General features: G+C 44.4%; 7 protein-coding genes and 1 long non-coding RNA gene across 20 annotated transcripts in view; 5 read left to right on the forward strand and 3 right to left on the reverse strand.

Annotated features, from left to right (window-relative positions):
- Positions 1-4770: 4770 nt before the first annotated feature.
- ecm1b (extracellular matrix protein 1b) lies at positions 4771-17736 on the forward strand. The gene is made up of 10 exons (XM_021621383.2): positions 4771-5157; positions 5867-5923; positions 6071-6139; positions 6377-6454; positions 6570-6922; positions 7404-7609; positions 14773-15058; positions 15241-15458; positions 16760-16847; positions 17054-17736. Exons 1-10 carry the CDS (start codon positions 5079-5081, stop codon positions 17234-17236), a joined length of 1617 nt encoding a protein of 538 aa, XP_021477058.2. The 5' UTR covers positions 4771-5078; the 3' UTR covers positions 17237-17736.
- A 4653-nt stretch (positions 17737-22389) lies between these two features.
- Positions 22390-45442, forward strand: LOC110535970 (phosphatidylinositol 4-phosphate 5-kinase type-1 alpha). Of its 6 annotated transcripts, none has more exons than XM_036939192.1 (18): positions 22455-22515; positions 26287-26325; positions 34096-34130; positions 34582-34665; positions 34896-35026; positions 35395-35512; positions 35646-35798; positions 37764-38063; positions 38154-38389; positions 38502-38585; positions 39039-39087; positions 39207-39291; positions 39383-39553; positions 40802-40934; positions 41041-41106; positions 41197-41234; positions 41396-41447; positions 44828-45442. In XM_036939192.1, the coding sequence occupies exons 1-18, from the start codon at positions 22470-22472 to the stop codon at positions 44961-44963; spliced, it is 1956 nt and encodes a 651-aa protein (XP_036795087.1). In that variant the 5' UTR covers positions 22455-22469; the 3' UTR covers positions 44964-45442. The 6 variants fall into 6 exon arrangements, with proteins under 6 accessions (XP_036795095.1, XP_036795087.1, XP_036795123.1 ...); XM_036939228.1 differs by having other exon boundaries at positions 41197-41290; positions 44828-44917; XM_036939200.1 differs by lacking the exon at positions 26287-26325 and having other exon boundaries at positions 22390-22515.
- A 607-nt stretch (positions 45443-46049) lies between these two features.
- Positions 46050-49860, forward strand: LOC110535991 (26S proteasome non-ATPase regulatory subunit 4). Of its 2 annotated transcripts, none has more exons than XM_021621430.2 (10): positions 46050-46166; positions 47490-47630; positions 47792-47906; positions 47984-48070; positions 48151-48219; positions 48311-48526; positions 48687-48795; positions 48994-49125; positions 49202-49266; positions 49387-49860. In XM_021621430.2, the coding sequence occupies exons 1-10, from the start codon at positions 46141-46143 to the stop codon at positions 49561-49563; spliced, it is 1137 nt and encodes a 378-aa protein (XP_021477105.1). In that variant the 5' UTR covers positions 46050-46140; the 3' UTR covers positions 49564-49860. The 2 variants fall into 2 exon arrangements, with proteins under 2 accessions (XP_021477105.1, XP_021477113.1); XM_021621438.2 differs by having other exon boundaries at positions 46051-46166; positions 49205-49266; positions 49387-49850.
- Positions 49861-50233: 373 nt separating this feature from the next.
- znf687a (zinc finger protein 687a) lies at positions 50234-64212 on the forward strand. Of its 3 annotated transcripts, none has more exons than XR_002475349.2 (11): positions 50234-50374; positions 51177-53310; positions 53860-54115; positions 55634-55875; positions 56019-56203; positions 58958-59134; positions 60253-60415; positions 60560-60805; positions 60955-61432; positions 61523-61635; positions 61806-61824. XR_002475349.2 is itself a non-coding variant. In XM_021621452.2 (11 exons), exons 2-11 carry the CDS (start codon positions 51193-51195, stop codon positions 62673-62675), a joined length of 4263 nt encoding a protein of 1420 aa, XP_021477127.2. In that variant the 5' UTR covers positions 50234-50374; positions 51177-51192; the 3' UTR covers positions 62676-64212. The 3 variants fall into 3 exon arrangements, 2 of the variants coding, with proteins under 2 accessions (XP_021477127.2, XP_036795067.1); XM_021621452.2 differs by lacking the exon at positions 60955-61432 and adding an exon at positions 62007-64212 and having other exon boundaries at positions 61806-61899; XM_036939172.1 differs by lacking the exons at positions 50234-50374; positions 60955-61432 and adding exons at positions 50444-50966; positions 62007-64212 and having other exon boundaries at positions 61806-61899.
- A 365-nt stretch (positions 64213-64577) lies between these two features.
- On the reverse strand, positions 64578-81044 carry otoa (otoancorin). The gene is made up of 29 exons (XM_036939180.1): positions 80955-81044; positions 79790-79867; positions 79495-79607; positions 78589-78610; positions 78344-78386; positions 78059-78239; positions 77737-77805; positions 76785-76978; positions 76224-76564; positions 73935-74053; positions 73646-73788; positions 73030-73138; positions 72512-72736; positions 71941-72102; positions 71468-71608; positions 71329-71384; positions 71068-71188; positions 69431-69549; positions 68787-68922; positions 68101-68294; positions 67910-68000; positions 67577-67748; positions 67253-67443; positions 66911-67063; positions 66660-66802; positions 66452-66588; positions 66211-66308; positions 65075-65267; positions 64578-64808 (listed from the first exon to the last, which is right to left on the reverse strand). Exons 2-29 carry the CDS (start codon positions 79845-79847, stop codon positions 64729-64731), a joined length of 3804 nt encoding a protein of 1267 aa, XP_036795075.1. The 5' UTR covers positions 79848-79867; positions 80955-81044; the 3' UTR covers positions 64578-64728.
- A 2239-nt stretch (positions 81045-83283) lies between these two features.
- Positions 83284-88971, forward strand: LOC118937786. Its single transcript, XR_005035208.1, has 7 exons — positions 83284-83434; positions 84299-84329; positions 84625-84891; positions 85122-85160; positions 85513-85554; positions 85801-85924; positions 87643-88971. It is a non-coding gene; the product is annotated as an uncharacterized LOC118937786 (long non-coding RNA).
- Positions 88972-102695: 13724 nt separating this feature from the next.
- On the reverse strand, positions 102696-120205 carry LOC110536013. 3 transcript variants are annotated; one of them, XM_021621488.2, is made up of 8 exons: positions 120053-120155; positions 118366-118405; positions 116165-116304; positions 115720-115845; positions 115499-115517; positions 113520-113582; positions 103053-103131; positions 102696-102903 (listed from the first exon to the last, which is right to left on the reverse strand). In XM_021621488.2, exons 1-8 carry the CDS (start codon positions 120107-120109, stop codon positions 102822-102824), a joined length of 606 nt encoding a protein of 201 aa, XP_021477163.1. In that variant the 5' UTR covers positions 120110-120155; the 3' UTR covers positions 102696-102821. The 3 variants fall into 3 exon arrangements, with proteins under 3 accessions (XP_021477163.1, XP_021477172.1, XP_021477182.1); XM_021621497.2 differs by lacking the exon at positions 118366-118405 and having other exon boundaries at positions 120053-120205; XM_021621507.2 differs by lacking the exon at positions 118366-118405 and having other exon boundaries at positions 120021-120164.
- A 22102-nt stretch (positions 120206-142307) lies between these two features.
- LOC118936246 overlaps positions 142308-143059 on the reverse strand; it is a 15913-nt gene continuing 15161 nt past the window's right edge. For all 3 annotated transcript variants that reach the window (XM_036939320.1, XM_036939312.1, XM_036939305.1), the window contains one exon: positions 142308-142820. In XM_036939320.1, the coding sequence (XP_036795215.1) occupies positions 142565-142820 (256 nt within the window). In that variant the 3' untranslated portion in view covers positions 142308-142564. The remainder of the gene's footprint in view (positions 142821-143059) is intronic.

Raw genomic sequence — 143059 nt, forward strand, 5'->3', positions numbered from 1 at the left:
GCCGCTTGGTCCTTGGTTGGTGGGTGGTTCTGTAACGGCTTTCTTCTGTGGACGAAGGAGAGGACCAAAGCGCAGTGTGGTTAGTGTGCATCATGTCTAATAAAGACGATGTGAAAACAACAAACGTGACAAAACCAAAACAGTTCTGTCTGGTGCAGACACACGACGACAGAAGACAACCACCCACAAAACCCAACACAAAACAGGCTACCTAAATATGGTTCCCAATCAGAGACAATAACTAACACCTGCCTCTGATTGAGAACCATATCAGGTCAAACATAGAAACGGGAAAACTAGACACACAACATAGAATGCCCACTCAGCTCACGTCCTGACCAACACTAAAACAAAGAAAACACAAAAGAACTATGGTCAGAATGTGACATACGTAAAAAGGGAACAAAAGGTCCTTGTTCTAATTCTGACTAAAACTACACACATCATCTGATTATAGATTTATGATTCTAATACATTTCATACAATTATATGGTTTCAGAGTTGAATTATTTAATGTAACGGCTTTCATATAGTGAAGGAGAGTCGGACCAAACTGCAGCATGTCGATTGCGATCCATGTTTATTTAAACAAACGTAAACACGACTAAACACAAACACTACAAAACAATAAACGAAACGAACACCGAAAACAGCCTATACTTGTGTCAAATAACATCAAACAAGGACATCAAGACACTCAGGACAATCACCCACGACACACTCAAAGAATATGGCTGCCTAAATATGGTTCCCAATCAGAGACAACGATAAACACCTGCCTCTGATTAGGAACCACTCCAGACAGCCATAGACTTTGCTAGATAACCCCACTAGCTACAATCCCAATACATACACACCAGAACCCCAGGACAAAACACACCACAATACAAAAAACCTGATGCCACACCCTGGCCTGACCCAATACATGAAGAAAAACACAAAATACTTAGACCAGGGCGTGACATTTAATCATTTTCTTTAAACATATAAATGATTTTATCACCAACAGAAACAAACTTTCCAACAGAGATCACGACGACACACTGAGCGTAAATACACTGCTCAAAAGAATTAAGGGAACACTAAAATAACACATCCTAGATCTGAATGAATTAAATATTTATTTAGTTCTTTACATAGTTGAATGTGCTGACAACAAAATCACGCAACAATTATCAATGGAAATCAAATGTATCAACCCATGGAGGTCTGGATTTGGAGTCACACTCAAAATTAAAGTGGAAAACCACAATACAGGCTGATCCAACTTTGATGTAATGTCCTTAAAACAAGTCAAAATGAGGCTCAGTAGTGTGTGTGGCCTCCACGTGCCTGTATGACCTCCCTACAACGCCTGGGCATGCTCATGATGAGGTGGCAGATGGCCTCCTGAGGGATCTCCTCCCAGATCTGGACTAAAGCATCCGCCAACTCCTGGACAGTCTGTGGTGCAACGTGGCATTGGTGGATGGAGCGAGACATGATGTCCCAGATGTGCTCAATTGGATTCAGGTCTGGGGAACGGGCGGGCCAGTCCATAGCATCAATGCCTTCCTCTTGCAGGAACTGCTGACACACTCCAGCCACATGAGGTCTAGCATTATTTTGCATTAGGTCGAACCCAGGGCCAACCGCACCAGCATATGGTCTCACAAGGGGTCTGAGGATCTCATCTCGGTACCTAATGGCAGTCAGGCTACCTCTGGCGAGCACATGGAGGGCTGTGCAGCCCCCCAAAGAAATGCCACCCCACACCATGACTGACCCACCGCCAAACCGGTCATGCTGGAGGATGTTGCAGGCAACAGAACGTTCTCCACGGCTGTCAGACTGTCATGTCTGTCACATGTGCTCAGTGTGAACCTGCTTTTATCTGTGAAGAGCACAAGGCGCCAGTGGCGAATTTGCCAATCTTGGTGTTCTCTGGCAAATGCCAAACGTCCTGCACGGTGTTGGGCTGTAAGCACAACCCCCACCTGTGGATGTCGGGCCCTCATACCACCTTCATGGAGTCTGTTTCTGACCTTTTGAGCAGACACATGCACATTTGTGGCCTGCTGGAGGTCATTTTGCAGGGCTCTGGCAGTGCTCCTCCTGCTCCTCCTTGCACAAAGGCAGAGGTAGCGGTCCTGCTGCTGGGTTGTTGCCCTTCTACGGCCTCCTCCACGTCTCCTGATGTACTGGCCTGTCTCCTGGTAGCGCCTCCATGCTCTGGACACTACGCTGACAGACACAGCAAACCTTCTTGCCACAGCTCGCATTGATGTGCAATCCTGGATGAGCTGCACTACCTGAGCCACTTGTGTGGGTTGTAGACTCCGTCTCATGCTACCACTAGAGTGAAAGCACTGCCAGCTTTCCAAAGTGACCAAAACATCAGCCAGGAAGCATAGGAACTGAGAAGTGGTCTGTGGTCACCACCTGCAGAACCACTCCTTTATTGGGTGTGTCTTGCTAATTGCCTATAATTTCCACCTGTTGTCTATTCCATTTGCACAGCAGCATGTGAAATTTATTGTCAATCAGTGTTGCTTCCTAAGTGGACAGTTTGATTTCACAGAAGTGTGATTGACTTGGAGTTACATTGTGTTGTTTAAGTGTTCCCTTTATTTTTTTGAGCAGTGTATATATATTGATTGCAATTATTCCCGAATGAGTGAGCGTTCATGTGCAAAGGATTAGCATTTCAATTGTTATAATTATCAACTTTGTAGTGTCTTTTATCTTTCGCGCCCTTCTCAGTCCCTTTGTCTAACAAGCCGCTATCCTGGTTTAGCCCACTAGGGCACATTCCCCTATCATTTCCTTGTAATCATATCTACTTGTTTGTTTGTGTGTGCATTTCCGTGATTATTTAGTTAGTTAAGAAATAAATGATTGAGACAATTGATGTATGGATGACTCATAGGGAAGACTGGGTTCGTGCAGATAACCAACCATTTACGACGTTTGGAATGAGACTGACGTGAGAATATTCTATTCTGACGTACAGAATAATTCATTAATTAGAAGAATAATTGATCAGATATTAAAATATCTGAAAGTTATATTAGGAAAATTATAACTTTGTAATCTGAATATTTTCTGTAATTCTAAATTATTAATTGGGTTTTAATTATGATTTGGAAACTGAAATATTGTTTTTGTAAACTGACTGATTGATTTGAATAAGTTTTTAGTAAATAAATAACTATATGAGTGGAGCAATTAATGTATTATGGATTGATTGTTGTTATGCTGATTGTGACTGCCCAACAGCTTTAGTAGAAGTTGTGTATAAAGATGTTAACACTGTTGTCACCATGCCCCTGCTGAATGGAGAGTGAATCTGGTCCTAATCTATTTGACCTATATCCCATTGCCAAATTACAATTTGATGATAATGATAATACTCAGGAACTATAGCAGGTTTGTGCTAATGGCACATAGAGCCCATAGGCATTGCCCTTTTAAATCGGGGGATCATGATGCTTGTCCTGGGTCATGTTCATTAGGCACCAAACGGAAGAAATGTTACTTAACCCGGGAGTCACTACCTGGATTTGCCCAACAAGATCATTTTAGTTTCTGCAGATGGTGTTATAGGAATGGAAATAGTTATTTCATGCTGACCAATTTGAGTATGCTCAGTGTCAACATGATAATTGTGTTTAGTACTGATGAAAAATGTACTCCGATTTAGATTGCTGAGAATTTCTTAACGATATTTTAATGTTTATATCATTCCGAATGAAGAATATTTTATGTTAAGGTTAAAAACATATTATTTTCAGGCTACTAAGCAACTATTGATTTATAACCACAGAGAGTTACTCAAGTCGCAAAGAAAACAGTAGCTGCCTCCTCTATTCCAGCACCATTTCAACTTCATAATGTCAACATCATCAAATCATGCTTAGTCTAATATAGTGACAACTAAAAGATACCAAAAATAATTTTGTCCAATCGACATAAGCTAAATATGATGTGGCTGTCCATGGTTCTGATTTGTGAGTGTGTGTGAGTGCCTGTGTGCATGCACGCACATGTTGACTCACCCTACTTGTAGAGAAATGCCAATGCCATCCTCCTCTCTTTCATGTTGATGAAATGGTCTATGACTCTGTCATACAGTACACGCCTTTATTTTTTGTTGTCCTAGGCTACCTGGCTAAAATGCTTGTTCCCTAGCCTGACTTGTTTTCATGGGAAACGATGAGCCAGCTAGTTAACATTAGCCTTCTACATCTAGCTACATATTGAACTTCCATCCTCTCGGGCCAGGGGCACAATGTATGACTTTATGGTTGGATCAGAATCGCTGTTATAATCATTTGCCAGTATGGAGAATTAAGTCAAACCACACGTCCAAATCCTTATCTTCATCCATGGCTAATTTAGGAAAGGGACAATCTTAGCTAGCTAGTCACTGGAGGATAACAACACAACAAGATTCAAATTGTTTCTGTCAATGATATTTGGCTCTGGATGTGACATGATGTGATTGGAGTGCAGCCAAGTCCAAACTGGCTTCCTTGACACATTTTTGGGTGTGCCAGGACCATTCACAGTTGTGCTCACTCAGATTAGCTCAACACCGATTGGCTATGACTTTATACTTGTTTTATCAAGTGAGGGCAAATGCTTGCTGGCTTCCCTTGCATTCGACGCTACACATACAGGGAGGCGCTGTTTCGCTCGTTTCGATGCTTTCTCCAGTGTGATAAATTCCACCTCTTGCGAAATGAAGGACAATTATTTATTTATTTTATTTGCCCATTTTTGGGAGAAGCCTGGCTTCCTTCCATGAAAACACGCCACTGCTGACTCATGGTGGAAAATATCCCTCCTTCTTTTCCCTCCAATCACAAAACAAATATACATGTATTTATGCCCTCTCACAACTCTCATTCTCTATTTCATACCGCTCCAAAAAGACTTAACGGTTTGAAAAGGAAGGACCTTGATTTGACGCTCAAGTGTCGTTTCCTGAACTTGACGTGGCTTTGGAACGACTTTGCGAAACACAGGGAGAGTGGGGTGGTGAAAAGGGGCGAAACAGAGAGAGTGGAAACAGTCCTGTGAAAGAGGACAAGGATATGTCAGTACTCGAAATGGGTTGGTCTTGGGCTCTAGCTTGCTGGTGTGCATTAGTGCTGGTGTCCGCGGCATCTGAAGGTTTGTAGCATACGAGTTTTTTTTGTGCATGTTTTATGTACTGGTTTGTTTATGGCTCACCTCCTGTTTGTGCATGGTCTGTTAGAAGTGCACAGAAGAGGCCATTTTTATGCCCTATCGAGATCATGAAGAAAAACATTATTTGTTGGACGTGATACATTCCATTCCACCAGTTTAGTGTGGAACAACTTTGTCCAAGTCTACTAACAGTCAAACTATTATTTTAGGTATAACAAACATCTAGACTAAATAATTCACACCATGTTAATTAAAGGTGCAATATGCTGAATTGGCCCCGCAATTTCCTAGTTGCTAAAATTCTAATAGTTAGCCTAATTTCAGTTTGTGACAAAACAAGCAATGTGTAGTGTAGAGAATCATTGTACCATCTAAACCGCTATGAAATTCCTTTTCAATAACCAAAATATTTGTATTTTAAGCTGTTTGAAGCTGGTATACAAAACCAGAAGCAAAAATGTAACTTAATAAATTGGAATGATAGAAATAGCGCACATAGAACAGATCTTCTGCTTCTTAGACTTGCTTTCAATGAGAATAACATAAGTCATATTTCTATGTGAAATCTAGGTGGTGGACAACAGTACTGACATTACATGGTCAGAGTGTGATGCTTATGTAACCAGTGGGCGTGTGTGCTGGTCTCTTGTGTTTTTATGTCTGTGTTTACATTCTCTCATCCCTTCCATAGATAGGCCTGGCATGTTACAGCGAGAGGCCTCCTTTGACCTAGAGGAGCTCCTGCAAGGTTAGTGTGTGTGTGTGTGTGTGTGTGTGTGTGTGTGTGTGTGTGTGTGTGTGTGTGTGTGTGTGTGTGTGTGTGTGTGTGTGTGTGTGTGTGTGTGTGTGTGTGTGTTTCAATGCCTTCACAGTGCTGTGTGTATATGTCTTCCAGGGGCGAGTCAGCTAGAGCCTGATATAACCCAGAGGGAGGTGGACTTTGGGGGACTCTGGGAACCCATAGGTGAGTGTGTTCTAACTGTAACCCATAGGAGAGGTGGGTTTGTTCTATCCAGCCTATTCACAGATCTGTCAGTGTTAATGAAAGAAAGGAGACGAGAGAAGGAAAGTATTCCAAAGTATTTGGGACACATCCTCTCCTATGCCCATGCCATTCTGCCATGTAATTAATACAGTGTAGGCACATGACATGTTATTAGTGTATGGCTGTCAGTATTAACTCCTGTCTGTCACTGTGTAGAGTTTCCTGTCATGGAGCAGAGAGAGGTCACCCATGAACATATGAAGCCTTACCTGCTCAAAGTCCTCAAGGAGAGAGGTGGGTGGCGATGCCTTCCCTGATGGTATACTTCATATCACACAGCCAATGGAGTATGACGTGTGTGTTGTATCCTGTGTGAGGGAGGTACAGTAACAGAAGTGTGTGTTCTCAGCGGGCTCCAGGGCAGCTGACGTAGACATCACCCAGAGGGAGATCACCCTGCACCTGGACACAGACTTTACACCTGGAGGTCGGCCGATGGCTGGGCCTCGCTCGTTTGGGGATTCCCACCCCAGTGTCCTCTTCCCCCCCGGTCAGCCATCCCCTGACAACCTCCAGGCCATCTGTCTCCATAGCAGCCGTCGTCCCCGGTACCCTGCCTACTCCTTACCCCAGACAGGCTTTGGCTACCTTCATCGTCAAGGTGACGCCGTCAACCGGATAGAGTCCTGGTACAGCGCATGTTGCCATAGGAACGGGACACAGCAGGTCCAGGAAGTGACGCTGTGCTGCGTTACACAGGCGGTGAGTGTTTCTGTGGCAACATTTGATTCTGTCCTGTTCCATTCTGTCCTGTCGTGTTCAGTTCTGGTCCGTTCACTCCTATTGTACCAACAGAACCGCCTTCTATGTGCACAGATGTAGTATCGATGAGGACAGACGATGTCTAGGGGAGATGAGACGGTAGTAGTGATGAGGATGTCTAGGGAAAATAAGGAAAAGGGGGATACCTATACATTCAACTGAAATGTGTCTTCTGCATTTAACCCAACCCGAGACAGTAGTAGTGAAGACAGAGGATGCATAGGGAAGATGAGACTCAGCAGAAGGAAAGCCCATACAGACACAACAGATAAGCCTTGGCGTTTATCTGTATAGCTGTGTAGAGGGGAAGGTGTTCATGAGTCAGGCCCTTGAGGGCTTAAAGCTTTACCTTCACCATTTTAGGACTTGTTTTATATCTATTTTTCATGTGTGAATTGATGTTTGTATATGTCACTTACAGTGGGAACAGACCCTGTCCACATTCTGTAGTGACGAGTTCTCCGTGAAGACTCGCCACCACCACTGCTGCAAGAAGGAGGGCGGGGACAGACTGAGCTGTTTCCATAGGGAAAGCCCAAACCCCACCTACCTGCCGACCACCCAGGGGGAAGGCTCCTCCCCCATACCTGAACCTGGCTTCACCTTTAACCCCAACACTTGTCACAAGTAAGGAGAGAGAGAGACCGGTTTACTTTAGGTTTAGGGTAGGGCTGTTTTGGTGACGGTATTACGTGACTGTTTAGTCACAATAACTAGGCTTCTCCAAAACTGCGCTCTGATGGTGCTGATGATCATTTGTAGAGTACCAAACTTGCTAACAGTCAGTTGCTAATGTGCTGGTACTCAGCACCTTACTGTCTCTCTGATCACTCTGACATCAATAGAAATGTAATTGAAAATCTAATCAAACACTTCATGTTGCGCAACATTTCTATAGGCTATGCAATCGACAAAACAATTTTTATGGCCTCTTTTAAAAAGAGGATCCCATTAGCTTTCTATTGACTAGGCCTACTATATTTATTTCTCAACTTTCCAAATATTAAGCACATTGCTTTGATTTACAACAGGAGTATAGCCTACCTGGCTGGGATGAAAATTAACTATGGGAAAGCTCCCCTATTCCAATAGGTGCATGATAATGGTCCATTCTAAATCATAACACATTTCACACCCATTATTTAGTATGTGTAAAGACCAGATTAAAATAGTCTGATTAGTGACAATATTATCGCTTGTGAATGATCTATTATCACTTAATGGCAAGAAACGGCACGTGCCTTTTTTAGTCCTACTTTTTCAAATCGCATGTCATGTAGCCTAGCCCATAGGCCTATAACCCCTGGGACACGGTAAGAGAGCACATAGCCCATAGGCCTATAACCCCTGGGACACGGTAAGAGAGCACATAGCCCATAGGCCTATAACCCCTGGGACACGGTAAGAGAGCACATAGCCCATAGGCCTATAATCCCTGGGACACGGTAAGAGAGCACATAGCCCATAGGCCTATAACCCATGGGACACGGTAAGAGAGCACATAGCCCATAGGCCTATAACCCCTGGGACACGGTAAGAGAGCACATAGCCCATAGGCCTATAACCCATGGGACACGGTAAGAGAGCACATAGCCCATAGGCCTACAACCCCTGGGACACGGTAAGAGAGCACATAGCCCATAGGCCTATAACCCCTGGGACACGGTAAGAGAGCACATAGCCCATAGGCCTATAACCCCTGGGACACGGTAAGAGAGCACATAGCCCATAGGCCTATAACCCCTGGGACACGGTAAGAGAGCACATAGCCCATAGGCCTATAACCCCTGGGACACGGTAAGAGAGCACATAGCCCATAGGCCTATAACCCCTGGGACACGGTAAGAGAGCACATAGCCCATAGGACTATAACCCCTGGAACACGGTAAGAGAGCACATAGCCCATAGGCCTATAACCCCTGGGACACGGTAAGAGAGCACATAGCCCATAGGCCTATAACCCCTGGGACATGGTAAGAGAGCACATAGCCCATAGGCCTATATGTTTTGATAAGGGTTGTATCATAACTAACGTGGCCAAATAACTCCAAACACAGCCTGCAGACCTAGAACCCCTGGGACACGGTAAGAGAGCACATAGCCTACAGACCTAGAACCCCTGGGACACGGTAAGAGAGCACATAGCCTACAGACCTAGAACCCCTGGGACACGGTAAGAGAGCACATAGCCTACAGACCTAGAACCCCTGGGACACGGTAAGAGAGCACATAGCCTACAGACCTAGAACCCCTGGGACACGGTAAGAGAGCACATAGCCTACAGACCTAGAATCTCTGGGACATGGTAAGAGAGCACATAGCCTACAGGCCTAGAACCCCTGGGACACGGTAAGAGAGCACATAGCCTACAGGCCTAGAACCCCTGGGACACGGTAAGAGAGCACATAGCCTACAGACCTAGAACCTCTGGGACACGGTAAGAGAGCGCATAGCCTACAGACCTAGAACCCCTGGGACACGGTAAGAGAGCACATAACCTACAGAGCCTAATGAAACATGTGTTCTTATAAACTCAGTCAGTGCGCAGTTGCGTGTGAAAACAGAGTTTTGACTGGCCATTATATAAAAGAGGATCCCAGCTTTCTTGTGCTGATATATTTGTCGGTGTAGCCTAACTGGCATACATAGGCAGTGTGTGAGTTTCATATTTGGGGAAGATATGTTTCACAGTAAAAATGCACCTTTTATAATAAAGCATAATGCTGTTTCTTATGTAAAATAGCCTACTATTGGAAATGTGAGTAGATTGGATGGTCATAATTTAGGCTAATAATAGAACTCAATCATTGTTCGCAAAAAAAATACCATTCAATGCATGGCTGAGCGTGTATAGCATAGACTAGAGTATGGCTAGGCTGTATCAGATAGGCCTACGTTTATTCTTTGAACGGGAAAAATGTCGTTTTATGAACACATTTCATGCATTTCTACTACACTATATATGACTGGAGACATTAGCAGAATATGTTTTTTAATAGGACAAGTTAAAGGGTAGCCTACTCTGTTGACAGTGGCAACAATTTCAATAAAAAAACGACACTGTCTATATAATAGGCCTACGAGAAGGGCACAAATAGAATATGACGTCCATCTAAACTGGAAGAGGTGGGCCATTCTAATCAAAAGTAATTCCACACATATTAGTAGGCTATATGTAAAGATCAGATTCAATTAAGAAGAGTCTGATGGGTGAGAATATTATCAAGTGCTTGTCAAATTGTGAATGATGAAGTGTGTGCAGCCTGCGCGAGAAACGGAGCAGAGCACATGCCTTTCCTGCTTTTTTCTAAAGCATCATCAGTCGCATCATGCAGCCTTAGAACCTATTTAATATCAGAACCTTTAGCAGAACATTTGCATGACGGGTATGACGCTACAAGCTTGGCACACTTGTATTTGGGGAGTTTCTCCCATTCTTCTCTGCAGATCCTCTCAAGCTCTGTCAGGTTGAATGGGGAGTGTTGACCGCACAGCTATTTTCAGGTCTCAACAGAGATGTTCGATCGGCCACCACCATGCCACCACCATGCTTCACCATAGGGATGGTGCCAGGTTTCTTCCAGACGTGACACTTTGGTTTCATCAGACCAGAGAATCTTGTTTCTCATGATCTGAGATTCCTTTAGGTGCCTTTTGGCAAACTCCAAGCGGAATGTCATGTGCCTTTTACTGAGGAGTAACTTCTGTCTGGCCTCTCCTCCGTAAAGGCCTGTTTGGTGGAGTACTGCAGAGACGGGAGAACCTTCCAGAAGGACAACCATCCCCACAGAGGAACTCTGGAGTTCTGTCAGAGTAACCATCGGGTTCTTGGGCACTTCCCTGACCAAGGCCGTTCTCCCCTGATTGCTTAGTTTGCCCGGATGGCCAGCTCTAGGAGTCTTGGTGGTTCCAAACTTCTTCCATTTAAGAATGATGGAGCCCACTGTGTTCTTGGGGACCTTCAATGCTGCAGAAATGTTTTGGTACCCTTCCCCAGATCTGTCCCTCGACACAACCCTGTCTCAGAGCTCTATGGACAATACCTTCGACCCTTCGACCCTTCAATACCTTCGGTTTTTGCTCTGACGTGCACTGCCAACTGTGGGACCTTATATAAACAGGTGTGTGCCTTTCCAAATCATATCCAATCAAATTAATTTACCATAGGTGGGATTCCAAGTTGTAGAAACATCTCAAGGATGATCAATGGAAACAGGAAGCACCAGAGCTCAATTTACAAAAAAAAAAATTAGCTTTCTGAATATGGGGTATTGTTTGTAGATTGAGAATTTGTTTTCTTTAATCCATTTTAGAATAAGGCTGTAACGTAACAAAATGTGGAAAAAGTCACCTGTGCTGAATACTTTCCGAATTCACTGTAGGAGGACCTGCTTCTTTGTTAATGAAAAAACAGCTGCATGTGTGCACTTTCTTGGAAATCCTTCAGAGAAAATATCCTTTCTATTTTATTTCAGCTATGTTCATTGTGTTCTTTATACTATAAAATAATGCCACGATATTCTAAGACAATCTTGCCTGCTAAATGTACTAGTGTAAGCACACAGCCATATGGCATAGTCTGATCAGTGACTGACATAAGGACAACTGAGTTCATCTACGCTACTCTGTTCATCTTAGACTACATTTTCTTCATATCATGTTTCTTTAGACCTGTCTAAAATAATGGGATTTATTGTGACGGTGTAGGCCAGGTATTCCCAAACTGGGGTACGCATTGCCGTCGTGAGTACGCCAAATAAGTGTGATTCACATTTTTTACATTTGTTTTATAATACTTTTTTTTCTCTTCACGTTTTCAAACAGTCCAACTATATTTTTCTTGCTTTAGTAGCCTCGTTTCACTGCCAAAAATAAAATTAAACCAACTAGTGTTCAGCGAAATAACAACACAATGTCAAATACAGGTAGCCTAGTCAAATATTTAACATCCAATCACGTTAACCGTTACTCTCTCATGGGAATTCCACTAACGGTCCATATGTAGCCAAACGTAGCTGCTGCTTATTCCTTTTGCTCGAAAATTGATTAAAAAAAGAAATAATTAAAGGGACACATACCAGCTCTACTGGTAGTACTGCTACTACCAGCAGTACTACACCTGCACCTGTTGACAACACAAGTTGTTCTGCTTCCATAGAGACACATACCAGCTCTACTGGTAGTACTGCTACTACCAGCAGTACTACACCTGCACCTGTTGACAACACAAGTTGTTCTGCTTCCATAGAGACACATACCAGCTCTACTGGTAGTACTGCTACTGCCAGCAGTACTACACCTGCACCTGTTGACAACACAAGTTGTTCTGTGTCCATAGAGACACATACCAGCTCTACTGGTAGTACTGCTACTGCCAGCAGTACTACACCTGCACCTGTTGACAACACAAGTTGTTCTGCTTCCATAGAGACACATACCAGCTCTACTGGTAGTACTGCTACTACCAGCAGTACTACACCTGCACCTGTTGACAACACAAGTTGTTCTGCGTCCATAGAGACACATACCAGCTCTACTGGTAGTACTGCTACTACCAGCAGTACTACACCTGCACCTGTTGACAACACAAGTTGTTCTGCTTCCATAGAGACACATACCAGCTCTACTGGTAGTACTGCTACTACCAGCAGTACTACACCTGCACCTGTTGACAACACAAGTTGTTCTGCTTCCATAGAGACACATACCAGCTCTACTGGTAGTACTGCTACTACCAGCAGTACTACACCTGCACCTGTTGACAACACAAGTTGTTCTGCTTCCATAGAGACACATACCAGCTCTACTGGTAGTACTGCTACTACCAGCAGTACTACACCTGCACCTGTTGACAACACAAGTTGTTCTGCTTCCATAGAGACACATACCAGCTCTACTGGTAGTACTGCTACTACCAGCAGTACTACACCTGCACCTGTTGACAACACAAGTTGTTCTGCTTCCATAGAGACACATACCAGCTCTACTGGTAGTACTGCTACTACCAGCAGTACTACACCTGCACCTGTTGACAACACAAGTTGTTCTGCGTCCATAGAGACACATACCAGCTCTACTGGTAGTACTGCTACTACCAGCAGTACTACACCTGCACCTGTTGACAACACAAGTTGTTCTGCTTCCATAGAGACACATACCAGCTCTACTGGTAGTACTGCTACTACCAGCAGTACTACACCTGCACCTGTTGACAACACAAGTTGTTCTGCTTCCACGAACACATCTAATGCTAGCATCAGTAATTCTACATTTGTTGTTAGCCCACCTATCATGGACACTGACAGCTGTGAATTTGATGCAGCCGAAGAGCTACTGCCCCCTTACTCGGGAAAGCACCGAACAACAGACAGGGACGTTGGACCATCGAAGAGGAGCAAATATGATGAGAACTACATTGATTTGAGGTTCACTTATATTGGGAGTAGTGCCTTTCCTCAGCCACAGTGTGTTATATCTGCAAAAGTACTATCTCACAACTCAATGAAACTTTACCTCTTGCACAGACATTTAGAAACAAAATAAGAGAATTAAGATGACTTTCGAGTAGTAAGACATGTATAAAAGCAACAGATGGCATTAATAAGAAGGAGCTAGAAGCGTCTTATATGGTGAGCTACCGAGTGGCTAGGACAGGCAAGCCCCATACTATTGTGGAGGACTTAATTCTGCTGCCGCGGATATGGCTGGGACAATGCTGGGGGAAAAGGCCAAAATTATACAGACAATGCCTTCATCAAACACTGTTTCACGATGCATCAGTGACATGGCAGGGGATGTTTTGAAATGACTGCTTCACATACAAGCCAGTGAATTCTATGCGTTACAGCTGGATGAGTCAACAGACATGATGGGCCTGGCACAGCTCCTGGTATATGTCCATTACGTTTATGGGGCGTCAATTAAGGAAGACATCCTCTTCTGCAAACCACTGGAAATCAGGACAACAGGAGAGGATATTTTTTAAGTACTGGACAGCTTTGTGACATAAAATGGACTTTGGTGGTCAAGATGTGTTGGTATCTGTTCTGATGGCGCAAAAGCCATGACAGGGAGACATAGTGGAGTGGTAACGCGCGTGCAAGCAGTTGCTCCTGACGCCACTTGGGTACACTGCAGCATCCACCAAGAGGCTCTTGCTGCCAAGGGAATGCCTGACAGCTTGAAAGATGTTTTGGACACCACAGTGAAAATTGTTAACTTTGTTAAAGAAAGGCCCTTGAATTCTTGTGTATTTTCTGCACTGTGCAATGAAATGGGCAGCGACCATGTAACACTTTTACAAAATACAGAAGTGCGCTGGTTATCAAGAGGCAAAGTATTGTCACGTTTTTTAAACGTGTGTGTGTGTGTGAATGTCTGAAGGGGTACGGGACTATAAAAAGTTTGGGAACCGCCGGTGTAGGCTATATTAAATGGATTTATTATATTTTCAAATGTAGATGTCCTAAGGTCTGCATCAGTGGCTTTTAGACTATGCGTGGAAGTCAGGAGATGCTCGACGTGTTTATGTAGGCCTAATTAACTGTCAATTACTGTGAGACTGACCGTGGCATCAGTGGCTTGTAGGCTATGTGTGGAAGTCAGGAGATGCTAAATGTGTTCATGTAGGCCTAATCAACTTTCAATTACTGTCAAGTTATTTGCATGACAATCACCGGCAGACAACATTTCATGACCTCCACAGCCCTCGTTTAGGGGTAACTGTAAAGTTCAAATTGTCCTTTTTTATGGCAACTAATGACTACATGTATTGTGTCCTTTCCTCCCAGGTCCCAGCCCGGTCCGCGTACTATCAGAGGGGAGAAGCACAAGAAGAGCCCCCAAGCTACTCCCAGAGTCTCTGACATCAGCTTCCCCCCTGGACGCCCCACTTTCGACAACATCAAATTGGTCTGCCGTCTACGCAAGCACCGCCCTCTCTACACCCCCAAGTGCCTGCCACGTACAGGCTTTGGCTGGCTGGCCCGCCAATCAAAGGCCGTGAACCGCCTGGAGAGAGGGTTCAAACACTGCTGTAAGGGACAGGAGGACGTGCTACCCTGTGCTGAGGGAAAGGTAAGGAGCAGTGTGTGTGTGTGGGCTATGTGCTATGGCCTGCCTACCTGCACTTGTCAACATGGGAAAAGTAAGGATACAATTCATACCTATGCTGAAGAAGGCTACTAAACTGAAACATCTGTATAAATGATCCTCTATACAGTGAAAAATAAAAGTTTTTTTCATCTCTCTCCTCTCAGTGGCGTGAGGTGCTTGACAGGTTCTGTGAGGAAGAGCAGAAGGGGAGACCTCACAACTCCTCCTGTTGTGATGTGGGAGAAGGTGAGGACAGGTATACCTGTTTCTCCTCCCGCGCCCCTCATCCAGACTATGACCAAAAGCTTGACTCTGCCTCTGCCGCACCACAGACCCACACCCTCGGACACATCTGTGAAACATACAAGATCATCAAGAAGAAGTAAGTGTGTGTGTGTGTGTGTGTGTGTGTGTGTGTTTTTAATTTGACCTTTTTCCTCCTCAGTCACATTTTTATGCTGCCCAGCCTGATTGTTTATCTTTCTGGGTGACAGAACCAGAGCTTTCAGAAAGGGTACATTTCACTGTAGTAGATGGTGACTGTAGCTATGTTTCCATCCAGTTGGTGACAGAACCAGAACTTTCAGAAAGGGTACATTTCACTGTAGTAGATGGTGACTGTAGCTATGTTTCCATCCAGTTGGTGACAGAACCAGACCTTTCAGAAAGGGTACATTTCACTGTAGTAGATGGTAACAGTAGCTATGTTTCCATCCAGTTGGTGACAGATTTTAAATATTGCCATTTTTCCACAAGTGGTGTGTTTCCACCAAACTGACTTGTTGCTGATTTTTGTAGTGCACACAATTTTTTTTTCTTCTCCATTTTCCTGAATAAAAATCTAAAGTTCAGTGTGTTTCCATCATATTTCCAACTCTACTGATAGATTTGTCACAAACGGTTGTTATAAATAGTAAATGTGCCAACTCTGGTCTTGGCACATTCGCTCGAGCCAACAACTAGCAGATACAGTGTGAGTAAGCTAGTCTACATGATGAGATTTATTATGGATAACAGCCACCAATATTTACATTTTTGTCAAATGGCAGTCAAGCATCAATCATCATGTCACCAGAAAAAAACCCTTAATATTTATTGGAAAGGAACATCAAGCTCATCACTGTGCACTTTCACTACCCTGTGAAGTTGATCATTTATTTAATCTGTAGCCTAATAAACTGTATAGTTTCCTGAGTCGTAGTGGAAGGACCACACCACTACAAGATTACTTTGCTATGATGGTTATTATATCAATATTTGCACATAAAGCTGTTTCCACCGCCATTTCTCACATAATACATTTTACGGACACAAAACGATCCCACCATGTCAAACGAACAGTTATCTGTTGGCATTTATAACATTTCACTGAAACCTCCTGTTTCCATTCCAGTTGTTGTGGTTTTGTTTTATACGGTATGACCTTACTCGCAGTAAAACTGTGGATGGAAACGTGGTTAATGACATTATAATTCCAGATTTGCATTGTATCAAAGACCTTTACCAAAAGTTAAAAAACAATAGTATACAATAACTTTCACAAGTATCTTATTACAGCAGCTAGTTTAATCCAGGAGCATTTGTACATATCTGTCTAACAAAGCCCTTTGACTGATTTGGTTTGATTATCGAGTAAAACAAAGATGTAGTTTACTGAGATGATCTTGCAATCTGCTCTCTCAGCTTCCCTGTAGCTCTCCCTGTCCAGAACTTAGTGGGCCAATGCTGCCCCCTGCCAGCAGACCAGAGAACTGCATGTGTTCAGATACAGGTGAGTTCGACACTTAATAATACAGGTTCACACAGACAACCCCATATCTCATATTAACCAGGTTGTCCCAATGGGATAAAATGAACATGATTGGCCATCAAGTGTCTACAGGATCTAAGATTGAAAGTTATATTGTAGGTCTAAGGATATAGCAGGCTTTTTGATATTGTTGTTTTCATAATTTCTCTCTTTGACTGTGAACCCAGCTAGTGACGCTGGCAGAGAGCCGCTGTTCTGCAGAGAAGCCCTCCTCCCCTGCTGTCTTCCAGAAATGCTGCCCTCCCTCCTCTCAGGACGCCCCTAAGTGCCTCTCCGGCCTGCTCATGAATGCCATCACCAAGGCAACCAAGTCCCCACGCCTTAGAAAGAGGAAATGCCCCCTCGCCTGATTTTTGTTTATGTTGATAACTTTTCACGTTTCACTCTGATGGCAGTGGGCCAATCTGAATTGGCAGTCAGGGGATTTGTGCAGTAGTCACTACATGACCATGATAGAATTGGCTAATACAGAAGAACTGTTGAGCAATTGCATGATTTAGTCAAACAGGAGTTAGGGTGTGGGTAAGAGTAAGCAGAATTTATAGTTAGAAAGTTACATTTATTCCATATTTTCTAGCATGGCCAGATGACAACTAATTAATGTATGGTATCCGAGTGCACATAATATTTCAGTATTACTGTCAGTGTCTGTCATTAAGAGGGTGTTATAATGATAGAACACCTGGAGAGCTGATATATCTGCTTTACGAATGAAATCACCATTTGTATGACCACTTATTTTTATACTCATGTTTCAGATTTGTTAGTTGTATTTTCTTATAGCTAGTGAACTGCTAGTCCAGTTCTCCTGTTCTAGCATTTGAAATAAATCTGTATATTTTCAAAATGTTTCCTGTGCCATGTCGTAATCATTTTGGAGTGAAGCACTGCCAGTTATTGTAATTTGACATTATCTGACACATGAACAACATTGAAATGATTATTTGAACAAACTGAAATGTTGATGGAAGTGGACTTTATGTTATAGTGACTGTGTGACTTATCCACTAAGTTAGTGTAGTAGAACTTGCATTAATAGAGACAGACAGGGTCCTCACTAGCTGTCACAGCCACAGAGTTTAGCCCAAAGCCTGGCAGATGGCGATATTGAGTGGTTTCATCTCACCGTCCAAAGGCATTGTATGAAGCCGGTTATATACACTTGTATCCCCGGTGGACCGGTTCTTACATGAAACATTCTCCATTCAGGCTGCAAAGGCATCGATTTCCTCAATTTGATTTAGTGGCGAGAAGGCAGAAAAATATGGGGAAACTATGTGCTTTCTTTATGAAACACTATTTTCCACCACCATGCTAGAGTGGCTAAGAATGTTAGTCCCAGATGTTGCATATTGCGTTCAGCCAGTCAGGTTGCAGAAGTCTGTACACCCCACCCATAGCAGTGTTGGAGGATGTTTCTGGTTTTCTGGTACACAGTATTTTTTAAACTAACTTCTGTTTCCCCTGAAAAACATAAGTGGGGACTCCGCTCTGGCCTCTTTCTATGCCTGCTATGTTAGTTTACCCCTGGCTGAACTGGGAGGGCAACGTCAGGGAAGAGCGCGCTTGTTTGAAATGGAAAAGCGTTGCAGTAGCTTTTGATAAAGAACATCAACACGAAGATTGTGGAGATTGTGACAGCCGGCTAAATGGCATCCCTTGAATGCAAGAACAAGATGTATGTCAGGACAAGTGCAGTATTATCATAAGGAGATGTATATTTGGAATACGGAGGAGGAATGGAGGGAAAAGAGAGGCAGAGGAGGTCTAAGAGAGAGGAAGGAAGAGGCTGAGCTTGAGTTGGTTACAAATGGTGGAAAAAAGGGAGATTTGTTAGTATAGAGACAAAGTAGAATCTCAATTCAACAGCTCAGACACAAGAGGTATGTGGCAGGGTCTACAGTCAATCACGGATTACAAAAAGAAAACCAGCCCCGTCACGGACCAGGATGTCTTGCTCCCAGGCAGACTAAATAACTTTTTTGCCCGCTTTGAGGACAATACAGTGCCACTGACACGGCCCGCAACTAAAACATGCGGACTCTCCTTCACTGCAGCCGACGTGAGGAAAACATTTAAACGTGTCAACCCTCGCAAGGCTGCAGGCCCAGACGGCATCCCCAGCCGCGCCCTCAGAGCATGCGCAGACCAGCTGAAGAAAAGCAGGCCCAAACCATGATGCTGCCACCACCATGTTTGACAGTGGGTATGGTGTGTTCAGGGTGATGAGCTGTGTTGCTTTTATGCCAAACATAACGTTTTGCATTGTTGCCAAAAAGTTCAATTTTGGTTTCATCTGACCAGAGCACCTTCTTCCACATGTTTGGTGTGTCTCCCAGGTGGCTTGTGGCAAACTTTAAACGACACTTTTTATGGATATCTTTAAGAATTGGCTTTCTTCTTGCCACTCTTCCATAAAGGCCAGATTTGTGCAATATACGACTGATTGTTGTCCTATGGACAGAGTCTCCCACCTCAGCTGTAGATCTCTGCAGTTCATCCAGAGTGATCATGGGCCTCCTGGCTGCATCTCTGATCAGTCTTCTCCTTGTATGAGCTGAAAGTTTAGAGGGACGGCCAGGTCTTGGTAGATTTGCAGTGGTCTGATACTCCTTCCATTTCAATATTATCGCTTGCACAGTGCTCCTTGGGATGTTTAAAGCTTGGGAAATCTTTTTGTATCCAAATCCGGCTTTAAACTTCTTCACAACAGTATCTCGGACCTGCCTGGTGTGTTCCTTGTTCTTCATGATGCTCTCTGTGCTTATAACGGACCTCTGAGACTATCACAGTGCAGGTGCATTTATACGGAGACTTGATTACACACAGGTGGATTGTATTTATCATCATTAGTCATTTAGGTCAACATTGGATCATTCAGAGATCCTCACTGAACTTCTGGAGAGAGTTTGCTGCACTGAAAGTAAAGGGGCTGAATAATTTTGCATGCCCAATTTTTCAGTTTTTGATTTGTTAAAAAAGTTTGAAATATCCAATAAATGTCGTTCCACTTCATGATTGTGTCCCACTTGTTGTTGATTCTTCACAAAAAAATACAGTTTTATATCTTTATGTTTGAAGCCTGAAATGTGGCAAAAGGTCGCAAAGTTCAAGGGGGCCGAATACTTTCGCAAGGCACTGCACAACGCATCACCGGGGGCAAACTACCTGCCCTCCAGGACACCTACACCACCCGATGTCACAGGAAGGCCATAAAGATCATCAAGGACAACAACCACCCGAGCCACTGCCTGTTCACCCCGCTATCATCCAGAAGGCGAGATCAGTACAGGTGCATCAAAGCTGGGACCGAGAGACTGAAAAACAGCTTCTATCTCAAGGCCATCAGACTGTTAAACAGCCACCACTAACATTGAGTGGCTGCTGCCAACACACTGACTCAACTCCAGCCACTTTAATAATGGGAATTGATGGGAAATGATGTAAAATATATCACCAGCCACTTTAAACAATGCTACCTAATATAATGTTTACATACCCTACATTATTCATCTCATATGTATATGTATACACTGTACTCTATATCATCTACTGCATCTTTATGTAATACATGTATCACTAGCCACTTTAACTATGCCACTTTGTTTACATACTCATCTCATATGTATATACTGCACTCAATACCATCTACTGTATCTTGCCCATGCCGCTCTGTACCATCACTCATTCATATATCTTTATGTACATATTCTTTATCCCCTTACACTTGTGTCTATAAGGTAGTAATTGGAATTGGAGTTGTTAGCTAGATTACTTGTTGGTTATTACTGCATTGTCGGAACAAGAAGCACAAGCATTTCGTTACACTCGCATTAACATCTGCTAACCATGTGTATGTGACAAATAAAATTTGATTTGATTTGATTTAAAGAAGAATTGTAGAAAGTGTAAGCAGATTGCGCTAAAGACAGGAGGAGAAATGGAAATGAATGAGGTTGAAGTATCGGAGGTGGTAGGTGTGGTGAAGTTCTCGGAGCCCGAGGGTCAGGATAAAGAGGAGTGTGACAGTAGGAGTGACGTTTTGGGAAAAACTGGACCCCTGCCTTTTGGCTGATCCATTTGTGATTTCAGGCTGGGATAAAATAGAGATGGGTGCTGTGGAATCGGTGAGGGTAACCAGAAGTGGTCTTGTGATAATTGTTTGTGTTTCTGCTGGTCAGAGGGAGAAGGCACACCACATTAAACGAATGGGGGCAAGAAATGTGAATTGTTTTGCTCTCAAGAAAATGCCACCATTGAAAGAATTGATTACTGGGTTAACAGTAAATGTAAAAGTTGACCAACTGAAGGGGAAGATTCCCGGTGTTTGTGATGCTTGTCATTTGGTGCGACACAGACAACATGGCAAGTGGTGAAACAGAAGAGTCATTGTCTGTTCTTTTGAGTTTTGATGTTAAGTCTTTGCCCAACAATGTGATGTGAGGATATTTAAGTTATCCTGTATGAGATTTTGTGCCAAATACATTACGTTGTTACAGGTGTCAAGCTTTTGGGCATGTGGCAGCAGTGTGTTGGAGGGAAGTTCCTAGTTGTGAGAAGTGTGCAGAAGGGCATGAGACAAAGGAATGTGTAGAATTGGGGAAGGTAGTGGTATGTGTTAGTTGTAGGGATGCCTATGGGGCTGAGGATAAAAAATGTCCAGTGCAAGAGAGGAAGGTTGAGGTTTCCAGGGTTAGAGTAGTGCAGGAGTTGCCATATGCTGAGGCAGTGAAGAAAGTATAGTAAGATGAGTCAAGAGGAGGGATCATGAGAGGGGTGGTGTGAGTTGTAGATCTGTACCAGTACAGAGGGATATGCCAACAAGTGATATACATTTCAGGAAGATTGGATTTTGGGCATTTATAGCAATGGTTATCAACTGTACTGCAGGGATGGAACCTAAGTCGTAAAAAAATGAGGTTGTGGTGGCAACTGCAGAGAGGTATTTGGGTGTGCGGGCTTGACATCGGAAGAATTACTGGATGTGTTAAGGTTGTTGGCCTGAGGTAGGACTAAATAGATTTAAATAGTGGAGTAGGGTGGTGTTAATTTTATTCAATTTTTTGTAGTGTTAGATGGTAGGATATTTGTTTATTTATTTTTTCAAGGAAAGTCTGGTAGGTGGCGGTAATGCAAGTTTATTGGATGCCAACCGCCGTTAAAAGTAATCGAAGAAGAGCGCAAATTGCATTAGCAACTCTATTATGATGGTGGAAAATGGTGTTTCATAAAGAAAGTATGCATATTATCTCTGTTCCCCCCTGCCTCCTCGCCATTAAATCGATGCCTTTTCTGCCTGAATTAGTATGTTTTATGTACGAACCGGTCTAAGGGAAATACACAAAGTCATAAACCAGCCTATTTCTATTTATCTTCTTACATTTTTATTTTAAATCTAACCAGAACCACACTGCTAACCGTATGTCTAACCATAACCCCAAATTAATACCAAATAGCACATTTTGGTTTTCATATATTTTTACGATAATAGCCCATTTTGACTTTGCCGCTGGCCATCTACTAGCTAGGTGGATGCCCATGCCAAAGATTTGTTCTATCTGTTCCGATACCGGCCAATCCAAAATGGCGACCGCCGTTCCAGTTGATTCGGGATTGACTGCTCCGACAGGTATCTATAATAACTAATTTAGGTCTCCGTGAAGTAGTTTGCACGAAAATGCAATCGAATTAACGTAGCTACAGATTCAGCACAGCCTGTAGCTGAATATGGTCATTTTGTCTCAATTCAACTGACTTAATTTCTCCTGTCTGAGCTAGCTAACGTTATCACCGTTGCTGTTAGCCAGTTTGCTAACGTCAACAATCGGATCGGATGGATTGCGTTATAGCTAGCTAGGCATCTAACGTTACACGCTTGAAATTGGGTCATGTACTTTATGGTGTTTATAGTTAGGGCTTGGGATGGGATAGTCGCACCCGAAAATGTGGTTATTTTCAATAATATGCAGCTAGTTAATGTTAGGTCACCCTGAATGGGGCAAATTCTCAAACTCCAGCAGTGTTAACTAACTACAGTAGTTGGCTAATTTACTGCCTCTAACTATTTTCCATGCTCGAAACCAGTGGGCCTTTGTTGATCTTTTGTCATATTTGCCGCATCTCGTAGTAGGACAAAACACCTGTTAATTGCTGTTAGCTGGCTAACTAGCCAATCCAACAAACTGAGGCCAGCCAGCAATGTTGGCTAGCTAACAGGTGTGTGTTGAATATTTACTTGTAATGCCAGCACAATTGTTTTCGTGAATAGAATGTGGTGGCCATGTCTGTTGTTGACACATTAATGTTGGTCTTCAGCTTTTGGACTCACGAAAAAAAACAGGTTAAGTAACGTTAGTTTAGGGTGGAATGGATACAGATTTCGCTTCCACGGGAGATATTTTTTTAATTTAACTAGGCAAGTCAAGGGGAACAGTGGGTTAACTGTCTTGTCCAGAAGAATTACGACAGAGTTTTACCTTAGTTACTGGCCCAACGCTCTAACCTACCTGCCACACCGGCTACCTGATAATAAGCAGTAGTCTGAGTAATGTAGGCCTATGTGGTTGAAGTAGAGCCCACTGCTCTGTCACCATTCCAGCACAGTTACAGAGAACTTCACTGGAAGTCACAGAGAGGAAGAGGAATTCACGGGGAGCCCTGACTAGAGCTGGGATCGGTACATACATCCATATCGCGTTAAATTGCCTGAATTAATGCGAGAACGATACGTTTATAACATTAATTTATTTAACCTTTTATTTAACTTTATTTAATAACAAATTCTTATTTTCAATGACGGCCTAGGAACAGTGGGTTAACTGCCTGTTCAGGGGCAGAACGACAGATTTGTACCTTGTCAGCTCGGGGATTTGAACTTGCAACCTTCCGGTTACTAGCCCAACGCAACTAGGCTACCCTGCCGCCCCATTGTCGCCACAATTTTTTTAACAGCATCCTTTATACTACTACAAGGTTTGATGGTTGTAGTTATCAATTGTCCCATTAACAATTGCCCAAATTAGCCAACTTATTTCATTTCAAACTTCACAATTTTCTAGTATAGGCTATGGATCGAAATGAACGACATCAGCAAAATGCCTGCGATAAGTGATCAGTGTTGATCATTTTTGGTTTATTTCCCCAGGTCTAGTCCTGACTGATTTGGTTTTTGGTTGTGGTCACATTATTCACTTGTTCAGAATCAGTTGATATCAGAGGTTATGATGTGAACAGTGACGCTGGGTCAGGACAGAAGAGTGTTCTCCACTTTTCTAAGCCTGTTATCGTAGAGGCTCTTATCAGCTTGACTACGGTGTTTGTTACACTTGATCTTCCCTTGGTACTGTAGGAGCTAGTCAGTTTGAGTCAGGTCATGAGAATAGACAGGTCTGTTTTGGTCCCGCAATAACAAGCCTGATTGCTTTATGGGGATCTAAGTCTGACTACAGGACTGCGAACTAGGTCAGTGAACACACACACATACAAATGATACAGGGTGTTCTCACTATATACAGCACCAGTCAAAAGTTTGGACACATATTCATTGCATGGTTTTTCTTTATTTTTACATTGTAGAATAATAGTGAAGACATCAAAACTATGAAATAACACATATGGAATCATGTAGTAACCAAAAAAGTGTTCAACAAATAAAAATATATTTGAGATTCTTCAAAGTAGCCACCCTTTGCCTTGATGGCAGCTTTGCACACTCTTGGCATCCTCTCAACCAGCTTCATGAGGAATGTTTTTTGAAGGAGTTCCCACATATGCTGAGCACTTGTTGGCTGCTTTTTCTTCACTCTATGGTCCAACTCATCCCAAACCATCTCAATTGGGTTGAGGTCGGCTGATGCAGCACTCATCACTCTCCTCGGTCAAATATCCCTTACACAGCCTGGAGGTGTGTTTTGGGTCATTGTTCTGTTGATAAACAAATGATAGCCCCACTAAGCCAAACCAGATGTGATGGCGTATTGCTGCAGAATGCTGTGGTAGCCATTCTGGTTAGGTGTGCCTTGTATTCTAAATAAATCACTGACAATGTCACCAGCAAAGCACCATCACATCTCTCCCATGCTTCGTGGTGGGAACCACATATGCAGAGATCATCCATTCACCTGCTCTGCGTCTCACAAAGACATGCCGGTTGGAACCAAACATTTCACATTTGGACTCATCAGACCAAAGGACATATTTCTACCGGTCTAATGTCCACTGTTTGTTTTTCTTGGCTCAAACAAGTCTCTTCTTCTTATTGGTGTCCTTTTTAGTAGTGATTTGTTTGCAGCAATTCGACCATGAAGGCCTGATTCACTCTGAATTCTCCGCTGAACAGTTGATGTTGAGATGTCTGTTGCTTGAACTCTGTGAAGCATTTATTTGGGCTGCAATTTCTGAGGCTGGTAATTCTGAGGCGGCAGGTAGCTTAGTGGTTAGAGCGCTGGGCCAGTAACTGGAAGGTTGCTAGTTCGAATCCCCAAGCTGACAAGGTAAAAATCTGTCATCCTGCCCCTGAACCCACTGTTCTTAGGCCGTCATTGTAAATAAGAATTTGTTCTTAACGTCTGCAGCAGAGGTAACTAACTCTGGGTCTTCCTTTCCTGTGGTGGTCCTCATGAGAGGCAGTTTCATCATAGTGCTTGATGGTTTTTGTGACTGCACTTGAAGAAACTGATTTGGCTCAAGCACATTAAGAAGGAAAGAAATTCCACAAATGAACTTTTAACAAGGCACACCTGCTGATTAAATTGCATTCCAGGTGACTACCTCATGAAGCTGGTTGAAAGAATGCCGATAGGTGGCTACTTTGAAGAATCTCAAATATATGAAATATTTTGATTTGTTTAGCTTTTTTGGTTACTACATGATTCCATATGTGTTATTTCATAGTTTTGATGTCTTCACTATTATTCTACAATGTCGAAAAAAGTAAAAATAAAAACCCTGGAATGAGTAGGTGTCCATACTTTTGACTGGTACTGTATAAGTTCATAAATTAGGCCAATAACCAGCACATTTACTCTACTCTGTCAGACAAAAATAGGGGAGTGTCCCATATTATTGCTCTACATGCAGGCTACAGTACAGGCTGCTAGCAGGCAAACAGCCAATATGTGTTTTGAACTGAACTGTGCTGGCACTGGGAGATATGTTTAGTGTGCACGCACCCTCATTGTAACTGTGGAAATGTTTGGACACAATGTCGAACTAGGATGTTATTTAAATCCTATTGTAAAAACAAGCTTTTCTTAAATGGAGCGCTGCTTGTTTCTAGATCTCTGTAGCATGTGGTCCATATAGGCTAATTTAGAGGCGAGCAATGTGATTGAAGCCTAATTCGGTTGCATGCCCTGTTCATGTGTAACTGGTTGTGGTTGTTCTGTATCTTCTTCCATAGACATTAGGACTCAGTTCTGGAGGAGAGCCTTGCAGAGAGGTACCTGCATGGTGTTGCAGTGTGTGTTTGTGTGTGAGGGAGCGGTTGAGCGTGTGCTTTGTTCCTGTGAGTGCCTCTTACAGGCATTACAGGGCTTTGTGACATTTGAGCAAGCTGAGAGCAAGCAAAGGACGAGTGGACCAAATACAGGCTGTTAACGGTTGTTTTCTATTGTTCGTGTTTGCTTTCTATTGTGTGTGCAATGCATTTTGCAGTGAAATGGCTACAACATGGTTTAGCAAGACACAGTGCCTCTCCACTCCCTGAAAGAACTAATCCTTGTGGTGTTTGCTCAAGTAATGTGGATTGGTTTAATTGATTGATTTCATCCATCTCACAGTTTGAATAGGCCTAGCCTAATATCACAGACAAATAGCCTAAAGGCTGTTTCCTGTTTCGCTATCAGTACCCCACCTTTCCATGATATATTTTCAGTAGATCTGCCTCCTCTTGCCTCTCACTGTCCTCAACATAACTCTGACCTGCCCACACTATTACAATAACAGCAGACACGTTTTTTTGACAACTGGTTGTAATATCACTATGTTGAAACTCAGAAATAGCCGTTGCTATTGGTTACAGGCCTGAAGTTCTCATGGAGTGGGTGAGAAGGCGAATCTCACACACGCACACAATTTTAAATGGCGAATCCTTTTGTGAGGAGCACATATTTCAAGCATTGTCATGACGATGTGAAAATATTGAGAAAATACCAGACATATTTTGCTTCTAGATTTTTCACACACGTGTTTGCTGTGTTTCTCTATGTTGGCATGTTTGTCGCACAAATTGGCAATGTTTTATAATAGGCTATTGGATGTTATCTCTTGGGCTGGATAAAGTTGGGGCTGGTCTGCAGGGTTGAATTTATTCTTAGAGAGGATTGGTAATGAGCACATCCCTACCAAAAAGGAAGATGGCAACTCGGTGAGTCACAGGGAAAGTCCCAAGCTTAGTTTGGGTTATGGAAAAAGTTTAGTCATTGCCTGTTGTAGAGGACCCAGTGGTCTAGACACAGTATCAGACTGGGGTTATGTCTGCCAGAGACCTGTGATAGAGGACCCAGTGGTCTAGACACAGTATCAGACTGGGGTTATGTCTGCCAGAGACCTGTGATAGAGGACCCAGTGGTCTAGACACAGTATCAGACTAGGGTTATGTCTGCCAGAGACCTGTGGCAGAGGACCCAGTGGTCTAGACACAGTATCAGACTGGGGTTATGTCTGCCAGAGACCTGTGATAGAGGACCCAGTGGTCTAGACACAGTATCAGACTAGGGTTATGTCTGCCAGAGACCTGTGGCAGAGGACCCAGTGGTCTAGACACAGTATCAGACTGGGGTTATGTCTGCCAGAGACCTGTGATAGAGGACCCAGTGGTCTAGACACAGTATCAGACTGAGGTTATGTCTGCCAGAGACCTGTGGTAGAGGACCCAGTGGTCTAGACACAGTATCAGACTGGGGTTATGTCTGCCAGAGACCTGTGGTAGAGGACCCAGTGGTCTAGACACAGTATCAGACTGGGGTTATGTTTTGCGGAGACTGGCGTATGTCCCTGAGTCGATGCCAAGAGTTCTCATAATTTCCTCCCACCATCCTGATTAGAGGTCGACCGTTTATTTTTAAAATACCAGACATATTTTGCTTCTAGATTTTTCACACACGTGTTTGCTGTGTTTCTCTATGTTGGCATGTTTGTCGCACAAATTGGCAATGTTTTATAATAGGCTATTGGATGTTATCTCTTGGGCTGGATAAAGTTGGGGCTGGGCCTGGGGTCTGCAGGGTTGAATTTATTCTTAGAGAGGATTGGTAATGAGCACATCCCTACCAAAAAGGAAGATGGCAACTCGGTGAGTCACAGGGAAAGTCCCAAGCTTAGTTTGGGTTATGTCTGCCAGAGACCTGTGATAGAGGATCCAGTGGTCTAGACACAGTATCAGACTGGGGTTATGTCTGCCAGAGACCTGTGATAGAGGACCCAGTGGTCTAGACACAGTATCAGACTGGGGTTATGTCTGCCAGAGACCTGTGATAGAGGACCCAGTGGTCTAGACACAGTATCAGACTAGGGTTATGTCTGCCAGAGACCTGTGGCAGAGGACCCAGTGGTCTAGACACAGTATCAGACTGGGGTTATGTTTTGCAGAGACTGGCGTATGTCCCAGTGTCGATGCCAAGAGTTCTCGTAATTTCCTCCCACCATCCTGATTAGAGGTCGACCGTTTATGATTTTTCAACGCCGATACTGATTATTGACAGACCAAAAAAGCAGATACCGATTTAATCGGCTGATTTAAAAAATAAATACAATTTTTATTTATTTGTAATAATGACAATTACAACAATACTGAATGAACACTTATTTTAACTTAATATAATACATCAATAAAAATCAATTTAGCTTCAAATAAATAATGAAACATGTTCAATTTGGTTTAAATAATGCAAAAACAAAGTGTTGGAGAAGTAAAAGTGCAATATGTGCAATGTAAAGCTAACGTTTGAGTTCCTTGCTCAGAACATGAGAATATATGAAAGTTGGTGGTTCCTTTTAACATGAGACTTCAATATTCCAAGGTAAGAGGTTTTAGGTTGTAGTTAATATAGTATTTATAGGACTATTTCTCTCTCTACCATTTGTATTTCATATACCTTTGACTATTGGATGTTCTTATAGGCACTATAGTATTGCCATTGTAACAGTACAGCTTCCGTCCCTCTCCTCGCCCCTATCTGGGCTCGAACCAGGAACACATCGACAACAGCCACACTCGAAGCAGCGTTACCCATCGCTCCACAAAGGCCGAGCAAGGAGAATAACTACTCCAAGTCTCAGAGCGAGTGACGTTTGACACACTATTAGCGCACACCCAGCTAACTAGCTAGCCATTTCAGATCGGTTACACCAGCCATTAGGCTGACAGGCTTGAAGTCATAAACAGAGCTGTGCTTACGAAGAGTTGCTGGCAAAACGCACGAAAGTGCTGTTTGAATGAATGCTTAAGAGCCTGCTGATGCCTACCATCGCTCAGTCAGACTGCTCAATCAAATCATATACTTAATTATAACATAATAACACACAGAAATACGAGCCTTTGGTCATTAATATGGTCGAATCCGGAAACTATCATTTCGAAAACAAAACATTTATTTTTTCAGTGAAATACGGAACCGTTTGGTATTTTATCTAACGGGTGGCATCCATAAGTCTAAATATTCTTGTTACATTGCACAACCTTCAATGTTATGTCATAATTACGTAAAATTCTGGCAAATTAGTTTGCAATGAGCCAGGCTGCCCAAACTGCATATACCCTGACTGCGTGCAGTGAACGCAAGAGAAATGACACAATTTCACCTGGTTAATATTAACCTGGATTTCTTTTAGCTAAATATGCAGGTTTAAACATTTATACTTCTGTGTATTGATTTTAAGAAAGGCATTTGTGTTTATGGTTAGGTACAGTTGTCCAACGATTGTGCTTTTTTCGCAAATGCGCTTTTGTTAAATCATCCCCCAGAGTTGCATCGATTATATGCAACGCAGGACACGCTAGATAAACGAATAATATCATCAACCATGTGTAGGTATAACTAATGATTATGATTGATTGTTTTTTATAAGATAAGTTTAATGCTAGCTAGCAACTTACCTTGGCTTCTACTGCATTCGCATAACAGGCAGGCTCCTCGTGGAGTGCAATGAGAGGCAGGTGGTTAGTGTTGGACTAGTTAACTGTAAAGTTGCAAGATTAGATTTCCCGAAGCTGACAAGGTGAAAATCTGTCATTCTGCCCCTGAACAAGGTAGTTAAACCCACCGATTCTAGGCTGTCATTGAAAATAAGAATGTGTTCTTAACTGACTTGCCTAGTTAAATAAAGGTATTAAAAAAATGAAAAATGAAAAACAAATTTTAAAAAATCGGCAAAATCGGAGCCCAAAAATACATATTTCCGATTGTTATGAAAACTTGAAATCGGCCATTCCGATTAATCGGCCGACCTCTAATCCTGATCTTTGTCTGTTTCCGGTGTTCCCCAATAAACCTTATACCAGGCTATGTCCACTCATCGCTCTGTATTTCTGTGTGTGTGTGGTGTGTTATGCAGCGAGTGGACAGTTAACTTGTGGCCCTTCCGCTGCTCTATGCTCTCACAGTATCTGCTCTGTGGTAGACTGTCTGAGAGGGGATGTCTGCTGTAATACTATACTGTCTGGAGATGGAGAGGCACTAAGTAACAGATAGGCAGTCAGTAAGGGTAGTAACTACAACCTACAAGATTTGGTGTTTTAGAATTTAGTGAAAAACGTCATACAAATGCAATGCATCCTGAGCAGTGACTGAAGTACAAGGGTTCCTGGATTGTTTTAGGCTTGAGGCAAAGGCCCAACCACAACAGCATCCAGGGCAGGCTGACATGGAAGCAACATTAGAGGGAATAGTGGTGTAAATCTAGAGCACAATAATGAATGGGAGCAGCAGTTAGCCTATCCATTCCTGTGGCTGTGTAGGTCAAACCATGGCTCGGCATCTGTGGAAAATTACACATTTGATGGCTGTTTTTGTAATTAACTAGAGTGGTTGTCAAGCATTTACTGTGACAAATTTCTTCTCAAGTCAAAATTACGCTGAAGTTTATTAGGTTTTGTGCATGGAGTGGAAAGACTGCAATGAAGCAATTCGGACACTAGGGTTGGGCGATTGTACGATCGCGTCATTGATGATGACATCTCGATGTCAAACGATAGTTTAACATACAGTGGGGCAAAAAAGTATTTAGTCAGCCACCAATTGTGCAAGTTCTCCCACTTAAAAAGATGAGGCCTGTAATTTTCATCATAGGTACACTTCAACTATGACAGACTAAATTAGATTTTTTTTCTCCAGAAAATCACATTGTAGGATTTTTAATGAATTTATTTGCAAATTATGGTGGAAAATAAGTATTTGGTCAATAACAAAAGTTTATCTCAATACTGTTATATACCCTTTGTTGGCAATGACAGAGGTCAAACGTTTTATGTAAGTCTTCACAATACACAGTTGCTGGTATTTTGGCCCATTCCTCCATGCAGATCTCCTCTAGAGCAGTGATGTTTTGGTGCTGTTGCTGGGCAACACGGACTTTCAACTCCCTCCAAAGATTTTCTATGTGGTTGAGATCTGGAGACTGGCTAGGCCACTCCAGGACCTTGAAATGCTTCTTACGAAGCCACTCCTTCGTTGCCCGGGCGGTGGGTTTGGGATCATTGTCATGCTGAAAGACCCAGCCACGTTTCATCTTCAATGCCCTTGCTGATGGAAGGAGGTTTTCACTCAAAATCTCACGATACATGGCCCCATTCATTCTTTCCTTTACACGGATCAGTCGTCCTGGTCCCTTTGCAGAAAAACAGCCCCAAAGCATGATGTTTCCACCCCCATGCTTCACAGTAGGTATGGTGTTCTTTGGATGCAACTCAGCATTCTTTGTCCTCCAAACACGACGAGTTGAGATTTTACCAAAAAGTTATATTTTGGTTTCATCTGACCATATGACATTCTCCCAATCTTCTTCTGGATCATCCAAATTCTCTCTAGCAAACTTCAGACGGGCCTGGACATGTACTGGCTTAAGCAGGGGGACACGTCTGGCACTGCAGGATTTGAGTCCCTGGCGGCGTAGTGTGTTACTGATGGTAGGCTTTGTTACTTTGGTCCCAGCTCTCTGCAGGTCATTCACTAGGTCCCCCCGTGTGGTTCTGGGATTTTTGCTCACCGTTATTGTGATCGTTTTGACCCCAAGGGGTGAGATCTTGCATGGAGCCCCAGATCGAGGGAGATTATCAGTGGTCTTGTATGTCTTCCATTGAGGTTGTATGTCCATTGTATGTCTTCCATTGAGGTTGTGGACAGGTGTCTTTTATACTGATAACGACTTCAAAAAGGTGCCATTAATACAGGTAACGAGTGGAGGACAGAGGAGCCTCTTAAAGAAGTTACAGGTCTGTGAGAGCCAGAAATCTTGCTTGTTTGTAGGTGACCAAATACTTATTTTCCACCATAATTTGCCAATAAATTAATAAAAAAATCCTACAATGTGAATTTCTGGATTTTTTTTCTTCTCATTTTGTCTGTCATAGTTGAAGTGCACCTATGATGAAAATTACAGGCCTCATCTTTTTAAGTGGGAGAACTTGCACAATTGGTGGCTGACTAAATACTTTTTTGCCCCACTGTATTTGAATTTGACTACACCAGGGCGGCATGCCAAATGGCCTACACTCTAATTGTCGTAGCCTACATTTTCAAAACATGTGGTAGTTAGAGTATTAACATAATGCAAGAGAACAATGTAGAAAGAGCGGAGAGCACCAAAGTAGAGCAAAATGTCAGACCGGGCCTAACGTGTTTTTTATTTTATATCCCCTCTCCAATGTAGGATGAAAAATAAATGGTGCCTTTTTAAATCCCTCTTTGCAAACCAAACAGTCAATAATATAGGCCTACACATAGGCTACTGTCAATAAATTGCAGTAAACGTTGCTTTGACAAGTTAAACTAATATTGTCGAAGTGTTTATTAATGTCCTTGAATTGTGCAACGGACAATCAGCTCCTGCAGCAGCACTTTCAATAAGCGGGAACAAAAAATAAATGAATGATGAGTCTGTCGGAGTTGTCTCGCAAACAACTTTCTTTTGAATAGCTTACAAATTGTGCATTTATATAATAGTCAACATCAATCAGATTACATAAATTATTATTTAGCCTTTAACTTTCTTTATAACACTTGAATGAACATTGGTTTAGGCTTAAAACAAATAGGCCTATTATCCTTAGGCTAAATCCTAAATATACAATCCGATAAAACAAATGATTATTTATACCAAGGAACACCAGCATGTTCACCCCCAGAGTATCGAACTCAGCAGGATGACTGCAAGTGTCTTGGGTAAGGTCTGCTGGCTCACCTTTATCATATGGCCTGAAATTGAGCGAAAAACTGCCAGACCGGCAAAGAAGTGCTTTTCCCTCCACTAAAAGTCAGCCATAGTTATTTTTCTGATTTTGCATTGGCAGGCTACACTATAGTTACTAAGTGAAATCCACTTCTTGAAACTGACTGAAAGTAGCCTAATGGAAGAAAGAATGTCACATGTGCTTTTCCAGATGATCAAGATGAAATAACAATACACTGGATACGGCCTTAATATTTGTTTTAAAAGGTCTACTAATATAACTGATATCTGAGTATTTTTATGGACAAGAGAATAATACACCTTCCAGTTTGAAAATCCTTCTGTAGCCAAGAACAAGGTAGAAATAATAAGTCTTGTTTTGAACAATGATTTAATGAACTTGTTTGTGGCTTTTGTAACAATTTGAATAAGAACAATGACGACATGCCCCAAATCACAGTTCTGGTATAACCAATGTGTCTTTTTATATTGCGTTCTTCCCGCCAATTGACCCCTCCGTGCGCAATGTATATCAACGACGTTTGGATGGGACGATGTGTCATTCCAGACATCACACAACCCGATCAGACGCTTTAATGCAGGTTCCTTCCTCCATAAACTACTATACTATATGACAAGTTCATCACTACAGCTGTCTAGCATGACTCTAGCTCTGTGATTATTAGCTAGGTTCTGTCGGTAACTATTCGATTCTAAGAGGACTGAGTTGCGCATGGAACATGGAGGAGCCTAACAAAAATAGGCCCATCACTATACTCTCTAATATGTTTTCCTTTTTTCTCTCGCCTCTCTCTCTCTCAAGGGTCCAGTGCGTCTCGGAAAGTGGCATCCCCCGAGGTAAGACGGACACCATCCCTGACTCACACAACCACTAATTACAGCACTCTGCTGATGATGCTGGAGCACTGTTGATGAAACTGTGTTTTCCACTACCTTTAGGTTTAGGGAACAGTGTGTGTATTTACGCAACATTTATAGACCCTGGTGAAGATGTGTTGTATATCACCTCTCTGTCTAGGGAGAGGACACAGGATATGTGGAAAGGGAGGGGGAACTGGTTTTGATGGTTTCTGTGTGTCAATGGCTGATGTTTATCTTTAAGCCTTGTGTCATAAAACCAAACAATGGAGAGAACAGGGTGACGCTGAAACTTGTTTTAATGGAGTCAAACACACAACTCTACAGTGCATTTCTTTAGTTTCTTAATACCTTTTATTTCTTCCCATCCTCTCTTCCATCTTTCTCTCCTCTCTCTCTCTTTCATCCTGTCTCTCTCTCTCTGTCTCAGATTCCTGGATCCAGTCAGAGTATGAAGAAGACCATTGGACACAGAGGAGTTGAGACGAACACTGGAGAGACCACCTATAAGAAGGTCAGCATGGGGTCAACACACACACACACACCACATGTGTGCTAAAATTACCCGTAGCCTGAAACCCTTCCTCGTCCACAGCCAATGATGACTCGCAGAATGTAATGTACACAAGCATTTGAGAGTCATAGATTAATTATAACATGTGAATTCCTCGGAAACAATGAATTTATCAATTTCTCTTGACAAGCCTCCATTTCTCCATTTCTCTCTTCCACTTCCCCCTCCAGACCACGTCGTCAGCCCTGAAAGGAGCAATTCAGCTGGGCATCACTCACACTGTGGGCAGCCTGAGTCAGAAGGCTGAGAGGGATGTTCTCATGCAGGACTTTGTGGTGGTCGAGAGCATCTTCTTCCCCAGGTTAGACGTGTGTGTCACTGTGTGTGTGTTAGACGTGTGTGTGTCACATGTAGCACACTACCCCGGAGCACCTGCATGAGGTATGGGGGCCCCCCGACTCCCCCAAAAATATAAGTTAGGCCCCCCAGATACTATATGAACATGTCATAAACTATGAAGGAAATGTTTATAATTACAGGAAATTGGCTTTAAAACTGAAACACGTTCTCTCAGCCTCATGGCAAAATGTGTAAAATAGTATGAGATTAGCTAGGAAACAAATTTTTCCTGAACTGTGCTACACCACTGGTCTGTGCCCATCTTGCATTTATGCTTGAGAGAAGTCTTCCTGTATTCAGCACTCATTAACACCCTTCTCTCTGTCTCAGTGAGGGCAGTAACCTGACCCCTGCCCACCACTACAGTGATTTCAGGTTTAAGACCTACGCCCCCATCGCCTTCCGCTACTTCAGAGAACTATTTGGCATCCGGCCAGACGACTACCTGGTCAGTAGACTACAAAAATTCACTTAATTTAATCTGGTTGATTGGCTGTTTCTGGTTATAGTTCTCTATGGTTGATTGGTTGTGTCTGGTTGTAGTTCTGTGGTCAGGATGCTACCTAACTCCTCTCCTACAGTACTCTCTGTGTAACGATGGCCTGATAGAGCTGTCTAACTCCGGCGCCAGTGGCTCTCTCTTCTACGTGTCCAGTGATGATGAGTTCATTATCAAGACGGTGCAGCACAAAGAGGCTGAGTTTCTCCAGAAGCTACTGCCAGGATACTTCATGGTGAGATATTGAAGGGAGGGTACTTCATGGAGAGATACAGTTGAAGTCGTAAGTTTACATACACCTCAGCCAAAAACAACTAAACTTAGTTTTTCACAATTTCTGACATTTAATCCTAGTAAAAAATTCCCTGTTTAAGGTCAGTTAGGATCACCACTTTTATTTTAAGAATGTGAAATGCCAGAATAATAGTAGAGAATAATAGTAGAATAATAGTTGAGAGAATTATTTCAGCTTTTATTTCTTTCATCACATTCCCAGTGGGTCAGAAGTTTACATACACTCAATTAGTATTTGGTAGCATTGCCTTTATATTGTTTAATTGGGTCAAACGTTTCGGGTAGCCTTCCACAAGCTTCCCACAATAAGTTGGGTGAATTTTGGCCCATTCCTCCTGACAGAGCTGGTGTAACTGAGTCAGGTTTGTAGGCCTCCTTGCTCGCACATGCTTTTTCAGTTCTGCCCACAAATGTTCTATAGGATTGAGGTTAGGGCTTTGTGATTGCCACTCCAATACCTTGACTTTGTTGTCCTTAAGCCATTTTGTCACAACTTTGGAAGTATGCTTGGGGTCAATGTCCATTTGGAAGACCCATTTGTGACCAAGCTTTAACTTCCTGACTGATGTCTTGAGATGTTGCTTCAATATATCCACGTAATTTTACTTCCTCATAATGCCATCTATTTTGTGAAGTGCACCAGTCCCTCCTGCAGCAAAGCACCCCCACAACATGATGCTGCCACCCCTGTGCTTCACGGTTGGGATGGTGTTCTTCGGTTTGCAAGCCTCCCCCTTTTTCCTCCAAACATGACGATGGTCATTACAGCCAAACAGTTTTATTTTTGTTTCATCAGACCAGAGAATCATAAAACACGGGACGAGATGTTAAAAACTGTCCATTGTGCCAATAGATGGAATGCACTCACATGAGATTTGCTGTGATGTTGACAGAGTGGCGTGGGAGGTTTATTTCTCAATTTTTCCAAAAAGTACGATCTTTGTCCCCATGTGCTGTTGCAAACCGTAGTCTGGCTTTTTTATGGCGGTTTTGGAGCAGTGGCTTCTTTCTTGCTGAGCGGCCTTTCAGGTTATGTCGATATAGGACTCGTTTTACTGTGGATATAGATACTTTTGTACCTGTTTCCTCCAGTATCTTCACAAGGTCTTTTGCTGTTGTTCTGGGATTGATTTTCACTTTTTGCACCAAAGTACATTCATCTCTAGGAGACAGAACACGTCTCCTTCCTGAGCGGTGTGATGGCTGCATGGTCCCATGGTGTTTATACTTGCATACTATTGTTTGTACAGATGAACGTGGTACCTTCAGGTGTTTGGAAATTGCCCCCAAGGATGAACCAGACTTGTGGAGGTCTACAATATTTTTCTGAGGTCTTGGCCGATTTCTTTTGATTTTCCCATGATGTCAAGCAAAGAGGCACTGAGTTGGAAGGTGAGCTCCTTCATGGTGAGATGTTGGAAGGTGAGATCCTTCATGGTGAGATGTTGGAGGAGGAGATCCTTCATGGTGAGATGTTGGAGGAGGAGATCCTTCATGGTGAGATGTTGGAGGAGGAGATCCTTCATGGTGAGATGTTGGAGGAGGAGATCCTTCATGGTGAGATGTTGGAGGAGGAGATCCTTCATGGTGAGATGTTGGAGGAGGAGATCCTTCATGGTGAGATGTTGAAGGAGGTACTTAATGGTGAGATGTTGAAGGAAGAGATCCTTCATGGTGAGATGTTGAAGGAGGAGGAGGGAGGGGGGGGGGATTTCATAGCGAGATATTGAAGGAGGTGGTGGGGGGAGATTCTTCGGTGGCCTGTGTGTTTTAGTGTTTATATAATACCAAGCTGTCTGTGGTGGCCTGTGTGTTTTAGTGTTTATATAATACCTAGCTGTCTGTGGTGGCCTCGTCTTTTTCACTCTCCTCCTCTCCTTTCTACCCGTCCCTTCCCTCTCTATAGAACCTGAATCAGAACAAACGGACCCTGCTCCCTAAGTTCTACGGTCTGTACTGCATCCAGGCGGGAGGGAAGAACATCCGCCTGGTGGTGATGAACAACCTGCTGCCCCGCGTGGTCCACATGCACCATAAGTACGACATGAAGGGTTCCACCTATAAGAGACGGGCCTCAGCCAAGGAGAGGGACAAGACTTTTCCCACCTTTAAAGACCTGGACTTCATCCAGGACCTGCCTGATGGACTACTGCTGGAGACGGACAACTACAACGCCCTTAGCAAGACCATCCAGAGAGACTGCCTGGTGAGGGAGGGAGGGTGTGTGTGTTCTGTGTGTGCTGTTTAGGTCTACTGTATAGTAACTCTTATGTCTGTGTTTGTGTGTGTGCTCCAGCTCCTGCAGAGTTTTAAAATCATGGACTACAGTCTACTGGTGGGGATCCATAACCTGGAGCAGGCTAGTAGAGAGAGGGAGCGAGGTGGGGGGCAGATGGGGGACAGTGGGGGGTCAGAGGGGGCAGTAACCCCAGACCAGCGCCGACCCCAGGCCCAGAAAAGTCTGTACTGCACAGCCATGGAGTCTATACAGGGAGAGGCCCGTGGGAAGGGAGCCCTGGAGTCTGAGGACCAGTGAGTCAATCAATACATCACACAATATTACCTTGGGAAAATATGCAAACTGTCACGTAAATCAGGATTTGTTGATGGTGATTGGTTGGTGTGGCATGTGATGTCATTTCAGTATGGGCGGGATCCCAGCCAGGAACTCTAAAGGAGAGAGGTTGCTGGTCTTTATCGGCATCATCGACATTCTGCAGTCCTACAGGTAGGTGCTTGTGTTTCTTTGTGTGTGTGCGTTCTTGTGTACAGACTTCATACAATTTCACATGGTAATATAATGACACAGTACTCAAAGTATTGGGAAAGTGACACATTTTTTTGTTTTACCCCAGCATTTTGGATTTGAAATGATACACTGACCTGGTATGGATGAAAATACACTCAAATCAAAACTTGACAGTCTGCACTTTAACCTCATAGTCATTGTATCATTTTAAATCCAAAAAGTGCTGGGGTACAGAGCCAAAACAACAACAAATGTGTCACTGTCCCAATACTTTTGGAGCTCACTGTATATACCATTTAGCAGATGCTTTTATCCAAAGCGACTTAGTCATGCGTGCTTATATTTTACGTATGGATGGTCCCGGGAGTCGAACCCACTATCCTGGCGCCATGCTTTACCAACTGAGCTACGTTCACGAAGACTGTTTTTCAGGTTCATCAAGAAGTTGGAACACTCGTGGAAGGCCCTCGTCCATGATGGGGTAAGATCCTACACACACACACATTACCTGTAGTACATTATGAAAGATGTGTCAGATCTGCCACTGCTTATGTCAGGCCTATATCAGGTTGTAACTGGTTTATTCCTTTTCCTCTGTAGGATACAGTGTCGGTGCACAGACCAGGCTTCTACGCTGAGCGCTTCCAACAATTCATGTGTAACACAGTGTTCAAGAAGATCCCATGTAAGACTGCTGGGTGTGTGTATCTTCTGTTTCAATATTTACCTTTTATGATATAACGTGCTGTCGTTATTTTGTTTTCCCCACCCCTCAGTGAAGCTCTCCCCATCCAAGAAGTCTCGTGGTGGGGGTCCGGGGGGTCTGAGGAGAGCTCCTACCCTGGGAGGCCCCACCCCCCTCTCCCACGCTGCTGGACAGTCTGTGGTGGACTCCCGACTCGTCTACCAATCACACTTCAACAAGGCTGATGCAGAGGGAGACAGTGGTGAGTGAACAGTTAACACAAACGTTGATTGTATGTTTGATCAGAGGTCAAGGTGGACCAGAGCTTTATTTTTTATTTCATCTTTATTTAACCAGGTAGGCTAGTTGAGAACAAGTTCTCATTTGCAACTGCGACCTGGCCAAGATGAAGCATAGCAGTGTGAACAGACAACACAGTGTTACACATGGAGTAAACAATAAACAAATCAATAACATAGTAGAAAAAAAAGAGAGTCTATATACATTGTGTGCAAAAGGCATGAGGAGGTAGGCGGATAATTAAAATGTTGCAGATTAACACTGGAGTGATAAATGATCAGATGGTCATGTACAGGTAGAGATATTGGTGTGCAAAAGAGCAGAAAAGTAAATAAATATAAACAGTATAGGGATGAGGTAGGTCAAATTGGCTGGGCTATTTACCGATAAACTATGTACAGCTGCAGCGATCGGTTAGCTGCTCAGATAGCAGATGTTTGAAGTTGGTGAGGGAGATAAAAGTCTCCAACTTCAGCGATTTTTGCAATTCGTTCCAGTCACAGGCAGCAGAGAACTGGAACGAAAGGCGGCCAAATGAGGTGTTGGCTTTAGGGATGATCAGTGAGATACACCTGCTGGAGCGCGTGCTACGGGTGGGTGTTGCCATCGTGACCAGTGAACTGAGATAAGGCGGAGCTTTACCTAGCATGGACTTGTAGATGACCTGGAGCCAGTGGGTCTGGCGACGAATATGTAGCGAGGGCCAGCCGACTAGAGCATACAGGTCGCAGTGGTGGGTGGTATAAGGTGCTTTAGTAACAAAACGGATGGCACTGTGATAAACTGCATCCAGTTTACTGAGTAGAGTGTTGGAAGCTATTTTGTAGATGACATCGCCGAAGTCGAGGATCGGTAGGATAGTCAGTTTTACTAGGGTAAGTTTGGCGGCGTGAGTGAAGGAGGCTTTTTTGCGGAATAGAAAGCAGACTCTAGATTTGATTTTAGATTGGAGATGTTTGATATGAGTCTGGAAGGAGAGTTTACAGTCTAACCAGACACCTAGGTACTTATAGATGTCCACATATTCTAGGTCGGAGCCATCCAGGGTGGTGATGCTAGTCGGGCGTGCGGGTGCTGGCAGCGAACGGTTGAAAAGCATGCATTTGCAAGCATGTAGCTTGCATGCTACATGAAGTGCTTATGGACAAGGGATTAGGGGTCGACTTGGAATTGTGCCATTAGTTCCCCTCTACTCCCTCTTTCTGTTCAGGCATGCAGTCGGGCAGGCCAGACCTGGTGCCAAGGACCCCTCCCCTTGCGGGAGGGTCAGGGGATGCGGAGGCCAACTTTTCCACATCCTCATTAGGAAGCACAGGACTCACCTCCTCCTCTCCTCCGCTACAGTAACACATCCCTCCATCCCCTCTCCTCCACAAAATCAGTCCTCCTCTTCAAGTCATCCAGTTCTCATGTGTTTCTCTCTCTCTCTCTCGCTCGCTCTCTCTCTAGGTCAGTAGGGGTTGAGGTACATAGAGCAGTAACAAGCACAGAACAAGACCACGGTGTCTCCCACAGGTACACAAATTAATTACACCACTGATTCATGTATTCCCACTTACGTGAACACACACACACCCTTATCAGTCTTCTCTCTCTGTCTCTCAGTATGGGTGCGGAAGTGGAAGCGTCAGGTGATCAGTCAGGTAATGAAGATGCCATCTCACTATCAGACATCATCCCAGAGACTAACATCTGCTTTGTAAGTCTGGCCCAATCCTTTTCCTCCTCCTCCTCCTCTTCTTAAGATCTTCACTATGGTGTTTCCCATGGCTCACTGGCCTCCCTCCCTGTGTGTCCCCCACAGTAACAACTGATCTGGAGTCATCTGAGGAAAAGGTGATTCTGGAACCAAGGAGGTGGGTGGAAGAGTGAGAGGGGGAGAGTAGTCTTGCATCCTCCATTCTCACTCTGTCGATCCATCCCTCCTTTTCTGCGGGGGAGGTTTGGAACATACTTCAGGCTGACTGAACGGGATGGGGGGGTGGTTAAGTGAGGGCGAGTGTGACTGGGTGCCAGAGAGAGGAACAAAGAGGGAGAGTGGTGTATATATGTGTGGGGAGGTGGTGGCTGTCTGAAGGCTTGGTCAGCCAGACAGACGCACGGGTATGCTGCTAGAAACCTTTCTCCAACTAAGTTACAGGAAGTCTCTGTGTCACGAAACCCACATACACTGTCCCACCTATCACAAAGCCTGAAGGGGAGAGGGATGTGGGCTTAGACACCCCTGCATCAACAGTGTGGAGGTGGAACCCCATGCTCTATATCACTCTCTGTTCTGTTACTTTGTGCATTCCTTCTTGTGGACAGTATTTGGGTTCTGTTTTCAGTGACTCCAATCATAATATCTCATATGTTATCATTCTACATCTGTCCACACCTTCCTCCCTCCACACAGCCAGGAGATGGGACGGACAGGAGAATCATCTCTATATGTAGTGTTTTTTTTTATAATGACCACACTTTTACTGCTGTGGACAGAACATATGACTTCATCACACAGACCTTCTATTCTTTTAGATTATGGATGTATACAGTAGCTGACTGACTGGAGTTGGGGGCAGGAATGTACAGGCCAGAGCTATTCTGCCCTACCAAGCAAAAAGGCAGTAACTGCTCATAGTGTGGAACTGAGAAAAATGACTTTTATTTACCTTAGTTTCACAGTTACCTAGTGGAGTTACTGCTAATATCACCCCCATTTTCTCAAACACAATACGAGGCCCACATGATTAAGTCATTTTTGCTACATTAAATACATGCTAACTCATTTTTGACCAAATGAGCAGTTACTGCCTTTTTTCTTGGTAGGGCAGTATGGGTAGGCTATACACCACAGGAGGTTGGTGGCACCTTAATTGGGGAGGACGGGCTCGTGGTCATGTCTTGAGTGGAATGGTATAAAATACATCAAACACATGGATTAATGTCATTCCATTTGCACTGTTCCAGTCATTATTATGAGCCGTCCTCCCCTCAACAGCCTCCACTGCTATACACAGTGTTACCGGCTGATGGGAAGGCTCTGTCTGTCACTGTTTCCATGGTTATCCTGGAATCTTCCTCTCTGATGAGACCACATGTGCTATATTGATCTAGGAGTGAGAGACCAGAGCAAGAACATAGTAATGGCTGCCACCTCCATACCCTTAGAATAGAGCGGGGTTCCCCAACTGGAGACCTGCGGATGCAATTTATTTTACTGGTGGACAAAAAAGGTAAACACCAGCAAATCCACTCTAAATGATTTAAATTTAAGAAATCTGTTCTAAAGTATTCCTATGCAAAATAGAGATCAGGTTTGAAATTGTTTGTCAAATATGATCTGTTTGGGCTTTCTTGCGGTCAAATTGCAGTCTACAAATGATTTGTAATTATGTTCCGGCCCCCTGACCATCCGCTCAAGAAAAAAAATCACCCCACGACTGAATCTAGTTGATGATCCTTCGAATGGACGTTCACCACACCAGAGAAGAGACAAAGAGGAGCAGTAACAGAAGGACAGGACAGTGACCTGACCACACTAACGCTAGCTTCCTGTCACTTACGGTCTTCCTTTTTATATCTGTGCCTTTGTGTCTGTCTGGTGCTAGTCTTGCTGAGCTGTCTCTCTCTCATATTTTTGTTTCTTTAATGTCCCGTTACACATACATTCAAACTCTTGTTTGTCTGTTGTTTTTAAATTCTCACTACCAATCAAAAGTATCTTTGAAAGAAAATTGACCAATCAACCGGCAGGGTTGAAAGGAATGAGCCAATCAAAATTCAGAGCAAGCGTTTAACGCACACTCTACACATGCCTTTTTCGGTCTTCGTATGGCAGTTCGGTTTCATCACATTCATTCACACCCAGCCATTTAGACTGTTTTGTGCACAAAGATTATAAGTGTTCTTCAAGCAATGGTAATTCTACCACCGTCATTCAAGCACTTTGATACTTTTAACTGACCTGACTTTCATTAATAAGCAACAAGGGATTTCTGCTGGCTACAGAAATGGCTGCTTCACCCCACTGAGTTTGAGACTCACCACATTGTGTGAATGACTTTGTTTGCATCTCTGTAGTACACCTCTTGTACATTAACGTTTATATAAACATGGGTTTGTTATTTTTTTCCCATTTGCTCAGTCATTGTGTAGAATACTAACACAAGCGCTGGGTGGTAGCTCATACTATTTATCCTGTAGTAGGATATTTCAGACACAGGGATACATATCACTACCTACTGGTTATGCTAGATCTTGTATTTCACACCAACACAGTGTGATTTTAAAGGGCCACAATGGCCTGATTGTGAGGACACATTTCTAAGTAGATGGGAGTGCACATGTGGTTCAAAGCAGAGAGGGAGAGATGGACAGACTGACAAACTGGGGGATATCAGCCTTTGGTGGAAATGATTAATGTTCATTGATGCACCGTGAGACAATAGGGAATGTTTAAAGGGAATGGGGGAGTACAAGAACACAGCCATGCCCTGAAGAAACTAGAGGCTGGAAGTGGAGCTCTTTCTGATCAACTGTCATGACAAATTGGAAAAGCAATCAAAATGTTATGGACTTGAACATGGATGAACTCACTGCATATGGAAACTACATGGAAACCTATGATTATGAACTTGATGTTTTCCTAACAGATCTGAGTTTAATGAGCCTTTAAACCGTTTCAGCGCTCACCATTTGAGAGGAGCTGTCCTGCATGATAACTATACGTATTTTAAAGCACACAGGACGGAAGGGCACAAGAGAGGGTGGTATTGGTTCCAAATGAGTTATTTACACAAATAACTTACTACATGGTTTGATTCATTTCAAGTTCTTGCGTCTACTTTTCCTGGCGAACCCACCCTCTTTGTAAAAAGCTCATATGGTATTCCTGGTTAAATCATTTCCAAACATGGCCCTCAATTAAAAGTTGTGCTCTTTTGAATGTTTTGACCTTTGACCCTGATAACCCTGCTCAGCTTCCCCATCATTTCAAAGAGCTCAGTTCAGTCTTGTGCTTTTTGTTTGAGAAGAGTTGTCCACCAAAGAACTCTCCAAGCCCCATGTTCCCAAGTTTTGAATCACATTTTCAATAGATGGTATTGTGTCTTATAACAAGGGCCTTAGTGTGACAACAGGGTCTGGATTTGACTCCATGAACACTGATCATTACTTTTAGCGTATGCTTAACTTTACAAACTAACATCTGACAGTCAGAACAATGTTGTTTTAAAGCCTGTGTGCTTCTGTGTAGATGCTGGATTAAACCCGTTGCAGTGTCTGGTGACTTGACTGGACCACAGCACAACAGACACCTCACCCTTTGGTGCTCAAAGGGCGGTACACTTGCAACACAGACACTACAGAACATATTAACTAATGCAATATGAACAAGTCTGCCATCTTAAAGTTTCAAGAATCGTATTTATTGTATTTGTATTATGACCTTGTAGCCTGAAATGATTCATAAGTTGTACATGTAGATGATTGTACATATAATAATGTATTCTTCTGACAGGAAATGTCAGCGACTTAAGTAGTGTATTGCATATGGGAGGGGATTGTTTGACAATTTCACTTTTTATATTTCATGTTTGATTTTGATAGTGATATATTCTCCATTGTTCTGGGGCAAGGATGTCCCATGCTTTTCTACGTTGAATGTTTCACACAGCCTCCGAGCCAATGTTGCTGGTTACCGTCTATGCTTCAATTACTCTATTTTTACTCTGCCTGTATAAAATGTGTATATGTATATAGTAGTCACGGAAATGCCTTCTCATGCTGCCTGTTCCTTCTACCATCTTTCAGTGATGTAATGTTTTTCATATTGGCTCTGATTTTAGAATAAACTTATTTTCTAAATGTTGGTTCTTGTCCTTATTCCTGAACATGATACAACTGTTTAGGGAATGGAAGGGTAGGTCTACACTACAGTAGATCCACAAACTCACATCACTTTATTTGTGAGCGGGGGAGTCTGTCCTTGACATGGTATTTTACAGTATATTGACTTAGGTTTTTGTTTGCAGGAGAGGCAAAGAAGGCCTTAAGCAGGGCCCAAAAAATGTAATATTAGGTGTTCTTGCGTTCACTACTTTTCCTCCCTAACCCACCCTCTTTGTAAAAAGCTCAATGTATTTCTTGTTAATGCTATTTCCAACCATGGCCCTCAAAAGTTGTGCTCTTTTGAATGTTTTGACCCTGATAACCCTGCTCAGCTTCTCTGCTCAGTAAACCAAACCAAAATGTGGATTACAGTCTCTCTTGGTCCATAATGTATGGAGGCTGCTCATAATGGCTGGGAAGGAAGGGCACAGAGGGTGGTATTGGTTCCACAATGAGTTATTTACACTAATTACTGAATTACTACATGGTTTGATGTATTTGATACCATTTCACTAATTATGCTCCAGCCATTCCCATCAGCTCGTCCTCCCCAAGTAAGGTGCCGCCAACCTCCTGTGGTGTAAGTCATTGTCAACAAATATATACGCAGGTATTTTTGGGCCGAGCTGCATTTCCCATCGACCATCAGTTCTGGTGACGTAGCAACAAGATTCCAAGATGGGGCTCGAAAGTACTATGGTCTGGTAAGGGAAAGAAAAAAATAATTGTCATATGTTTTATTCTTTAAATTAAGAGGAAGAGTTTGTTTAGTTTAATGTGAACGTGGGTCTTTTATCATGAAATTGCCGTTAACATGAGTTATGTAAACACGTCAGGCCAGCAATCCTGGCCATTTTCCTGAGTCATTTTTGGCTTGCTAATGCTAGCTTCGCTATGACATGCAAACGGTTATGATTGCAATAAAATAATTGAGAATTTAGAGCAGCTTAGTTCGCAAGATGTACTCCGAGAAGTTGTTTCAAGTAAGGTCGTGATGGATTTTGCCAATGTAGCAAGCATTACATCCTGAAATGTATCGTTAGCTAGCTAGTATTCTTTGTTATTTGGTGAACAAGGCAGTAGTTTAAACATAAGGTTCGGTAAACGATTACCCCAGTCTTTGTTTCTGCCTACTGTAAGCTGTTCTGGATAAAAGCTTCCCATGACAACATTCGCTAGCTGGGCACTTGAATATGTCCCCTACCATCAGTTTGTCTAGGGATTAACAGTAGTATGGGAGAAGGGGGTAAAATGGAGAGTCCTGGTTGGGGAAAACGGTTGGCAGAATGTTACTGTCGCCATTTCCAGGTTGCTAAAATTCTAATGGTTATAATTTGTTTGTGACAAAAGTATAGTGTAGAGCATCACTGTACCATCTAAACCACTGCGGAATATATTTTCCATAACCACATATTGTATTTTCAGCTGTTTTGAAGCTGGTGTACAAAACCAAACGTAAAATACTTGCTTTCAATGAGAATTACATATAACTCACATTTCTGAATTTGGTCGGTGAGCCCAAAAACGTACAAATGGCAGCATTAACTAACTTATGCAACCCTGTTCTAAATATAGATATAATACCAGCCACCTTGTCACTGTGCTCTAATACAGGGTTTCCCAAACTCAGCACTGGTGCACGTTTTGTTTTTTGTCCTAGCACTACACAGCTGATTCAAATGAACTCATCAAGCTTTGGTGGTTTGAATCAGCTGTGTAGTGTTAGTGCAAAAAACTAAATGTGCACCCAAGGAGGGGCCCCAGGACCAAGTTTGGGAAACCCTGCTCTAGTGGGCCTTTATCGGGGATGGGCAAGTCCAGTCCTCGGGAGCCTAGTTGGTGTCACACTTTTGCTCCAGCTAACATGTCTGACTCCAATAATCAACTAACCATGATCTCTAAATCAGCTGTAGGGATGGGGGGAAAGGTGTGACAACTCTGGCCCCTGAGGACTAGAGTTGCCCCTCCCTGGCCTACATGCTACACTGTGTAACGTATGTATGTACTGTGTTGTCTGTGTGCCTCAGTGTGGACAACAGTGAGTATATGAGGAATGGAGACTTCCTCCCCACCAGACTTCAGGCCCAGCAAGATGCAGTCAACATTGTGTGCCACTCCAAGACGCGCAGCAACCCTGAGAACAATGTGGGCCTCATCACCATGGCCAAGTAAGGAGCTGTGTGTGTGAGATGTGTCTTTGTGCTTGTCCTATGGTCGCAACAAACATTTTAAACATTCATCATTTAAATATTACAGGATGCCTGGATACTTGTGATTATTTTTTAGTGATCGAGTGTAAAATGTTTAGTAACTATTGTTCTCTGCGCAGTAACTGTGAGGTGCTGACCACTTTGACTGCAGACGCGGGGAGGATACTGTCTAAACTGCATGCTGTCCAGCCCCGTGGAAACATCAGCTTCTGCACAGGCATCAGAGTGGCACATGTATGTATACTACACAACAATACACTTCAGCTTATTGTACGTCATGACACTGAACCCTGTGTCCTCTCCTCTCCCAGTTGGCTCTGAAGCACAGACAGGGGAAGAACCACAAGATGCGTATAATTGCCTTTGTGGGTAGCCCAGTGGAGGACAACGAGAAGGATGTGAGTGTTCTATCAATGCAGTGTGTTGATAACTGCATGCATGTCCCCTCTGACATCATTTCCTGTCACATCCTCTCTAGCTGGTGAAAATGGCAAAGCGTCTAAAGAAAGAGAAAGTCAGTGTGGACATCATTAACTTTGGAGAGGAGGTACCAAATATCTTACCTAATATTTATCTGGTCTCATTATTTCTTTATAGCCATCACTGTCTCCCTTATATAAACTCCTTTTGGTCTCCAGGAGGTGAACACAGAAAAGCTGACGGCCTTCATCAACACTCTGAATGGGAAGGAAGGAGCAGGGTCCCACCTTGTGACAGTGCCTCCAGGCCCCAGTCTGGCTGATGCCCTGCTGTCCTCTCCTATCCTTGCTGGGGAGGGAGGAGCCATGCTGGGCCTGGGGTCCAGTGACTTTGAGTTTGGAGTGGACCCCAGTGCAGACCCAGAGCTGGCACTGGTGAGAGGGGGATGACTAGATGGGTTGATCATCCTCTCTCACTCTTGTTTTTACACTTTCTAGTTCTCTCTCGCTCTCATTGCCTCTTTTTTGGATGGTTATTATCGTATGCTACAATCTTCCTCCTTTGAATTTTTTCTTCACTCTGTGCTTTCTCCAGGCTCTGAGGGTGTCGATGGAGGAGCAGAGACAGAGGCAGGAGGATGAGACTCGCAGGGCAGCAGTGGTGTCTGCTACTGAGGCCGGGGTTCCCTCGCCTACCGCTGACGGTGAGACAAATACACAACTCTCCATCTACACCCTGTACACAACTATAAACCTCTAGCTACAAACTAATCACTCATCTATAACTGGCAACCAACCAATGCCCATACACCATTATCTCTCTCCCCACTCTGTACTTGGATCTTCCCTGAAGGGAGGCACTGCATATGGGGGACTAAACTGTTAACCACCTCCTGTTCTAGAGTCAGACGAAGCTCTGCTGAAGATGTCAGTCCCCCAGGCTGACACGGCCACGCCCGCTATGCCCGACTTCAGCCGCATGACGGAGGACGAGCAGATTGCCTACGCCCTACAGATGTCCATGCAGGGTGGAGGTCAGTGACATACACCTGTTATAACCAGTTATAACATGGCACAGTCAGTCTGTAACATCTGTCCTATCCTACCCAGCAGAGTTTGGTGCAGAGTCAATGGACATGGACACAGGAGCCCCTGTAGACTCAGAGGGTGCTAAGGTACGGCCAACTCTCTCACACCACTGAGATGAAAGTGTACATGTGTAGCGGACATATCCCGCTTGTTACACATGCTCAAATGCTCTTGTTTTTCTAGCGAATGTTAATCTCTCTCTGCAGGATGAGGAGGACTATGATGTGATGCAGGACCCAGAGTTCCTCCAAAGCGTCCTGGAGAACCTACCGGGTGTCGACCCCAACAACGAGGCCATCCGGAATGCCATGGGCTCGCTGGCCTCACAGACAGGATCCAAACCTGACAGCAAGAAAGACAAAGACGATGAGAAGAAGAAATGAACATTTACACAGTAAACATAATAGATACCCTGGCATTGACCTGTTGATAATGGCTCCTTTAATATAATAGTTGTGCAAACTGTAACCTCAGATGACCTCTAGTTTTTTTTTGTATTGCCATACTCAAACAGTTGAATAGGGCTTTCTTTATCTTTGTGTCAAGGTTAATGATGCATGTTTAAAAAATAAAAGTTTGTACTAAAGTGGGACCTTATATCAACCCAAGCACATTCATTAAGTGTACATTTATGTGCTGATAATAATAAATACATTTACATAATTCAAGAGAACACCTCAGCTGGTTGTTGTGGAGTTTTGTGCCAATGTTGACATGCTGCACACATACTCCTTCCAAAGAGGGGATTGATGACTACACAACAGATGTGGTGGAATATGGACTTGACTGTTAGTATAAAATGTCAGATAAACATTGATTTTATTGCAAATTATCCCTGTGTAACTAGGTCTTTCTGAAAAGCCATGCTTTATGAAACACAAGATACATTGTCTAAATTTTGTCCCTGCAACAAAAGCATGCCCTTGGCTTTGGAGGACATTGTGCCATAAAGGTTATTTGATTATACCACTGCCATTTTCAAGAAATGATAGCCAACACTCGCCAGAGCAAGAACAATGCATTACAAAACAATGCATTACAATATAACACGTATGTACGTCAGGAGTGTGGCAAATTGCATACACAGCTTCCAAAGTTGACACGTTATGAACCTGGCAGGACCTATCTCCCCCGTCGTTTCTGGTGACGAACAACTCATGCGTCAAAAAGGAAAGTCGGGAACCGAAGAGCCAGGTAAACAAACCATTTCCTTCACATTTAAAACTATACATTTCTGCTTGTCACATATACCCGTATAAACCACTTATTCAAATGAATGTTCTTAAATAATTTCCAATTGTAAGGTTTAAATACCTGAAAAGCAGGCGTTAAAAGGCTTCATTGCTTTGACGACGACGTAGAAAATTCTAGCTAGCTAAGTAATGTTAGCTACGCTAGCTGGTCAGAGGAATGCTAGAAGGGAACGTAACTAGTTAGTGTATGTGTGCCGAGGTGGTTGACAGCTCAGTGTGGTAGCTAGCTACATAGCTAAATACACATTCTGTGGATAAAATATCCACATTTTGTGTTCTCGCAAACTCAGCGAGAATAGCTAGCTAGTACAGCTGCACTGCATGAAACATGTGCAACAAGGGGAAAAAACGCTGTCTGAAAATTAGCCTAGCTATCGGTCTTTCTTGCTGCCTTTGCTGTACTAACTTGCTAACATTAGCGCAGTAGCCAGTTCACACGAGGGCAGTAGGGGAACTTGAACTTTCAAATAAGTTTCTGACTTCCAAATAAAGTGGTTGCTTCTAACTGCTAACTCATTCAACAAGTTTGCCAGGTTTGAGGTTTATTGGGTTCTAGTAATTTACTTACATAGCTACTTGAAATATAGGCTATTCAACATTATGATGATGCACGTTCAAAACAGGAAGTCACGTCTACGTTTATCATGAATTATCAAGAATCATAGTATTCGGTCCTGCCTCAGGCTTTGGTTGGGTTGGGGACAACAGTGTTTATTTCTCACTCCTGTGTGTCCGTTCTGCAGGTTTTGTAATCCGGGAATGGGGGACATGAAAACCCCAGATTTCGACGACTTGTTGGCAGCCTTCGACATTCCAGACATCGATGCCAAAGAGGCCATCCAGTCTGCGCCAGAAGAGGGTGGGGAGGGGTCAGGGAAGGTCGGGAGCAGCGTGTCGGGGGCCGGGGGTCCCTCGCCAAGACCTTCCAGCCCCACTGACTCCCCTCCCAACTCCCAAAGTGAGCCTCCAGTGGTCAGTGTGATTGTTAAGAACAGGGTGAGGCCTGACTCCTATGAAGAGACTGAGGGGTCAGATGAAGATAATGGGGACAGCCCTGGGGGGAGTGGGACAGAACCTGAGGTGGAGACTGGGATGGGAGTCAAGGGGGGCCTGCTGAATTCACAACTGGCTCCTAGGATGCCTGGCCTGGTCTCCTCAGAACCTCTCCTCCAGAATGGGTTTGAGGGGTCCACAGTCACGCTGGAGCCCAGTGTGAGAGGCCAGGGGCTGGGCCAGGCATTGGGTCAGGCCAACGGGGAGCTCTGGTCAACCTGCTCCCCTCCCACTGCGAGTGAAGGAGGGGGCAGCATTGGAGGCGTAGGGGGGTCGGCCTGCACAACCAAACATACAGTTAATATTCTCAACAGACGGAAACCTCTCTCCTCTCATACCTCTGCTGGTCCTATAACCTCCACATCCTCCTCATCATCATTGTCGTCCTCACTCTCTGTCAACCCACACCTCTCTCCTCCCTCCATCCTGAGTGAGGACACTCTGTGCCCTCCCGGGCCTCTTTCCTCCCCCCCTCCCTCCAACGGAAGCCTGAGAGTGGGGGTGAGGCGCATCATGGACTCGGATGAGGACGACTCTGAACCGGATTTGGGAAGCCCGCTAGTGATCCAAGAGAGCCCAGATTCTCCCATGTGCTCCCCTCCCAAATTTCCACGCAGACACCGCCAAGTGTCCTCTTCAGAGCTGTTCAGCTCCCCAACTCCCTCCTCCCCTCCTCTCCTCTCTTGCCCTCCTCCTCTCTCCTCCAAACCCCCTCCCTCCATCTCTCAGACATCTTCCAGCTCTAAACCGCCCCCTCCAGATGAAGTACCCTCCACCCCCAGGTCTCCCTCCCCTCCTCCTGCCCAGCCCCAGGCCCGTCAGTCCTGGCTGGCTGCCGCCCTCAGTAACCCCAGACCCATCTCTAGCCCTGTGATGGAGGAAAGAAACCCGGAACATGTGATCGAGGAGAGGGACTCACCAGAGAGCCCCCCGCCTGACCAGACAGGTTCTGCTATGTCCACTGTGTCCAAGAGGAGCTCCAGCCCTGCACCAACCTCAGCATCAACTCCACATGGGGCTAGAGAGGGAGAGGAGCCCATAGAGAGTGAGCCTAGCCTGGGGTGCAGGTCAGACAACAGTGAGAAGATGGAGGTTGTGGATGGAAGACAAACAGGAGACACGGAGACGGCTCCGGCCAATTCTACGACAACACCAACAGCCCCCGTTCGCCCACTCAAAGTCCGAATCAAAACAGTCAAGACCCCTACAGGCAGCATCACCAGGACAGTGACACGAGTAGCATCCAAAGGAGCAGGGGGGACCCCCTCAAAAGGCGCAGATGGTTCCAAACCCTCCCCTGGGGGTCGTAAGGTCCTCAGCCGGCCCAAGAGGGTGGCATCTCAGCAGCCTCCGCAGCAGAAGTCAAAGGGTGGCAGCCTCCTGCCTGTGTCTACACTCCAGGATGCAAGTACTGCCATGTTGATGGCCGCCAGCAAGGCCCAAAACAAGATGGCCGCCGACAGCAACAAGCCCAAAGTGTCGGCTACGGCTGTCAGCATCACCAAGTCAGCAGCCCTCCCCTCTGTCTCTTCCGCCTCTTCCTCCTCCCCCAGATTCAGTCCAGGGGGGGCCGGCGTGCGCAGCCTAGGTCAGAAGACCCTGAATGGGGGTGTGTCTGTGTCCCCCTCCCCCCTCCTCACCCCTCAGGGGGGAAGTAGACCAGCCTCCATAGTGAACAGTACAGGAGCCATTATCTCCAGGAGCCAGTCCAGTCTGGTGGAGGCCTTCAACAAGATCCTCAACAGCAAGAACCTGCTGCCCAGCTACAGACCAGACCTCTGTACACCACTACCACCGGAGTGGGACCTGCCTCTGCCTGCACAGGTAACAGACCCAGGTCTATATTAGGGGTATTCTTACACCATGAGGTCCGGAGCCTGCTGCTTTTCTGTTCTACCTGATAATGAATTGCACCCACCTGGTGTCCCAGGTCTAAATCGGTCCCTGATTAGATGGAAACAATGAAAAAACACAGTGGAACTGGCTTTGAGGTCCAGAGTTAAGGTTAATGGGTCTATATCAGCATGGATTCAATATTGCACTAGTAGTGGTTGGGATAAAAGCGCATGTCCAATTTCTGTTAGACCTTGTGTTCTGTAGATCAATAAATCGCTCTTGTTTATGTGTTTTTTTTATGGTCACACACCAGATAGGTGCAGTGAAATGTGTTGTTTTACACGGTCAGCCATAGTACTACAGCACCCCTGGAGCAAATTAGGGTTAAGTGCCCCGCTCAAGGGCACATATTAATCCCCAAAGGGGAAATTTGATTGCGCCAGCCAATACATACAAGACCAATGAATATGCATTGTATCTAGAGACATGTCATCGACATAGGTATTGTATTCATGTTGTTCTTCCTTTGCGTCGCAGGGCTACCGCTGTCTGGAGTGTGGCGATGCGTTTGCCCTGGAGCGCAGCCTGGCCCGCCACTACGACCGGCGGTCCCTGAGGATCGAGGTGACCTGTAACCACTGTGCCAAGCGGCTGGCATTCTTCAACAAGTGCAGCCTGCTGCTCCACGCCAGGGAACACAAGGAGAGGGGACTGGTCATGCAGTGTTCCCACCTGGTCATGAGACCTGTCAGTGTAGAGCAGATGATAGGCCAACAGGACACCACTCCCATCGGTGAGAGAGACTGTGTGCTATTACCTTCATTTCTCACCTAGGACTGTATGCATACAGTGCATTCGGAAAGTATTCAGACCCCTCAACTTTTTTCACATTTTTTTGTTTTGTTTACAGCCTTATTCTAAAATGGATTAAGTTGTTTTTCCCCCTGAATCTACACACAATACCCCATAATGACAAAGTGAAAACAGATTTTTAGTAATGTTTGCAAATGTCTAAAAAAATCAAATTTACATTAGTTTTCAGACCCTTTACTTTGCCGAAGCACCTTTGGCAGCGATTACAGCCTTGAGTCTTGGGTATGACACTTGGCACACCTGTATTTGTGGAGTTTCTCCCATTCTTCTCTGCAGATCCTCTTGCTCTGTCAGGTTGCGAGGCTGCCACCACCGTGCTTCACCATAGGGATGGTGCCAGGTTTCCGTCAGACGTGGCGCTTGGCATTCATGGTCTGAAAGTCCTTTAGGTGCCTTTTGGCAAACTCCAAGTTGGCTGTCATGTGCCTTTTACTGAGGAGAGGCTTCTGTCTGGCCACTCTACAATAAAGGCCTGATTGGTGGATTGCTGCAGAGATTGTTGTCCTTCTGGAAGGTTCTCCCATCTCCACATAGGAACTCTAGAGCTCTGTCAGAGTGAACATCTGGTTCTCCATCACTTCCCTAACCAAGACCCTTCTCCCCCGATTGCTCAGTTTGGCCGGGCGGCCAGCTCTAGGAAGAGTCTTGGTGGTTCCAAACTTCTTCCATTTAAGAATGATGGAGGCCACTGTTCATTTTTTGGTACCCTTCCCCAGGTCTATGCCTCGACACAATCCTCTCTCTGAGCTTTACGGACAATTCCTTCTATCTCATGTCTTGGTTTTTGCTCTGACATGCACTGTCAACTGTGGGACCTTATATAGACAGGTGTGTGCCTTTCCAAATCATGTTCAATCAATTGAATATACCACAGGTGGACTCCAATCAAGTTGTAGAAACATCTCAAGGATGATCATTGGAAACTGGATGCACCTGAGCTCAATTTGGAGTCTCATAGCAAAGGGTCTGAATACTTATGTAAATAAGGTATTTCTGTTTTACATTTTTTATAAATGTGCAATTATTTCTAAAAACCTTTTTACACCTCATCATTATGGGGTATTGTGTGTAGATTGATGAGGGGAAAAAATAATGTAATACATTTTAGAATAAGGCTGTTACGTAACAGAATGTGGAAAAAGTCAAGGGTCTGGATACTTTCCAAATGCACTGTAAAGCATCTCTGAGTAGCAGTGCTGATCTAGGATCAGATTTGACTTTGAGATCATAATGAATATTATATAAACGGGGGGACCTGATCGTAGATCAGTACTCCTACTCTGAGACACTTTATGAATACTAGTGCAGCGCTGTTTATCAGTACCTATCTACCCCACCTCTCTCTTTACCTCTCACTCTTTTTTTCCTCTTTACCTTTCACTCCCCTTCCCCTATATTCCCCTATCTATCTCCCCGTCTCTCTCTATGCCTCCTTCAGGCATGCTCTCTCCCTCCCTCTCCACCTCCTCTGTCCCAGCGTCCTCTGCTCCGGCTGTGACTTCAGCAGTGACCCCGGCAACCCTGAGCCCCGCCCCGCAACTGCAGCAGCCAATCATCAGTAAGAAGGCGACAGAGCCGTTGCTGTACACCAATAACAAGTGTCCTGAGTGTAAGGTGCAGTTCTGCAGCAAGGCTGAGGTGGCTGCCCACTTCCAAGAGGTCAAACCAGCCCTTAACACTGTGAGTAGAGCAGTGTGTGTGTTCAAAAATACACAGAACTTTTTCAGTCTAGACACTGTATGTAATAGCTTGTTTCATGGCTTTAGGAGTACCTGCCTTACTGACCTGTGCGCCCTCCTTTCCCCATCTGTCTCTTCCTCCAGTCCTGTACGGAGTGTTCTCCTCCCATGCTCCTTCCTAACGGCTGCAGTGCCTCTGCTCACGCTCGCATCCACAACCCCCGCCCCCCCTACGTCTGCCCAGAGTGTGGGGGTGTGGCCAAGCAGCCAGTCTTTCAATCCCATTTGGAGGAGGCCTGTCTCCATTTCACACGACGCATCGGATACCGGTGACCTTTCACCCCTCACTCCCTCTGTGGTTGAAGCAAACCTAGTTACTCCCGTAGACACTAATCTAGGATCAGATTACTTTACCACCAAATAGGGCTGTAGCGGTCATGAAATTTTGCAGAAGTCTGCCGGTCTCAAGGAATTTAACCGTTAATTAACGTAAACATGTGCACCTTTGGAACGTCAATATATAATAAGTCTATGTAATGTACACCATCACAATAAATTGATTATTTTAGTCAGGTCTAAAACATTTTGATTTGAAGAAAATGTATTTCAGAAGAATATAATTTGAGTTGGGCTACTGTAGGCCTATGTTATCTGGCTATGCTCCATGCCATAGGCTGTAGGCTTGTTAATTTAGCTTTTAGCTGACAATATATGCCTTATTTTATATGATTTGATAGTAAGAACAGTATAATTGAATTTAGCTGGGGGGAAAAAATCCCATTACAGAGTGTGTTCACGTATGAAGTAGCTATGTTGAGCATAAAAGTGATCATTTGAAACGGGTCCTATATTCTAGATTTTGAGTTATTTGAGAATTTTAAAATCATAATCGGTCGACCTCTAATCTGTATGCACTCCAATAGTGAATGGAGGCTGCATGCTTTCCCGCAGGTCTGTTTTGAAGACTACTTGGGTTTTATAGCAGAGCATGTGCTTAATATGAGCAGCTGAGAAATAAATATAAGAACACTTATTTCACTCCACACATCAAACATTGTTTGAGGAGCATGTTCCGGCTGCCCTACAGGCATGCTCCGGCTGCCCTACAGGCATGCTCCGGCTGCCCTACAGGCATGCTCCGCGCTCCTGCTGCCCTACAGGCAGGCTCCGGCTGCCCTACAGGCATGCTCCGGCTGCCCTACAGGCATGCTCCTGCTGCCCTACAGGCATGCTCCGGCTGCCCTACAGGCATGCTCCTGCTGCCCTACAGGCATGCTCCTGCTGCCCTACAGGCATGCTCCTGCTGCCCTACAGGCATGCTCCTGGTGCCCTACAGGCATGCTCCTGCTGCCCTACAGGCATGCTCCTGCTGCCCTACAGGCATGCTCCGGCTGCCCTACAGGCAGGCTCCGGCTGCCCTACAGGCATGCTCCTGCTGCCCTACAGGCATGCTCCGGCTGCCCTACAGGCATGCTCCTGCTGCCCTACAGGCAGGCTCCGGCTGCCCTACAGGCAGGCTCCGGCTGCCCTACAGGCATGCTCCGGCTGCCCTACAGGCATGCTCCGGCTGCCCTACAGGCATGCTCCTGCTGCCCTACAGGCATGCTCCTGCTGCCCTACAGGCATGCTCCGGCTGCCCTACAGGCATGCTCCGGCTGCCCTACAGGTCCTACAGGCATGCTCCGGCTGCCCTACAGGTCCTACAGGCATGCTCCGGCTGCCCTACAGGCATGCTCCGGCTGCCCTACAGGCATGTTCCGGCTGCCCTACAGGTCCTACAGGCATGCTCTGGCTGCCCTACAGGCATTCTCTGGCTGCCCTACAGGTCCTACAGGCATGCTCTGGCTGCCCTACAGGTCCTACAGGCATGCTCTGGCTGCCCTACAGGTGCTATTCCTCCCAAACTCTGTATGCCATGGGTTGTCCAGCCCTGTTCCTGTAGCTACCCAGTGCTCCATTTGAGAAACCAAGTGAAATCTGTTTGAGAACATCGGTAGTGACATATTTTCGCAACGAAACATATTTCACTAAACTGTTGACAGCCCATCTGCGCGCTGGAGATAGGGGAGGAGATGGAAACGCTAAAGGTAGTGTGTCACCCAATTAATTATGAAAATATAAAAAATGCACTGTTACTAGGCTATTCAAAATCAAATTCACTATCATTGTAGGCTAACTGTAAGCTGCCCTGCCCGATAAATGAAGCAGCAACATGGCCTAGGCCTATACGTTCTCTTCCAGACTCATGGATAGAAATGTTGGAGTGTAGCATAAGGTAACCAGTCCATCCAGTATGCATAATAATACAGCCCACACTGAAAGGCCATTACTAGAATTAGTTTAATTTTGTAGTATAGGCTAGACCAATTATGTACCAAAGACCTCTTAAATCAGTTTTGTTTTATGTTTTTCTACCGTGCATAATATACTGTATGCTATGTATTGTATAACAGGCTTGGGCTCATAATAGAAGCCTATGCATAAGCTCTAATGTGTGTTTGGAATCATCACCTTAGAAAGCGCTGTCCATTTCGTTGTGTTAGGCTTTGAAACAACATCCACAACGACCATATTTTGCACTGGTCCAACCTGCTGTTGAACTTCTTTCTTCAAATTAATTATCACAGTGAGTTTTAAAAGTACGATAGTCCTACTGTTTTGATGATTAGTGTTTGATTATATTTTCCATTGATGTCAGAGTGGTTAGAGGACGATAGAGCCCTGAGTACCAGGCCATTAGGACCTGATGGAGGGACAGTAGAGCCCGGAGTACCAGGCCATTACGACCTGATGGAGGGACAGTAGAGCCCGGAGTACCAGGCCATTAGGACCTGATGGTAGTTAGCGTCTTGAGTACTATTAACACATGTCCAGAGTGCATAAGAGGAGATTACCATGACTCAACAATTACGTGGAATTTTACTGTGGTCATGACTCGTGACTGCCAGTGTGTCGGTAATATAGTCACCGCAACAGCCACCAACCCATGCTTTAACCATTAGGAGGATGAAGAAATATCTGACACTGAATCAGTGTTTAGGGACAACATCTACAACGATGATTCTCTCTCTGTCTGTCTGCAGGTGTTCTAGTTGTCAGGTGGTGTTCGGAGGGTTAAACTCGGTCAAGTCCCATATCCAGACGGCCCACTGTGAGGTGTTCCATAAGTGTCCCAGCTGCCCGATGGCCTTCAAGTCCTCCCCCAGCGCCCAGAGCCACATCAACACCCAGCACCCCACACTCACTGGAGGACAGGCCAAGTATGTACACACACACACACTGGTTGTGTTCTCAGATTTTTTAAATTTACATTTTTAAATTTCACCTTTATTTAACCAGGAAGGCCAGTTGAAAACAAGTTCTCATTTACAACTGCGACCTGGCCAAGATAAAGCAAAGCAGTGCGACACAAACAACAACACAGAGTTACACATGGAATAAACAAACATACAGTCAATAACACAAATCTAAAAAATAAAAAAAAATCTATATACAGTGTGTGCAAATGGAGTAAGGAGGTAAGGCAATAAATAGGCCATAGTAGTGAAGTAATTACAATTTAGCAAATGAACACTGGAGTGATAGATGTGCAGATGATGATGTGCAAGTAGAGATACTGGTGTGCAAAAAAAGTAAATAAAATATGGGGATGAGGTAGGTAGATTGGATGGGCTATTTACAGATGGGCTGTGTACAGCTGCAGCGATCGGTATGCTGCTCAGATAGCTGATGCTTAAATTTAGTGAGGGAGATATAAGTCTCCAACTTCAGCAATTTGTTCCAGTCATTGGCAGCAGAGAACTGGAAGGAAAGGCAGCCAACAGAGGTGTTTGCTTTGGGGGTGACCAGTGAGATATACCTGCTGGAGCGCGTGCTACGGGTGGGTGTTATGGTGATCAGTGAGCTGAGATAAGGCGGAGCTTTACCTAGCAAAGACGACCTGGAGCCAGTGGGTCTGGCGACTAATATGTAGCGAGGGCCAGCCGACGAGAGCATACAGGTCGCAGTGGTGGGTAGTATATCGGGCTTTGGTGACAAAATGGATGGCACTGTGATAGACTGCATCCAGTTTGCTGAGTAGAGTGTTGGAGGATATTTTGTAAATGACATCGTCGAGGATCGGTAGGATAGTCAGTTTTACAAGGGTATGTTTGGGAAGGAGAGTTGACAGTCTAACCAGACACCTAGGTATTTGTAGTTGTTCACATATTCTAAGTCAGAACCGTCCAGAGTAGTGATGCTAGTCGGGCGGGCGGGTGCGGGCAGCGATCGGTTGAAGAGCATGCGTTTAGTTTTACTAGCGTTTAAGAGCAGTTGAAGCCCACGGACGGAGTGTTGTGTGGCATTGAAGCTTATACCCTTCACTCCTTCCTTACAGGATGATCTACAAGTGTGTGATGTGTGACACAGTATTTACCCAGAAGCCACTGCTGTACGTCCACTTTGACACCCACCTAGTCAAGCAGAAGGTGCATGTGTTCAAGTGTCCTGAGTGCCCCAAGCTCTACGCGCAGAGAAGTTCCATGCTGGAGCACATCAAGGTACATCTATGGGTTCCCCTCTCACACAGTCCTTCTCCAGACTGGGTTTGGGTCAGTCAGTTCTGTTGATATAAAATGTAGCTTAACTTTCCTCCATCTCCCTATCTGCTGTGTTCCTTTCTCTATTCTCCTTCCCTCGCTCAGACTACTCACAGAGGCCCTGCGGTCAAACAGGAAGTTCCCGTTGCCATGGCGCCCTCCCCCGCCCCTCCCCCCCGGGTGCGTAGCTTGGTGAAGACAGAGAGCTCTGACGGAGAGGAGTGGGGAAGGGAGGAAGAGGAGGAGGAAGAGAGCAGTAAGACAAGCCCAGGGTGGAGCTGTGCTCCCTGCCACGCCCGCTACGCTGACAGAGAGGACTACATTACCCATATGGCCGAGCAGCATGGCAAGGTCAGGAACACAGACTGCACATAGACTACACATAAAGACAGTTAAATGTTTCATGCAGTAGTGATATACTGTTTGATGTGCAGTACAGTAGATTGATTCTGAATCGGTTCTAACTGATCAGTGATCCATTGTATCTTCTGACCCTCTAGGTCAGGCCTACTCTACTGCCGGCCCACGGGCCCAGTCCTGCCCAAAATTAACCCCTAACTGGCCCTTAAATGAATCACCTAATCACCCCAGGCCCAGTCCTGCCCAAAATGAACCCCTAACTGGCCCTTAAATGAATCACCCAATCACCCCAGGCCCAGTCCTGCCCGAAATGAACCCCTAACTGGCCCTTAAATGAATCACCTAATCACCACAGGCCCAATCCTCACTTGAGAAAAGTTATGCTTAATACGTCACTTACGTTCTTCCATCAAAATTCGATCAGTTTATTTATGCTCAACTTTGAGCTCCCCAGGTGTTTCTCAAGTTGGGATTGGTCCTGATCATATAGGTTATAAAGTCATATCATGTATATCTAAAGTTCTGGAGCACAGTCACCTCTCACATGAAGTGGAGGGATCCAGGAAAGTTTGCCCTCTTTTTTTTCTTTGAAGAACAGATTTTCAGCCGTTTTTCTCAGTAAGCATCATTGTCTTTAGTAGCCTTTCTGTTTTTAAACTAGGGGAGCTGAGGGGACTGTTCACTGTAAGGTGCCTGTGTTTTGTGTAGATCCTGAAGAAGTTCCCGTGTAGTCTGTGTGAGAACTCCTTCTCCTCCACGTCCAGCCTCAGACGCCACATCAGAGTCAAACACAAGGGCATCAAACGAGCCTTCCACTGCCGGTGAGTATGCACACTACACCCTAACCCCTACATACCCTACCCCCACGTCAGAGTCTAAATGAGTCACCCACTAAGTATGCACACTACACGCTAACCCCTATACTACCCTACAACAGCTGTATCTCACCTTAACCCCTACACTAAACCCTAACGTGTGTTTGTGTGTGTAGGTTGTGTGGTGAGGGTAAGAGGACGTTCAGCAGTAGACTGGTGTTGGAGAGACATGTCCAGCTGAGACACGGCATGTCAGCTCTGGACACAAAGGTACAGTTCCACTTTCTCTCACAACTACCGACTGCAGCCTTTATGTAGGAAGACCGGTTATTAATGCTAAATGTCATTAACTCTAATTCTCTCTGTCTGTCTGTCAGCGAGGGAGGGGTGCAGAAGGGGCCGACAGTTCCTCGGAGCAGGACGGAGGCTCCAACCCTCCGTTCACTGTTTCAGCTGAGGAAGACGGAGGAGGAGGGTTGAAGACTGAGGAGGAAGAGGACGATGTGACCGAGGGCATCATCCCTGCTAAGAGATCTCGCGTCACCTCCTCGGCCCCCCCTCCCCAGCCAGAGTCTGGGTTCCACTGTACTCCGTGTGGCTTCACCACCGAGGACCACGCCGTCTTCCTGGACCACATCCCCCAGCACCGCTCCGAGGCCCTGGGGGGAGGAGTCAGCCTGCAGTGTCTACAGTGTGGAGCCTGCTTTGCCTCCGCCCCCTCCCTCTCCCGCCACCGCTTCATCAGCCACAGGGTTCGAGACACGCCCCCTGACAACCACAGCCGTCACAGCCATAACGACTGCTCCCTGACACCTTCGCCCGGCAACGGCGGTAACCATGGTGACGGGAGTCCCAGAGGAGGTTCCCTGCCGGGGTCTCCCTCTTCCTCGTCTCACCCCCCCACACCGCTGGGGGAGGACGGGGAGGGCAGGGTGGGGTGTAAGGTGTGTGGGAAACGCTTTGAGAAGGTTTCGGATCTGAACACACACTTCAGGACTCACGGCATGGCCTTCATCACTGCACGCAAGACAGACAAACCTGTCTAAGAGAGAGGGAGGGGAAGGTAGAGAAGGAGGAGGAGAGAGACAGAGAGAGGAGATAATATTTTGGAGGGGAGGAGGGTGAGAGAGTACTATAAACTGCAGATATTTTAGTAAGAGAGAGGCGGTATGGGAAGGAAAGCTCTTCACTGTAAGCTGTTCTTCAGCAGTGTGTTCCTGTCATCACTTATCCAACACACAAGCACATTGTGATAACAGTTGTTGTTTTCATTCAATTCTTTCTTATTTAATTTTCTGTCACATTTGTTATATGGCAGCCATAACCTGTGTGTGTTTGTCTGACTGATTCTGGACGCAGTACCTCAGGTGCTATACCTGTCTAAACTGAGGTAGTATTAATATCTTCTCACTGAGTTGTAAACAGTGGAGGCTGTTGAGAGGAGGACGGCTCATAATAATGGCTGGAACGGAACACATGGTTTCCATGTGTTTGATGTATTTGATACCATTCCACTGATTCCACTCCAATCATTACCACGAGCCCATCCTCCCCAATTAAGGTGCCACCAACCTCCTTTGGTTGTAAATGACTTATGAAACGCATTATTACAGGTTATATTACCAAATAACACTTCCATTCAGAAGTGTACTTTTTAAAATGGAGACAGTTAACCACCAGTCAGTCTACAGCTGAGTTCTATTAGGTTTCTGTTGTCTGTCATCAACAGGGAATGTGACTGGTGTTGGAAGAGACTAGTCAACATGGGGGTGTGATTTGCTTATTGATTTGAATGTTTGTTTTCTATGGTTCATCCAAGCACAGAATCTCACAGTGGATTGGTGACAGCCACCACTGGTCTTTCTCTGTGTAGAGCCCGTCCCAGTTCTCATTCTCACTATTGCATTGATTTTCTTATAGTTTTGTTCATAGGCTTTGATTTAAGGGTTTGTGTATGTGCAGGTATTTGTTTTGTCTGTTGAATGTTCTCCATTCTCATCCCCGTCCGTCTAGCCATATAGTATGATCAGGGATGAGATTGGCTCCACAGAGACGTCAGGCAGAGTATTCCTGTTGATCCGGCCTCGTAACATCAGGAAACATCCCATCTCAAGATGACCCTCTATAACCTGGAGGGGTTGGGTTGGACCCTTCCATTACTAAAGTGTGGTTGTACTTGACCACAACTGAACCATAACCATGTAAATATGAGTACTAGACATCTATCCTCTTTCTCTCTCTGAGAGGGAGGGAGATATGGATGGAGTGATAGTGAAACTCCTGGTGTAGGAGTGGAGGTGTGAAGGGTTGAGGACAGTGATTGTATGCTAAAGAAAAGCATGTAAGGCGTGTTGAACTACAGTAAAACATTAAATAAAAAGATACTTTTTTAACTTAAAGATTAGTCACCAATCAGCGGTGTTAACTGTTATCTCTTCTACTCTTTTGATAAAGCTAGAGCTAGAGTTTCTTCAGTCTTCAGAGATTACAATGTTAACACACAGCCCTCTTTCCCCTTGTAACCCAATTCTATGTTTTCTTTCTTGCGTAGAGCATTTCTAATAAAATACCCAGAGAAAGTGATTATTATATTCTGAGTCTCATTTGAGCTTCTGTCAGTCGTAACAATCCATAGAGTAAGTGATAGGTTCATAATCTTTATTATTAACTTAGTCTTCCACTTCCAATTTTATCAGCACTGGATTAGCACCCATAATCCTTGTTTTATGATCCCAACTCTCAGAAAACAACCAACACCGACTCACACATCATTACATGTTCCAGCATTGTCCTACTAGAAGAAACCACTGGTCTTTCTCTTGCAACAAAGATATAGAAAGATACATATTTCTTTAACAAATAGAATAAGAAATATGTAAGTGCTTTTACATTGTCACAGGTATCTGCTTTGATGTGCTCAAGGCCTGCTCTGGCTTAATCTAGAATAGTTTTTTTTTTTTAAAGAAGCAGGATATAAAGTTATATTTGTTACTGTTAAATGTGTTAAAATATGCCATATTATCAACAATCTCTCTTCTTGTTCAACACATGCATGAGTAGTTCCATATGTCATGCGTGTCTATTGGATGTGTAGTTTCACTACAGGACAAACCCCAGCAGTAGGAACAAGAAGGGCTGCATAAAGACTCCAACTCCCAGAGTTCCCAGCATAGATGCTCCTGGTGGAGAAAAAATAATACATTATACCACTTGACCTCTCTCGCTCTCTCCTGCCTATTCATCTTCATTTCAGTTTCTTCCTCATAGTCTAATCAACTCTTTCTCTTACCTGACCTCAGGAGCATTCCTTTATATCTTAGCCAATCGGCATTCTCAACTAGTTCAAAGCACTAAAACGCTTTACAAGTAGTATTTTCTGAGTTTCCCACTTGTTATGAACGCAGCATTCATCTCTTCCCCTCCCAGTCCCCTCTCTCCTACTCACCTGAGAGTTGGGGCAGGTTTCTGGGTGGGTTTGTAGTCGGTTCTGCGCGGTCATAGGCCACTCGGTCGTAGGCCACACCCAGAGCATTGCCAAGAGCAGCCCGTTGTGCCTCCCCCAGCACTGCCCACTGTGCACTGGTTACCATGGCAGCATTGTCAGGACCCAGGGCCTTCAGCTGGCTGGTTGAGAGTGCCTGATCAGAAGTCAGAAGAGTATGGAGTGCTGGGTTCAAAAGTCACCTATTTTCTTCGTAAACCTAGTAATTAGAAAACCTCAGTGGAACACAGCGGAGATAGAGAAGAGCCCCCTAAGCAAACTGCTTCTGGGGGTCTGTTCACAAACAAACCCCACAGAGCCCCAGGACAGCAACACAATTTGACTCAACCAAATCATGAGAAAACAAAAAGATAATTCCATTGGAAAGAATTGACAAAAAAACAGAGCACCCTAGAATGCTATTTGGCCCTAAACAGAGAGTACACAGTGATGGAATACCTGACCACCGTGACTTACCCAAAATTAAGGACATCTTTGACTATGTACAGGTACAGACTAGGTGAGCATAGCCTTGCTATTGAGAAAGGCTGCCGTAGGCAGACCTGGCTCTCAAGAGAAGACAGGCTATGTGCACACTGCCCACAAAATGAGGTGGAAACTGAGTTGTACTTCCTAACCAGCCAAATGTATGACCATACTAGAGACACACATTTCCCACAGATCCACAAAGAATTTGAAAACAAACCCAATTTTGATAAACTCCCATAACTACTGGGTGAAATACCACAGTGTGCCATCACAGCAGCAAGATTTGTGACCTGTTGCTACAAGAAAAGTGCAACCAGTGAAGAACAAACACCATTGTCAATACAACCCATATTTGTTTATTTATTTGACCTTTTGTACTATTGGCATATCATTACAACACTGTACGTAGACATATGACATTTGAAATGTCTTTATCCTTTTGGAATTTTTGTAAGTGTAATGTTCACTGTTCCTTTTTTATTGTTTATTTCACAATTGTTTATATATTTTACTTGCTTTGGCAATGTAAACATGTTTCCCATGCCAATAAAACCCTTAATTTGAAATTGAAATTGAATTGATAGAGGGAGGCAGGGAGTGAGTGTACTCACAGCGAGGCGGTCTGGGGGGATGAGGGGAACGCTGGTCGGACTGAGGAATGAGAAGGCAGAGGTTCTGAGAGAAAGAAACTCTGACAAACTCAAACCAGCTGGAGAAAAGTGAGACAAAGCAGAGAGAGAAAGAGAGAGGAGGGAGGAGAAATGGCTTACATTTTAAAATGTATTTCACAAAATAAGTGAGAGCAATAGTGTGTGAGAGAGAGAAAGAGGGAAACAGAGGAGTGTATCTGACCCATGATGTTGCCCAGAGAGTTGACCCGAGCCTCGGTCCATCCCTGTGTTTCTCCAAACACAGCCACGGCACGCTGCTTCAGAAGCTCTGTTACTGCCAGGGGGCACTGCACCTCGCCCACCGACTGTACTGCCTCCCTATAGAGATATATAACACATTTAAAAACAAGCTCACGCGAACACACACACACACACTGTCCATGTCTGACCTGAAGGCATCAGTGTTGAGTTGACCAGTCTCCTCAGTGTTCAGACCACAGATGAACTGGTTCAGTCCCACCAACTCCACAGCTCCCAGTTCTCCCACTGTCTCATTAATACGCTCCACAAAACCCCTCCACACAGCCTCCCTCTGCCAGGGACCAGACATGATCACCATTAGAGTCTAGTATTTAGTTAGTGTGTGTGTGTGTGTGTGTGTGTGGCTGTGTGTGTGTGTGAAGGTTCATATATACAGTACCTGTGGTTGTGTCCAGGAGCAGCGGGAAAGTGTCTCCAGAGTGTCCAGGGAGGAGAAGGGGAGGCTGGCCAGCTCAGTGAGGTTGAACCCCTGAGAGACACAGCCCAGCTGGAGCACCTGGCTCTCATTCAAACCTGACACTGGACCCCAGGCCTGTAGTACAATATAGTAAAGCACAGCTCACTCAACAGCAGAACATAAAAAGATTCTCACCCCTGCACTTGAGATTCTTCTAACTTCTGTGAAATGGCCCCAAGATTTAGACACTGATCTAAAGTATGTTTCGGAACCCCCAAGACTTGAAGAGGGTAAACTGATCTGTGCCTGAGCCTGGCAATCTACCTGGATGGCCTTCTCTCTGAGCACCACTAGTTGCTCGGCGCTGTAATCAAGGACCTCCCCCAGCGTTTCCACGGCAGCGGTGATTGTGCCGGCGTCCATCTTGGAGAGCTGGGCTGGGCTCCAGTAGACATTGGCTCCGCCCAGTTCCTCCAACAGAGACACAGTAAGGCCCGCCTCCCCCTGAGGGAGAACTAGAGAGAGAGAGGGTCCAGGGAGGTTGTGGTAAATGTATTGTAATGTGCGTCTTTATTATGTTCATATTCAAAATAATCCCACACACATTCTTATCTGCACCTTAGGTGTGTGTGTTTCTCCCTCTCTCACCTGCTCTCCTCCTGCGCATGGGCATTACTTCAGATGTGGACGTGGAGAGAGAGAAGAGTTTCCATCGCAGGGCTGAGAGGTCCGGACCCCTACTAAACTCCTGAGGAGGGTTAGGGATCGGAGGGCTGGGTAGGCTGTCCATCAGGTCAGACAGAGTCTCTTTCAGCCACGACTAGAGGGGAGAGAAGCCAGGGTAGAAAGTAAAAGAGCAGAGGTTATCTTCATTTTTTGAAATTCACAGAAGCACAAGCGTAGACAACATCAGGAAGAGACTAATTAGGGGCCTTTCATATGTGGTTGTCAGGGAGATCATGGTGATAGAGAGCCACTGACCTTAAAGCGCAGTGAGCGGACAGCAGAATCATCCAACAGGAGGAGAGGACCCAGGGATTTGATGGTGTCAGCTGTCCAATCAGACGGGTCACTTTCAAAGGAGAGAAACAATAATAATTGTATATTTGTCAAATTTTATTTTGACAGTAGCAGTTCTATCTAGAAAGGTTAGAGGATGTGCTTGTTCGTACCCATATGTATCATTGAGCAGCTGGAAGAGCGCCCTCCAGTGGCGTGGAGGAATCTGTTTGCAGGAGGCCAGGGCCTGCACGCTGGAGTTGAGGACCTCAGGGGCCAGGAGGGACATCTGAGAGGGGGCCAGCTCACACAGCAGCGACCCCAGACTCAACACCTCCTCACTGGACAACTTTGACACGTTCCTCCCCTGGGGACACAGGGGTGCACCGGGCTCTGTCACTCATTGCAGTATGTGTGTGTGTGTTTGTGATTTACACTAAAGATTAGGGTTAGGGTTGGGGTTGAGGCTAGGGTTAAGGTTGAACTAGGTTGTGGACATGAAGCTAGGGTTAGGATTAGGGTTAGGATTGAACTGGGATGTAGACATGAACCGAGAGTTAGGATTAGGGTTGAACTGGGATATAGACATGAACCGAGGGTTAGGATTAGGGTTGAACTGGGATGTAGACCTGAACCGAGGGTTAGGATTAGGGTTGAACTGGGATGTAGACATGAACCGAGGGTTAGGATTAGGGTTGAACTGGGATGTAGACATGAACCGAGGTTTAGGATTAGGGTTGAACTGGGATGTAGACATGAACCGAGGGTTAGGATTAGGATTGAACTGGGATGTAGACATGAACCGAGGGTTAGGATTAGGGTTGAACTGGGATGTAGGGATGTAGGGTTGTGTGTTTACCAGGCAGTTCAGAGCTCTGCTGGTCAGTGTGGGGCGAGAGCGAGAGGTGAGAGGCAAAGAACTCAGGTTGGCCTCTTTCATCTTCTTCATGAACACAGCACATACAGAGGCAGGTAGACTGGCTATCTTCTCAGCCCTGAGAGAGAGAGAGGGAGGGAGGGAGGGAGGGAGGGAGGGAGGGAGGGAGGGAGGGAGGGAGGGAGGGAGAGAGAGAGAGAGAGAGAGGGAGGGATGGAGGGAGAGAGAGAGAGAGAGAGGGAGAGAGAGAGAGAGAGAGAGGGAGGGAGGGAGAGAGAGAGAGAGAGCGAGAGAGAGAGAGAGAGAGAGAGAGAGAGAGAGAGAAATAGTATATGTGTGTGTAAGTGTGTGTCAGTGTGTTGGGGCCCCCCACCCCCAAAATAGCCATTTTCCCACAGACATTACCTGCTGATTGATTCTTAATGTATTATCCCACAATTGAAAATATTTATTTCATGTATGTTTTTAATATCAGGAAATTCTGAAATTTATAGGGGATACACTTAAAAAAATACATTTGCATATAAACAATAGGTCAGTGTGGCCCCCTGGACAGCTGGGGATAATTTTAATTGAAACCCCTGGAACACAGCAACATCTGCCAGTGTGTGTGTGTGTGTAATCACGGCAGGTGAAGCAGCAGCAGGGTGGGGATCTCCTCCAGCTCTGTGTCTGTGATGTTGTTGAAGTAGCCTGCTCTCTTTTTCTCCAAACCTGCAAACAGACTCTGTGCAGTACAGCACACCTGACAGACAAAGTGAGAGGGCGGGAGATAAACGTGTGTCTCAAAATCAATGGCCCCTAAGCATGTAATAACCAGCCTGACCTCAGAGCTATATGAAACAAACTTGCATGTATTTCTGAGCATTTCGAAGACGTATGATATCTACTAATGGCCTAGTTACTTTAGACAGAAATTAATTTAGGGAGGTTGGTCGGAGAGGATGAGTGGATGTAATCTAACAATCCAAAGGTTGCGTGTTTGAGTCGTGTCGAGGGCAATTGTAGCTTTTTATACAACGGGTGAGTCTAATCCTGAATGCTGATTGGTTAAAATCACATTCCAGACGGTGTCTATTCCATAAATTACCACTGGCTAAATCTGTGACGTTAAAATGCCTATTTACTCTATTCCATCTGACTGCACAATCCACTGTCTCATCAGCCCAGCCAAGCAATTTATAAACGTGATCTCCACTATAAGAAGCATCTAGACATTATCTCACATTTCTTTTAGACAGTGTTTAGTTTTCAACAGCGGAGATTTGTATAAACCTTGCCATCTGTCTCTCCGACATTTGCAACATTGTTTCAATATTCAAATTTGACTCCAGCTGTCCCATGGTAATGAACGTGTCGGGACGAGACAGACAGGCAGGCAGCGTTTCTCATCCAGTCGAAATCATGAATCAGCTGGCATCATTTTCATGGATATATACAAAGAAAGAAATGTAAATTGAAAAAATGTCAAACGAAATGAAGTGCAGCTAGTTTGCAGCCTTTCCAGCTTCAGTTTCGTGATCGTGTTAGCTGTGTTGTTGGCTAGCTCCTCTGAGTCCTGACCAGTAAGCATTTTTTCTATGCTAGTCGAAATCGCGCACCATTTGCTCATTGTCATGGATGTATCCAAATAAATGTCACTAGAAAACAGCTTAAACAAATGCAAATGCAGCTACTGTTGTTGTTCTGGCTGCAACCACAGATTTGTGGAAGGATGAAATAGTATGAATAAATTAATCAAAATAACGTTAATGAAAACATGTCAATCATTATTTGAATATGTTGGTAACTCGTTGTATAAAAGTGATAATGCCAGAGAAGGTGTTGTTTTGAGGATATATTGGCACAGTTTGCTGCCCGAGACAAACAACACCCGTGCCAATATATCCTCCAAACACCGTTTTATCAGGCATTATCACTTAATTAGCTAACCCTTCCCTAACCCTTATTCTAAACTTGACCCAATTCACCTAACCTTTGTTGTTAGTTCACCTAACCACGAACGTAATTCTCCTTTGCTGTTACGACGCAACAAGCAACCTGGTCTCAGAGAAATACATATAAGTCCTCCAAGATGTATAATAACTTACATCATCCAATTCGTATGCTATTGTACGACCAGGTAAGATGTATGATACTATACATCCTCTAATTCATATGATATTCTATGACTGCTACTCCATTCATAATGTAACCTATCAGTTGTCACAGATTTACATACAGAACAGTAGGAGTTGCAGTCATCACTTGTGTGTGTGTGTACCTGTGTCTTAGAGAGCCAGCGTGGAGTCTCTGTCACAGCTTGGGCCATCTCCATGACGCCACTTTCAGCCACCGTTTCAATCATCTCACAGGCCACGCCCTGCATTGCCGAGCCCAGCTTCCTGTCATCATCATAATTTACATTGTAGTCATTAGGCAGATGCTCTTATCCAGAGAGACTTACAGGAGCAACTACCTTGCTTATCATCATCATCCTCATCATCAGTACCATCAAAAACTGTATGTGTGTGTGTGTTCTCACCGCATGTCTGTAAGTGTCATCTTCTTGCCTAGGATATTTCTGACCAGAAAGGCCGACTGCAAGACAGAGAACAGTGTGTAATGTCACACCAGTGGCCGTAGTCCCCAGAGTTGCGTTCAGAAGACACACACACACACACCTGTGCACGTGTCCACTGCTTGCCCTCCAGTTGGTCGAGGGAGGTCAGGTTAGCCTTGTCCAGGGTGGTCAGGGATAGGCTGGACAGCAGAGAGGCAGGGACTTTCTGGATCAGCTCTGAGGCATTCACATCCCCAAGCAGCTACACACACACGCACACACACACACACACACACACACACACACACACACACACACACACACACACACACACACACACACACACACACACACACACACACACACACACACACACACACACACAACTTTAGGATCAACCTGAACCATCTTTGCTGCACATCTTATTTTCTGCTATAAGACATAACATACAGACAGAGCAACATTGGACAAGCAAGACGTAGCATACAGGCAGAGCAGCATAGAACAAAAAGCAGCAAGACAAAATTCATAAAAGCAACAAACTGTTTCCACACCTCACAAGCTACAGACAACACCCCTCCCTTCCCCTCTCACCCCCTCCAACAATGCTTTTCTCTGTAGACTGGTCATCTTTTGACTCATCATGTCCAGACCCTCATTACCCAGAAGCCCCTGGGATTTGACCTTCCTGAGGACAGAGGAGGCCACGCCCGTCACAGCTGAACCCAGAGACATTAACTCCTTACCAGACACCTCCTGAGAGAGAGAGAGAGAGAGAGAGAGAGAGAGAGAGAGAGAGAGAGAGAGAGAGAGAGAGAGAGAGAGAGGGGGGGGGGGGGGGGGGAGGGAGGGAGGAAGAAAGGAAGGAAGAAAGGAAGGAAGGAAGGAAGGAAGGAAGGAAGGAAGGAAGGAAGGAAGGAAGGAAGGAAGGAAGGAAGGAAGGAAGGAAGGAAGGAAGGAAGGAAGGAAGGAAGGAAAAGGAAAGAAGGAAGAGAAGAGAAGAGATACAGAAATTAGAGTTTTTAGAGCTGCTCTCTATTTCACCATTAGTTCCTGCCTCGGCCCCTCATACAATAGAAGAGTATCACCTAAACATTCCAGTTGAGAAGCCTGTTAATAGTAGACTGAGACAAAGGCATATTTATAAGAGTAACACCTCTCTCACCTGCTTCCCCTGCAGTAGTTTATTGGCCAGTGTTTTGGCCTGGGTCAGACCCCACTTCACCTCTGACCCCAATGACATCAGGGTGTCCTTGAGGGCGTCGGGGGAGAACTGGGAGAGATGGAAAGGGGAAAGCAGCGTAACACCGGGACCCAGCGCACGCAGCAGCTCAGGACTGGAATCATCCACAGATGATGACATCACAGTGTTGACGAGCTTCTTCTTTAGCTGGAAGGAGGAGGAGGGGAGAGGAAGAGGAGGGTTATAAATAAACACCACAGATTATTCCCATAATTGTTCTCTGTAAAATCCCAATTTTAGTGATTCCTGAGTTATAAACAATAAACTACAACAACTTTGGAAAGAGTGAGAGAGACAAAGAGAGAGAGAGAGAGAGAGAGAGAGAGAGAGAGAGAGAGAGACAGAGAGAGAGAGAGAGAGAGAGAGAGAGAGAGAGAGCGAGAGAGAGAGAAAGAGAGAGAGAGAGAGAGAGAGAGAGAGAGAGAGAGACTGGGGGATACCTTGTTGACTCCAGAGTTGCTACAGTCATCAAGTTGAGAGAGGAGGAGCCGGCTCATGGAGGAGTTTAGGGTTGGGGCGTCATCATAGAAACATGCCAGCGAGCCCAGTCTGGATAGGAAAGGGTCAGAGGTCATAGGTCAGTAGGTCAGAGTTAAGTAAAATACCCTACTGGCTATTCAGTACCGTGTTTAGTAAGTCATCCAACATCTGTTCTGAACTCTCCTCCCTTGTTTGTTTGTCATATTTCTGTGACTAAGCACTCGCTCATGCTCAAGGTTGTATGTAGATCTGGAAATTATAATCTAACCGTCAATACCTATTTTGTTTAGTGAAGTAATTCTGAAACTACAGGATGGTCTGAACAATTAGCAAAATTAATGGTAATTTGCATATCCAGCACAGGAGGTTGGTGGCACCTTGACTGGGGAGGATGGGCTCAGAGTAATGGCTGGAACGGAATGAATGGAATGGAATTGAACTCATTAAACACATGGTATCTATGTGTTGATACCTTTCACTCCATTCTAGCTATTATTATCAGCCATCCTCCCCTCAGCAGCCTCCTGTGATGTCCAGGTGATGCAACTCCAGTCCTTCTCTTAGGCACGTACAAACCTGTCCAGGTTCTGGACCAAGTCCCCTCTCTTCTGGGAACACTCTCTGATCTTCTGGAGTATCTTTCTGCCCTGAAGAGGAGGGAGCCCCCCCACCCCTCTGAAGGAGGAAGGGAACTGGGGCGAATGGAAGAATGGACACAGCTAGGGAAAGAGAGAGATAGTGGGGAAGACGGATAGATTAAATAGCATTTGTAAAATAGGGGACTGTGATCTGTTTTGAGGGTCTCAGTGAGTTTTGATGAGATCCATTAAAAAGCAGAGTGGGGAGAACTACAACAAACAAAGACCTGGTCGTTGGGGATGGTTTGGATGTCGTCCATGGGCAGCCCGGAAAGGAAGGGCCCCATCATCTTCATCACATCCATCTTCAGCCACAGCAGCCTGGGAGGACAGGGGCTGGGCATTACTGGAGAGAGAGGAGGGTGGCAAACACACACACACAGTTGGCACACACACATACAGGGCAGAGTAGTACTTGAACACAAACATGATGTCACAACAGTGGTTGTAGTCACCAGAGTTGTTTTCAGTAGACACACGCACATGCGCGCAAACACACACACACACACACACACACACACACACACACACACACACCCACACACAGGCAGGGCCCAGTATTACTTGAAAACACACATGCAGATGTAATAAACACATAAACACACTGCAGAGTGAAGATCTGTGTGACACACACGCAAATCAGGTGTTGTGTCTCGAATAAACACACACCTCTCCGCTGTCCTTTGGACATAACTCACTCTCCCTTTTCATAGCCGCGCAGGAAGTAGTTTTGGGGTGATTTTTCAGGGGGTGCTGCAACACTCTCAGCATCCCTACTTCCCACATCTATGTCCCTTTTCATGCCTCTCCTCCTCTTCCTCCTCTTCCTCCCTCCTTTCTTTACTCTGCTTCGGTCTTCTCCTTTCCAGCTTGTATCTTTCTCTCCTTCCTCCCTTCTCTTCTCCTCTCCTTTCCAGCTTGTATACTTCTCTCCTTCCTCCCTTCTCTTCTTCTCTCCTTTCCAGCTTGTATCATTCTCTCCTTCCTCCCTTCTCTTCTCCTCTCCTTTCCAGCTTGTATCCTTCTCTCCTTCCTCCCTTCTCTTCTCCTCTCCTTTCCAGCTTGTATCCTTCTCTCCTTCCTCCCTGCATCTCTCCTTTCCAGCTTGTATCATTCTCTCCTTCTCTCCTTCCTCCCTTCTCTTCTCCTCTCCTTTCCAGCTTGTATCTTTCTCTCCTTCCTCCCTTCTCTTCTCCTCTCCTTTCCAGCTTGTATCTTTCTCTCCTTCCTCCCTTCTCTTCTTCTCTCCTTTCCAGCTTGTATCTTTCTCTCCTTCCTCCCTTCTCTTCTCCTCTCCTTTCCAGCTTGTATCCTTCTCTCCTTCCTCCCTTCTCTTCTCCTCTCCTTTCCAGCTTGTATCCTTCTCTCCTTCCTCCCTTCTCTTCTCCTCTCCTTTCCAGCTTGTATCCTTCTTTCCTTCCTCCCTGCATCTCTCCTTTCCAGCTTGTATCCTTCTCTCCTTCTCTCCTTCCTTCTCTTCTCCTCTCCTTTCCAGCTTGTATCTTTCTCTCCTTCCTCCCTGCTTCTCTCCTTTCCAGCTTGTATCTTTCTCTCCTTCCTCCCTTCTCTTCTCCTCTCCTTTCCAGCTTGTATCCTTCTCTCCTTCCTCCCTTCTCTTCTTCTCTCCTTTCCAGCTTGTATCCTTCTCTCCTTCCTCCCTTCTCTTCTCCTCTCCTTTCCAGCTTGTATCCTTCTCTCCTTCCTCCCTTCTCTTCTCCTCTCCTTTCCAGCTTGTATCCTTCTCTCCTTCCTCCCTGCATCTCTCCTTTCCAGCTTGTATCCTTCTCTCCTTCTCTCCTTCCTTCTCTTCTCCTCTCCTTTCCAGCTTGTATCTTTCTCTCCTTCCTCCCTGCTTCTCTCCTTTCCAGCTTGTATCCTTCTCTCCTTCCTCCCTTCTCTTCTCCTCTCCTTTCCAGCTTGTATCTTTCTCTCCTTCCTCCCTGCTTCTCTCCTTTCCAGCTTGTATCTTTCTCTCCTTCCTCCCTTCTCTTCTCTCCAGCTTGTATCCTTCTCTCCTTCCTCCCTTCTCTTCTCCTCTCCTTTCCAGCTTGTATCCTTCTCTCCTTCCTCCCTTCTCTTCTCCTCTCCTTCCAAGCTTGTTTCCTGTATTTCTCATAATTTCTTTCCATTTGGTTTTCCTTTAGGTTTCCCACCTTTCAATGGTTTCTTCTCGTTCTCATTCTACTCCTCTTTCCTTTCCTCTCTCCCCCTCTTGATTTGGGTCCTCTCATCCTATTTCTCTTTCTCTTTCTCCGGTTTGACTTGAAGAGATTGATCATTAGTATTTGGGTCATAAGGTACAAAACAAGAGCTTGATCAATCAAAGATACAAAACAAGACTGTTTCTAAGAGCTTGATAAATCAAAGATACAAAACAAGACTGTTTCTAAGAGCTTGAAAAACCAAAGGTTGCTGTAACATCTAAAATCTCAACTAAACATATTTATATCAGTATTTAGATGAATTATAATAATGAATAATGTAACATATTCTATCTCTGCAGAGGTGGTTCTCACCTGTCATATCAGGCTGTGGTGGTCTAGCAGGCCAGTTCGGTCCTACTTCTGGTCTGAGTGTCTGTCTTGGCTCCTGTTCTGGTCTGTGTGTCTGTCCTGGTTTCTGTTCTGGTCTGTGTGTCTGTCCTGGTTCCTGTTCTGGTCTGTGCGTCTGTCCTGGTTCCTGTTCTGGTCTGTGTGTCTGTCCTGGTTTCTGTTCTGGTATGGGTCTGGGGCGCCAGGCTGCAGCAGTGTGGCTACAGTTGTAGTTGTTCTGGGCCACCCGTTCCTTGGCCCACTCTCTGATCTGAACACGCTGCTCCTCAGAGAGAGACCCAAACACCTCTCCCAGCATCTTCATCCTGGAACCAGACCATACTGTTACCGCACACACACACACACACACACACACAGAGACACACACACACACACACACACACACACACACACACAGACACAGACACACACACACACACACACACACACACACACACACACACACACACACACACACACACACACACACACACATAGAGACACACACACATAGAGACACACACACACACACACACACACACACACATCTCTTCCAGGTGGGGGTTCTGTATCCAGGGAGGCAGGGTCATCTGTGGTGGGGGCATGTTCTGTAGGAGGGGTTTAGCGGCCCACACCAGCCTCCCATAATCTTCTGGTTCCATGTCGTCTCCACCCTTCATCATCAGGGCAACCCAAGAGAGGGGGGCGATGAACGCTCTCAGGAAACACTGGGGACCAGCCTGAGAGAGAGAAAGAAAGATGTTGCGTTTGGGAAGTAAAACAGGAGCATTGTTGAAGCCAGGTTATAATCTCATGCTAGGGCTAAACCTGTCACGCCCAACGCAGGAGACGAGAAGCAGGTACAGGAAGTGAACCATTTAATATAGACGGACACACAGTGGAACAAGAACAGCGTCTGGACATAGATATGACACGACAAACAATGCTACTACAGGGAACAACACGGAGCAGACATATATGCAGGGACAATCAACACAGTGAGGGAGTCCAGTGAGCACAGCTGCATGTAATGATGGTAACAGCTGCGTATAATAACGGGTAGCCTGACGCCCTCGAGCACCAGGGAGGGGGAGCGGGAGCAGGAACCACGACTAGTGGGAGGGCTGAAGATGCAGTATTAATGATGGTAACAGAGCGCCAGGGAGGGGGAGCGGGAGCAGGAACCACGACTAGTGGGAGGGCTGAAGATGCAGTATTAATGATGGTAACAGAGCGCCAGGGAGGGGGAGCGGGAGCAGGAACCACGACTAGTGGGAGGGCTGAAGATGCAGTATTAATGATGGTAACAGAGCGCCAGGGAGGGGGAGCGGGAGCAGGAACCACGACTAGTGGGAGGGCTGAAGATGCAGTATTAATGATGGTAACAGAGCGCCAGGGAGGGGGAGCGGGAGCAGGAACAACGACTAGTGGGAGGGCTGAAGATGCAGTATTGTTGAAAAACAGCTTGTAATTGGCTGAGGGCTTGAGTGACACTGACCGAAGAGTTCCTCATGTGCTCAATGAAGCTTGGTAGACTGGAACAGTTCCACAACCTCTCTGTCACGTTCTAGAAAGAGAGAGATAGAGGAACATCTTTTAAAAATGTCATTATCTTATGCCTTGTAGTTTAATAAACAGGTTATAAAAACCACTGTAAAACTTTACATAAAACAAGACCAAATATGGCCTTTGTGTCTAAAATGGATACAATCCCCATTATGTAAATAATTGTTTGCAACACTCCTGGTGTATAACTAGAGTACTGTCTTGCATATTTTGAATATATCTAGCTATGTAAATAAAGATGAATGTTGAGGTACCCATTCACGGTCAGCGTCAGGGTATTTCATGGTGCTATTGGGCTGGAAATAGAAGCGGGAAGCAGAGTCCATGTCTGTGTCTGAGTAGGTATCTGTTTCCTCAGCAGAGAGGGAGGTGAGGAGAGAGTGGAAGTGGGAGAGAGGGTTGGGACGAGACATGCTGTCTTCCATTTGCACCCCACTGATAGAGAGAGAAAGAGAAAGAGCGTGAGAGAGAGCGAGAGGGGGGGCTAACTTGTAGATCCATTAATTTGCACACACACACACACACATGGGTCACCTTACCTGTTATTAAAGGGGTTGTCCATTGTCATGGGTAACAGGTGTCCTGTAGCATAGCAACCATGCATTAAGAAACACACAGGAAAAAACAAGATGATGTAATACGCATTATCAAACTGTTTTAATGTATGCAACAACAATGTGGTGCTGTTTCTAGCATGTTGTTCATAAGCAATATTATTACAACAATACATTAGTGACACCCTCTGTGTTTACTAGGTTAGAGGAGGTATGTGCTGTGTCCTCACCCATTTGCAGGCATCTCATCATCTGTGGGGACAGAGGGACACCAGAATGAACTACGGAACTGTTACTTTTACTGATGTCTTTCTACCTGTGGTGTCTTCGTTGACTATCTACACGTAACCTACAGTACAAACTGAGGTATAATGTCATACCCCTTTACAGTGAGGTGTGAGACAGCCTCGCCAGTCAGCCAACGAGGGAGTCACAATACACATAGCAGGTGAAGGAGTCTGTGTAGGGCTTAAACTACAACTGGGGATGGTGTAACTGTAACATCAACATAGGCCAACTGTGATCAGTACTGTGGAAACATCACCCAGAGGTGTGTGTTTGATCAGTACTGTAGTAACATCGCCCAGAGGTGTGTGTACTGATCAGTACTGTAGTAACATCACCCAGAGGTGTGTGTTTGATCAGTACTGTAGTAACATCACCCAGAGGTGTGTGTTTGATCAGTACTGTAGTAACATCACCCAGAGGTGTGTGTTTGATCAGTACTGTAGTAACATCACCCAGAGGTGTGTGTTTGATCAGTACTGTAGTAACATCACCCAGAGGTGTGTGTTTGATCAGTACTGTTGTAACATCACCCAGAGGTGTGTGTACTGATCAGTACTGTTGTAACATCACCCAGAGGTGTGTGTACTGATCAGTACTGTAGTAACATCACCCAGAGGTGTGTGTACTGATCAGTACTATAGTAACATCACCCAGAGGTGTGTGTACTAATCAGTACTGTTGTAACATCACCCAGAGGTGTGTGTACTGATCAGTACTGTAGTAACATCACCCAGAGGTGTGTGTACTAATCAGTACTGTTGTAACATCACCCAGAGGTGGTCAGTTAAGGCAGGCGATAGACTATTGATTGATTGGTTGATTGATTGACTGGTTGTTTGATTGATTACCAGTTTCTTGGCCATGTCTTGGAAGCGAGCGGGCGTAGATGGGAAGCCTGGGGTCGAGGGGTCAGGGTCAAGCATCATGGGAGACATCGGTGACATTGTATCTGGGTAGAGGGCTGAGAGGGGCATATTGCATACACAGACACACACATGAGCACGGACACGCACACGTCTCCAAACTGTTAACATGTTACGTGTGTATGCTACACTTGTTTCCCGTTTGGATCTAACTGTAATTTAGGAATGATCCACTGTTGCAAAATGGAAGAGGGTTAGGCCTGGTGCGTTTACTGCTTACCTGAGACTGCATGGACTAGGAAGAGGAGGAGGAGAGCCTTCTCCCCTGGTGAAGCCATGGTGGAATTGTCCAACTCTGCTTTAAAGAGGAGGAGGAGAGAGGTGATGTCAGCCTTTGTAAACATCAATTCTAAACGTGGAATCATTCTAATTTCCCATTCTAATTTCCTAAACGTAATTCTAATATTGTTTCTATCAATCGTGCATCCCTTTGTTCTCAGTAAAAGACAACTTTTACTGTCGTAAAAATGTCAGTTGGATAACGTGTCTCCATGTGAGCCAGGTCTCAGGGATACTAGGGTATATTCTTTAAGGCTTCCTCCTCTGGGGCTGAGAGCTCACAGCTGCCTAGCTACCGCCCTAGTTATCCACCTAGTTACCTGCCCCATGGAGTAAGCCCACTGGGGGTAACGGAGAACATGCTGAGAAAAACATGTACTTTAATTGATATGTTATGTCATGCTCTTTCTCCATCTCTCGATCTTTCTCTTGGTTATATTTGCCTTTCTACAGTACTCTTTTCCTCCTCTCTCTCTCTCTCTCTCTCTTTCTCTCCTCCTCTCTTTCCATTTCCACTACTTTCCTTTCATTGCTTCTGTAAAAGATTTTCCTCTCTAAGTCATTTGCATGGCTTCCGAAGATTTGACTTCTCATTTGGGTTTGGCCTTGAGGTGTGTCATGCAATCTGCCTGTCTGAGCGTGGTGATTCTGGGGTTTATGGTCATAATTACCAATCGCATAATTATTTCACTATATGAATATACATTGGTTACAAATTCCTGGGACTGTCTCCTCTAAATACAGTCCTGTCTATTCTGAATATCTTATTCAGTTGAATTAGTTCATTAGTCCATTGTTAATACTCTGGCCTTGCACATTAGTGATGCATTTTTCATAGATTAACTATTCATAGATTGAAAATGGTGGCTTTTTAAAAATATTATAAATATACTTCTTCTGTGAGACAGATAATTGCCTACTTCAACATTTAAAAAACAACACACTGTCAATCCTTATTAGATAATGATGCAATTGACAGAGCAACAACACACAACCTACACAGTTCTAACCATTATCGAGGGCACAACCAACACAGTTCTAACCATTATGGAGGTCACAACCAACACAGTTCTAACCACAACCAAACCAAAGATAAATGTACTTACTGAATGGTGTTTTCTTTTTGGATGTAGAGTAGAATATGTAACAGCAGTATGTTCAGCAGGAGAAGAGTGTATGTGTCCTCTCTCCCTCCCTCCCTCCTTCTCTCTCTCCCTCCCTCCCTCCCTCGTGGGAGGTTACCTGTACAGGTGTCAGACCAGGTGCATACGCTCTGTGTGTGTGTGTCTCATACAAGCCCGAGTATTGTGTGTGGGAATGATATGTTGACCATGTTACAGTAATCAGGCCTTAGTTCACAGTCATTTTATGTCAAAGACAATCATTATCATACTATATCAGAGAGAAATACATTCTCAGAGAATAAATGTTTTGTGTCTTGGAAAAAGGCTTAAAATCTCTTTTACGTAATCTTTTCAACTGACTCAAACACAGGTGAACTTTCAAATACACATTAACATGAAAACATCAAACCCTAAACAAGTGATTAGTTTCAACTTGTACCTACTCCAACATGAGTACATTTAAATGTAACTGTTATTTAACTAGGCATGTCAGTTAAGAACAAATTCTTATTTACAATGACGGCACACTCCAGCCAAACCTGGACGATGCTGGGCCAATTGTGCACCGCCCTATGGGACAGCCAGGTGTGATGCAGCCTGGATTCAAACCAGGGACTACAGTGACGCCTCTTGCACTGGGATGCACTGCCTTAGACCTCTGAGCCACTCAGGATCCCATAAATATAATCATCATGACTGGACATTAGGTGTACCAACAACATTGACACACCAATAGTACTTTCCCTACCTCACAGTTACATACGGCTACACACACAGCAGACTATGGTACTGTAGGTTACCACACGGAGAGGCCAGTTGTAAGCTTCTGTTCCTAAACCTAGCAGCAGATACAGTGGCCTACCCTCCCCATGGAGCAGGCTGCCTGATAAACAACAAGCCAGCTCACTGCAATCCCCCAGGATTCATCTCTAATTAGCAGTAATGATGACACTCATTAGGAAAAGGAACAGTACATGTAGCAGTACAGTTACCTGCTTGTTCCTGCTTTAAAGACTTATTTGGCATTGTCATGCATGAGGGATTGCTGGCTAAAGCAGAAACAGAAAGGCTACCAAGGTACATGCATGGTGCAGTGGCATGCTTCTGAACATGAACAACAATAGTTGAGTATCCATCCAATGTAGCTAAATAAGGGGTGCATTCTAAAGAGAAATGGCGTTACGGGGCAAACTGGTGTTAGAGGTTATTTATAGATAAGGTAAGCCTACAGACTGACCCCTATAGATAAGGTAAGCCTACAGACTGACCCCTATAGATAAGGTAAGCCTACAGACTGACCCCTATAGATAAGGTAAGCCTACAGACTGACCCCTATAGATAAGGTAAGCCTACAGACTGACCCCTATAGATAAGGTAAGCCTACAGACTGACCCCTATAGATAAGGTAAGCCTACAGACTGACCCCTATAGATAAGGTAAGCCTACAGACTGACCCCTATAGATAAGGTAAGCCTACAGACTGACCCCTATAGATAAGGTAAGCCTACAGACTGACCCCTATAGATAAGGTAAGCCTACAGACTGACCCCTATAAATAAGGTAAGCCTACAGACTGACCCCTATAGATAAGGTAAGCCTACAGACTGACCCCTATAGATAAGGTAAGCCTACAGACTGACCCCTATAGATAAGGTAAGCCTACAGACTGACCCCTATAGATAAGGTAAGCCTACAGACTGACCCCTATAGATAAGGTAAGCCTACAGACTGACCCCTATAAATAAGGTAAGCCTACAGACTGACCCCTATAGATAAGGTAAGCCTACAGACTGACCCCTATAGATAAGGTAAGCCTACAGACTGACCCCTATAGATAAAGTAAGCCTACAGACTGACCCCTATAAATAAGGTAAGCCTACAGACTGACCCCTATAGATAAGGTAAGCCTACAGACTGACCCCTATAGATAAGGTAAGCCTACAGACTGACCCCTATAGATAAGGTAAGCCTACAGACTGACCCCTATAGATAAGGTAAGCCTACAGACTGACCCCTATAGATAAGGTAAGCCTACAGACTGACCCCTATAGATAAAGTAAGCCTACAGACTGACCCTAGTGATAAACCAGCCTGCTATGTGGCTGAGCCTACAGTGAGCTCTCAACCAAGTGCAGCACTGTTCTTTTAACGTTTTACACATGATAGTTTAAAATGCTACATAACATCCTCTGGTAAACAGTGACTGCTCTATTTTCATTTTATTTAGAAATATTATTAACAGAAATTGGCCGAAATGCACTTCGAGATGCGCAGTCGAGAACTTTCCAGACTCTCAGGAGGAACAGCCGGAGGAACGCCATCCCTCCAGCAAGTGGAGTGGTATGCGCGTGTCAAATTTGAAGTAGACTAGAGGCGGAGAGGGTATAGGACTGCACGCGTCGGTAGATAGCAGTGGGACTAGAGCACATACCGGGCACGGTACCAAAGGATACACCTACCACGTAAGTTTATTTTCATTGTAGCCTGTCGGTTGGGTTGTGGAACGTATAATTCCGCTTTCATGACGTTCCTAGTCTTTGATATGGAATTGCATCACATGTCAAGGTACGGTTGTAGGCTATAGCATCTTTTTTTGTATGGAATATAACCGAAATATCAGAGCCATATTTATCCTATTTATTTGGATATATCCTACTGTTCTGATAGCCCCTAGATTGTTTTTGGCCAGACGATTTTCTGACCCATCTCTATAACCCTGTCGGGAGTTTCAGAAGCTACGCGCCCAGATAGGGAGCAGGTTGACGTTTGTCATGAATCTTGCCCTGGAGGCAGAACTGAGACATGTCCTCTAACCGTGTCAGCTGCAATGTCAACATTTTTTTCTTGCTTTTTGGTCTTCATTTAACGTTACATTAGGGTTAGCAGTGTGGTTAAGGTTAGGTTTTCAAATCCGATTTTATGACTTTGTGGCTGTGCCAGCTAGTGATCACTCTGCAGAGCTGCCTCCAGGGTAAGATTCATGACAATAAATGCCAACCTGCGGATTGGGAAAGGAATGCTTCGGAAACCACCTATTTCCATACGGTAGAGGCTCCAGATCCCACGTTGCCAACAAACTGAGAGACCGTTATGCAGTTTGTTGTCTTCCTTGCTACTCTGACAGACTGGAATTATTCTATTATTCTATTATTTTACCAAAAGTTCAGTAAAAACAGGAAGAACAAGCTTTATGTCTTCTTTCCTGTTAGGAATTTCTTAAATTAAGAATGTCCTTAAACTCATACTTGAAGAGATGGGATGACAAATGATTGCTTGAATTTGTAGTGTTTGAGTTAGAATAATATTCCTGGTACATTATTTCACAGGTTGGTTTCAAAACATCAGGATTCGAAAAAGGTAGGTATATCAACACACTATCATTCATCAGTATTAATGCCTCACACCAGCTATAGAATGATCTTTACATTGAATGATCTATACATATATTCACACTATAAATTATTTCAACCCAAGATTAACACCAAAGTTAACATGGTACTGGTAATTCTTTGTCTCTATTCCACTGGATGGTCATTGTGATGAGTTGTCTGTGTAATCCAGTGTAATCCTCCTCTGCCTGTTTTTGTGAATACATATCTCTCTCTCTCTCTCTCTCTCTCTCTCTCTCTCTCTCTCTCTCTCTCTCTCTCAGTTGCAATGAAGGACGTGTGTTTCCAGTGTTATCACACAAAATGCCCAGAGGTGGCCATATTTTATGATCTTAATGGTGATCTGAACAAGAATCTGCTGGTGCCAGGCCCTTTCCAGAAATGCACCTCCACTCCCTATCCTCCATCTGGGAAGTGCACCATGTGTCTCCAGGATAATTATTCTTATGCTTTGTGCAGAAGTGTGTCAGAGAGTCTCCAGCCTGCCCTGGAGGCCAATAGAACTGCCGTTACCAACTATAAACAAACCAGTGAGTGTCTCTGAAGGCCCAAGATAGTACAATGTGGAAGAAATGCTAGTGGGTAGAGTGAATAAATCGATGGTCCTGGGTGTCAATAATCCCAGGGGGCTATAGGAAGTAGGCTTTATTATAGAGCATGAGAACTCTGTTAACTAAACCAAAAACTCATTTCTATAATGTATGTGATCTGTCTGTCAGTTGTCGCATTTAGGCTAATCAACCCTGTTCTGCTATTTCAGATTGCTCTGTCATTGGCATCGCGTCAACTACTGTGAATGGTGAGTCATTGATTCAAACATTCTGTATTATTTTCACAAACTGGCTGTAGAGAATCTAATGATCATTTTACACAGCACTATTTATGCATTGTCCCTTGCTGAGTTGAACACTAAGGTCAGGAGTCAGTCTGATTGAGCTTTGCCCACAATACATGTTCTAAATGCATTGTTCCTGTGTTCACGGAGACCACAATCATGGGGGATGAATTGAAAATTACCATAAAATGGCACATTGTCCAAATTCGCAATTGGATTGAATCCCATCCTAACTTTGACAGCGAGCCTTAATTGTTCTGTATATAGTTCAGTGAAAACAAGTCTGGCTGTTCTGAGTTGTTTGTCTTGGTGACAGGTCCAGACTTCACTGGAGCTGGTGGTCAAAACGGACATCCTGGTGAGTGCAGAAATACACAGCGCAGCAATGCTGCTCAACACTGACAATTTCCCTCTGACAGACGAATCTACTCCTCAGTGGCTTTGCAAATTGTACTGTCTGTCTTTTGTAATTGTATTAATCCGTTGATTTGATTAATGCTTCATGCTTTATGATTCCTCCTCATTGTAAATAATTAGTCCTCCAAATGTAATATGATACATACTTATTCCATCATTTTGTGTTCCTTTATCTGTTGTTCTTAAGGGGGTGAACTGTGGTGGTGTTTACTGATCCTCGTCCTGGTCGTCATTTGCATTGGCATTGGCATTGGCATTGCTTACTGGTGTATCAAGAAGCGCAAAATAAATAGAAACCATGTCGTATAAGGGTGAGTGTGTTCTGACTGTAACGATATACAGTGGGGCAAAAAAGTATTTAGTCAGCCACCAATTGTGCATGTTCTCCCACTTAAAAAGATGAGAGAGGCATGTAATTTTCATCATAGGTACACTTCAACTATGACAAATTATGGTGGAAAATAAGTATTTGGTCACATACAAACAAGCAAGATTTCTGTCTCTCACAGACCTGTAACTTCTTCTTTAAGAGGCTCCTCTGTCCTCCACTCGTTACCTGTATTAATGGCACCTGTTTGAACTTGTTATCAGTATAAAAGACACCTGTCCACAACCTCTAACAGTCACACTCCAAACTCCACTATGGCCAAGACCAAAGAACTGTCAAAGGACACCAGAAACAAAATTGTAGACCTGCACCAGGCTGGGAAGACTGAATCTGCAAAAGGTAAGCAGCTTGGTTTGAAGAAATCAACTGTGGGAGCAATTATTAGGAAATGAAAGACATACAAGACCACTGATAATCTCCCTCGATCTGGGGCTCCACGTAAGATCTCACCCCGTGGGGTCAAAACGATCACAAGAACGGTGAGCAAAAATCCCAGAACCACACGGGGGGACCTAGTGAATGACCTGCAGAAAGCTGGGACCAAAGTAACAAAGCCTACCATCAGTAACACACTACGCCGCCAGGGACTCAAATCCTGCAGTGCCAGACGTGTCCCCCTGCTTAAGCCAGTACATGTCCCGTCTGAAGTTTGCTAGAGAGCATTTGGATGATCCAGAAGAAGATTGGGAGAATGTCATATGGTCAGATGAAACCAAAATATAACTTTTTGGTAAAAACTCAACTCGTCGTGTTTGGAGGACAAAGAATGCTGAGTTGCATCCAAAGAACACCATACCTACTGTGAAGCATGGGGGTGGAAACATCATGCTTTGGGGCTGTTTTTCTGCAAAGGGACCAGGACGACTGATCCGTGTAAAGGAAAGAATGAATGGGGCCATGTATAGTGAGATTTTGAGTGAAAACCTCCTCCATCAGCAAGGGCATTGAAGATGAAACGTGGCTGGGTCTTTCAGCATGACAATGATCCCAAACACACCGCCCGGGCAACGAAGGAGTGGCTTCGTAAGAAGCATTTCAAGGTCCTGGAGTGGCCTAGCCAGTCTCCAGATGTCAACCCCATAGAAAATCTTTGGAGGGAGTTGAAAGTGCATGTTGACCAGCAACAGCCCCAAAACATCACTGCTCTAGAGGAGATCTGCATGGAAGAATGGGCCAAAATACCAGCAACAGTGTGAAAACCTTGTGAAGACTTACAGAAAACGTTTGACCTATGTCATTGCCAACAAAGGGTTTATAACAAAGTATTGAGATAAACTTTTGTTATTGACCAAATACTTATTTTCCACCATAATTTGCAAATAAAATCATTAAAAAATCCTACAATGTGATTTTCTGGATTTTGTTTTCTCATTTTGTCTGTCATAGTTGAAGTGTACCTATGATGAAAATTACAGGCCTCTCTCATATTTTTAAGTGGGAGAACTTGCACAATTGGTGGCTGACTAAATACTTTTTTGCCCCACTGTAGCTTATGATTATAATGTCACTGAGGACCTGACCAACAGACATCTCATAAATACTGTGATTATGTCACTGAGGACCTGACCACCACATTCCTAGATACTGCTTCCTACAACCTTTCATTCTCTCTTCCCTCTCTCTATTCTTTTTTTTCTGCAGGAGAAAGTGACAGGGACAGCCCTCAGGACTACCCATCCCTTAACCAAGCTGTTTGGACCAAACCACCAGAGACACGGACAACCCTCAGGACTACCCATCCCTTAACCAAGCTGTTTGGACCAAACCACCAGAGACACGGACAACCCTCAGGACTACCCATCCCTTAACCAAGCTGTTTGGACCAAACCACCAGAGACACGGACAACCCTCAGGACTACCCATCCCTTAACCAAGCTGTTTGGACCAAACCACCAGAGACACGGACAACCCTCAGGACTACCCATCCCTTAACCAAGCTGTTTGGACCAAACCACCAGAGACACGTACAACCCTCAGGACTACCCATCCCTTAACCAAGCTGTTTGGACCAAACCACCAGAGACACGTACAACCCTCAGGACTACCCATCCCTTAACCAAGCTGTTTGGACCAAACCACCAGAGACACGTACAACCCTCAGGACTACCCATCCCTTAACCAAGCTGTTTGGACCAAACCACCAGAGACACGGACAACCCTCAGGACTACCCATCCCTTAACCAAGCTGTTTGGACCAAACCACCAGAGACACGGACAACCCTCAGGACTACCCATCCCTTAACCAAGCTGTTTGGACCAAACCACCAGAGACACGGACAACCCTCAGGACTACCCATCCCTTAACCAAGCTGTTTGGACCAAACCACCAGAGACACGGACAACCCTCAGGACTACCCATCCCTTAACCAAGCTGTTTGGACCAAACCACCAGAGACACGGACAACCCTCAGGACTACCCATCCCTTAACCAAGCTGTTTGGACCAAACCACCAGAGACACGTACAACCCTCAGGACTACCCATCCCTTAACCAAGCTGTTTGGACCAAACCACCAGAGACACGTACAACCCTCAGGACTACCCATCCCTTAACCAAGCTGTTTGGACCAAACCACCAGAGACACGTACAACCCTCAGGACTACCCATCCCTTAACCAAGCTGTTTGGACCAAACCACCAGAGACACGGACAACCCTCAGGACTACCCATCCCTTAACCAAGCTGTTTGGACCAAACCACCAGAGACACGTACAACCCTCAGGACTACCCATCCCTTAACCAAGCTGTTTGGACCAAACCACCAGAGACACGTACAACCCTCAGGACTACCCATCCCTTAACCAAGCTGTTTGGACCAAACCACCAGAGACACGTACAACCCTCAGGACTACCCATCCCTTAACCAAGCTGTTTGGACCAAACCACCAGAGACACGTACAACCCTCAGGACTACCCATCCCTTAACCAAGCTGTTTGGACCAAACCACCAGAGACACGGACAACCCTCAGGAATACCCATCCCTTAACCAAGCTGTTTGGACCAAACCACCAGAGACACGGACAACCCTCAGGACTACCCATCCCTTAACCAAGCTGTTTGGACCAAACCACCAGAGACACGGACAACCCTCAGGACTACCCATCCCTTAACCAAGCTGTTTGGACCAAACCACCAGAGACACGTACAACCCTCAGGACTACCCATCCCTTAACCAAGCTGTTTGGACCAAACCACCAGAGACACGGACAACCCTCAGGACTACCCATCCCTTAACCAAGCTGTTTGGACCAAACCACCAGAGACACGGACAACCCTTTGGACTACCCATCCCTTAACCAAGCTGTTTGGACCAAACCACCAGAGACACGGACAACCCTCAGGACTACCCATCCCTTAACCAAGCTGTTTGGACCAAACCACCAGAGACACGTACAACCCTCAGGACTACCCATCCCTTAACCAAGCTGTTTGGACCAAACCACCAGAGACACGGACAACCCTCAGGACTACCCATCCCTTAACCAAGCTGTTTGGACCAAACCACCAGAGACACGGACAACCCTCAGGACTACCCATCCCTTAACCAAGCTGTTTGGACCAAACCACCAGAGACACGGACAACCCTCAGGACTACCCATCCCTTAACCAAGCTGTTTGGACCAAACCACCAGAGACACGGACAACCCTCAGGACTACCCATCCCTTAACCAAGCTGTTTGGACCAAACCACCAGAGACACGGACAACCCTCAGGACTACCCATCCCTTAACCAAGCTGTTTGGACCAAACCACCAGAGACACGTACAACCCTCAGGACTACCCATCCCTTAACCAAGCTGTTTGGACCAAACCACCAGAGACACGTACAACCCTCAGGACTACCCATCCCTTAACCAAGCTGTTTGGACCAAACCACCAGAGACACGTACAACCCTCAGGACTACCCATCCCTTAACCAAGCTGTTTGGACCAAACCACCAGAGACACAGACAACCCTCAGGACTACCCATCCCTTAACCAAGCTGTTTGGACCAAACCACCAGAGACACGGACAACCCTCAGGACTACCCATCCCTTAACCAAGCTGTTTGGACCAAACCACCAGAGACACGTACAACCCTCAGGACTACCCATCCCTTAACCAAGCTGTTTGGACCAAACCACCAGAGACACGGACAACCCTCAGGACTACCCATCCCTTAACCAAGCTGTTTGGACCAAACCACCAGAGACACGGACAACCCTCAGGACTACCCATCCCTTAACCAAGCTGTTTGGACCAAACCACCAGAGACACGTACAACCCTCAGGACTACCCATCCCTTAACCAAGCTGTTTGGACCAAACCACCAGAGACACGTACAACCCTCAGGACTACCCATCCCTTAACCAAGCTGTTTGGACCAAACCACCAGAGACACGTACAGCCCTCAGGACTACCCATCCCTTAACCAAGCTGTTTGGACCAAACCACCAGAGACACGGACAACCCTCAGGACTACCCATCCCTTAACCAAGCTGTTTGGACCAAACCACCAGAGACACGGACAACCCTCAGGACTACCCATCCCTTAACCAAGCTGTTTGGACCAAACCACCAGAGACACGGACAACCCTCAGGACTACCCATCCCTTAACCAAGCTGTTTGGACCAAACCACCAGAGACACGTACAACCCTCAGGACTACCCATCCCTTAACCAAGCTGTTTGGACCAAACCACCAGAGACACGTACAGCCCTCAGGACTACCCATCCCTTAACCAAGCTGTTTGGACCAAACCACCAGAGACACAGACAACCCTCAGGACTACCCATCCCTTAACCAAGCTGTTTGGACCAAACCACCAGAGACACGGACAACCCTCAGGACTACCCATCCCTTAACCAAGCTGTTTGGACCAAACCACCAGAGACACGGACAACCCTTTGGACTACCCAAACCCCCAGATAAGGATGCTGCTGGATTGTCTCTGCCTTCATTCCATCTCTTTAACTGTTCTTACAGTTGTAATCTTTTTATACATTTTCATATTCAGATTCTTGTATAACAGTACCTGTTAACCAATGTTAATGTTAATCAAGGTATATTAGTGTTTTATATCTTTATAAATATTTTATTTTAAAAAAATGTTTTATTTTGGCATGACAGAGTATTTTGTGTGGATCATTGACAAAAAAATGACAATGAAATTCATTTGAATCCCATATTATGTAAAGAAATCCAAGGGAGTTGAATGATAGTGTATTATTATAGTACTGTATTAAAGTGTTGGAGATGCAGTGTGTCAGAAAAGGATCATGAAATATTAACTTCTCTTTTTTTAACTTTCTCAAATAAATCTTTATATAAATTAATTTTTATTGTGTTGCATTTACTGCCACCGTTCTGGTGTCACACATAATGTATCTGGGTATACACATGTTTCAGCTGCGTCTATCGCTCATGTTTGATACTCATTGTTTTATTGGAAGTAGAGTTTCTATGCGCACCAGTGAAATGGTTTTTAAACATTCCCTAGAACAGTGAGGCTATAGGCCTACTGGTAAAATGAGGGAGTACTTCAGGCTCACTCCTGGCAGAGCAAAATTCAGTTGGTGGAACAGTAAAACCGAATAAGGGTTGAACCACTGCCCTAAAGAACTACATTTCTCCTACATAGACCTGTGTGACGGCATGGATGTACATTATTCAGTGGTCTGAATAATATAAATCCTGGTCTGTTGGCCTGGTAAACTTGCCTTTTCAGTGGTCTGAATAATATAAATCCTGGTCTGTTGGCCTGGTAAACTTGCCTTTTCAGCAGTCTGAATAATATAAATCCTGGTCTGTTGGCCTGGTAAACTTGCCTTTTCAGCAGTCTGAATAATATAAATCCTGGTCTGTTGGCCTGGTAAACTTGCCTTTTCAGCAGTCTGAATAATATAAATCCTGGTCTGTTGGCCTGGTAAACTTGCCTTTTCAGCAGTCTGAATAATATAAATCCTGGTCTGTTGGCCTGGTAAACTTGCCTTTTCAGCAGTTACAGTAACAAAGGTGACATGGTTTACAAGCACTTGCATTAACATCTGCCAACCATGTGTATGTGACCAATAACATCTGCCAACCATGTGTATGTGACCAATAACATCTGCTAACCATGTGTATGTGACCATTAACATCTGCTAACCATGTGTATGTGACCAATAACATCTGCTAACCATGTGTATGTGACCAATAACATCTGCTAACCATGTGTATGTGACCATTAACATCTGCTAACCATGTGTATGTGACCAATAACATCTGCTAACCATGTGTATGTGACCAATAACATCTGCTAACCATGTGTATGTGACCATTAACATCTGCTAACCATGTGTATGTGACCAATAACATCTGCTAACCATGTGTATGTGACCAATAACATCTGCTAACCATGTGTATGTGACCAATAACATCTGCTAACCATGTGTATGTGACCAATAACATCTGCTAACCATGTGTATGTGACCAATAGCATCTGGTAACCATGTGTATGTGACCAATAACATCTGCTAACCATGTATGTGACCAATAACATCTGCTAACCATGTGTATGTGACCAATAACATTTGATTTGAACATTAATACCACATTCTGTAGTATTAACTAAGTGACTCCAACTTCAACTCAGGATTGAAATATGACATAAGTCACTAAGAGCAGTTTACCAGGCCAACAGACCACAAATGTTATCCATTTGTTTGTATGCTGTTCTTTGTATGACATTTTAATATTTGATTATTAACCAATGGTATTAGGCCACTCTTGGCCATGATTACAGACACCTGTGTCTTTTGACACTGTGTTTGTGATTATACCCTGATGAAGACAGCTTGGCTGTCGAAACGTTGGTAATTCAATTATTGCATCTGAGCTCCTAGAGTGTGCGGCTCTCTTTTATTTTCAACAGACCACAAATGGGTAAGCCACAGCCTTCGCCTTCTGTGATCCAGTCGAGGCTTCTCAGAGGAAGGGGAAGGGGAGGACCAGTGAATTTCAGAAACAAAGAAAATTGTGAAACATCTTAAAAGGTATCCTTTAAAGATCAAACTATAATAAATATATTCACGTGTCCCCAAATAATTGATTAAAACACATTGTTTTGCAATGAAGGGTCTACAGTAGCCTCTGCAGCACTCTGTAGGGTAGCACCATGGTGTAGACAGAGGACACCTAGCTTCTGTCCTCCTCTGGGTACATTGACTTCAATACAAAACCCAGGAGGCTCATAGTTCTCACCTCCCTGTGCTGGTTAAGTGCAAGTGCTGGTCATTTTTTTAACTAGTTATTTTATTTATTTAATTTTTGGGGGTAGGGTGTCGAGGTGGGGAGGAGGATTATCTAAGACACTGAATAGGTAGTGTTTCAGATGTTTTATGAAGATGGGCAGGGCTCTGCTGTCCTAGCTTCTGGGGGAAGCTTGTTTCACCAATCGGTGGCCAGGACAGAGAAGAGCTCGGACTGGGCTGAGCGGGAGCTGCCCTCCTGTAGCGATGGCAAGGCCAAGAGACCTGAGGTGGCAGAACGGAGTGCTCGGGTTGGGGTGTAGGGTTTGAGCATAGCCTGAAGGTAGGGAGGGACAGTTCCTGTTGCTGTTCCGTAGGTAAGCACCATGGTCTTGTAGTGGATGCGAGCTTTGACTCCAAGCCAGTGGAGTGTGCGGAGGAGCAGGGTGACATGAGAGAACCTGGGAAGGCTGAAAACCTGGCGTGCTGCAGCCTTCTGGATAAATTGCATGGGTTTGATGCTGCAAGCGGGCAGCCCAGCCAACAGAGTTGCAGTAGTCCACATGGGAGAGGACAAGTGCCTGGATTAGGACCTGCGCCGCTTCCTGTGTGAGGAAAGGTCGTACTCTATGGCTGTTGTAGAGCATGAACCTGCAGGAGCCAGTCACTGCTTTGATGTTTGCAGAGAATGACAGGGTGTTGTCCAGGGTCACGCCAATGTTATTTGCACTCTGGAAGGGCGACACTGTGGAGTTGTCAACCGTGATGGATAGGTCTTTGAGCAGGCAGGTCTTCCTTGGAGGAAGAGTACTCCCGTCTTTTCGAGGTTGAGGTGGTGGGCCGACATTCAAGTTGAGATATCTGCCAGGCGCACAGAGATGAGTGTCGCCACCTGGGTGTCAAAAGGGGTAAGGAGAAAAGTACTTGAGTGTCATCCGCATAGCAATGACAGGAGAGATCATATGAGGATATGACGGAGACAAGTGACTTGGTGTATAAAGAGAAAAGGAGATGGCCTAGAACCGAGCCCTGTGGGACACCAGTAGTGAGAGTACGTGGTGCAGACACAGATCCTCTCCATGTCGGCCTACCAGGTAGGATGCAATCCAAGAGTGTGCAGAGCCTGAGACGTCCAGCCCTGAGAGGGTGGAGAGGAGGATCTGATGATTCACGGTGTCCAAGGCAGCATACAGATCTAAGAGGATGAGAACAGAGGAGAGAGAGTCCGCTATGGCAGTGTGGAGAGCCTCCGTGACCCAGAGAAGAGCAGACTCGGTTGAGTGACCCGTCTTGACTCAAAAAGAGAATGACATTACTCTAAAATGGAGAAACGATAGAGAGAGAGAGAGAAAGAGCTAGCTACCCAGCTTAAACAGAGAGCGATGCTATGTTAGCTAGGTGGCTATGGCTATCCAACACTGGAACTCTTCCAAGTCAAGGTAAGCTTTTGGTTTTATTCATTTGTTGCCACCGGGGGCTGCCGGTGTAACTGTTAAGGTACCTTAGGCTAGTTCTCCTACCCTCTCAACCAACTACCTTTCCTGTTTACCTTCCTGACTCCAAATCAAATTGTATTTGTCACATGCGCCGAATACAAGCCCTCAACCAACAATGCAGTTTAGAAAATTGTCTGGTCGGCCATTTGATGAATTGTTCAGCAGTCTTATGATTCGGGGGTAGAAGCTGTTAAGGAGCCTTTTGGACCGAGACTTGGCGCTCCGGGACCACTTGCCGTGCGGTAGCAGAGAGAACAGTCTATGACTTGGGTGACTAGAGTCTTTGACAATTTTTTGGGCCTTCCTCTGACACTGCCTAGTATATTCAGTTGAATTTGGAAGTTTACATACACCTTAGCCAAATTCATTTAAACTCAGTTTTTCCACAATTCCTGACATTTAATCCTAGTAAAAATTCCCTGTTTAAGGTCAGTTAGGATCACCACTTTATTTTAAGAATGTGAAATGTCAGAATAATAGTAGAGAGAATGATTTATTTAAGCTTTTATTTATTTCATCATATTCCCAGTGGGTCAGAAGTTTACATATACTCAATTAGTATTTGGTAGCATTGCCTTTAAATGGTTTAACTTGGGTCAAATGTTTCAGGTAGCCTTCCACAAGTTTTGGTGAATTTTGGCCCATTCCTCCTGACAGAGCTGGTGTAACTGAGTCACGCTTTTTCAGTTCTGCCCACAAATTTTCTTTGGGATTGAGGTCAGGGCTTTGTGATGGCCACTCCAATACCTTGACCTTGTTGTCCTTAAGCCATTTTGCCACCACTTTGGATGTATGCTTGGGGTCATTGTCCATTTGGAAGACCCATTTGCGACCAAGCTTTAAGTTCCAGACTGATGTCTTGAGATGTACATCACTGGGGCCAAGCTTCCTGCCATCCAGGACCTACAGTTGAAGTCGGAAGTTTACATACAGTACACTTAGGTTGGAGTCATTAAAACTTGTTCATCAACCACTCGACAAATTTCTTGTTAATAAACTATAGTTTTGGAAAGTCGGTTAGGACATCTACTTTGTGCATGACACAAGTCATTTTTCCAACAATTGTTTACAGACAGATTATTTCACTTATAATTCACTGTATCACAATTCCAGTGGGTCAGAAGTTTACATACACTAAATTGACTGTGCCTTCATTGAAAATTCCAGAAAATGATGTCATGGCTTTAGAAGCTTCTGATCGGCTAATTGACATCATTTGAGTCAATTGGAGGTCTACCTGTGGATGTATTTCAAGGCCTACCTTCAAACTCAGTGCCTCTTTGCTTGACATCATGGGAAAATCAAAAGAAATCAGCCAAGAAATTGTAGACCTCCACAAGTCTGGTTCATCCTTGGAAGCAATTTCCAAATGCCTAAAGGTACCATGTTCATCTGTACAAACAATAGTACGCAAGTACAAATACCATGGGACCACGCAGCCGTCATACCGCTTAGGAAGGAGACATGTTCTGTCTCCTAGAGATGAACATACTGTGGTGCGAAAAGTGAAAATCAATCTCAGAACAACAGCAAAGGACCTTGTGAAGATGCTGAAGGAAACAGGTACAAAATAATCTATATCCACAGTAAAACGAGTCCTATATCGACATAAACTGAAAGACTGCTCAGCAAGGAAGAAGCCACTGCTCTAAAACCGACATAAAAAAGCCTGACTACGGTTTGCAACTGCACATGGGGACAAAGATTGTACTTTTTGGGGAAATGTCCTCTGGTCTGATGAAACAGAAATTGAACTGTTTAGCCATAATGACCATCATTATGTTTGGAGGAAAAAGGGGGAGGCTTGCAAGCCAAAGAACACCATCCCAACCGTGAAGCACGGGTGGCAGCATCATGCTGTGGGGGTGCTTTGCTGCAGGAGGGACGGGTGCACTTCACAAAATAGATGGCATCATGAGGAAGGAACATTATGTGGATATATTGAGGATCTGGGGACCCATGCCAAATCTTTTCAGTCTCCTGAGGGGGAAAGGGGTGCCCTCTTCACAACTTTCTTGGTGTGTTTGGACCATGATAGCTTGTTGGTGATGTAGACACCAAGGAACATGAAACTCTCGACCTGCTCAACTACAGCCTTGTCGATGTGAATGGGGGCATGTTCAACCCTAATTTTCCTGTAGTCCACGATCATCTCCTTTGTCTTGCTCACGTTGAGGGAGAGGTTGTTGTCCTGGCACCATTCTGCAAGGTCTCTGACCTCCTCCCTATAGGCTGTCTCATCGATGTCAGGTTGTGTTGTCAGCAAACTTAATGATGGTGTTGGAGTCGTGCTTGGCCACGCAGTCGTGGGTGAACAGGGAGTACAGAAGGGGACTAAACACGCACCCCTGAGGGGCCCCCGTGTTGAGGATCAGGGTGGCAGATGTGTTGTTACCTACCCTTACCACCTGGGGTTGGCCCGTCAGGAAGTCCAGGATCCAGTTGCAGAGGGAGGTGTTCAGTCCCAGGGTCCTTAGCTTAGTGATGAGATTTGTGGGCACTATGGTGTTGAACGCTGAGCTGTAGCATATATGGGCTGTTTAGGTAAACGATCTATAACACAACTGATTAAACTAATCAACTGACTGTTAATGGGCTTTAATCTAGACCATGATTAGTTTGAATCAGTGTTTTACCATAAAGCTGGACTGTAACAAAAGTGTCCTGCCCTGCTTTAGATAACCAATAAGTGTTGAAGATACTCCGCAACAGCAACCAGAAACATTACCCTCAACACCATAAATAATAAAATACAATGAGCGTGTACATTATGATTAAGAACCCCACCCCACACCAAACCTCTGGATCACAATGCTGTCCCTCTCTGACACCAGTCTGAAACATGACACCTCACCTACAGTCTGAGCTAAACGCATAAGAACTATTAAAGAAGAATAAACACTCTCCACTAGTATAATCTAAAACATTAGATTCATAACTTTAACTTTGCCAGAGACCTTGGAAAACAATGAGCAGATAGCTGTGGACAACAGACTACTGTCAGGCAAATAAACAGATTATAGGGTGAGGGTTAGGAGTGTCTGACAAGTTGTAATAAAATATTAACTAAACCTCCAGGGAATGATTAAATAAACAGCAATGCAACTAAACCAGTTCCCCTTTGGGATAACAGTTTTCTACTACTGCATATCAAGAGAAGCATCTTCAATCATGTCAAGCAAATAAGCTCTGACAACACAAATATGTCCAAAGCAAAACCACCCTCTGTGGCACGTAAACATTTCTGACACTCTATTAACCAAACAAAATAAACAGTTTTCCTTTTCCTTTTCACTCCAACCTCAGTGGGCTCCTGAGTGGCGCAGCTGTCTAAGGCACTGCATTTCATTGCTTGAGGCGTCACTACAGACACCCTGGTTCGATTCCAGGCTGTATCACAACCGGCTGTGATTGGGAGTCCCATAGGGCAGTGCACAACTGGCCCAGTGTCGTCCAGGTTTGGCCGATGTAGGCCGTCATTGTAAATAAGAATTTGTTCTTAAATGACTTGCCTAGTTAAATAAAGGTTCAATAAAAAAACTGATTCAGTTCATCAAGCAGATAATTATTAGAATCAGGTGTGCTAGATTAGATTTGGAGTGAAAACCTACCAGACAGTAGCTCTCCATGAACAGGGTTGGAAATCCCTGAAAACATTACACTCACAACTTTCACATTGCCAGAGACTTTGGAAACAGTGAGCAGATAGCCGTGGATAACAGACTTGTGTGAGCTATCAGGGCAAATAACCAGGGTTATAGACTGAATGTGCAGCCTTTAAGGAGGGTTGGGGGGGTATTGAAATGTGTATGTTATTCAGCAGGTTACCATGGACACGGAGGGGAGAGAAGAGGAGGAATGCAAAAACAGGGACACTATAGTACGTGAGTTACACCAAGAAAAACAAAATATTAACCTACTGATCACACTTGTAACATTTGGGCATAGGGAGTCTTGTTTGACCAAAAATGAGTTTGACAATGACTCACCGTCACGTTATTTTACCTGTGATGTTTGAATGTGTTTATCTGCACTCCTTTCCAGGTTGGTTAGCTCACTGGGGAAGATAAAATATAGTGACCTCAGGACTGTATTGGTGATCACCATATACCAGCTTAACCAATCACAACTGTGCATCAGAGGGGGCCTGTGTTTCTTTAATGTGGAGTGTAGTGACACACCGCCCTGGTATGCTGTGCTCGAACTGTGCCTACCACTGTGTGTGTGAATGTGTGTGTGTGTGGTATGTGTGTTTGTGTTTGTATAACTGTGGCAGAGCAAGTGGGCATAAATATGAGTCACTACTTGTGTTCCATGCACTGCTAAGTTTCCTAGTCCGCTAGCTAAGCTGAACAGGAAGTTGGATAAGCAGAAACCACATCAAAAAGCTGGCAAGTTTCTTAAAATATGAGAAAAGGTGTTTATATAATGTATCTACACCCAATCACAAATCTTTATTTTATAAATCACAAAATGTCATGCAAAATCTAGGTTATTCAGCAACTATCCCAATTGATTTCCAGACAGTTTTATATTAATATTTTGCTTGTATGTCTGTTTTATGCTATTCTAGTCTGTGTGTCAGTTTTACAACCAGCTCCTGACAAACTTAAAGGATCAAATCACCTCACACCAACTCGACCAATTACATCTGTGCTTCAGGGGATTCCCCATTAGCTCCTCCTTCACCATTTTTTCCCACTTGTTTTGCTGGAAGTGGAAAGTGAGTTCATGATTGCAGTTTATAGATGGTAGGTTGTTTATCAGTTATCCAGCAGTGTTCAGTTTAACTCTCTAAAGAATAGTAACTAGAGACCTCAGCACCACATCACCCAATACCAGCTCAACCAATCACAACTGTGTGAGGATCCTCATCATCAAATGTGGTCTGCATGCAGGAATATGATGTCATGGAATTATGATGAAGCAATTGTTGTTGGCCTTGCCTTGACATGGTCTCAATAGTAAAAACCCTTCAGTCTATGGCCTCTGTCTGGTCTTCATTGAAGGAGTGTAGGCTCAGTATATACCACAGAGAGAACATTGTTCTTCCTCAGCTGGGACCTGTATCAAACACTTACCATCATATTTCTATGACTCAGTGGGGACATCAAATCAAATATTATGGGTCACATACACATATTTAGCAGATGTTATTGCGGGCGTTTGGAAAATGCCTGTGTTTCTAGCTCCAACAGTGCAGTAGTGCAGTAGTATCCAACAATACACAACATTACACACAAATCTAAAAGTAAAAGAATGGAATTAAGAAATATATAAATATTAGGATGAGCAATGTTGGAGTGGCCGGCTAGTGTTGGCTAGTTAACAGTCTGATGGCCTTGAGATAGAAGCGTTTTTTCAGTCTCTCTGTCCCAGCTTTGATGCACATGTACTCAACCTGTGGTTGATGATCTTTTTTGCCTTCCTGTGACATCAGGTGCTGTTGGTGTCCTGGAGGACAAGTAGTTTGCCCCCGGTGATGGGGTGGAAAGCAAATTGAAGTGGGTCTAGGGTGTCAGGTAAGGTAGAGGTGATATGATCAGGTCTGTCTTTAGAATCATCAGGAATTCTGAGAAATCATGTAACTGTATTGAAATACAGATGAAGACAACTCATCTAGGCTGACTGGATTGAAAAGTGGCACCACTTCAGCCCCGTGACCCACTTTAGGTTAACCACAGGTTATTCAACAATTACCCCAATTATTTGTTAACACTTTATTGGGATGGTCTCAAGTAGATGGCTTGTTCAATAACTGTCAACAACATTTAAACCAACTATCCACTAACCCTAGCCTTAACCCTCATCCTAACCTAATCCCAGCCATAACCCTAACCCTTATTCTAAACCTAACCACAACCTACACAAACATTTGCTTATCAGCAGCTAAGAGCCAGGAGGAAGAGAGGTTATACAGCAGTAAATGTGTTTCCTGAAGTCAATCACCAGACTACATTATATCACTGTGAAGTAGTTGGAGTGTTAAGGAGAGATTGACTTGTTAGACAAATGTAATACTGTATGCTGTCAACGTCAATCAAACACACACACACACACAGAGAGAGAGAGAGAGAGAGAGAGACAGAGACATAGAGAGAGAGGGAAAGCCATGGCTGTCCCCAGACTTTCCCTACATCTCTATCTTTGTCTTACACCCAGCTTTGGCAGTAAGCCAGTAGATACAGGGGTCAGATAATACACATAAACCAAGTTACTACACCAGGGGATACATTTAAATAATGGCTCTTAAATTATATCTAAACAGTCTGAGTGGAGTACAGTACTGTCACAAATGAATTCAATCAATCAAGGAAAAACAGATTAAACCAACAAGACACATCAAGATGAATAGCAGGATGTTTTAATACAAGTTGTTGAGCAGGTTAGCAAAGCAAACATAAATGAGTGTTAAACACATGAGTAATGATTCAATAAAAAATAAAAATCACATTAACAAATACAGTCAGTATCATTCATTATGAAATTTAACAAAAATAAGTAATTTTCTTTAAAAAATTATTAGAAGCCTAATAATGTGTTATATATCCTGTCAGTACTTCTAAAACAGCAGTTATGATTCTCTAGCCCCACTTGAACTTCTCCTGTAGGTCTAACACACCCTTAACCTTCCACTTGAAGTTGTCCTTTCAGATCCACAAAGGGAAGTCAACAAGATCCTAAGGATAGCAGCAAGGTAGCAGTTTGGAATCTGGCTATTTGATTTGCGCTCACATAGAATATAAACCAATATAAGATGTGGAAAGATGCCAGTCCTACATCACTCACTATAAGCATTAGCTGACCTAAAGACAACACTAAAATCTGGGTCAGACGAGCCCATAGGCACAGATCTAGGATCAGCTTCCCGAACACTACTTCATTAGGGGGAAACTTTAAATCCGTGTCTATGGGCCAATTTAATCTATTAAAAGCATGACATTGGATCCACGAGTCACTTCCTCAGTGACTGACTGGAAAACGGTAATACATATCGTAATCATATTTCATGTTCTACTATGTACAAAATGTATATTATGGTTATATTACTAGATATATAATGATGTATTATAATAATACTTGTTTAACAGACAATGTCTAGGCAGAGTGGTGTGAGTAGGTGTGGCTGGGAACTGATGTCATATCCTCTCTGCTTCAATATCAAGCCTGGAACTCCAATTCTAAGTCATTCATAAATCACACAGGGACTTCCCTGGTATAGCTGGGGGGGAGGGAGAGGAACTAAATCTGTTGCGGCATACGACAGGAAGTGAACTGGTATGAACTGTTAGGAACTAGTGAAAGAGAGGGGAAAAGGAATGTCATGTTCGTGTGCTGTCTGATACAGAAATCTTTCACCCATCTTTACAATAACTAGAAACACAAATAGTATCACACTGTCTCCACTACCAGGTCACACTATTACTCAACAGACCACAGATGAGTAATTTCCCCCCAACATAGTAATATGAGTTTGTATACTGTACATTTGTATGTATGTGTGTTAATATGCCTAGTCACTTATCATAGACTAAAAGTGCAGCTATGGGAATCTAGCTTCCACAGCAAGAGATCCACTGCTGCACTAAAACTGTCTCAGAATGTAATACAAGACAAGCTCAAGCCACTTGCCCATTACAATGCTTTAAAAATTAAAATACACTTTTAAAAACAGTTGGGCAGCTAAAAACACTAAGAACAACCACACTCACACCCCCGCGTGCACCCACCCACGCACCACAACACACACACGGGCAAAACACACACACACACACACACACACACACACACACACACACACCCCCGCGTGCACCCACCCACGCACCACAAAACACACACAATACACTCACACCCCCGCGTGCACCCACCCACGCACCACAAAACACACACAACACACTCACACCCCCGCGTGCACCCACCCACCCACGCACCACAAAACACACACACGGGCACAACACACACACACCCCCGCGTGCACCCACCCACCCACGCACCACAAAACACACACGGGCACAACACACACACACACACACACACACCCGCGCGCTCCCACCCACGCACCACAAAACACACACACGGGCACAAAACATACCCCCAGACCCACGTACACACATTCACACTTTGGTTTCTTCTGCGTTGTCCACATTAACTGAGGTTCGTTGGGTCCTATTCCTGCTCCTGTCAACACATCTGTAACTGAAATACCAAACAGATGTCTTTAGCAATACGTATAAATTCACAAAATAATCATTTATATACATTCAGTGACCTACAATGTCTCAGTAACCTTGACTAAACTAAAAAAAACTTTGGACCCCCCCCCCCCCCCCCACCCCCATACACACCTCTCTCCAGCAAATAACAGTATGATGACTACAGCAAAACATCCCACAGGAATCCAGGCCAGTGTGTGGGACCTTTCATCTATGTGGGAAAGAGAGAGTGGCTCAGTGTAATGGAAGAAGCTAATGATATGCTTTAGATCAGTAGACTAACAACAGTAGACTAACACTCACAGATGACCCTGTTACAAACCCAGTCTTCAACATGAGCATTCAGATAAAACCCAAATCCATTTCAGAACGAGAGATTTGACTATCAGTGTTGATATAAAGTGCATTCGGAAAGTATTGAGACCCCTTCCCTTTTTCCACATTGTTACGTTACAGCCTTATTCTAAAATGGATGATTAAAAAAAATATATACAGTGGGGCAAAAAAGTATTTAGTCAGCCACCAATTGTGCAAGTTCTCCCACTTAAAAAGATGCGAGAGGCCTTTAATTTTCATCATAGGTACACTTCAACTATGAAAGACAAAATGAGGGAAAAAAAATCCAGAAAAATCACATTGCAGGATTTTTAATTAATTGATTTGCAAATTATGGTGGAAAATAGGTATTTGGTCACATACAAACAAGCAAGATTTCTGTCTCTCACAGACCTAACTTCTTCTTTAAGAGGCTCATCTGTCCTCCACTCGTTACCTGTATTAATGGCACCTGTTTGAACAGTATAAAAGACACCTGTCCACAACCTCAAACAGTCACACTCCAAACTCCACTATGGCCAAGACCAAAGAGCTGTCAAAGGACACCAGAAACAAAATTGTAGACCTGCACCAGGCTGGGAAGACTGAATCTGCAATGGGTAAGCTTGGTTTGAAGAAATCAACTGTGGGAGCAATTATTAGGAAATGGAAGACATACAAGACCACTGATAACCTCCCTCGATCTGGGGCTCCACGCAAGATTTCACCCCGTGGGGTCAAAATGATCACAAGAACGGTGAGCAAAAATCCCAGAACCACACGGCAGGACGTAGTGAATGACCTGCAGAGAGCTGAGACCAAAGTAACAAAGCCTACCATCAGTAACACACTACGCCGCCAGGGACTCAAATCCCGCAGTGCCAGACGTGTCCCCCTGCTTAAGCCAGTACATGTCCAGGCCCGTCTGAAGTTTGCTAGAGAGCATTTGGATGATCCAGAAGAAGATTGGGAGAATGTCATATGGTCAGATGAAACCAAAATAGAACTTTTTGGTAAAAACTCAACTCGTCGTGTTTGGAGGACAAAGAATGCTGAGTTGCATCCAAAGAACACCATACCTACTGTGAAGCATGGGGGTGGAAACATCATGCTTTGGGGCTGTTTTTCTGCAAAGGGACCAGGACGTCTGATCCGTGTAAAGGAAATAATGAATGGGGCCATGTATCGTGAGATTTTGAGTGAAAACCTCCTTCCATCAGCAAGGGCATTGAAGATGAGACGTGGCTGGGTCTTTCAGCATGACAATGATCCCAAACACACCGCCCAGGCAAGGAGTGGCTTCGTAAGAAGCATTTCAAGGTCCTGGAGTGGCCTAGCCAGTCTCCAGATCTCAACCACATAGAAAATCTTTGGAGGGAGTTGAAAGTCCGTGTTGCGCAGCAACAGCCCCAAAACATCACTGCTCTAGAGGAGATCTGCATGGAGGAATGGGACAAAATACCAGCAACTGTCATGTATTGTCATGTTGTGTCTTGTTTCTGTCCTTTCCCTTCACCCTGTCTCCCTCTGCTGGTCGTTATTAGGTTACCTTTTCTCCCCCTCTTTCCCCCAGCTGTTCCTTGTCTCCTCCTAACTACCTCGTCACCCCTTTTCCCACCTGTTCCCTTTTTCCCTCTGATTAGTCCTCTATATCTCTCTCTGTTTTTGCTCCTGTCTTTGTCGGATTCTTGTTTGTGTTATTCATGCCTGAACCAGACTATCGTCATGTTTGCTGCAACCTTGTCCTGTCCTGTCGGAATCTGCCGGTCCATCTGAGCCTACCTATGTTTTGTCATTAAAGAAGCTCTGTTTACGTTAATTCGCTTTTGGGTCCTCATTCACGCACCGTAACAGAAGAATCCGACCAAGAATGGACCCAGCGACTTCGGATCCTCTCCACTCAGCCGTCGAGATCCAGGGAGCGATGCTAGGCAGACACGAGCAGGAATTGTCTGCTGCTCGACATGCCGTTGAGATCCTGGCCACCCAAGTCTCCAACCTCACAGAACAGGTTCACCATCTCCGCCTCGATCCACCGGCCACTTCCAGGGCTTTCGAATCTCCGGAGCCCAGAATCAATAACCCGCCGTGTTACTCTGGGGAGCCCACTGAATGCCGCTCGTTCCTCACCCAGTGTGATATTGTGTTTTCTCTCCAGCCCAACACTTACTCCAGGAGCACTGCTCGTATCGCCTACGTCATATCTCTCCTTACTGGACGGGCTCGTGAGTGGGGCACGGCAATCTGGGAGGCAAGGGCTGAGTGTACTAACCAGTATCAGGACTTTAAGGAGGAGATGATACGGGTTTTTGATCGATCTGTTTTTGGGGAGGAGGCTTCCAGGGTCCTGTCTTCCCTATGTCAAGGTAATCGATCCATAACAGACTACTCTATTGAGTTTCGCACTCTTGCTGCCTCCAGTGGCTGGAACGAGCCGGCTTTGCTCGCTCGTTTTCTGGAGGGTCTCCGCGCAGAGGTAAAGGATGAGATTCTCTCCCGGGAGGTTCCTTCCAGCGTGGATTCCTTGATTGAACTCGCTATTCGCATTGAGCGACGGGTTGATCTTCGTCACCGAGCTCGTGGAAAGGAGCTCGCGTTCTCCGTTGCCCCCCTCTCCGCATCACTACCATCTTCCTCTGCCGGCTCGGGTGCTGAGCCTATGCAGCTGGGAGGTATCCGCATCTCGACTAAAGAGAGGGAACGGAGAATCACCAACCGCCTCTGTCTCTATTGCGGTTCCGCTGGTCATTTTGCCACTTCATGTCCAGTAAAAGCCAGAGCTCATCAGTAAGCGGAGGGCTACTGGTGAGCGCTACTACTCCTGTCTCTCCTTCAAGATCCTGCACTACCTTGTCGGTCCATCTACGCTGGACCGGTTCGTCAGCTTCCTGCAGTGCCTTAATAGACTCTGGGGCGGAGGGCTGTTTTATGGACGAGACCTGGGCTCGGGAACATGACATTCCTCTCAGACAGTTAAGGGAGTCCACGGCCTTGTTCGCCCTGGATGGTAGTCCTCTCCCCAGGATTCAGCGTGAGACGCTACCTTTAACCCTCACTGTTTCTGGTAATCATAGCGAAACCATTTCTTTTTTAATTTTTCGTTCACCTTTTACACCTGTTGTTTTGGGCCATCCCTGGCTAGTTTGTCATAATCCTTCCATTAATTGGTCTAGTAATTCTATCCTCTCCTGGAACGTCTCTTGTCATGTGAAATGTTTAATGTCTGCTATCCCTCCTGTTTCCTCTGTCTCTTCTTCACAGGAGGAGCCTGGTGATTTGACAGGGGTGCCGGAGGAATATCACGATCTGCGCACGGTGTTCAGTCGGTCCAGGGCCACCTCTCTTCCTCCACACCGGTCGTATGATTGTAGTATTGATCTCCTTCCGGGAACCACTCCCCCCCGGGGTAGACTATACTCTCTGTCGGCTCCCGAACGTAAGGCTCTCGAAGATTATTTGTCTGTAGCTCTTGCCGCCGGTACCATAGTCCCCTCCTCCTCTCCCGCCGGAGCGGGGTTTTTTTTTGTTAAGAAGAAGGACGGGTCCCTGCGCCCCTGCATAGATTATCGAGGGCTGAATGACATAACAGTGAAGAATCGTTATCCGCTTCCTCTTATGTCTTCAGCCTTCGAGATCCTGCAGGGAGCCAGGTTTTTCACTAAGTTGGACCTTCGTAACGCTTACCATCTCGTGCGCATCAGGGAGGGGGACGAGTGGAAGACGGCGTTTAACACTCCGTTAGGGCACTTTGAATACCGGGTTCTTCCTTTCGGCCTCGCTAACGCTCCAGCTGTCTTTCAGGCATTAGTCAATGATGTCCTGAGAGACATGCTGAACATCTTTGTTTTCGTTTACCTTGACGATATCCTGATTTTTTCACCGTCACTCCAGATTCATGTTCAGCACGTTCGACGTGTCCTCCAGCGCCTTTTAGAGAATTGTCTTTTTGTGAAGGCTGAGAAGTGCTCTTTTCATGCCTCCTCCGTCACTTTTCTCGGTTCTGTTATTTCCGCTGAAGGCATTAAGATGGATCCCGCTAAGGTCCAAGCTGTCATTGATTGGCCCGTCCCTAAGTCACGCGTCGAGCTGCAGCGCTTTCTCGGCTTCGCGAACTTCTATCGTCGTTTCATCCGTAATTTCGGTCAGGTGGCAGCTCCTCTCACAGCCCTTACTTCTGTCAAGACGTGCTTTAAGTGGTCCGTTTCCGCCCAGGGAGCTTTTGATCTCCTCAAGAATCGTTTTACATCCGCACCTATCCTTGTTACACCTGACGTCACTAGACAGTTCGTTGTCGAGGTTGACGCGTCAGAGGTGGGCGTGGGAGCCATTCTTTCTCAGCGCTCCCTCTCTGACGACAAGGTCCACCCTTGCGCGTATTTTTCTCATCGCCTGTCGCCGTCGGAACGTAACTATGATGTGGGAAACCGCGAACTGCTCGCCATCCGCTTAGCCCTAGGCGAATGGCGACAGTGGTTGGAGGGGGCGACCGTTCCTTTTGTCGTTTGGACTGACCATAGGAACCTTGAGTACATCCTTTCTGCCAAACGACTTAATGCGCGTCAGGCGCGCTGGGCGCTGTTTTTCGCTCGTTTCGAGTTCGTGATTTCTTATCGTCCGGGCTCTAAGAACACCAAGCCTGATGCTTTATCTCGTCTCTTCAGTTCTTCAGTAGCCTCCACTGACCCCGAGGGGATTCTCCCTGAGGGGCGTGTTGTCGGGTTGACTGTCTGGGGAATTGAGAGGCAGGTAAAGCAAGCACTCACTCAAACTCCGTCGCCGCGCGCTTGTCCTAGGAACCTTCTTTTCGTTCCCGTTCCTACTCGTCTGGCCGTTCTTCAGTGGGCTCACTCTGCCAAGTTAGCCGGCCACCCTGGCGTTCGGGGTACGCTTGCTTCCATTCGCCAGCGTTTTTGGTGGCCCACCCGGGAGCATGACACGCGTCGCTTCGTGGCTGCTTGTTCGGTCTGCGCGCAGACTAAGTCCGGTAACTCCCCTCCTGCCGGCCGTCTCAGGCCGCTTCCCATTCCCTCTCGACCGTGGTCTCACATCGCCTTAGATTTTGTCACCGGACTGCCTTCGTCAGCGGGGAAGACTGTTATTCTTACGGTTGTCGACAGGTTCTCTAAGGCGGCTCATTTTATTCCCCTTGCTAAGCTTCCTTCTGCTAAAGAGACGGCACAAATCATCATCGAGAATGTTTTCAGAATTCATGGCCTTCCGTCAGACGTCGTTTCGGACAGAGGTCCGCAATTCACGTCTCAATTTTGGAGGGAGTTTTGCCGTTTGATTGGGGCTTCCGTCAGTCTCTCTTCCGGCTTTCACCCCCAGTCTAACGGTCAAGCAGAACGGGCCAATCAGACTATTGGTCGCATCTTACGCAGTCTTTCTTTTCGCAACCCTGCGTCTTGGTCAGAACAGCTCCCCTGGGCAGAATACGCCCACAACTCGCTTCCTTCGTCTGCGACCGGGCTATCTCCTTTTCAGAGTAGCCTCGGGTACAAGCCTCCGCTGTTCTCATCTCAGTTCGCCGAGTCCAGCGTCCCCTCCGCTCAGGCTTTTGTCCAACGTTGCGAGCGCACCTGGAAGAGGGTCAGGTCTGCACTTTGCCGTTATAGGGCGCAGACTGTGAGAGCTGCTAATAAGCGTAGAACTAAGAGTCCTAGATATTGTCGCGGTCAGAGAGTTTGGCTCTCCACTCAGAACCTTCCCCTTAAGACCGCTTCTCGCAAGTTGACCCCGCGGTTCATTGGTCCGTTCCGTATTTCTCAGATCATTAATCCTGTCGCAGTTCGACTTCTTCTTCCGCGATATCTTCGTCGCGTCCACCCGGTCTTCCATGTCTCCTGTATCAAGCCCGTTCTTCGCGCCCCCGCTCGTCTTCCTCCCCCCCCCCCCATCCTTGTCGAGGGCGCACCCATCTACAGGGTCCGTAGGATTTTGGACATGCGTCCTCGGGGCCGTGGTCATCAGTACCTAGTAGATTGGGAGGGGTACGGCCCTGAGGAGAGGAGTTGGGTTCCCTCTCGGGACGTGCTGGACCGTGCGCTGATCAAGGATTTCCTCCGTTGCCGCCAGGTTTCCTCCTCGAGTGCGCCAGGAGGCGCTCGGTGAGTGGGGGGGTACTGTCATGTATTGTCATGTTGTGTCTTGTTTCTGTCCTTTCCCTTCACCCTGTCTCCCTCTGCTGGTCGTTATTAGGTTACCTTTTCTCCCCCTCTTTCCCCCAGCTGTTCCTTGTCTCCTCCTAACTACCTCGTCACCCCTTTTCCCACCTGTTCCCTTTTTCCCTCTGATTAGTCCTCTATATCTCTCTCTGTTTTTGCTCCTGTCTTTGTCGGATTCTTGTTTGTGTTATTCATGCCTGAACCAGACTATCGTCATGTTTGCTGCAACCTTGTCCTGTCCTGTCGGAATCTGCCGGTCCATCTGAGCCTACCTATGTTTTGTCATTAAAGAAGCTCTGTTTACGTTAATTCGCTTTTGGGTCCTCATTCACGCACCGTAACAGCAACAGTGTGTGAAAACCTTGTGAAGACTTACAGAAAACATTTGACCTCTGTCATTGCCAACAAAGGGTATATAACAAAGTATTGAGATAAACTTATGTTATTGACCAAATACTTATTTTCCACCATAATTTGCAAATAAATTCATTAAAAATCCTACAAATGTGATTTTCTGGATTTTTTTCCCCTCATTTTGTCTGTCATAGTTGAAGTGTACCTATGATGAAAAATACAGGCCTCTCTCATCTTTTTAAGTGGGAGAACTTGCACAATTGGTGGCTGACTAAATACTTTTTTGCCCCACTGTATATATATTTTTTAACTAGGCAAGCCTACCCTGGACGGCGCTGGGCCAGTTGTGCGCCGCCCTATGGGACTCCCAATAGCGGCCGTTGGTGATATAGCCTGGAATCGATTCGGGGTCTGTAGTGACAGCTCTAGCACTAAGATGCAGTGCCTTATAGACTGCTGCGCCACTCGGAGCCCTGACAATTGATGCTTTCCTCATCATCCTACACACAATACCCCAAAATGACAAAGCGAAAACTGTTTTATTAAAACATTTTAGCTAATTTATTAAAAATAAAAAACGTAAATATTTACACAAGTATTCTGACCCTTTGCTATGAACTCAGGTGCTCTGTTTCCATTGACCATCCTTGAGATGTTTCTACAACTTGATTGGAGTCCACCTGTGGTAAATTCAATTAATTGGACATGATTTGCAGCATTGAAGGTCCCCCAAGAACACAGTGGCCTCCATCATTCTTAAATGGAAGACGTTTGGAACCCCCAAGACTCTTCCTAGAGCTGGCTGCCCGGCCAAACTGAGCAATCAGGGGAGAAGGTTTTGGTCAGGGAGGTGACCAAGAACCCGAAGGTCACTCTGACAGAGCTCCAGAGTTCCTCTATGGAGATGGGAATACCTTCCAGAAGGACAACCATCGCTGCAGCACTATTCTAATCAGACCTTTTTGGTAGAGTGGCCAGACGGAAGCCACTCCTCAGTAAAAGGCACATGACAGCCCGCTTGGAGTTTGCCAAAATGCCTAAATGACTCTCAGACCATGAGAAACAAGATTCTCTGGTCTGATGAAACCAAGATTGAACTCTTTGGCCTGAATGCCAAGTGTCACATCTGGAGGAAACCTGGCACCATCCCTACGGTGAAGCATGGTGGTGGCAGCATCATGCGGTGGGGATGTTTTTCAGTGGCAGGGACTGGGAGACTAGTCAGGATCGAGGGAAGGATGAAAGGAGCAAGTACAGAGAGATCCTTGATGAAAACCTGCTCCATAGCGCTCAGGACCTCAGACTGGGGTGAAGGTTCACCTTCTAACAAGACAAAGACCCAAAGCTCACAGCCAAGACAACGCAGGAATGGCTTCGGGACAAGTCTCTGAATGTCCTTGAGTGGCCCAACATCTCTGGAGAGACCCAAAAATAGCTGTTCAGTGACACTCCCCGTCCAATCTGACAGAGCTTGAGAGTATCAGCAGAGAAGAATGGGAGAAACTCCTCAAAGGTGTGCCAAGCTTGTAGTGTCATACCAAAGAAGACTGACAAAAAAGTTCTGAGTAAATGGTCTGAATATTTTTGTGAGAAATTTGCTAAGAAATCTACAAACCTGTTTTTGCTTTGTCATTATGGGCTATTGAGTGTAGATTGATGAGGAGAAAAAATGATTTAATCCATTTTAGAATAAGGCTGTAACGTAACAAAATGTGGAGGGGTTGGAATATGTTCCGAATGCACTGTACGATCTGAGTTGATTTAGCCTGAGTGCCTCTCCACTTTCAGCTACTCCACAGGACTGTTGGGCAGGGCAGCAGTGGAGCATGTCAGTCCATTCAAGTCAAGTTTATACAATTCATCTTCATTGTACTATTTCACTAAACCACTTTGACAGATTGTCGCACAGCAAGCGGTACCGGTGAGCCAAGTTCAAAAAGCTTCTTAACAGCTTCTACCCCCAAGCCACAAGACTCCTGAACAGCTAATCAAATGGCTACCCAGACTATTTGCGTGCCCCCCCCCCCCCTCCCCCTCTTCTTTTACACTGCTGCTACTCTCGGTTTATTATTATTATTATTATTATTTAATTTATCTGTTATTATACCAGGTAAATTGACTGAAAACACGTTCTCATTTACAGCAACGACCTGGGGAATAGTTACAGGGGAGAGGAGGGGGATGAATGAGCCAATTGTAAACTGGGGATTATTAGGTGACCGTGATGGTTTGAGAGCCGGATTGGGAATTTAGCCAGGACACCGCTGTTAACCCCCCTACTCTTATTATCTATGCATAGTCACTTTTAACTCTAACTACATGTACATATTACTTCAATTACCTCGACTAACTGGTGCCCCCGCACATTGACTCTGTACTGATACCCCCTGTACATAGCCTCCACATTGACTCTGTACATAGCCTCCACATTGACTCTGTACCGTAACACCCTGTATATAGCCTCCACATTGATTATTATCGTAACAACCTGTATATAGCCTCGCTACTGTTATTTTACTGCTGCTCTTTAATTATAATGTTGTTTTTTTTTAAACTGAATTATTTTTTACTTAAGTAAAATAAGTGTTAAAACTGCATTGTTGGTTAAGGGCTTGTAAGTAATAATTCCACCTGTTGTATTCGGCTCATGTGACAAATATTTGATTTGATTTTTAATCTGCCGTTACAGTAACTGTAACACTTAGGGAACACTTGGGGCGGCAGGGTAGCCTAGTGGTTAGAGCGTTGTTGCAAGTTCAAACCCCCGAGCTGACAAGGTACAAATCTGTCGTTCTGCCCCTGAACAGGCAGTTAACCCACTGTTCCTAGGCCGTCATTGTAAATAAGAATTTGTTCTTAACTGACTTGCCTAGTTAAATAAAGGTAAAAAAATAAATAAAAAAAAACACTCCTTCGGAGCCTAGCTGAGTCTGAGGATATGATATGATCCTTTTAGAGTAGATAAACACACCTGATGAACTACCAAAGGAATCAACCAGCCATAACAGGAAGACCTACAAGCCATTAAAGACAATTGTTTTACAGTGATGAGAAGAGTCGTGGTGGGGGAGGGAGATATTTGCACATCGTTACAACACCTTTGAAATGTCGTTATTCTTTTAGAACTTGTGTGTGATGTTTACTGTTCATTTTTGTATTGTTAATTTCACTTTTGTTTATTATCTATTTCACTTGCTTTGACAATGTAAACATATGTTTCCCATGCCAATAGAGCCCTTAAATTGAAATTAGATTGAATTGAGAGAGCGAACGAACATGGGGACATAGCTAGGGTAAATAGTAGGAGGGGTAAGTTGGCAGAAACACTGAAATCCAAAATGGCAGTAATTCAGAAGTCATATAGAGGTCTCTGTCTTTCTGTCTTGACTCATGGTGGTAGACATATACATGGAGTACAAAACATTAGTAATATTGCTCTCAGAACAGCATCAATTCTCCGGGGCACGGGCGAAAGCGTTCAACAGGGATGCCCATGTTGAATCCAATGCTTCCCATGGTTGAGTCAAGTTGGCTGGATGTCCTTTGGTTGATGAACCATTCTTGATAAACATGGGAAACTGTTGAGCATGAAAACCCTTAATCTACTCTGATTGAAGTGGATTTAACAAGTGGCATCAATAAGGGATCATAGCTTTCAGTTCATGTCATGGAAAGAGCAGGTGTCATTAATGTTTTGTACACATTGATTCTCAGGACTGGGTGCCTAAAACACATCCTGATTCCAACTATGACTTAACACTGTCACCTGGTCTGACATCCTTGATGTGGTCAGGATTAGAGGGGCTGCTAGGTTCCATGGTGCAGTTACCTAAGAAACACAAGGGGATGATCAGTAACTTGTAACTTGTTCAGCAACTTTGGTATGATATAGTAAACAACAGGCTCAATGCAGGTACTTAAAAATAATTAATTATAGGGTAAAAAAATCCTTAAGCTACAGTAGGCCTACTACTGTAAGGAACAACACTGGAGAAGAGAAGCAGGTATGGGGAGTTAACATTTAATTAGAAACGGACAGGCAACAGGACAGGAACAGCGTCAGAACTGGGTAACAAAGACAGACGACAATCAATGCAGCAGACGGGGAACAGAGCGGAGGAACAGACAGATATAGGGGAGGTAATGACAGAGGTGATTGAGTCCAGGTGAGTCCAATAATCGCTGATGCGCGTGACGGGGATGGCAGGCGTGCGTAGTGCTGGAGAGCCTGGCGCCCTCGAGCGCCAGGGGGGGGGGGAAGAGTGGGAGCAGGCGTGACAACTACAAGGTTATCTATTCACTTTCTTTACTGATTAACTGTTAACTCAGCTGCAGGGTCTGTCTGCTAAGTCTCTGGGTGTTTATCAATATGCATACTACCGTGCTCCACACTCATTCTTCAAGTGCATTCTCCGAGGATGTTCTCTTGAGTACGTCTCGTGAGGACGAGTGTGGAGAACGCATAAAACATTACATTTCAGCAGCACTCCCCCCTGTATTATCGCAGGCTGCACCTCCCCATTCAATGAACCATCTTCCAGCAAAGACAATGGAAACAATAGAGACGAAACAAGATACACACAAAGCAAACATTTTACTTCATAACTCTCAGCTAGCTATGTGTGAATTGTAATAATCTATCTAACCAGATAGTTTAACAGGTAAACATGTCCTAAAAGCAATGGTATGCAAAGTAGATGTCAATTCATCGTGTGTAGCTAGCTAGTTAGCAGTAACAGTAGTAGCTAGCAAAGTAGATGTATGCAAAGTAGATGTCAATTCATTGTGTGTAGCTAGCTAGTTAGCAGTAACAGTAGTAGCTAGCCAGTTAGCCCTATTGACTTATTATGGGCTTGTGATCTACACACTACAGTGGGCATTGTAGGCAGGTAAACATGACAAAATGAACCCAGAATGTACAGTGAGCTCTAAACGCATTGGACCAGTGACATGTTTTGTTGTTTTGGCTCTGTACTCCAGCACTTAGGATTTGAAACGATACAATGACTATGCAGTTAAAGTGCAGACAAATTGTCACTGTCCCAATACTTTGAGTTCACTGTTCACTGTAACGTATCAATATATTGCAGTCAGGCAACATATGACATGTGAATGGGAAACATTTAATTAGTCTGAATTTATTTTCTATAGCTTCAGCTCACATAACAAGGCTACCTGGGGTGGCAGATAGCCTAGTGGTTAGAGCATTGGGCCAGTTACCGAAAGGTTGCTGGATTGAATCCCTGAGCTGACAAAGTAAAAATCTGTCATTCTTCCCCTGAACAAGGCAGTTAACCCACTGCTCCCCGGTAGGTGGTCATTGTAAATAAGAATGTGTTCTTAACTGGCTTGCCAGGTTAAAAAAATAATGTCTGCCATTGATTTCAATGGATACTTTCTTTTAAATATGTTCGAACGGAGTATGCATTAGAGAAGTGCCCTACGTGCTCATTTAACATGCTTTGATTTGGACTCATACTCCACCCTCACATGCTCCAACACCGTATGACTATTCAGTTCCTGTGTGATTTTTATTCAGTTACTGTACAAAGAAGTTAGTACACTGATGAATTGAAACCACAGTGTGTTTGTGTGCATGTGTGTGTCTCGGAGTGTGTCGGTGTCTCTGTGTGTCGGTGTCTCTGTGTGTGTGTGTGTGTGTCGGTGTCTCTGTGTGTGTGTGTGTCGGTGTGTATGTGTGTGTGTAATCTAGTTGTTTTCAGTTGGAGGTGGGGTTATACTCACATTCTACTTTATTCACCACCTGAAAGACAACAGAGAGGTGACAATAAGAGACCATGAAGTGATGTAGTCTAGATTCTAGACCTTTACAAGTCCAGCCATCCATTGATCCATTGCCAGCACTTTTATGTGATATGCTCCCCTCTATCTTTCTGAATGTCTGACCGTACTTCTCACTTACATGGAGAAGAGGTGACAACCAAATTCAAAGGCAATATTAGTACCTGAGGCTTTACGCAGTCCACCGTATACTTCAGGCTGCCCAGACAGACTGTGGTAGTGATGGACTGTCTGGTCAGACCCAGAACCTGATTTGCATTTGTTTCACCTTTGAAGGTCAGCGTGGATCCCTAAACAAAAACACAGACAGAGTTTCTCCTGGTCAGTAACAACTTGTTCCCTAATGATGACAGATGCACTAGTCTTCTGAACAGGGTTGGGGTTTAAATCAAATTGAAGTCAGCCAATTCAGGAAGTAAACTGAAATTCCAATTCAATAATTTAAAAAGGGCATCTATTTTCAATGACTTCTCAATAAGTTAAAAAAGGAGAAGTTATGTCAAAAGTTTTTCGATTTTTGGAAAAAAATTCAAACCATTTGACTGACTTCAATTGAAATTGACCCTAACCCTGCTTTTGAATGATTGGGTTATTTCTGCTGTCACTCACATTTGGATATGCCCACTCTGTTTCACAATTCATTGAAGGCGGGGGCTCTGAGAGGTGATAGGTTGTTGTACCATTGGGAGCTTGAGAACAGTTACAGTGCATGGACAGGAAGTTGGCACATCTAATCAGCAGAAACACCACTGTGAGAGAAAAGAAAATGAGCTACAACTCTGGACGTTGCATGGTTTATATGATCCCGTTTATAGAGTATTTTGCAATAGCATGGCCTTCACGTTTCTGGGCTTTCCTACTGTGTACATAGCCACGAAAAGTAGCAGTGCTAAGGGTACTGCAGCACTCATTGAAAAATCAGAAGTTATATATTAGAGGTCGACCGATCATGATTTTTCAACGCCGATACAGATTATTGGAGGACCAAAAAAAGCCGATACTGATTAATCTGACAATTTGTATTTATTTATTTGTAATAATGACAATTACAACAATACTGAATGAACACTTATTTTACCTTAATATAATATATCAAATAAAATATTCCATACCTCAAATAAATAATGAAATATGTTCAATTTGGTTTAAATAATGCAAAAACAAAGTGTTGGAGAAGTAAAAGTGCAATATGTGCCATGTAAAAAAGCTAACGTTTGAGTTCCTTGCTCAGAACATGAGAACATATGAAAGTTGGTGGTTCCTTTTAACATGAGACTTCAATATTCCATGGTAAGAGGTTTTATGTTGTAGTTAATATAGTATTTATAGGACTATTTCTCTATACCATTTGTATTTCATATACCTTTGACTAGTGGATGTTCTTTTAGGCACAGGTATTGCCAGTGTAACAGTATAGCTTCCGTCCCTCTCCTCACCCCTACCTGGGCTTGAACCAGGAACACAACGAAGCAGCGTTACCCATCGCTCCATAAAAGCCGCGGCCCAGAGCAAGGGGAATAACTTCTCCAAGTCTCAGAGCGAGTGATGTTTGAAACGCTATTAGCGCACACCACGCTAACTACCTAGCCATTTCACATCGGTTACACCAGCCATTAGGCTGACAGCCTTGATGTCATAAACAGAGCTGTGCTTACGAAGAGCTGCTGGCAAAACGCACAAAAGTGCTGTTTGAATGAATGCTTATGAGCCTGCTGATGCCTACCATCGCTCAGTCAGACTGCTCTATCAGCCTCCCGGGTGGCGCAGTGGTTAAGGGCGCTGTACTGCAGCGCCATCAGAGTCCCTGGGTTTGCGCCCAGGCTCTGTCGTAACCCGCCGCGACCGGGAGGTCCGTGGGGCGACGCACAATTGGCCTAGCGTCGTCTGGGTTAGGGAGGGATTGGTCGGTAGGGATCTCCTTGTCTCATTGTGCACCAGCGACTCCTGTGGCGGGCCGGGCGCAGTGCTCGCTAGCCAAGGTTGCCAGGTGCACGGTGTAGCCTCTGACACATTGGTGCGGCTGGCTTCCGGGTTGGATGCGCGCTGTGTTAAGAAGCAGTACGGAGGACGCATGACATTCAGCCTTCGTCTCTCCCGAGCCCGTACGGGAGTTGTAGCAATGAGACAAGATAGTAGCTACAACAATTGGATACCACGAAATTGGGGAGAAAAAGGGGTAAAATAAAAAATAAAAAAAGACTGCTCTATCAAATCATAGACTTAATTATACCATAACACACAGAAATACGAACAGAAATACGAGCCTTAGGTCATTAATATGTTCGAATCCAGAAACTATCAAACAACGTTTATTATTTCAGTGAAATAAGGAACCGTTCGGTATTTTATCTAACGGGTGATAAATGAAACAGTCTAAATATTCTTGTTACATTGCACAACCTTGTCATAATTACGTAAAATTCTGGCAAATTAGTTCGCAATGAGCCAGGCTGCCCAAACTGTTGCATATACACTGACTCTGCGGGCAATGAACGCAAGAGAAGTGACACAATTTCACCTGGTTAATATTGCCTGCTAACCTGGATTTATTTTAGCTAAATATGCAGGTTTAAAAATATATACTTCTGTGTATTGATTTTAAGAAAGGCATTGGTGTTTATGGTTAGGTACAGTCGTCCAACGATTGTGCTTTTTCTGCAAATGCGCTTTTGTTAAATCATCCCCAAGCGTTGCATCAATTATATGCAAAGTAGGACACGCTATATTAAACTAGTAATATCATCAACCATGTGTAGTTATAACTAGTTTTTTTATAAGATAAGTTTAATGCTAGCTAGCTAGCAACTTACCTAGGCTTCTACTGCATTCGTGTAACAGGCAGTCAGTCTCCTTGTGGAGTGGAACGAGAGGCAGGTGGTTATAGCGTTGGACAAGTTAACTGTAACGTTACAAGATTGGATCCCCTGAGCTGACAAGGTGAAAATCTGTCGTTCTGCCCCTGAACAAGGCAGTTAACCCACCGTTCCTAGGCCGTCATTGAAAATAAGAATGTGTTCTTAACTGACTTGCCTAGTTAAATAAAGGTATTATAAAAAAAATAATTATAAAAAAATATATAAAAATAGGCAAAATCGTCGCCCAAAAATACAGATTTCCGATTGTTATGAAAACTTGAAATCGGCCCTGATTAATCGGCCATTCCGATTAATCGGTCGACCTCTAATATATATATACTGAACAAAAATATTAACACATGTAAAGTGTTGGTCCCATGTTTCATGGGCTGAAATAAAATATCCCAGAAATGTCCCATATGCACAAAAAGCTTATTTATCTAAAATGTTGTGCACAAATTTGTTTACATCCCTTTAAGTGAGCATTTCTCCTTTGCCAAGATAATCCATCCACCTGACAGGTGTGGCATATAGACCATTACACAGGTGCACTTTGTGCTGGGGACAATAAAAGGCCCCTGTAAAACGTGCTGTTTTGTCACACAATGCCACAGATGTCAACATTTGAGGGAGCGTGCAATTGGCATGCTGACTACAGGAATTTCTAACACAGTTGTTGCTATAGAATTTAATGTTAATTCCTCCACCATAACATGTAGTTTTAGATAATTTGGCCTACCGTGGCAGTCTGCAATGGAATGTTATGAATGACCGTCCATGTGTTTGTAAAACAGTTACATTGGGTGTATAAATCCTGATTCCTGTGACTAATCCATTTGGCTATTTAAGCTCTGAATATCAGCTACCCAATTTAATCAGGAGTTATGTTTGTGGTCTACAGCGGAGTATTTTTCATAATGCCATCACTATAGGTGATTTCAGGAAATGTTTTCCTTATTTCTGTTGAACAAACATAGCAGTAGAAGGATACAACAGAAAATGCACATGTGAAACTTCCCAACCAGACAAGTCAAAACAATGTTGCTGTCTTGCACGGCAATAAAACTTACTATTTAATATTTTGGATCCATTTGGGTCCTACAGACCCGACCCTACCTGGCCCTGACCCTCTCTCACCTCAGACCTGTTTCAGGTCGGATCTGGTCCACATCAGATCCAAATCGGGTAGGGTACTGATTTTATTTTTTAAATGACCAGGTCCTGTTATGGTCGAGTGGAAAGTTTGCTGGTCCAATTCGGTTCGGGTCTCATTTTCGGGACCCAAGAAGACCTCTACAGACGTGAGCACAACTTTCAAAACTACTGGCTGGAATTATACAAAACCTTTGGAGCGTCACTTTAAGGCTACTTCATTAACAATGTCTTTGCAAATAAACAATGTCGGCATGTAGCTTAAACATATTGTAACGACCCTGGGTTTATAAGCGCGGAAATCGACTCAGCCGCTTGAGTGTGCTTTTGGGGCACAATCGATAAACTCGCTGTACTTCGGGCTAGAAGATTGAGGGTTCAAGACATGCTTCCTGCCTGTTTCATTACAATATGATTAAAACTGATAAATGATATAATCTCATGTCACATATCTCTACCTATGAATGCGAGGAATGTATCCAGTCCTCACCATGCACAGCGAAGATTGACACCATTTCGCCAGAATTCCTCTTTGTTGTGTAGTCATTCAAATGGATGTAAAACAGACTGTTCTCTGCGTTCCGCTGCGAATGAACCGCTTTTAAACGTCAACCCTGCTTTTAGGACTTTCTGCTGCGTTAACCACGCCCCGGCCAATCGGATAGCCAATAACTACACTACTGTACACGAGCCTCTATCGCGTTCAGCCAATGATGTAGCTATCAGGCCACGTCTCGATTATTTTATGGTGACGGAAACTATACGATATTATGTCACCTTCAATCAGGGTGACTAAAACCGGCAGTTCTACCCTCTCTCCTCTCCACTTCCCCTAATCAATCATCTCCTCCAGCCCTATTGCACAATTTTGGCATGCACACATGACACATCGCCTACAAGCATGCCTACTAGACACCATATGCAGAGGAAGGATGACGACTTTACAGTGCCTACATGCATCCCTACACACCTGATACCTCTTCACGCAGTATGTGACTCCAGTGTAGCTATTCATTCCCCTAAACTCTACTACTGGGAGTGGGGGATGGTTTGACCACCAACCTCAGAGGACCTGGTCTCTCAGCTCTGAGATGGAATTTCCCTTCGCATTCACACACAGGCTGTTACTATAAACTGGGTGTGTCTGTGTGTGTAAGAGTATTTGTAATGAAGAGGGCAATGGGTACATTCTTCTGGAACATGGGGCCACCGTTCAGTAATATGTCCATCATTTGACTTGGACTACTTATAAATTATTTTTTGAAATGAAAGGTGGTGCCACTTCAGCCCTGTGTCCAACCTGAGGTTCATTAACAGTTTCTTCATCAATAACCCGAGGCACACTGAATTGATTTGTTTAAAATATTACTTTGAATTTGAGTCAGTTTTATAATTGGTTTGCTTGTACATCGTGTCTATTTCGTTTCGTGAGGGAAATGAGGGTTGAAAAGAAGAGATGACCTATGTGAAATGTTCCACTGAAAATGATATACTGGTGTTGTTACAGTGAGAACAGCACAGCTAATCTCAGATAACTATTTGTAGATACCAGCAGCAGATATACTGTAGACAATAGTTATACATCAGGAGTTAGGAAGTCAAGTCAAATGCAGACGATAAGCATCTGGTTGGCAGGGCTGAAATAAACAAGTGTAGCTTGTAGTCAGTGTTTCTAAGAGGATTAACATTACTCAGCTGTGAGCTATGAGCCAGAAGAAGTGATGAAATCCCCACAACAGGAAGTATGTCTTTGTGCTGACTGGATGTCTATTTTCCAGTATTCCTCTGACCCAGATACAGGGACAGTGCTCATTACTCAACATTATGCCAAGATGCCCCCCTCTTGGCCTGACGAACCAGCTTTGTCTTCTAATAACTGTGAAACTATGGAAAGAGGGAAATGAGGCACTACTGAGGGAAGAACAAAGGCCAAGAAATAAAACACAGAAACATTACTTAATGGTTTAATGTTTCAATACAAGCTGTTGAACCGGGTTACAAAGCAAATAAACCTGGATATATCACACATTATTATTAATTCTACACATTTAACAATAAGGAAAACTAAAATATGTAATTTAAAAATGTTGATGTAGACATATTGTAATAATGGATATACACTATCTCAGAGTAACAATAGCCTGTCAGTACAACCACAGTACATTTTTAGCAGACGCTCGTATCCAGAGTGACTTACAGGAGCAATTAGTGTTAAGTGCCTTGCTCAAAGGCACATTAACAGATTTTTTCAACTAGTCAGCTCAGGGATTCAAACCAGCAACCTTTCAGTTACTGGCGCAACGTTCTTAAGCGCTAGGCTACATGCCACAGTATTCAGAACAGATTAAATAATAATAATTAAATAATACAGTATGGACAGTAAGTAACCAAAAAAAGTGTTAAACAAATTAAAAAACATTTTATATTTTACATTCTTCAAAGTAGCCATCCTTTGCCTTGATGACAGCTTTGCACACTCTTGACATTCTCTCAACCAGCTTCACCTGGAATGCTTTTTCAACAGTTTTGAAGGAGTTCCCACATATGCTGAGCACTTGTTGGCTGCTTTCTTTTCACTCTGCGGTCCAACTCATCCCAAACCATCTCAATTGGGTTGAGGTCGGGTGATTGTGGAAGAAAGGTAATCTGATGCATCACTCTCCTTGGTCAAATAGCCCTTACCACAGCCCGGAGGTGTGTTTTAGGTCATTGTCCTGTTGAAAAACAAATGATAGTCCCACTAAGTGCAAACCAGATGGGGTGGTGTATCGCTGCAGAATGCATTGGTGGCAATGCTGGTTAAGTGTGCCTTGAATTCTTAATAAATCATGAACAGTGTCACCAGCAAAGCACCCCCACACCTCCACCGCCATGCTTCATGGTGGGAACCACATATGCAGAGATCATATATTCACCTTCTCTGCGTCTCACAAAGACAGGGTGGTTGGAACCAGGACAGATTTCTACCAGTCTAATGGCCATTGCTCGTGTTTCTTGGCCTAAGCAAGTTTCTTATTCTCATTGGTGTCCTTTAGTAGTTGTTTCTTTGCAGCAATTTGACCATGTAGGCCTGGGTCTCCTCTGAACAGCTGATGTTGAGATGTGTCTGTTACTTGAACTCTGTGAAGCATTTATTTGGCCTGCAATTTCTGAGGCTGGTAACTCTAATGAACGTATCCTCTGCAGCAGAGGTAACTCTGGGTCTTCCTTTCCTGTGGTGGTCCTAATGAGAGCCATTTTTATCATAGCGCTCGATGGTTTTTGCGACTGCACTTGAAGAAACTTTCAAAGTTCTTGACATTTTCCAGAATGACTGACCTGCATTTCAATTAACAAGGCACACCTGAGTGTGCAAAGCTGTCATCAAGGCAAAGGGTGGCTACTTTGAAGAATCTCAAGTATAAAATAACATTTGATGAAAAAGTTAAACTTACTGGAGCCATAGCAACAATACCAAGATCTCTCTGCATGTCTCAAGCTACTGTGAGTCATAATCATCTAGTTCAATGTGTTCCTGGTCAAATGGCTTCACAATACAGTTACCTAGAGAAGTTCAAAAGACACACTGTTCAAGTTGGTAGAAAAACCCAGCAGGCCTTGAGACTACCTCACACACACACACACATACACACACACACACACACACACACACAAACACACACAGGTGCATATATGTCATGTAATTACATGGGGTTTCAGGTTATTGGTGTAATTACATAGAACAATACAGTAAGAACATTAGTAACTAACTTGAAAGCATATTAGTCGAATTACATTCAAATGTACATTCACTTTGTTTACAGTTGAGTAACTAATAGATTCTACTACTATTACTACTACTACTGCCACTACTACTGCCACTACTACTGCCACTACTACTACTGCCACTACTACTACTGCCACTATTACTACTGTAAACAGATTCACAGAGGAAATCAGCCTAACTGTTCTGAAAGAGCTAGACATTCAGTATAATGAAGTCTCATAAGGTAGCTCAGTAAATGGGCCATTCAAGGTTGCAGACTGGCTCATTGTGTCTCTGAGCATTCTGTGTGGGGGATGAGTATTTAGGTACTTCCACAACTATAGAGCAGTGTGAACATGAAGGGGGTAAGATAATGTAGGTGTCTGATGAGGATTCTCATTACTGGTGAGAACATCTCAGCATGGTTTCACTGCATTGTTCTTAGAAAGACTAAGTTTCTACTTTGCTAATGGTGATTTGACAATAACACTGTAATATGGACTCACACTCACTAAGACACTCTGCTTTATGAAATGACAGCTATAAGAGATGGAGAAAAAACTGGTTAACAGAAGGCAGAGTTAGGAAGTAGTCACTAGGCATCCTGAACATGTCTGGGCATGTCTGCACTCTCTGGCCTAAAATGGTCATGAATCCAGCTGCTACTGTATTTTCTATGTGCTCATTACATTGATAGCCAGTGTTAAAATGTGGTGAGTATTGGCACAAAATGGCTACTGTGCATTACCCAAATAGTGAGTGCTACACACAGGTGTTGCATGATGTGAGCTTTCCTTTATAAAACACTTTAAGACCTAGTGACAGCTACAGCATGTGTATGCAAATGTAATCCATAATCATGATCTTATTTTTGGCCAGGTGGTGCCAGAATAACAACCTATCCCTCAACGTAACCAAGACTAAGGAGATGATTGTGGACTACAGGAAAAGGAGCACGTCCCCATTCTCATCGACAGGGCTGTAGTGGAGCAGGTTGAGAGCTTCAAATTCCTTGGTGTCCACATCAACAACAAACTAGATTGGTCCAAACACACCAAGACAGTAGTGTAGAGGGCACGACAAAGCATATTCCCCCTCAGGAAACTAAAAAGATTTGGCATGGATCCTGAGATCCTCAAAAGGTTTTACAGCTGCAACATCCTGACCGGTTGCATCACTGCCTGGTACGGCAATTGCTCAGCCTCCAACCGCAAGGCACTTCAGAGAGTAGTGCGTACGGCCCAGTACATCACTGGGGCAAAGCTGCCTGCCATCCAGGACCTCTACACCAGGCGGTGTCAGAGGAAGCCCCTAAAAATTGTCAAAGACCCCAGCCACCCCAGTCATAGACTGTTCTCTCTACTACCGCATGGCAAGCGGTACCGGAGTGCCAAGTCTAGGACAAACAGGCTTCTCAACAGTGTTTACCCCCAAGCCATAAGACTCCTGAACAGGTAACCAAATGGTTACCCGACTATTTGCATTGTGTGCCCCCCCCGCCCCCAACCCCTCTTTTACACTGCTGCTACTCTGTGTTTATCATATATGCATAGTCACTTTAACTATACATTCATGTACATACTACCTCAATTGGCCCGACCAACCAGTGCTCCTCTGCACATTGGCTAACCAGGCTATCTGCATTGTGTCCCACCACCCACCAACCCCTCTTTCTACGCTACTGCTACTCTCTGTTCATCATATATGCATAGTCACTTTAACCATACCTACATACTACCTCAATAAGCCTGACTAACAGGTGTCTGTATATAGCCTTGCTACTCTTTTTTCAAATGTCTTTTTACTGTTGTTTTATTTCTTTACTTACCCACACACACACACACACACACACACACACACACACACACACACACACACACACACACACACACACACACACAACCTTTTTTTTCCTCTCTTTTTTCTCCAAACCATTGGTTAGAGCCTGTAAGTAAGCATTTCACTGTAAGGTTTACACCTGTTGTATTCGGCGCACGTGACAAATAAACTTTGATTTGATTTTCATGTTGTCCCAACACAAACAGTAACCATACAGTAACAACAGGGTTGTAGTGGAGGGTAAACATATTCTACACAGCGTTGTATTATGTGTGCATTCCTCTAAGTACTTCAGTCTGTCCATGCAGCATATGATGGTAATAGATTGACTGGTCTGAAACACAACACGATCTTTGTCAATCTCTTTGCTGTTAGTGAGAACAGTGCCCTAAATAAAATACAAACCACAAAATGGTGTTCCTCTGTGTTGACACAGCTTTGCATAACTCACTGGTCACTGACCCTGGTCCAGGATAGCTACAGAAATGTACCTGATTCAACTACTCAACTGATCATCAATACCTTGATTAGTTGAATCAGGGCTGGTGACCATGTTGATCCCAGCTATACAGATGTAGCCTCCAAATAAGCAATCATATGGTCACTCACATTTGCATCCAACCACTGTGTTACACAGGTTGAGGGCGATCCTGGCAGGGGCTCTGAGAGTTGATAGGTCATTGTACAGTTGGCATGTACAGTGTTACAGCCAACGGTCTGGACACTGACACAGCTACTCAGCTGAGACACCACTGTGAAAGCAAGGGAACTCAGTTTTAACTTTGGACACATAGCATGGATTGTAGAATCAGAGAGATAGAGAGACAGACATTTAAAGCAGGTGTGTTATATTTCAGGAGTGTATAACAGATATCTGTCCACAAACACCCCAGATACTGATACATCAAGCTAATAATACTGATAAGAAACACTGCGCACACACACACACACACACACACACACACACACACACACACACACCTCTCTCAAACCCATAAAAACATTAAACTAGGCATAAAACGTGATCGCATTACATGATTAAACATGATGCATTACATGATAAAACATGATGCATTACATGATAAAACATGATGCATTACATGATAAAACATGATGCATTACATGATTAAACATGATTGCATGATGGATTAAGGCGACTCTGTTTTCCCATAATCCTCCACAAACCTCAACATTGCAAGACGGTGGAACATGAGTAAAAAAGGCTACATAGGATGATTGGGCCAAAACACTACCGTTGGCCTAAAAGCTTTTCTGTACCTTAGCCTTCTTGATATACTGTAGGTAAGGTTACTTACAGAACACACAAATCAACTTAATTGACACCATCCGCATGACAGAGCTGATCCAACAACCAGAGTGGTTGGTCAACATTGGATTGGTCCATTATGTCTGACCGTCTTAATCGTACGATCTTGAGTAAATGATTCTGCCCACTTCCTCGTTTTATTGTCACTAACATGATAGTTCATATCAGAGCCATATAAGGCTGTCAGTGGGGTAGTCACCGGGTGATGATAAAACACAACAGCAAACAGGCTACACTAACAGCACTGCACAAAGCAGCAGCATCACCCATGCTAATGTAACAATACTCAACTCTCAACACAGAGAGGGCAACCACAGCAGCTCAACACAACACAATACAATACCACATCGCAGCTCTTGGGAGAACAAATGTCGTGTGTCAACAGCTCTTCTTACACTGGATGATATCAGGTCCATTCCTTGACAGGTGTCTGGTCTCATCTTTCTGACCCAGAAGGTACATATTTCCCACACCTTCCCAATAACCTTCGATATAGACCTAAATGTCCTTCCTATAATAAGGGATCCTTCCTATTTCCAGACTCCAACAGATAAAATGAAAACAGAACATACTATCCAAACCACAGTATTGCACTCCCATAATGACAGTAGTACACAAACAACACAAAGCAAAACAACCTTCCTAATACGTTTTGATCTGAGACCAGGCTGCAACAACAAAACCCTGCACAGTATCAGTGGTAGTTAACAAACACTGCTCAGTGGCCTTGTGGTTAGAGTGTCTACCCTGAGATTGGAATGTTGTGAGTTGAGTCCATGGCTGAATCATACCAAAGACTGTAAAAATGGGCCTTGATGCATCTCTGATTAGAATTCGGCATTAAGGAGATTGTGGTTAAGGCACTGTGATAGACTTGTGTCCGGGGGTTGTACAAGATGCTGCCTCGCACTACACTATGAGCTGTTCTGGCTTGGTCAAGTCTTGTGTAACGTTAGCTACTTACTGCTGTGTCAACACTAGATGTAATTGCAGACTATCTGTTTAGTCGTTTTCGCCCACTCTTGGGATCGATGTCACGATGATGAGTTAAAACCTTTTCCTCAGTTAGTTCTTTGTGCAACATGAACTCAGCCCCTCAGCTCAGAGACATAATTATCCTTCATTCATACTCATACACTGGCTGTGACATGCGGGACAAGGTAATCTTTGTTAACCCAGAACTAATTTCATACTAACACAACGCCTGTAATTTGGTTAGATGCTGTTTACGTATGTCCACATGAGATCAGAGGCAGAAAGGACAAGCATCTGTTTGAGCTGAGTTCCTCAGGAGAATGGAAGGTCTGAGATCAGTGTGACAGGGTGAGGGGACGAGGCTAGAGGCAAAACTGTATTTGTATCTGTTAATAGCCGAAGCTCTTCTTATTCCTAGAATCAGAAACAGTCAAAATGTCAGTGAGTGTCAAACCCTCAAGCCTCATCTCTCACACTCTACAGCAGAAGCATTTGGCTACTTCAATAGTGAGCTGGCAGGAGTATTGCCTTTCTTATCAGTACATGAGTTTCTAGAGGTGTTTGTCATGTCTGCCCATATACCTTGTACTGGATGGAGATGCTGTATACTGTGGTATGATCTACCTTTCTGGTCTGGTAATGAATATTGAATGGCACACCCATCCCCTCTCAAATTAGTAACATATTGGGGCGGCAGGGTAGCCTAGTGGTTAGAGCGTTGGACTAGTAACCGGAAGGTTGCAAGATCAAACCCCCGAGCTGACAATCTGTCGTTCTGCCCCTGAACAGGCAGTTAACCCACTGTTCCTAGGCCGTCATTGTAAATAAGAATTTGTTCTTAACTGACTTGCCTAGTTAAATAAAGGTAAAAATATTTTGCAAATTTGTAACATATACAAATTGTAATTCGTAACGTATCATACTAAATGGAGTGTTTCACGTTTACATACAGAATAATACAAAATGCTCTGAGACCAGGTTCGCTGGACAAATAAGTGGAGGTGTAACTATCTTCTTCATCTGATGAGGAGTATGAAAGATCGGACCAAAACGCAGCGTGGTAAGTGTCCATTTTAATGAAATATAACTGAACACTGAATACAAAATAACCAAAGTGAAACAATGAAAATGGAAACAGTTCTGTATGGTAAAACACAGAAAACAACTACCCACAAACCATAGTGGGAAAACAGGCTGCCTAAGTATGGCTCTCAATCAGAGACAACAATAGACAGCTGCCTCTGATTGGGAACCATACCAGGCCAAACACATAGAACTATAACACATAGAACAAAAACATAGAATGCCCACCCCAACTCACGCCCTGACCACATTAAAATAGAGACATAAAAATGGTCAGGACGTGACAGGAGGTGAGTCATCTATCACTGATCAGAAACATTTAGCATGCAATAATGTAGCCTAAATCAAGTGTACAGGCCTATTATTTTGTTGTCCTATAGGCAAATCCAAATGCCCAATTCTAGCTGAGTTGCTGACTGTTAACCACTGTCCGTGACAAATTTGTGATCCCAAAGTGATTTATTGAAGGATTAGGGACATATCGCCATATACTGGGGTGGGGAGGGGGGGTAAAAATGTTCCTGGTTAACATTTGTTCTATTGCAGGTTATACTAAATAATTTCTTCCATCCTAGCCAAATGTAAAGCATTTGTTTGCATGCGCCTCCTCTATATCAAGGTGTTTTGGTACTTCCCTTATGCACTACGCTTTTTAGTGTGTTAACTTTTACTATACCACAGGTCAGTATAGTCTACCAGCCTAAAGATCTATCCTGCCCTCTATCCACCATTCATAGTGACAATAGTGTTAGGCGGATCGTTTGTCCAGGTCTGCAATAGGCTAACTACTGTAGCAATCATACCACACATAAAAGCATTCAAAACTACATCAATATCCAATATAAATTGTTTTCTTTATTTAACTAGGCAAGTCAGTTAAGAACAAATTCTTAGGATGGCCTAGGAACAGTGGGTTAACTGCCTGTTCAGGGGCAGAATGACAGATTTGTACCTTGTCAGCTCAGGGATTGGAACTTGCCACCTTTCAGTTACTAGTCCAACACTTTAACCACTAGGCTACCCTAGACAAGAACAAATCGGAATAGCTGATATGCAGCTGACAAGCCAGGTGCATCATTACACATGAAAAAACAGTGAAGACATGAAACACAGATCAAAAAGCTCCCCTATTGATCTTGTTTAGGGACAATACAATTATTACCTAGACTATAGTAGCCTACAACACCACAATGCAATGAATCATTTCATTATTGTTTTCAAATTAGTACAAAATTGTACTCTAGGCTGCAGTGAAAAAGTCTTGTGATTTGAAAGTTTCATTTCATTCCATTTGGATCAGTTGTGGGTCTACTCTGACAGTTTATAAGGTCTAGAAAGGCACAGTACCAGGCCAGTCTGGCTGTATTTTTTATTCTGATACTGAATAAGCTGTTTCAGATCATCATTCTCCCAAATGGTCCTATAATAATGTGACCACATATGCTCCCGGCAGGCCCAGTTTGTCAGGAAAGCTTAACACTGCCTCCTCTCTGCACCTAGAACATAGAGCTTCAATATAGCCTAAATATTTATCCTTTAACTTTTAAAATGTATTACCTTTTATATGTGTAATTAACACAACCAGTCACAACCAGTTTTAATCTGATTAGGCAACTTCAAAAGTCTCCTGTAGGCATGCGCACATTCATCCAAAATATAATTCCACCATCCTCAGAATGGCTTGACATTAACCATGTTTCCATCCAACCTTCTAATGCGAGTAAAGTAGTCTACATGTCGGATAAAAAATGTCACAGCAACACGGGAAAGCATGCAGTTTATTAGGCTACAGATGAAAGAAATTATGAACTTCACAGGGTGGTGAAAGTGCACAGCTATGAGGTTGATGAAGGGCCTTATTCTGGTGACATAATGATCGATGCTTGACATTTGACAAATACAAATAATCTTTAACTTTTGTCCATGATAACCTCATCATGTAGTAGGCTATACCTGCACTGTATCAGCACGCTGTTGGATAGAGCGCACCTGCCAATACCAGAGTCGGCAATTTCGCTACATTATTATGTGACAAACCAATCAGTAGGCCTAGAGTTGAAAATGCATGGAAACTCATTTAACTTGTATTTTTCATTCAGTAAATGGAAATTAAACCTCAAATAAAACATGTGCACTACGTATTTACACGCAGACTTTTAGCTGCAACAAGTCAATTTGATGGAAACACAACTTTGATGGGAAAATGCGACAGTTTCCCTTAGCTGGTAATTACGGCTTTTGTCCGAAAAAACAATTAAAATCCAATACATAAAATTGTGGCCGGACAATTTGTCCATGAAAGGCTGTGCATTATGTACATATATGCACGAATTGAATGTGAGATTGTGTTGCTCCACAACAAGTGATTTAAACTGCTTATGTCACATGCAGAGTGCAGTGCACACTACGACCGTTAGTTTTCATATAGCTGATATGGTGTTTTGGCACAAAATAATATTTTGAATTAATGATTGAAAGTAACATGTGTCTTTATGCTGAGGGCGGAGTCATAGCGTATCAAGAGACACTTTTCCGCACGATCATTCATGTATGAACTTCTCTGACCTTGGAAGACAGGATACGCATTGAGCAAACAAGTTGAATACAAGTTGCCGTACGCTGCATTTCAGAGACCCAAATGCATTCCAGACAAATTAAAGCTGCCGTTTTATTCAGTTTAGAGGACTCTTCAGCTTAGCACACATTCAAGCACGTGAGTTTACTATTTAATTTGATCAATTTAATCGGTTGTTCGATCAGATGCTTATAGAATGCCAATGTCCTTCATTCTCATAGAAATGTATCTAGTTGTGTTAATTGTGTCCCTTCAACGTAGAAAAGTATTTAGCCTTTCTCATGTTGAATTCGTTATTATCCGGCAGGCCGGGGCCGTCTCCAGAGTTCCATAGCATTCGTTATTATCCGGCAGGCCGGGGCCGTCTCCAGAGTTCCATAGCATTCGTTATTATCCGGCAGACCGGGGCCGTCTCCAGAGTTCCATAGCATTCGTTATTATCCGGCAGGCCGGGGCCGTCTCCAGAGTTCCATAGAATTCGTTATTATCCGGCAGGCCGGGGCCGTCTCCAGAGTTCCATAGAATTCGTTATTATCCGGCAGGTCGGGGCCGTCTCCAGAGTTCCATAGCATTCGTTATTATCCGGCAGGCCGGGGCCGTCTCCAGAGTTCCATAGCATTCGTTATTAGCCGGGGCCGTCTCCAGAGTTCCATAGAATTCGTTATTATCCGGCAGGCCAGGGCCGTCTCCAGAGTTCCATAGAATTCGTTATTATCCGGCAGACCGGGGCCGTCTCCAGAGTTCCATAGCATTCGTTATTATCCGGCAGGCCGGGGCCGTCTCCAGAGTTCCATAGAATTCGTTATTATCCGGCAGGCCCGGGCCGTCTCCAGAGTTCCATAGAATTCGTTATTATCCGGCAGGCCGGGGCGTCTCCAGAGTTCCATAGCATTCGTTATTATCCGGCAGGCCGGGGCCGTCTCCAGGGTTCCATAGAATTCGTTATTATCCGGCAGGCCGGGGCCGTCTCCAGGGTTCCATAGAATTCGTTATTATCCGGCAGGCCGGGGCGTCTCCAGAGTTCCATAGAATTCGTTATTATCCGGCAGGCCGGGGCCGTCTCCAGAGTTCCATAGCATTCGTTATTATCCGGCAGGCCGGGGCCGTCTCCAGGGTTCCATAGAATTCGTTATTATCCGGCAGGCCGGGGCCGGGGCCGTCTCCAGAGTTCCATAGCATTCGTTATTATCCGGCAGGCCGGGGCCGTCTCCAGGGTTCCATAGAATTCGTTATTATCCGGCAGGCCGGGGCCGTCTCCAGAGTTCCATAGCATTCGTTATTATCCGGCAGGCCGGGGCCGTCTCCAGGGTTCCATAGAATTCGTTATTATCCGGCAGGCCGGGGCCGTCTCCAGAGTTCCATATTCTTTCGGGGCTCAGTCCCGAAGACTAAGGGGTTTGTGGTTCCAATTTAAAAAAGGGCCTTTCCTGTAATTCTACATCATTTTATATGACTGGAGACGTTACAATACTATTTGTTTATACCACACAAATTATTAAAATGATTCCAGTTCTCTGCTGCCAATGACTGGTCCGAACTACAAAAATCTCTGAAACTGGAAACACTTATCTCCCTCACTCGCTTTAAACACCAGCCCACCTATAACTTAGCCCAAACGACTACCTCTTTCCCTACTGTATTTATTTGATTTATTTTGCTCCTTTGTACCCCATTATTTCTATCTCTACTTTGCACATTCGTCCACTGCAAATCTACCATTCCAGTGTTTTACTTGCTATATTGTATTTTCTTCGCCACCATGGCCTTTTTTACCTTTACCTCCCTTATCTCACCTCACTTGCTCACATTGTATATAGACTTATTTTTATACTGTATTATTAACTGTATGTTTGTTTTACTCCATGTGTAACTCTGTGTTGTTGTTTGTGTCGAACTGCTTTGCTTTATCTTGGCCAGGTCGCAATTGTAAATGAGAACTTGTTCAACTTGCCTACCTGGTTAAATAAAGGTTAAATAAAAAATACATGAAAAAAATGTACATACTGAGATCAATACAACGAACGACCCGTGTCATAAATGCAACCAATAGCGTAGGCCAGCCTTTCTAGGACCTGTTAATGGTGGGTCGCAACGTGTCAGAGTAAATGTATAATTATTTAATTCATTGCTATAATTGATATGGCCAAGTGCAACTGCGCTCTCTGTTCAGTGCGCTCTCTGCTTTGCAGCGGTGTCTCTGCTCAGTTTGGCAGCTGCGCGAGTGGGGGAGATGTCCGTGTGCTTCACGGTTTACCAGATATTTTGTTCTGCAGTTTTATTGAAGATCACTCTGCAACCTACAAACTGCACCGCTGTCGTGAAATGGACTCAAACCAGTCAGAAATTCTGACCGAGGTCATCCAGCGATACAGTTTCGCTCTCTTGGTTTCCTACTAACTTTGAGAAATAACTAGGAGCGCCTGCAATGTGTTTAGTACGGGAAATGCTTACTAATGTCGAGTCTCACAAAACGAACAAATTGAAACAACACGGCCTGACCAAACATTCACAGCATGACGTTAAACCCAGTGAGTTATTTCAGAACAGGGGACAATGCTTCAGGAAACAATGCTTCTACAGTGTAAAAGTAAGTCATCTAGCAAGGCATTGTTGTAATTTTCTAACAGGTGATGATAAACAAATAAGGGAGCACTGTCGCTCATAATAGTAGATGTGAGTTTCTCTTTCAAACAATCCCCAGCTAATCGTTAGCTAACGTTAGCCAAAGCTAGCTTACTGATAAGTGCAACCCTAAGTAACAGTACATATGAAGATGAAACATGATCAGGCCTACTGTACATCTTACTGTGGAAATTATTGTTACAAACAAGTATAGGTTGGCACTGTTGCTGTTAAATCATTTTCATTCAGGATAAACTGATTGAAGCAAGATGCTTTTTGAGGCAAACACCCACACAGTTCTGGGTCGCCCATCTACAGCAGGAAGCGGTAGATGTTCTGATACAGTTTGGCACCACATACCTCCAGTATGTGAGTCAGGGTTCTCAACTCTGGCGTACTTAAAAAAAAAAAAGTACAGAAAAAGACTAGATGCTGACCTCAGGGTTGCACTGTCAAAAACTGAGCCCAAAATAGACATACTTGTTGAAAACTTCAACCAGCTACACACCTCTCATTAGGACTGTGTGTGTTTGTTTTCTGGTCTACATCTGCGATGTGAAAATATTTATTGTATTTTAACAGCAACAGTTACACCCTACACCTTTTTTTCAACAAGACTTTCTACAGTCATTTTAAATCTGTACTATTACTTTGCACTATCAAAAGCGGCGCCTGTGTGTATGTTCTGTTATACATCTGTGTGATGTGATCAATCAGTTTATTCCAGTTAAGATTTTAAATGATTTATTGTATTTTAACAGCAACAGTTCTAATCTAGACAGATATGTAAGAGTGTTTTTAATGGGGGAAAATAAACATGATTTGCTAATTATGTGGGTCTTTAATTGAATTGTTCTTTGTTTTTAGGTATAAGGGCAATTAAATGTACGGATATTTACCTATAGTTGCGTGTTTTCATACGTGTGTGTGTGTGTGACAGGTACACACTCCAAAACTGGTTCTTTCAGATTCTCCACATCCACAGTATCTGGCACTGCCATAACAAGGTTCTGTCGCCAGGTCAAAGAAACAGAGTGTTCTCACCTCTTTCCCTCAAACACACACTTAGCCAGGACACCGGGGTTAACACCCCTACTCTTACAATAAGTGCCATGAGATCTTTAATGACCTCGGAGAGTTAGGACACCCATTTAACGTCCCATCTGAAAGACAGCACCCTACACAGGGCAGTGGGATTTTTTAGACCAGAGGAAAGAGTGCCTCCTACTGGCCCTCCAACACCACTTCCAGCAGCATCTGGTCTCCCATCCAGGAACTGACCAGGACCAACCCTACTTAGCTTCAGAAGCAAGCTAGCAGTGGTATGCAGGGTGGTATGCTGCTGGCTAATGTGAGCTCATGTGAATTCTGTTATACTCACAGACATCATTCAAACAGTTTTAGAAACTTCCAAATCTACTAATAATATGCATATCTTAGCTTTTGGGACTGAGTATCAGGCAGTTTACTCTGGGCACCTTATTCATCCAAGCTACTCAATACTGCCCCAAGCCATAAGAAGTTTTAACTAACCGAGACTGCGATGTAGTTTAGTTATGTGGCATCAGCCGTGAAGAATCTAGCCTAACGGCCCTTTGGTAGGCGGTATTGTGGTCGATTTTTCACGGTGGGGTGACATGAATGATATCATGCGATTTAATATGGTCTGCGCCATGACTGAAATACAACTGATAGTAGAGTTGCCATGTTCGTTATTTTCACAAACATGTCGCAGGTAAAAATTTATTGGTTGCAGATTGCGAGTTCTATGTTGCACCACGAATGTACAGTGGTGGAAAAATTACCCAATTGTCATACTTGAGTAAAAGTTAAGTTTAATAGAAAATTGCTAAGTAAAAGTGAAAGTTACCTAGTAAAATACTACTTGAGTAAAAGTCAAAGTATTTGGTTTTAATAATTTAGCAATTACATTTACTTTTGATCCTTAAGTATTGAAAGTAAAAGTATAAATAATTTCAAATTCCCTATATTAAACAAACCAGATGGCAATGTTTACTTGTTTTTTTATTTACAGATTACCAGGGGCACACTCCAACACTAAGTCATAATTTACAAACAAAGCATTTGTGTTTATAGGCTACCTGCATCTAAGAGAACCATGACAAAGTTGAATAGTTATGCACATGCGTAAAAGGGATTTATTTACAGTTATAAACTGGGTTTAAAATTAAAAAACAGAAATACTCATAATAAAAATTCACTAAACATACATGTGTAATACATCAAAATAAAGCTTAGCTTCTCGTTAATCCAGCCGCGGTGTCAGATTTCAAAAAAGCTTTCTGGCGAAAGTGGACCATGCGATTATCTGAGGACAGCGCTCCACATACAAACACATAAATCATATTTCAACCAGCCAGGTGCGACACAAAAGTCAGAAATAACGATATAATTCATGCCTTAACTTTGAAGATCTTCTTCTGTTGGCACTCCAAAATGTCCCTTAAACATCACAAATGGTTCTTTTGTTCAATAAATTCCTTCTTTATATCCCCAAAATGTCAATTTATTTGGCGCTTTTGATTCAGAAAATACACCGGTTCCAACTCGCCCAACATGACTACAAAGTATCTAATAAGTTACCTGTAAACTTGGTCCACACATTTTAAACAACGTTCCTAATCCAACCTTAGGTATTTTAAAACTTAAATAATCGATCACATTTAAGACGGGATATACTGTGTTCAATACCGGACGAAAACAAAGTGAAGCGTGTTCCAGGTCGTGCGCACCAAAAGACTTGAGTCCATCTGAGTGACACTTGGAAACAACAGGGCTACTTCTTAATTTTTCGAAAGAAAAACATCAACCAATTTCTAAAGACTGTTGACATCTAGTGGAAGCCATAGGAACTGCAAGCAGATTCCTATTAAAAAGGGCTTACCATAGAAAAGTATGGAAAACAGATTGACCTCAACATTTTTTCCCTGGATGGATTGTGCTCGGGGTTTTGCCTGCCAAATCAGTTCTGTTATACTCACAGACATTATTCAAACAGTTTTAGAAACTTCAGTGTTTTCTATCCAAATCTACTAATAATATGCACACCCTAGCTTCTGGGCCTGAGTAGCAGGCAGTTTACTTTGGGCATGCTTTTCATCCGGACGTGAAAATACTGACCCCTAGCCCAAAGAGGTTTTAAGAACAGCCCTTATACCATACCCCCCTCATGCATTATTGCTTAGTCATAGCAGTCAAACAAGTTATATTGATATCCATTGATGGAAAAGGATCTGGTGAGTTTAATAAGGTCATTTTATTTTCCCTTTCTACATATTCGAATTCGTTTATCCCGTCATGTCACAGTTTGTAATAATTATTATGTTGATGGAAATCATTTTTTTTTTTAATAATGTTGTTACGACAATATTTCTTCTTAATTGGCTCGATAACATTATGGAAAAATGGTTTATTGTATACATGAGGCAACTCCAATTGCTGTGAACAAAAAAAATATGGGCTAGTTTTCAGGCCTTTTGGGTGGGTTTTGAGTGGTCATTGTGCTAGACATTTTAGTTAGACCTGGCAACCCTGACTCGTAGTCAAGTTTCTTCGGTGTGTGTGATGTATGACGTGACTAACCCAAGTGAAAGTATAGCAGGCCTCAAGTTGTAAAGTAGGCTACTAAAGTTTGAAGCTCCATAATCTTTTCCCGCTCTCTGGAGGCATGATATTGCAGCAGCTAGTGTGGGCGTGTGCCTCATGATAGTAAAAACAGCCAAAACAAACATGTCTGGTTGTGGACCGCAGCTCAGAGAAATACTTCCCCTTCACACTCACACACAGGCTGTTTCTATATAAACAAACCTCAGTAGGAATGGTTAATAAATGACCCTAAAATAAGACCTGATCCAAGGTTAGTAGCCCCAGAGATCCTATTAAACATGTATCTCTATAATGAGAGCAGTGGGGTATATGGAAAGTTGTGCCCATGCCATGTCAATGCTCACTCCTTGACTCTAATGTAGTAAGGCAGGGACGACAGGAGAAGAGACAGGCCAGGAGAATGGTACTGGCAGGAGTAGGCCTGGAGCACAGCAGGCAGGAGTCAAACACTTGAGACAGGCCAGGAGAATGGTACTGGCAGGAGTAGGCCTGGAGCACAGCAGGCAGGAGTCAAAGACTTGAGACAGGCCAGGAGAATGGTACTGGCAGGAGTAGGCCTGGAGCACAGCAGGCAGGAGTCAAACACTTGAGACAGGCCAGGAGAATGGTACTGGCAGGAGTAGGCCTGGAGCACAGCAGGCAGGAGTCAAAGACTTGAGACAGGCCAGGAGAATGGTACTGGCAGGAGTAGGCCTGGAGCACAGCAGGCAGGAGTCAAAGACTTGAGACAGGCCAGGAGAATGGTACTGGCAGGAGTAGGCCTGGAGCACAGCAGGCAGGAGTCAAACACTTGAGACAGGCCAGGAGAATGGTACTGGCAGGAGTAGGCCTGGATCACAGCAGGCAGGAGTCAAAGACTTGAGACAGGCCAGGAGAATGGTACTGGCAGGAGTAGGCCTGGAGCACAGCAGGCAGGAGTCAAACACTTGAGACAGGCCAGGAGAATGGTGCTGGCAGGAGTAGGCCTGGAGCACAGCCGGCAGGAGTCAAAGACTTGAGACAGGCCAGGAGAATGGTACTGGCAGGAGTAGGCCTGGAGCACAGCAGGCAGGAGTCAGGAGTTAAAGACTAGAGACAGTTATATTTGAAAACTGGAACCGGTTGCATGTGATAAATCTATTACACAATGCACAATAAATATCTGACCTGACGTTAGCTTTTGCTGACTGAGTCCACCTCCCCTTACGCAGCCGATGTATGGAATAGTGATTAAAGTCACTGTTGCCTAGCAATGTGGCAGGATCAGATAAACATAACATCACAAATCCAGGGTGGGTAAAGGCTTTTTCTTTGGTTTCACATGTTCTTCATAAAAAACACATCCTTCCTTCTAACGAAGAAGAACGCGTCTGCCATAAATGAACTATTTCAGGTGTGTGTTTTAAATGGGAGGGGCAACAATGAGTATCTCAAACATTCTTAAGAGGTACCACTGTTCCTCCTCTATGTTAGTCAGACCATGTGAATAATTGTATTGTTTACCCCTTTTCTCCCCAATTTTGTGATATCCAATTGGCAGTTACAGTCCTGTCCCATCGCTGCAACTCCCGTACGGACTCGGGAGAGGCGATGGTCGAGAGTCTCTTGGCAGTTACAGTCCTGTCCCATTGCTGCAACTCCCGTACGGACTCGGGAGAGGCGAAGGTCGAGAGTCTCTTGGCAGTTACAGTCCTGTCCCATCGCTGCAACTCCCGTACGGACTCGGGAGAGGCGAAGGTCGAGAGTCTCTTGGCAGTTACAGTCCTGTCCCATCGCTGCAACTCCCGTATGGACTCGGGAGAGGCGAAGGTCGAGAGTCTCTTGGCAGTTACAGTCCTGTCCCATCGCTGCAACTCCCGTACGGACTCGGGAGAGGCGAAGGTCGAGAGTCTCTTGGCAGTTACAGTCCTGTCCCATCGCTGCAACTCCCGTACGAACTCGGGAGAGGCGAAGGTCGAGAGTCTCTTGGCAGTTACAGTCCTGTCCCATCGCTGCAACTCCCGTACGGACTCGGGAGAGGCGACGGTCGAGAGTCTCTTGGACCTCTGAAACACGACCCTGCCAAGCCGCACTGCTCATTTAACCCGGAAGCCAGCCACACCAATGTGTCGGAGGAAACACCGTACAACTGTTGGCCGTGTCAGCGTTCATGCGCCTGTTCCCCCACAGGAGTCGCTAGAGTGCGATGGGACAAGGACAAAACCCTCCTCTAACCTGGACGACGCTAGGCCAGTTGTGCGCCGCTTCATGGGTCTCCTGGTCGAACCCGGATCTGTAGTGGCGCCTGTAGCACTAGTCACTCTAATAATGTTTACAGATTTTTTGCTTTACTCATCTGATATTTATATACTATGTTTTTTTCTACTGTATTTTAGTGTGCCACTCTGACATCACTCATCCTAATATTTATATATTCCTTAATTCCATTATTTTACTTTTAGCTTTTTTGTAATTGTGTGTGTTGTGAATTGTTAGATATTACAGCACTGTTGGTACTAGGAACACAAGCATTTTGCTACACCCACAATAACATCTGCTAAACATGTGTTTGTGACAAATAACATTTGTCTATGAGGATCAGTGCCACCATGTGAATCATACACAGTTTGGACTACTCTATGTCTATGAGGATCAGTGCCACCATGTGAATCATACACAGTTTGGACTACTCTACATCTATGAGGATCAGTGCCACCATGTGAATCATACACAGTTTGGACTACTCTATGTCTATGAGGATCAGTGCCACCATGTGAATCATACACAGTTTGGACTACTCTACATCTATGAGGATCAGTGCCACCATGTGAATCATACACAGTTTGGACTACTCTATGTCTATGAGGATCAGTGCCACCATGTGAATCATACACAGTTTGGACTACTCTATGTCTATGAGGATCAGTGCCACCCATGCTGGAAATAAGGTGTATGTCTTTCTCTGGGACTAATGTTGGTCTACCCACCATGATATGATATACTGTATATACTGAGTGTACAAAACATTCGGAACAACTTCCTCATATAGAGCTGCACCCCCGCCTTTTGCCCTCAGAACATCCTCAATTCATTGGTGCATGGATTTGCTCCACAGGGTTGCTGGTCCATGTTGACTCCAATGCTTCCCACAGTTGTTTCAAGTTGGCTGGATGTCCTTTGGGTGGTGGACCATTCCTGACACACACAGGAAGCTGTTGAGCATAAAAACCCAGCAACGTTGCAGCTCTTGACACACTCAAACCGGGGAGCCCTGCAGCTATTACCATACTCCATTCAAAGGCACTTAAATCACCCTTTGAATGGCACATATACACAATCCATGTCTCAATTAACCTACACAAGCCATGTCTCAATTAGCCTACACAATCCATGTCTCAATTAGCCTACACAATCCATGCCTCAATTAACCTACACAAGCCATGTCTCAATTAGCCTACACAATCCATGTCTCAATTAGCCTACACAATCCATGCCTCAATTAACCTACACAAGCCATGTCTCAATTAGCCTACACAAGCCATGTCTCAATTAGCCCACACAAGCCATGTCTCAATTAGCCTACACAAGCCATGTCTCAATTAGCCCACACAAGCCATGTCTCAATTAGCCTACACAAGCCATGTCTCAATTAGCCTACACAATCCATGCCTCAATTAGCCTACACAATCCATGCCTCAATTAGCCTACACAAGCCACGTCTCAATTAGCCTACACAAGCCACGTCTCAATTAGCCTACACAAGCCACGTCTCAATTAGCCTACACAAGCCATGCCTCAATTAGCCTACACAAGCCATGCCTCAATTAGCCTACACAAGCCATGCCACAATTAGCCTACACAAGCCATGCCTCAATTAGCCTACACAAGCCATGTCTCAATTAGCCTACACAAGCCATGTCTCAATTAGCCTACACAAGCCATGTCTCAATTGTCTCAAGGCTTAAAACTCCTTCTTAAACCTGACACACATTGAAGTGGATTTAACAAGTGACATCAATACAGGATCATAGCTTTCAGCTGGATCCAGCTGGTCAGTGTATGTCATGGAAAGAGCAGGTGTTCCTAATGTGTTGTACTCTGTGTGTACATATACCCGCTGATACATGAAACCAAAACTATCTTAGTCTGAAATACATAGAGTAATATCATTAATAACGGACTACAAATAAGGAGCTAACCAGGAGATTATTGAAGCCCCAGGAACCTAAATGACCTGTGCTACTAACGTACTACAGAGCAGAACTCACTGTAATAATGAATCTTTACCGCCACCTAGTGGAAAGGTGATGTTTTAGTGCTGTGGTTCTCAAACTTTTTCGATTACAATCACCAGCAATATTTAGCTCTGCCCAGAGTACCTTGGTTACACTACCACTAACTACATGTAGCTCTGCCCAGAGTACTCCTGAAGTACCCTGTCGTGTGCGTTTAGGCAGTAGGCCTATGGTCTCATGAATCTTCTCAAGAACCCCCTGTGGATAGGTAATTACCCCTAGTGGTCCTAGCACCCCTGGTTGAGAGCCCCTGTTTTAGTGTGTATTGTTAACAACAAGACTTTACACTGAGTGGAAAAAACATTAAGAACACCTTAATATTTAGTTGAACCCCACCCACTCCCCCGACCCCTACTACCATACCCCGTTCAAAAGCACTTAAATCTTTTGTTTTGCCCATTCACTCTGAATGGCACACACACAATCCATGACTCAATTTTCTCAAGGCTTAAGAATCCTTCTTTAACCTGTCCCCCCCCCCTTCATCTACACGGATTGAATCGGATGTTTTGTACACTCAGTGTACACTGTCAGTGACAGATCCCAGTAAAAATGGCATGTATACCCAAATAAAAATATCCTAGTTGTTGTGTACAACACATTTATAGATGACTACCATCACCTGCTGGGCACAAATACATTTCCTTCACTACAAATGTGTTTATACACCCAGAACAGCATTTTCAAAATAAACTCTCTTTACACAAGTTTGTATTCAAAACTATTTATTTCATTCTGACAAAATGATTTACAAAAACCCAATACTTTTTTTATAGACACACAAATGAATATTTACATCATTACTCTACTGGCTCATTTTCCCCAATGAGAACAAAATACTGCACACATCCAAACAGTGAAATAACAGGGCTTCTCCAGCCTGGACTAGGGGAACAGGGGGCTAGCGGTAAGGGCCTGGGATAGAGGGTAAGGGGTTTGTTTTAAGAGCAGGCATATCATTTGCTCTGGACCAGAAAATAGCTTGTGTTGTTAAAGCGAATAACTTCCACCTTCTCCTCTTCTTCCTCCTCTTCATCCTCCTCCTTCCTCTCTTCTTCCCGTGGGACGGGTTCCCCGTAGATTGGGTGGTCAAAGTTCACGAGGGCATGTCCTTCCTGGGTAGGCAGGGTTGTGACTGGGGGGGAGGGGCAAGCAGGAGAGGAGGAGACGGGACTCAACCTCCACAGCTTAGACATGAACCTCTCCCTGTGTCTGAGAGAGCGAGAGAGAGAGGGTGGGGAGAGAGGGTGTAGGAAAGAGAGAAAGTAGGGAGGAAAGGCAGTGTGAGCAGAGATAGGGAGGAAGAGAGAGGGGAAGGTATTTAGATAAATGGTGTTGTGCTTGTTTCTGTAGATGACAAAATTTAACAGCTAGTTAATTAACTGATGGTTAATCATGATAACCATAGATATAGTGCCTTGCGAAAGTATTCGGCCCCCTTGAACTTTGCG

The sequence above is a fragment of the Oncorhynchus mykiss genome, chromosome 2, assembly GCF_013265735.2.
Source record: "Oncorhynchus mykiss isolate Arlee chromosome 2, USDA_OmykA_1.1, whole genome shotgun sequence".
Classification (NCBI taxonomy): Eukaryota; Metazoa; Chordata; class Actinopteri; order Salmoniformes; family Salmonidae; genus Oncorhynchus; species Oncorhynchus mykiss.

What these genes read in the sequence shown, in the direction of transcription:
- otoa (XM_036939180.1), bottom strand. Translation starts at nt 79,847, where the DNA reads ATGGCTTCACCAGGGGAGAAGGCTCTCCTCCTCCTCTTCCTAGTCCAT. An exon ending in AAGACATGGCCAAGAAACTG is followed by an intron (nt 78,611 to 79,494) that starts GTAATCAATCAA and finishes CTGTCCCCACAG; the next exon opens with ATGATGAGATGCCTGCAAAT. An exon ending in AACCCCCACCTGGAAGAGAT is followed by an intron (nt 76,565 to 76,784) that starts GTGTGTGTGTGT and finishes GTCTGGTTCCAG; the next exon opens with GATGAAGATGCTGGGAGAGG.
- LOC110536013 (XM_021621488.2), bottom strand. Translation starts at nt 120,109, where the DNA reads ATGACTACACAACAAAGAGGAATTCTGGCGAAATGGTGTCAATCTTCG. An exon ending in CAGAGTGGGCATATCCAAAT is followed by an intron (nt 115,846 to 116,164) that starts GTGAGTGACAGC and finishes GTTTTTGTTTAG; the next exon opens with GGATCCACGCTGACCTTCAA. An exon ending in CATCAAGGATGTCAGACCAG is followed by an intron (nt 103,132 to 113,519) that starts GTGACAGTGTTA and finishes TTTCCCACATAG; the next exon opens with ATGAAAGGTCCCACACACTG.
- ecm1b (XM_021621383.2), top strand. Translation starts at nt 5,079, where the DNA reads ATGTCAGTACTCGAAATGGGTTGGTCTTGGGCTCTAGCTTGCTGGTGT. An exon ending in GGGACTCTGGGAACCCATAG is followed by an intron (nt 6,140 to 6,376) that starts GTGAGTGTGTTC and finishes GTCACTGTGTAG; the next exon opens with AGTTTCCTGTCATGGAGCAG. An exon ending in TGTGCTGCGTTACACAGGCG is followed by an intron (nt 6,923 to 7,403) that starts GTGAGTGTTTCT and finishes TGTCACTTACAG; the next exon opens with TGGGAACAGACCCTGTCCAC.
- LOC110535970 (XM_036939200.1), top strand. Translation starts at nt 22,419, where the DNA reads ATGCCCATGCCAAAGATTTGTTCTATCTGTTCCGATACCGGCCAATCC. An exon ending in GAGAGCATCTTCTTCCCCAG is followed by an intron (nt 35,027 to 35,394) that starts GTTAGACGTGTG and finishes TCTCTGTCTCAG; the next exon opens with TGAGGGCAGTAACCTGACCC. An exon ending in TCCGGCCAGACGACTACCTG is followed by an intron (nt 35,513 to 35,645) that starts GTCAGTAGACTA and finishes CCTCTCCTACAG; the next exon opens with TACTCTCTGTGTAACGATGG.
- LOC110535991 (XM_021621430.2), top strand. Translation starts at nt 46,141, where the DNA reads ATGGGGCTCGAAAGTACTATGGTCTG. An exon ending in GGCCTCATCACCATGGCCAA is followed by an intron (nt 47,631 to 47,791) that starts GTAAGGAGCTGT and finishes TTCTCTGCGCAG; the next exon opens with TAACTGTGAGGTGCTGACCA. An exon ending in CAGACCCAGAGCTGGCACTG is followed by an intron (nt 48,527 to 48,686) that starts GTGAGAGGGGGA and finishes TGCTTTCTCCAG; the next exon opens with GCTCTGAGGGTGTCGATGGA.
- znf687a (XM_021621452.2), top strand. Translation starts at nt 51,193, where the DNA reads ATGGGGGACATGAAAACCCCAGATTTCGACGACTTGTTGGCAGCCTTC. An exon ending in TCAAACCAGCCCTTAACACT is followed by an intron (nt 55,876 to 56,018) that starts GTGAGTAGAGCA and finishes CTCTTCCTCCAG; the next exon opens with TCCTGTACGGAGTGTTCTCC. An exon ending in CTCACTGGAGGACAGGCCAA is followed by an intron (nt 59,135 to 60,252) that starts GTATGTACACAC and finishes CCTTCCTTACAG; the next exon opens with GATGATCTACAAGTGTGTGA.